This window comes from Pteropus medius, unplaced genomic scaffold (assembly GCF_902729225.1).
Source record: "Pteropus medius unplaced genomic scaffold, Ma_sr-lr_union100, whole genome shotgun sequence".
NCBI lineage: Eukaryota > Metazoa > Chordata > Mammalia > Chiroptera > Pteropodidae > Pteropus > Pteropus medius.
In genome coordinates, this window is record NW_024354360.1 from 1,641,623 (window position 1) to 1,785,801 (window position 144,179).

The window sequence follows — 144,179 nt, forward strand, 5'->3', positions numbered from 1 at the left end:
TCAACAACAGGGCTTCTTTAAAAAATTTTAAAAATCTACTGATAATGTGTTTATTCAACACATAGACCCAAATGATGATTTTAAACTGTGGACATTATTATAACTAAATGCAATAAAAACTGAGTTATATTATGCACAGTTTTATGAAGGTTTTGATTGTTTTGATTACATTCTATGTTTTGTTTCTTTTTATTTATTTATTTTTTTGTGAATTTTTGCAGTTTTTAACAGCTTAGGTGGGCGAAGGGGTAGTGTACGGAAGCATCAGAGGTGCCACCGAGCAGTGGGATTTTAGTATGACCACCAGGAAGGTCAACAAAGCAGACTTTTATGGTGGGCATGTGCAATCAAAATAAATCCAAAGTAATCTGGAAACAAAAATATCTTGGAGGAATTAAAAATCCACTTTCCTATTGAAGCTTCTCATTGCACCCCTAACCAAGGCATGGGAATAGCCCTAAGAACACACAAGGCTACAAGATGGTTTTGAAACAGCTCATGACCTGAAAATGCACTATGGTCTAGAATGTACTGTGGGTCCTTCTTGGATCTCATCCCAGGACGTTATTTCCAGAAAGGTGTAAACAGTCTTGTTACTCTTCTGCTCAGGACCCTGACCGGGAGGAGAGGCTCCAGTGTGTCTCATGCTCCCAGTTCTCCATCCTGCTGGAGGCTAGCGCTCATTTAAACCTGCCTCCAGGGGGCAGGTTTGGAGGGAAGTTGAGCAAGCTGCTTTTTTCCTCATGTTTAGGGAATGCACAGTGGCTAGCATACGGCAGAGCCACATGGTAAAGTTTCCAGTGTGCTAAGGCCAGGCAGAGCTAGTACTCACAAGACAAAACAAAAGAACAAAATGCAATTAAAGGACATTATGTCTCTCTCTGGGTATTCACTCTCAGAAAAATATAATCTTGATGGAAATGAACAAGAAGCAATGGTGAAATATTTTCAAGCAGACAGGCATGAGGACCTGAAGATATATTTATAGAAAGAGCCAGCACACATCTTGTTCAGTCCGCTTTGCTAGGGAAATTTCCAGTTACAGTGAATAAGTGAGGGACATGAGGCCTGGATGCCTGGGTACTGAGTGTCCCAAGGGCTCAATGCTAGAATATGAGACAGACAATCCCCTTAGTACCCCCTCACTCAAGGGCACCGGCAAGTAGAGAAGAGTCATATCCACGATCCATACTCTGTAACCTCGATCTCCAAAAGAGGTCATGAGTTCATTTAAATATTTTTCTCACATATTTTTCATTATTACCTTTCACAAGTTTAAAAAATGGTTGGAATCAAAATTCAGTTGCTAGTCTTCCCAGCATTGTATTGCATCTTAAGAATTTACCAAATAGGACGGATTTTCTTCAATAATAAAAAAAGATGACATCTATATGGTGACATAAAGATGCCCATCATCAGATAATTTCAGAACAGTGCTCTTGGACTGTTTCTATATGTATAGATTGAATATTTGTGTCCCCCTGTCGATATGGAGGAGCCCAACCCCCAATGTGACTGTATCTGGAGATAGGCCTTTAAGGAAGTAATTAAGGTTAAATGAGGTGATAAGGGTGGGACCCTAACCCAATGGAACTAGTGCTCTCATAAGAAGAGACACAACAGAGACCAGAGAGTTCCCTCCTTCCTTCCCAACCTCCCTTCCTCCCTTTCTCTCTCTCTCTCTCTCATGTGAGCACACAGTAAAATGGCAGCTGTTTACAGGCCAAGCAAAGAGCTTCAGAATGAAATCTACCTTGCCAGCACCTTGATCTTGGACTTCTAGCATCCAGAACTGTGAGAAATAAATTTCCATTCTTTAAGTTCTCCAGCCTGTGGTATTTTGTTATGACATCCTGAGCTCACTAATACATTACACGAACAAGCACACCTCTCCATTTGGTGCCTGGAGTACTAATGATAATTATAACAATTTTAATAATAGATTTAATATTTAGTGATCACTTGCTAAATGCCTAGCATTGTTGATCACCTTTAAATTTTATTCATTTTTCCTTTTGTGTTGGTTCCTTTACTTTCATGTTCTTGGTGAGTCCTGAGCCATAATTGGTAGAGAATCTTGTGTGTCATCATAAGGACAGCATGCTGTGTTCAGACTGGTTGACATGGTGTCACTTTAATTGAGGCCCATAACAGAAACCTGGGCTGCAGCCTCGGTTTTATGTATTTTATTTTTTGTTAGATTCATATAAATTTGACAGATTATATTTCTATTTTATTTCAGTATTGGAGACTTGTGAAATCTTTTGAGTAAATGCTGATCACGTAAGTCTCCTGGGTTCATGCGTCTAACTACACTGTGTTTGGAACAAGGCTATCCCAGTGGAAATTTGTGTAATATGTCCAGTCCACTTACCCTGTGGGAGTCGAGGGAACAGAAAGAAGAAAGTGCCATCTGGAGATCTTTCCCCTAGTGATACCACTTCTCTCCTTAAGCACTTCACTAATTTGACCCTAGAAGATTCTAGATTTTGCCTTAGGTAGGTGATGATTTGCCTCCCTCACTACCTGCTTTTTTCTCAATGGGGAGATGAATGGTAACTGGAAACAGGTTGTTGCCACATGGGCTATGGGAGCAGTGCCCAGACACAAACAGGGGTGCCAGGAGCTGAGTCAGAACTGAGAGGAGAGGTGGACGTGCCAGGGCCTTGCCCCATCAGCTCTTAAAACAGGATTCAGATTGGATAATACCCTTTGTTCACTTTTCAAATGGCCCTCACGCAGTGCTACACCCCTCCTTGCTTCAAATTCACACTTCCTCCTTCCTTGTTGCCCTTGAGTTTCAGTTCATTCCAGCTTAGGTCATTCGTGTGGCTATTCACATGAGAGTGGGTGAGGGAGACAGAACATCCATTTTGGTCTCAGAAGGGTTTTATCAATAAAGGTTGCCAAGCCAAACTTGCTGATTGCTAAGATGAAGTATCAAGTTAGAAAATTTGATGCACGTGTTCTCACTCTGGCACCCTAAATTCTAAGCTTTGGTTTCAGCTGAAACAAGAAAGCCGAGTCCAGTGAGGGCCTTGCTGTGGGAACCATATTTACCCTTCCATGGTCACAGGTGACATATTTCCCATAGTGTGTAATAGACTGTTAGGACTTCATTACAACACAGCATTGCTGCCGCAGTCACATCTCTTTAAACAAAATGTAAACCCACAGCCCATTAGGAGGTTGTTCTCCTGGGTAGATGCCAGCACAGCCAAAACTTTTTCCCAGATGTTGCCTGATCATTAAAGTAGAGTCAATTTGTAGGAATGAGCCCTTAATCTTTGAGCACAAGCCACTAATTTTCTTTCTTTTCTAAACATAGTCTCAGTGAGCTTGTGATTATCTGGAAGACACTGGCACAGATCAGCATCATGTCATTTAAAAAAGCAAGCTCAATGGTCATACCTACCAACCTTAAGTGGTTCTAAAATAAGACTAAGGAGATCTGTGTTCTTTTTTAGAATATGTGACTAATTTGTTTGTTAAATTGAGTCAGCAACTGAACTGGTAGTTTTTTTCCCCTTGATTGGCATCTAGGTAAGAATTGGAGAACTAGACAAGCCTCAAACTTTGGGTCTAGAATATGCACAAGAAGAATGGCTTCAAAATCCAATATTAGGGACAATGGAAATTTGCCAGCTATAGCTTTAGGTACCAAACGAACACCTTTTTTTTCATCTCTGTGCCATCTGTCATTTTTTCTTTTATCCCTCTAACACTCTAACCCTCCCTCTGCAACTCCCTCCCTTCCTTCTTTTCTTCCTTCCTCACATCCTTCCTTCCTTTATTTAACCAATATGTCTTATATGCCAATATTATGCTAGGCTTCATGAAAACTCATATTTTCTGTCCTCACTGAGTTCCTTGTCTCCTCAGGGAATTTCTATTTGATACATGAATTATGATAAAGGCTGTGATGGAAGTCTGCATGGAGAATTGCAGGAGCATAGATGAAGGCTGACCAGTGCAGAGCTTTTGAGAGTCCCAAAGGCTTCCTCTGGAGTTTAATTCTCAAAGACTTAAGAAGAGTCAGGCAGACAAAGAATGAGGAGGTGGTCAGGTGTTCCAAGACTATGGACATGCCACATGAAGAGGTGGGCCAGAGCCTGAAGTGTTTTGGCAACACAGTGGTTCCTCATGATGGAGCTCAGGGTCCAGCTGGATGTGAAGGAAAAAGGCCTGCAGACGCAGGCAGAAGCCAGTCTTGGAGGGCCTGATTTCCTCCGCTCAGAGGTCTGGGCTTTGTTGCAATGGGAGCCACAAAGGGACTGTAAGAGGAGATGACTGTGTCCAGTGTTGTGTTTAAAGACATGTTCAGAGAAGCTCCCTAAGAACTGTTAGGAGGCTATTCTGGCAGCCCTGACAGAAGGTGAAAGTGTCAATATCCAAGCAATTCTGGTAGAAGATATTTCAGATGTAGAATCATGACCTTTTTGACCAAATAGGCCAAGAGTGGGAGAGGATTCTACAATTCTTTGAGCATCTACAGAGATTTCTTTCTAAGGTGCCAATAGCTCACATACAATGGTGTTAAAGGCCTTGACACAGCCTTCCTTTCACCAAATATCTTACTCATTAGATTGCAAGATGTCTGGACATCCAACATAAGCATTTCATATCTGTGTGTACTTAAACAAAAACATCCTTGAGCATGATCAAAGTCTGTCAGCTCACATTGATAGGGGAGCAGAGCCTTCTGGGAGGGGTTATGGGGCTGTCACACTTGGATGGGCACTAACTTCAGGGGCCACCTTGTATGTGGCCTGAGTCTCACACCCTCCACCCAGCATTCCACAGAATGGGTATCTGTGCCCAGATGAGAAGCACAGAAGGGAGAAAGTGAGAGAATCCATCTGGTTTAGAGATGCAAGTGAATCCAAACCCAGAAGATATAGTCCAAGTCTGAAAACGAGAAAGTGGGGGCCAAGCAACATCAATCAGGAAACAGAATCTAAGGGGTGGTGAATGGCACCCAGTAAACCTTCAGAAATGCTTCCCTTGCCCTGTTGGTGAACCGAAAGATAAGCAGAGTCGCCGGGAACAGAGGGTCCTGCCGGCTCCCCAGGACAGTCACTGCAGCACGCGGACTTTGAGCTGTGAGTGAGCGGGAGTCAGGGTAGAAGCGTGACATGGAGTCCTACCACCACCACTAGCAGGGCCGCATGCTGAAATGCGACCGCTCATCACTCGGTTAAGGGCAGAAAATTCATTCACAGTGCTTGCATGGTATCATTTTGATGAAAACAAAACAAAGCAAATGAACAAAAAAGTACAAGTGCTATAATTGTTTGTTAAGGGCATTGTCAGTTGTCTCCTAGCTTTCTTGGTACAGACATAGCATCCTCTCCTTTAAGATTTGGGGGCTCACTAACCTCAGAAGATGATGATATGAAAATGTCAAGCATACAGGCAGGTCCAAGGTAGATATTAAATTAAATGACTCAGTAAAAATTAGCTGAATCTGAAAAATGATTTGAGTGCATCTTAGGCACTTTACTTGTATTATTTCCAAATCTCAACTTTATTTACTGAGAGACAAATGTATCATCTTGATTTAGTGGATGAGGAAGCAGAATCCAGAAAGTGTTAATACCTTGTCCAAACTGCCCAGCTGCTCAGCAGGAGGCTGGGGTTCAAACCCAGAGTTGACTCCAAAAGGTATGCTTTTAAAGAGGAAGTGTGAGTGGAAAAAGATGGCCTGCAGCCTGTTAACATTTCTTTTAGTGAGAACCTGTGTCTTTCCCTAAAGGTATTATCTAGATCCACCTAGAGTGTTCTATTTTTCTCCTGGAGTCGAGGGAACTAGAGGTGGGGAAGGAGTGGCCAATCTTAATCTTTTAAAGTGTCCGGGGGTAGATCCCACAGCCTTCCTTGGCCATCCCGCAGATTCTACATATCCACTCTCCCCTCGCATTGTCCACAAAATGCTCCCATGAACTTCATCATCTATTAACTTCATTATAGCACCTAGTCATAATTTTCTCCTTACTAAATAAAACTTATTGATTCGGTGTCTGCTTAGAGGACAGCTTGGTTCAAGACTTGAAAAGGAAGCAACCCAACCAATCCTGCAAGAGGGCCACTCACTGACACACATCCTGATCTCAGGTTCTCCTGGCCCCGTGTTTGTGAACAAAAGTCAGAAGGAGGCAGTTTGGGAATCCAGAATGTATTGAGTGATTTGTAAATGCAACAAGGGAGTTTGAGATCCAGGATCTTTCATATCCCCAAATCACAGCCGTATTTTTTTTATCTGCATGCATGCTAAGGGCACCTATAGTGAATTAGGGGGGCCCGAAGGTGCCGGGTCTTTTTCACATACAGCATGCTCAGATGCTACTCTGTCACACGCGGAAGAAGGAATTGCAGCCTAGTGAGTTTTTAAATTCTTCCTACTAAAATTCAACTAGTACAGGGGAATAAAGAAATATAAATATATATATTCGAAGATATAGATATAGCTTTAAAATTTTTTTTTCCAAAGAAGTTAGTCAGAAGCCTAGCATGTGCTTCTCTCAAGGCAGACAGGCTCTGACTGCTGCCAGTGTTGGACAGACCTATTAGTACCCCCTCAGGCCTGTGCTCGGCCACCAGGGTTGACCCCACTGGTGGCCTCTCTCCTGGGGGCCATGAGCTCACAGAATGGTGGTGGCTGGAGGGCTGTGCATGAGGGGCAGGGAGAACAGGGTGTGTGAACTTTCAAAGGATAGACACAAAAAATTCATCCTCAGCTTTTCCATTGGGGCGTCTGTGTCATTGAAGCCAGTTTAAATGAAACTAGGCCTATATTAGGTATAGTTAACCCACAACTCTCTCACCACTAAAGGCCTCCCAAGGTTTTGCACACGCGGAGATACTGAACTATATGCAAAGACCACGGGAACTTGCAGTGGGTCAGCGGACCCTTTGCTGTGTGGGGACATGCCTCCCTGATGGGAAGCCCAGGCTTTCAACTCTGCTACCCGGAGACAGTGGGACCCTGGGGGGATTATCCTCTCAGCTCGATGTCTTCTCAGTTTATTAGATAAATAGCAACACTTTCTGCTAATAGTTTTAATTCTACATTATTTTTTCTGTTTAATTTTAAAAACTCATTTACTTTTTAAAAATTGTGGTAAAATATACATAACATAAAATTTGCCATTTCAAGCATTTTTAAGTATACAGTTCATTGACATTAAGTAAATTCACGTTGTTGTGAAACAGTCACCACCACCCATCCAGAACTTTTAGTCTTGCAAAACTGAAACTCTGTTCCCATTTAACACTAATTCTCCATTCCTTTCCCCCTAGCCCTTGGCAATCACATTCTACTTTCTGTTTCTATAAATCTGACTACTCTGAGGACCTCTTCTAAGTAGAATAATTCATTATGTCTTTTTGCAACTGGTTTATTTCATTTAGTATAATGTGCTCAGATTCATCTATGTTGTAACATATGTCAGAATTTCCTTCCTAAGGCCTAATCATATTTCATTGTATAGACAGCTATCCAGCTGTTGATGGGCACTTGAGGTACTTCCACTTTTTGATTATTTTAAATAACTTTGCTATGAAATGGGTGTAAAATATCTAATGTTCCACATAATTCTACATTATTTTATGCTCTGCTTTGAGACAAGAAAAGTCTGAATTTAGCTAAGCCTTTTCACCTTCTCTGTATAATAAACGACAAAAGCGGTTGCTTCTGATCCTGGGTAATAATATTTTACTAATGCTTCCGATAACTAAGTATGCACTTTCTTTTTTTCAATACCTTAATAACAAGACAATTTAGCTAGGAGTATTAAAATGCCACAGGCAGATTTTGGCGAGGTACCAAGGATCGCTGAAACCATCAAGGAATCCATTTCACCCACCAAGTTCTCGGATCTAACCACATCAGAGGAAGTTTTAAACATGAGCCCCATAAATTGTAACTGGACCACACACTTCAGTGTGTAGTTCTGACCCTCTGAGACCTGTAGGGAGTGGCCCATATGCTAGTCTGTGTGTAACTAACTCTAGGGCAAGTTATCCCATACAAGGGTGCAATCTCTAGACTAAGAGGGCAGGTTGACCTGGGGAGGACTCACCCAACATGCTGGGCAGCACAGTAAAGAGAAAATAAGGAAAAGCAGGTACTACTGGGGTCATAAACCAAGCACATTACTTAACATCCAGGCTTCCCACTGACTCATGAGGGCTGACCGAAATGGATCCTAGCATAGTCCATGTACCTATTTTCTCAGGAAGCCTGAGACTCACCAGATCAGTGGCCCCATGAAGACCAGGACTGGTATCATTGAGAGGTCTCAGCCAGCAAGTCATGGTGGCAGGAAGGAAACCGTGGTGGGTGAGGCCTATGGGTACAAGAGACCAATGTTGCCTTGGGTTTTGTGCCACTCCATGCAGTGTGCTGAGCCCCCAAAAGAGCACTAGAAGGTGCTAACAGAAGATCCAGGGGCCTGAGAGAGTTCATAGCTCTTCATCAGCCTTGCTAGCTTCTTATACCTCAACCTCCAGTATCTCTCAGTGTAGTGGTGACTATAGGTCAGTGAAAAGGTTCTTTGTTCCCCTAAAATGCCCATATGCTGTGTGATTCTTGAAAGAGTCTCACTTTTCAGTTTGAGATGTAGCTTAAAATAAACATCTTCTTGAGAGATAAACCCTGGTTTCAAATGAGACCGAGTAAATGATTAATGAAATTGGAAAATGGGGAGAAAGCTCAAAAGTTCTGGGTGCCAAAAGGTTAAAATATAAGTAAGTGTCAGTAAAGAAAAGAGAGCTCAGAAATGGCAGATATGAGTTTTATAGAAGACCAACTTTATGTTTTTCTACTTATATCAAGTGTGAAGCTTATAGTCAGAAGTGCTGGGGGAAGGAGTGAGGTTGATAACCATGCATGACAGGTCATGCATGGACTAGGTCGTCCATTAGTGCAGCAGCCACAGTGTGCGCACTAAAATACTTGAACACGGGTACCCTTATTATAACTACATCTCATGCAATGTCTGGCCAACCATGCCCTTTAGGAATATCTAGTGATCCCAGATCTATGTATCACACTGTAGAGGTGAGCCCCAAGGTCAATTGGAGGATCAGTTTATTGTGTACATAACACTTACAGGAATGACAATTGGCTAAGTTAGATTTGTGTGTTTACTAGTCATAACAATGGTAATGACACTAAAATCAAAGAAAGGAGAATGCGATAACAAAATTCATAAAAAATTACCTGGAATAAAAGATTTGCTAAAATTTCCCTAAGAAAACAATGAAGATTAACTCCTCAAGGATGTTATGTGAGTGTCATTACCCCCTGATATGCTGAGATGAAAAGAATACCTCACCTCACCTTTGTGGTATTCCTCCTTGAAACCCATAAACATAGTCTAGTCACGAGGAAAACACCAGACAAACCCCAATTAAGCAATATTCTACAAAATATATTACCAGCACCTTTCAAAGTTGCCAGGGTCACGAGAACAAAGACTGACTAGGAAACCACTACAGATGTCAGGAGACAAAGGAGACATGATGACTAAATGTGATACAGCACTCTGGTTCCTTAAAGGTATTATCTAAATCCGCCTAGATTTAGATCTTAGAACAGAAAAGGGCACTAATGGGAAAACTGAACAGAGGCTGAACACAGCCTAGGGGTTAGTTAATAGTAACATGAATGCTGGTCTCTCAGTTCTGACAAATGAAATACAGTGACAAAAGACGACAATATTAGAGCAAACAGAAACTGACTGAGGGGTATGTGAGAATTCTCTGCATTCTCTTTGAAACTTTTTTGTGAACCTCAAATTATTCACCCAAATGTTTACTTCAAAAGCAGAGAGATGAAAATTCTAAGAAAGAATAAAAAAGATAATGCTAGAGATCGAAAACACCATAACAGATCTAAAGAATGCCTGTGATGGACTTTTTAGTAGACTAAGAAAAGAATCTCTGAGCGTGACGATATGTCAATAGAAACTACCAAAACTGAAAAACAAAGAGAAAAAGGACTGTAAAAAATGAAACAAAATATTCAAGAGCTGAGGGACAACTACAAAAGATATAACACATGTAATGGGAATATCTGAAGGGGAGGAAAGAGAGGAAGGAATGAAAGAATTATTTGAAGCAATAATTACTTAGAATTTCCTCAAAATTAATGTCACCAAACCACAGATCAAGAAACCTCAGAGAACACCAATCAGGCTAAAATGCTAAAAACAAACAAACAAACAAACAAACAAACAACAACAAAAACCTGTATGTAAGGCATGTTATTTTTAAATTATAGAAAATTCAAAGATAAAGAAAGAATTCTGAAAGAAGCCAGAATGAAACAATACTTTACCTATAGATTAACAAAAATAAGAACCACATCCCACTTTTTCTCAAAAATCATGCTGTTGCAGAAATGTTGCAAAAATCAGACCAGAGAGAAACCAAGCACAACTTGAAGAGTTGAAGAACTCAGGTTTATTATGCTGGTGGTTCCAGAAGAGCTAGCGCTCTGAAGATCTGAGCCCTTAGCTCAGGGGCAACTTTTCTTTTATAAAGCTTAGTTGGTATGGGCCGATTGGTTAATTCGTCCTCAGGTGGTTACAGAGCGTGGGAATTGCTATGGGTTACAGGCAGTTACATTTGTTATTTAGACAGAACAAGCAAAAGGGAGGATGAATCTTTGGTTAATTTTGAGGTCACTCTGCCCGACGGCCTATGAGGCAAGCATATCTACAGAAGCAAAACAAAGAGCTTATTATAAGGTTAGCCTTTTGAGTGAAAATTCCTCTTCATTCCCCCCTTTAAATATCCTTTAAATTATTATAGGGCATCAATCTCTTGATTTTCTTGGCCTAGGGGCTGATATAAGGGTAGTCTCAACCATTTGTAACTTTGTGGATTCGGGATGTCACAACCATTTGTAACTTTATGGATTCTAGGTGTGAGGAGACAAATTTGATAAGACAATTCAGGATACAGGGTCCAAATAAGAGAGCTATGAAGAGCATGAGGAGAGGACCTGCAAGTGGGAGAAGCCAGGATCCCCAACTCCATATTCTGGACCAGGACCACCATGACTCATTCAATTGTTGGCTGATTTTTGAGGCTCTATCTGTAAGCCTCTTGGCTGCATATCTAACTATACCAAATTGATTAACATAAAAACAGCATTCTTCTTCTAAAAATAAGCATAACTCTCCTTTTTCAGCCCTTAGAATATCAAGTCCCCTCTGGTTTTGTAAAACTACTCCTGCTAAGGAAACTAATTGGCTTTGTAAAGTGACAATGCTTTTGGATATGCCTTCTAAGCTGTCAAATAGGTCCCTAGATTAGCTTTGGTAATAAGACAGGAAGGAGGCTAGGCCAGCTGTGCCAGTGCCTACCCCTGTGGCTATGTCAAGGCCTATATGAAGGGGAATGAATTGTATTCCTCGTTTGGTTCTTGTTTATGTTAGAGGGATGGTCATAGACTGGTTGTTGGGAGCGATGATTATTTCAGGGGCCAAGTAAACCTGGGTACAGGTCCCTGTCCAGTTAGCCAGGAGATAGAGATATGAATTGGTTCCACAAAGAAAGAATATACCTGGGGTTCCAAGGCAAAAACTCATCTCAATAGTAAAAAGGTGACCATTCAGCCTTTTGCTGTTTTCAGATTCCCAGGTCATAAGTATCCCTGCTAGAACTGCCCCCTTGAGGGGTTGGAGGAGTCCATAGGAATTATCCTGAGATGCTTTAGAAGTTTCATTTTCCCAACATAAAAAATTTCTCTTAGTATCTATAAAGACCCATTCAGTGAGGTTTTCGTATGCTGGGAAGAGCAGGCATTCTTCTTGGGAGGGTGCAGAGCAGTCATTTGGCTTCCCTTGACAGGAACCTGAATTTTTGTTTAGTAACCCTGTAGCCTTTACATTGGGTTTCCATGAGAATTGTACAGGTTTCTTAAACAAAGCAGCCTGTGCTACTTGGAAACTAGACTCGTCTTTTGAGGGTTCTATTTCTATAGTATAATTGAAACAAGAATCTTTGAGGGAGCCTAAATTTTGGCTCTGGCTTGGGTTTTGACTTCTCTTGATACAAAGGGGTGCCTGAAACTTAAGATTTGTATGATTTGATATTGGTCCCAAAACTGGAGGCTCAGGAGAGGCTTCCCGAGTTAAGTTGGTTCTGTAGGACATTAAGAAGTTAACTGCCCACCCCGTCAGTGTACTTTTAGGTATGTCAGTGATTTGAAAATTAAATAAATTTTCTATAATCATCAGTTCAAATGGTCGACCTACCTGATACTTGGGGTGAAGGCTCATATTACTTGTTGCCCAATACCAGATGGGGATGGGGACAGCTGAGGAGCGGGCAGAAGATGGAGATAGGCAGACCAACAATCTTTAGCCAAGTCACTGTTTGAAGAGTTAAGAGACGATAAGCTAAATTAAGAGTCCTATATAAGCACTTGGTAACCATAATTCCCTTGTAGGATGAGTTAAGAGACACCATTGCCTGAATATAAAATCCTACTAGAATTAGCAAAGGAAAGATCTTCCTCATGATTATAACCAGTGGCTGTTAGACAAAGCCTCTAGAAATGTATCAAAGAGGGGTTTAGCCTGAATATGCAAGAATTGAGAGGATCCTGACACAGGCTAAATAGGTCAGGGCTAAAGTGACTCTTTGACTCAGGGTCCAATTGCCGGGTGCTACTGAGGCCAACCCTGAAGCAAGCAGCAGGACAAGTATACTAAAGAGGGTTAGGGCTAAAGAATATAACAATACATCTGGACAGTCTGGATGGTTGATCCTCAAGCTTCTGCCATATGTAGACTAGCCAGCTTCCAGGAGTGGCCAGAGCAGGGTCAGAGATCTCTGCTGCCTCTGGAACATTACTTGGAATGGCTGATCAGGAAGAGGCTCTGCAATCCATGTCTCCTGTTCTTCTGGAGATGTTGCTGTCTTTACCCAGGTGTGGTGGATCCACGGGGGTGATACCTACAACCTTAATAGCAGTGGGAGTTGCTAATATAACAGTGTGAGGGCCTATCCAGATCAGCTGGAGTGACTCCTTCCAATCCTTAACTTATACTTCATCTCCTGACTGATAGGGGTGGACCCAATTCCCCAAGGGGATAGGGGCTCTTTTTAGGATTTCCTGGGTGATGTGGTGGAGGATCCACCTTAGGGCCTGAAGGTGTTGGGACATTTCTAGGTCAGCTATCAGTTGAGGGTCTCCTTTTAGCTTCCCTATCTATCACTGGGGGAGGTCTCCCATAAAGGATTTCAAAGGAGGAGTAGCCTGAAGGTCTTGGAGTGCACTATGCTTGGAGTAGAGCCAAAGGCAGCAAGTCAGTCGAAGGTAACTGCGTTTCCTGATAAAGCTTGTCTAGAGTGGTCGTGAGGGTCCAGTTCATGCACTCAACTTTCCCTGAACTTTGTGGCCTGTAGGCCATGTGGAGCTTCCATTTGATTCCCAGAGCTTTGGACAGAGTCTCGACTATCTCAGACACAAAGGCAGGTCCATTGTCAGATCCTATAGAGAGGGGCAGCCCGTATCTTGAAACAATTTCCCTCGTTAGGTTCTAGCTACTTCTTATGCCCGTTCAGTGCATGTAGGGAAAGTTTCAGGCCATCTGGAGTAGGTGCAAACTAATACAAGCAAGTATCAGTGGTCCCAGTAGGGTTTGACTCAGTAAAGTCCATTTCTAGGTCTTTGAAGGGCATAGTCCCAATTGTTTGCACCTCTGAATTGGATTTTGGCCTTTGGCTGGCATTGTTTTGTGCACAAATTACACATCTAGCACTGATCTGGGTGCACAGGATTGGGAGCTTGGGTATGAAACAGTAGCGGCCTAACAGATTTTCTAAAGTAGTCTTCCCTAGGTGAGTCAACTCATATCATGTTACTAGCTGAGCTGCCACCGCAGCAGGAATAAAGATTCTCTGCTCTGGAAACTCCTACCAGCCCTCCTTTCTCTTGGTTCCCCCTACATTTAAGGCCTATTGTTCTTCTTTCTTGGTGTACATCAGGGACCGAGGCAATTCTGGAGCTAGGAGAACCTTAGAGACTGGCTCAGGAACCATTATGGCACTTGGTTGGTTGGCAGCCTCCCTAGCTGCTTGATCTGCCAGTCAGTTTCCCCTTTTGATAAGGTTGGTTCCTCTCTGGTGGCCCTTGCAGTGAGTGACTGCCACCTGAAAAGGCTTTCAGAATGCCTCTAGCAGTTGAAGGATTTCTTCTTTGTTCTTGATTTCTTTTCCTCCCACCATCAGTAGTCCCCTCTCTTTATAAATGGCTCCATGTACATGCAAAGTAGCAAAGGAATACCTTGAGTCAGTATAGATATTGGCCCATTTCCCATCAGCCTGCTGCAGCACCTGGATGAGTACTCATAGTTTGGCCCGCTGTGCCAACTAGCCCTGTGGCTGAACCTCAGCTCTGATCACCTCATCTGTGGTCATTATTGCATAGGCGGCTTTGTGCTGTTTTTCATGGATGAAGCTGCTCCCATCGGTGAACAATACCAGTTCTGGGTTCTGAAGAAGAATGTCTGTCAGGTAAAGCCTGCTTGAGTAGACTTCATCCATGACCTCTTCACAATCATGGTTGGAGGCCCCTCCTCAGTGGGTGGAAAAGTAGCAGGGTTCAACATCCGCAGAGTCTCAAGGCAGACACATGGATTTTCGCAGTACCTGATAATGAGTTATTCTGGCATTGGTCAGCCATTTGAGTCCCTGGTTATTCATTAATGCAATAACAACATGGGAGACCTTTACATTATATTCTGTCCCAGGGAGAGCTTGTCCACTTCTCTAACTAGGACTATCATGGCAGCTAAGGCCTGGAGGCATAGCGGCCATCTCGCAGCCACCGGATCTAGCTATTTGGACAGATATGCAATCAAGTGCTGCCATGGCCTGACTATTTGTGTGAGGACCCCCAGTGCAGTATGATGCTTCTCATGTACGAAGAGGTTAAAGTCCCGTGTCACGTCTGGTCGTCCTAATGCTGGGGCACTGGTCAAAAGTCTCTTTATTTCTCTGAAGGCTTTTTCTTGTTTGGAGCCCCACTCCAGGAGGTCTTTACCAGACCCAGCTGTGACCTTGTACAGTGGCTTGGCAATTTCAGAGAAACCTGATATCCAGATCCAGCAGAATCTGGCAACCCCTAGGAATTCACAGACCCCTTTCTTAGTGTATTGAATAGACGGCCAGTGTCCAAGTACCTGATGTCCTTCTGAGATGATGAACTCAAGGAATCTGACCTCCTGTTTACAGATTTGAGCCTTCCTCCATGACATCTTGTATCCCACGGTAGAGAGTAGGACCAACAAGGCTCTAGTACCTTTTCAGCAGTCTTCTTGGGTGGGGCTAGCCAGCAACAGGTCATCTATGTACTGGAGTAGAGTGCAGTTCAAAGTCTCTCTGGGGAAGGCAGCAAGATCTGCTGCCAGCGCTTCACCAAACAGAGTGGGTGAGTTCTTGAAGTCCCGTGGCAGTCAAGTCCAGGTTAGTTGTGTCTTTCTCCCGGTGTATGGGTCTTCCCACTCAAAGGCAAACAAAGGCTGTCTGGCTGGTGATAACTGGAGGCAGAAGGCATCTTTGAGATTGAGGCAGGTGAACCAGCTTGCTTGGGCAGGTAAGAGACTCAGGGAGGTGTACTGCAATGTTGATAGCATGGAGGTCCTGGATGGGGTGGTAGTCATTCCCTCCAGGCTTCTTGACCGGTAAGAGCTAGTGTTCCAAGGTGACTGACATTAAGCTAGAATTCCAGTATCACGCAAACGCTGGATGTGGTCCTGAATTCCCAAGTGTGCTTCCCATGACATTGGATATTGCTTTCGTGTTACAGGAGTGGCTCCTGGCCTTAGGTCCACCAGGATGGGTGTGTGATTCTTGGCTAGACATAAGGGTCCCTTTTCTGCCCAGACAGCAGGGAATTCTTCTAGCAGGCTGGTTGGCTCTGTTGTCTTCTTTCTGGAGAATAAGGGCATCATTCATCTTCCCTGGGCACAGTCACAGTCATCATTAGAGCAGGTAGGCTCCCCAGGGTGAGACTGGTGGGCTTTCCGGGGGAATATGTGATCTGTGCTCCAAGCTTTGTTAATAAGTATCTACTCAAAAGAGGGATGGGGCACTCTGGTAGGTACAGGAACTCATGAGTCACTAGGTGGCCCCCTAACTGACATGAGTGGGCTTTGCAGAACAAGCGAGCAGCTCGGTCCCCCGTGGCTCCGACGATAGTTGTTGTTCGATCTGTGAGGGGAGACACGGGAGTGGTCACCACAGAGTGTTCAGCCCCAGTGTCTACCATAAAGGTCATTGATTGGCTCCCCTACTTCTATTGCAATCATAGGCTCCCGGGGGCCTGGGAACAGGGAGCCCAGGTGTCCCTAGTCTGACTCTGTCCGGGCCAGGCCAATAAGGTCTTGGACAACTGGCTCAGGCTGGTATTTTCCTTTATGGGCTTGATTGAACTTCTTTGACCTTTCATATGTCCTCCCACAGTGTGGGCCCTTGTTTCTCCAATGGCTGGTCTCTTTGCAGTAGGTGCATTGGTTGTGGTGTAGTGGTGGTCTCCTTTTGGTCTCTCCCTTTCATGGGGGAGCAGATTGTTGTACTGGGCCTGGGTTCTCTAACATGGCTGCCAACAGGGGCACCTTTTTTTTTTTCATCCACTTATCAGCTATCTTTTGGGCCTCCCGGGTGTAGTTCACAAACACCTTGTTTGCGATCTCCAGCAGCTGAGTGGCGTTCATCCCAGCAAAGCTCTCTAATTTCTGAAGCTTGCAGTGGATATCAGTGTAAGATTGAGCCACAAATGTCGCATTGACCATGCATTGGTTTTCTCATGCTTCGGAGTCAAAAGGGGTATACACCCGGAATACCTCGCATAGTCTCTCATAGAACTCTGTGGGTGACTCATCTGGTTTTTGGAGTACTTCTGCCATTTTAGACATGTGTCAGCTTTCTAGACCCAACTTTCACCCCCTGCAGTATGGTCTGCTGGTACCTGTTGAGAGACTTTCTTCCATTCAGGACATTTAAGCCCCAACCAGGCCTGGCATCAAGCACAGCCCCCAAGGTCCATGCTGTGAGGTCTAGTGCACCATCTGATGCTTGTCTTTGGAGCCATCCCCATACTACTGACAGAATCCAGCATCGTTCTTCGGTGTTGAAGAAAATTAGGAGTTGGCAACAGTCATCCCAGGTAGGCTGATGAATTTGAGAGATGAACTCAAGCAAATCAATCATTGCCTGGGGTTTCTCTGAATAGGATAGGGTGTGCTGTTTCCAGTTGAGGAGGTCAGTTGTGCTGAAAGGCTGATAGTAGAGGACAGGACGGCCCGGCTGGATGTGCTGTCTTTGCTAACCTCAAAAGGGCCTCACGTCTCTCAGAGAGGCCTCTGGAGGGCCGCAGGCTGTTGAGCTGGCTGTGTAGCTGAGCAAAGATGCCGTGGACTTGGGCTTGGCGACCGCTTAGGCTGCTGGGGTGGTGAAGGCACCAACGGCGGAGGGCAGTCCGGTAATTGGGGGTAGAGTGGCTGTGCAGGGACTGGCGGAACTGTTGGGATGTACAGCAGTGGGAAGAAAGGTTCTTCCTCAGGGTCCTCTTGGTGGATGACTCTTGCTGGCTCCTTCTTGTTCTTTCCTCAGGTCTGTCGGACCACAGGTACCTACTCTGTCCATGCTTATTTGCACAGAACTGGGCTCAAGGGGGACTACGATAGTGATTTGCAACCATGAGTCTATGTGTGGAAACTGGTATGGATGTCCAAGTGTCCCTGTCACTACCTGGAACACAGCTTTAACAGTGGGGAAGTCCAGGGTCCCTTTCAAAGGCCATCTTGCCCTGAAAGTGAGTCATTCAGGTTCACAAAGAGGACGAAGTTTCCTAGGGTTAACTTGACCCTATAATTCCCTGGGAAACTCTTCTTAAAATTTTTCAATGTACAATTTAAGACAGTTGGCTTAGAGGAACCTCCATCCATAATGCCTTAGAAAGCTTCCTAATGGAGGGGGAAAATAGACCTTAAAATTCCAAGAAAAAAATTTAATAGAGGGTCCTTATGTCAAAAGGGCTGCTTGGAGATAGACAATTCTTAAGCTGAATCAGTAATTAATTGCTCCCCCTCCCTGTATATCTCACCCTCTGTCGGTGATGCAAAGACAAACACGGGTGGGTGCCTCCTCCAAAGAGGAGAACACTCAGGTACTTGTCTGGCCGCGTCCCAAAGGAGCTTAGGTGACGCTTGGCTGTAGCAGACTCAGCTTTGTGACTTACAATGGGGCACTAGTCCAATGCTGCCCTGGATCGTATGCCATGTAGCATGGAATCGCAGATGAGTCCACTCAGACTTCTTAGCTTTCAGGAGACCTTATGGGTGCCCAGCTGTGGAGCCACAATTTCTCACCTGACCTAGCCAGACCATTCATTCACTTACATATTTACACACCAGAGGTTAAAACATTGCTTCCCCCATTTTGGGAAGGGCCTGACCTTTGTCTCCCTCCTCCCCTGGAAGACCCTGATGTCTTCCCCTGCTGGGAAGACCCTGACCTGTGTCTTCTAACTGAAGACTTTAAGAGGTGATCAAGCTACTCTTCCATCTGAAGACGGGACCTGACTGGGGTGCTGAGGCCCGGGGCCTTACCTTATTCTGTGGCCATTTCTGGTGAGTTGGTCCATCCCTCCTTTGAGTCCAGTCAGGGCTTGGCCGTCTGGAGAGTCAGAACGCCAGTCCAAAAGAAAACCCAGAATACCATCAGGTGGCACGCCTCCTCATTTGTCTCGGAGCCCCTCCAGCTTAGCCCGGCCGAGCCACTGGTCCAGTGGCTCAGTCTTGCTGGGACCTCCAGAAATGTTGCAGAAATGTTGCAAAAATCAGACCAGCAGGAAACCAAGCACCACTTGGAGAGTTGGAAAACTCGGGTTTATTATGCTGGCGGTTCCAGAAGAGCTAGTGCTCTAAAGATCTGGGCCCAAGCTCAGGGGCAACCTTGCTTTTATGGAGCTTCTCTGTGCAGTTACAGTTGGCATTGCCTGATTGGTTAATTTGTCCTCAGGTAGTTATAGAGCACCTGAGTTGCTATGGGTTACAGGCAGTTACAAAGAATTACAAAGCACAGAAGTTGCTATGGGTTACAGGCAGTTACATTTGTTATTTAGACAGAACAAGCAAAAGGGAAGATGTGTCTTTAGTTAAGTTTGAGGTCACCCTGCTCCACAACAAGCATATCTACAGAAACAACAAAGAGCTTATTATAAGATTAGCCTTTTGAGTGAAAATTCCTCTTCAATGCAAGCAAGAAGAGAGTGAAATAAAATATTTAAAGTGTTGAGAGAGAGAGAGAGAAAAAAAAACTCTAGAATTCTGTACCCTATGAAATTACCCTTCAAAAGTGAAGGAGAAATAAAGACTTTTCAGACAGACAAAAATTGATGAAATTAGTTGCCAGTAGGTGTGCCCTTTAAGTGATCTTAAAAGAAATTCTTTAGAGAAGAAAATAATATAGGCCAGAAACTCAGATCTGCATAAAGTAAGACATGGGCATTGAAGGAGGAATAAGTAAAGATAAAATAACACTTTATTTTTTTAAATTCTTAATTGATCTAACAGATCAGTTTATTCAAAATAATAACAGCAACAATATATTTGATTATGCATGCTTATATATATAAGTGAAACAAATGATACAAAGTACAGAAAGAAAGAATTAAGATTATTTTGTTATTGCAAGTTACAGTAACCATGAAGCAGTATAGTAGAACTGGATTTGAATTAGTAGTAAATATATATTTCAAGCTCTAGGGCAAATACTAAAATATGTAACAAAAAAGTATTACTGATATGCTAAGAAAGGGGAAAAATGGAATCTGATAAAATGCTCAATTAAAACTACAAAAGGCAGAAAATGAGCAGAAGACAAAAATAAAAATGAAGAGCAAAGGCAATAAATAGAAAGTAGTAATAAATATGGTAGATATTAATTCAACTATTTCAATAATATCTTGAATTTCAGTGGTCTAATTGCATGAGTTAAAAGACTGAGTTTGTCAGAGCAGATTGAAATCATAACCTAACTATATGTTGTCTAGAAGAAATCCACTTTAAATATAAAGACGCACATAAATTAAAAGTAAAAAGATAGAGAAAGACATATCATGTTAACTTAAATAATAATTGTCAGTAACTATAATAATTTCAGACAAAGTAGACATTAGAGCACGAAAAGTTATCAGAGATAAAGAGGGGCATTACATAACGAGATCACTACTCCACGAAGACATAACAACTTTAAAATATGTATCCACTTAGTAACAGAATGTCAAAATATGTGAGGCAAAAACAGAACTACAAGGAGAAATAGATGAATCTACTATTATAGTTAGAGACTAAGTGACAGACCTGGTAGGCAGAAAATCAGTAACGACACAGCTAAATTCAACATCTGCATTAACCATTTGGATATAATTCACATTTATCAACAACTTCATCTAATAGCTGCAGAATATACATTCTTCTCAAGATCTTATGGACAATTCACTAAGATAGACCACAATATGGAGCATAAAACATACCTTAAGAAATTTAAATAAGTAGAAAATATACAATGTATGCTCTCAGACCACAATGTCATTCATTAAACTAGCAATTAGAATGTAGCCAGAAAATCTGAAAATATGTGAACATTAGACAGTATACTTCTAAATAACACATGAGTCAAGAAGAAGTCTCAAGAGAAATTTAAAAAATATTTTGGCTAAATGAAAATGAAAACACAACTTATCAAAAACTGTGGAATTCAGCGAAAGCATTGCCTAGAGGGAAATTTTAGCAGTGAATACATATAATAGAAAAAAGATCTAAAATCAGTAACGTAAGCTTCCATCTTAGGAACCTAGAAAAAAAAAAGAGAAAATAAAATCCAAAGTAAGTAGAAGAAAAGAAATAATAAAAATGAGAGCAGAAATCAATGAAATTGAAGACAGTATATCAATAGAGGAAATCAACAAAATCAAAATATTTATTAAAAAGATCAATAAAATTGATTAACCTCTAGCTAAGCTAACTAAGAAAAAAATAGAGAGAACATGAATTACTAACATCAGATATCACTAAGATACCATGGTCATTCGAAGGTAATAAACAGTATGAACCACTTTATGCCCTCAAATTTGATAACTTTGATGAAATAGACCAATTCCTTGAAAGATGCAATTTGACAAAACTTACACAAGAGGAAATAGACAATCTAAAGAGTCTTATATCTGTTAGAGAAATTGAATCAACAATTAATAAACAGAAATGACCAGGCCAAGATGAATTTATTTGTGATTTCTACTAACCATTAAAAGAATAATATAACTAATCTCTGAAATCTCTTGCAGACATTACAAAAAAAAAAAAAGCAAAAACTACAGACCAATATCTCTCATGAACATAGATACAAAGATCTTCAAAAATTGTTAGCAAATCCAATCCAATGATATATTAAAAGAATTACATACCATGATCAAGTGGGATTTATCCTAAGTATGCAAGTTTGGTTTAACAGTTGAAAATTGATTAACTTAATCCATTAAGTCAATACCCTAAAGAAAAAAAAGTCACATAATCACATCAATAGATGAAGAAAAAGCTTTTGACAAAATCCAACACCTATTCCTGATAAAAGCTCCTAGCAAAATAGAAATGGGAGAAACTGCCGTAACTTGATGAATATCTACTAAAACAAACAAATGAACAAACAAACAAACAAAAATCCCACAACTAACTATACATAATAGTAAAAAACTTTAATTTTTTCTGTTAAGATCAGGAATAAGGGGAGGATGTCCCATCACACCATTCATTTTTAATACTATACTAGAAGTTTTAGCTAATGCAAGACAAGGAAAGAAAATAAAAGTTATATGGACTGGGAAGAAAGAAATAAAACTGTCTTTGTTCACTGATGACATAAGCGTTTATGTAGAAAATGTGAATTGACAAATAAATAAATAAATAAATAACCCTCCTGGAACTAATAAGTAATTACAACAACTTTTAAGATACAAGGTTAATATACAAACATCAACTCTTTACTATTTGCCAGAAGTGAACAACTATAATTTAAAATTAAAAGCCCATTACCATTTATATTTGTAACCCCCAAAATGAAACACTTAGGAATAAATCTAACACAAATATGTATAAGGCTATATGAAGAAAACTATAAAACTCTGATAAAAGAAATAAAAGACCTAAATAATTGAGAGATATGATATTCCATATTCATGGATAGTAAGGCTCAATATTGTCAAGATGTCTGTTCATCCCAACTTGATCTACAGAGTCAACCCAATCCCAGTCAAACCCCAAGAAGTTATTTTGTGGATATCAACATACCAATTCTAAAGTTTACATGGAAAGGGAAAGACACAAAGACAATTCAATATTGAAAGACAAGGCCAAAATTGTAGAACTGACTCTACCTAACTTCAAGACTTACTATAGTTTTTACAATAATTAAGACAATGTGTATTGGTGACATAATAGACAAATAGAGCGATCAAACAGAATGGAGAGCGCAGAACTAGACTCATCTAAATATAATTAACCGATTATTCACAAAAGAGCAAAGGCAATAGAATGGAGGAAAAAAATGGCTTTCTCACAAATGGTGCTGGAATAACTGGACATCTACATGCATAAAAATAAATTAGAACATAAACCTTATTCTCTTTACAAAAAATAACATAATGTTAATCATAGGCCTAAATGTAAAATACAAAACTATAAAATTCCTAGGAGATAACATGGGAGAAAATCTAGATGTCTTTAGTATGGTGATGGCTTTTTAGATATAACACCAAAGGCACAATCCATGAAAAAAAAATAAGCTAGACTTCATCAAATTAACATTTTTGTCCTGCAAATGACATTGTCAAAAAAAAAATGAGATGACAAGTCACAACCCAGGGGAAAATGTTTGCAAAAGACACATCTGATAAAGGACTGTTATTCAAAATATGTAAAGAAGTCTTAAAACTCCACAATAAGAAAACAAAAAACCCAATTCAAAAATAAGCAAGAGAATTGAAAAGATACCTCAGAAGATATACAGATGCAAATAAGCATATAAAAATATGTTCAACATCTTATGTCATTAGGAAATTATAAATTAAAATAACAATGAGATATCATTACACCTATTTAAAATGTCCAAAATCCAAAATGCTGACGACACCAAAGACTGGCAAGGATGTGGAGCAACAGAAATGCTCATTTACTGCTGGTGGGATTACAAAATGGTACAACCACTTTGGAAGACAGTTTGGCAATTTCTTACAAAACTTAATGTACTCTTATCATATCAATCCAGCAATCACGTGCTGAGTATTTAGCTAAATGAGTTGAAGATTCATGTCCACACACAAAAAAAAACTGCATGTGGATGCTCATAGAAGCTTTATCCATAACTGAAAATACTTGGAAACACCCAACATGTCATTCAGTAGGTGTTATAGACTGAATTGTCTTCCCCAAAGTTCATGTGTTGAAGCCCTAACATCCACTTTGACTATATTTGAAGCTAGGGTTTTTAAGTAGGTAATTATGGTTAAATCAGGTCAGAAGGGTGGGGCCCTAATCCAATAGGGCTGCTGTCCTTATAGAAGAGTAAGAGATACTAGATCTCTCTCTCTGGGTACACACAGAATAAAGGCCAGATGAGGACACAGAGAGAAAGCAGGTCATCTGCAAGCCAAGAAGAGAGGTCTCTTCAGAAACCACTCCTTCTAGTACTTTTATCTTAGACCTCAAGGCTCTATAACTGTGAGAAAATAAATCTCTGTTATTTAAGACTGTGATGTTCTGTTATGGCAGCCCTAGAAAACTAAAACAGTAGGTGAATGGATAGATAAAATGTGGTTCGATGGAATATTATTCAGCCCTAAAAGGAAATGGGCTATCAACCACAAACTGTGAGAAAATTTTTTTTTAAATTTCATGAAAAACAATAAAATATTGAGGAGTAAATTTAACCCAGAAAGTGAAAGATTTATACACTGAAAGCTATAAAATATTGATAAAAAAATTGAAGACACAAATAAATGAAAGCTATTTTATGCTCATAAGATAAGAAGAATTAATATTGATAAAATATCAATACTACTCAATACAATTGACAGAGTCAATGCAATCCCTATCACAATTCCAATGGCATTTTTCACAGAAGTGGAATAAATAATCCTAAAACTTGTATGGAACCACAAAAGATCCCGAATAGTCAAAGCAAAGAAGATCAAAGCTAAAACATTACACTTCCCGATTTTGAGCTATATTGAAAGGCTATAGTAATCAGAATAGTATGGTATTAGCATAAAAATAGACACATAGGCCAATGGAATAGAAGAGAGAATCCAGAAATAAAGCAAAATATATACAGTCAATTAATTTATGACAAAGGAGCCAAGAATATACAATGGAGAAAAGACAATTTCTTTAATAAATGGTGTTAGGAAACTGGACAGACATATGCAAAATAATGAAACCAGACCTCTATCGAAAGCCATATTAAAAAAGCAACTCAAAATGAATTAATGACTTGAATGTATCATCTAAAATTAGAAAACTCTTAGAAGAAAACATAGGCAATAAGCTCTTTGACATCTATTTTGGCAATTATTTTTTGAGATTTGACACCAAAAGCAAAGGCAACAAAAGCAAAAAATCAGTGAGTCAGATTCCACCAAACTAAAAAGCTTCTTGAGTTCAGCAAAGGAAACTATCAACAAAATGAAAAGGCAACCTATGGAGTAGGAGAAAATATTTGCAAACCACGTATCTTATAAGAAGTTAATATCATATACATATGGATACACACACACACACACACACACACACACACACATATATATATATATATTATACAACTCAATAGTAAAATGTAAATAATTAAATAACCCAATTAAAAACGGGCAGTGGATCTGAATGTACATTTTTCCAAAGTCATAAAAATGGCCAACAGGTACATGAAAATGTTACTAATTGTCAAGGAAATGCAAATCAAAACCACAATAAGATATCACTCCACATCTGTTAGAATGGCTATTATCAAAAAGTCAAAAGATAACAAAGGCTGGTGAGCATGTGAAGAAAAGGGAACCCTTGTATAATGGTGGGAATGTAAATTGGTGCAACCACTATGGAAAACAGCATGGAGGTTCTCAAGAAATTATACTATATGATGTAGCAATTCCACTTCTGAGTATATATATCTAAAGGAAACAAAGCTACTATGTCAAAAAGATATCTTTACCCCTTGTTCACTGCAGCATTGTTCACAATAGCTGAGGTGTGGAAATAACATAAGTGTCTGTCAACATAAAATGATTTAAAAATGTGATATATACACACATATATTCCCTTGATGATATTCCCTTGGAGATATATATGTATATCTATATGTATATATGAATATCATTTAGCCTTGAAAAAAGAAGGAAATCCTTTCATTTGTAACAACATGGATAAACCTTGAGGGCATTATGCTAAATAAAATAAGCCAAACAAAGAAAGACAAATATTACATGATATCACTTATATGTGAAATCTAAAAAAAAAGAGTGGAACTCATAGAAACAGAAGAAAAGTGGTTGATAGAGGCTGGGCATGAGGGAAGTAGAGCGAGGTTAGTAAAAGTGTATAATCTTTGTTATAAGATGAATAACGTCTGAGGGTCTAATATATATAACATGATGACTAAAGTCAATAACACCATATCACATAATTGAAATTTGCTAAGAGAGTACAACTGAAATGCTCTCTCTCTCTCTCTCTCTCTCTCCTTTCTCTCCCTCTCTCTCTCTCTCTCTCTCTCTCACACACACACACACACACACACACACAAGTGTAAATATGTGAGGTGAGGTGATGAAGAATGTCTTAATTCAGGGGTCCAGTATGGGTATGTAGACCAGTACAGGTATGTGGCCTGTTAGGAACTGGGCTACACAACAGGAGGTGAGTGGCCAGTGAGCAAGGGAAGCTTCATCTGTATCTGTAGCCACTCTCCAGAGCTAGCATCACTGCCTCAGCTCCACCTCAGGGATTAGATTCTTATAGGAACACCCTGGTGCCGAAAAGTTTGGGGACCGCTGTAATTAACTCAGTGGGGAGTCCCTTTCACAATGCATCCATATATCAAGTCATCAGCTTGTAAACTTTAAAAATCTTACACTTTTATCTGTCATTATATCTCAATAAAACTGAAAAAGTAAAAAAAAAGAAAGACATGAACTACATATCCATGAAAACACATGGAGAACTTTAACTGCATTTTACCAAGTAAAAGAAGCCAATCTAAAAAGCTGCATATGTATGATTCCAACTATATGACATTCTGGAAAAAGTAAAACTATGGAAACAGTAAAAGATCAGTGGTCAGCAGGCATTGGAAGAGGGAAGGATGAATAAAAGCAGCACAGGAGATTTTTGGAGCAGTGAGTCTACTGTGTATAATACTGCAAGGATTGATACATGTCATTTTACATTCGTCAAAACCCACGGGATGTGCAACATGAAGAGTGAACTCTCATGTAAACTGCAGACTTTGGATGATGATGTGTCAATGTAAGATGGTATCTCCGAAGCTCTTTTGCAAGTTATTGCTAACCAGACCTCAGTCTAACCTGCAGATGAAAAAAATGTATGTTTCGGTTTTCTTTCGCTGCATTACAAATTACTATAAACACAGTAGTTTCACACTACATATATTCATATCCTCAGTTTCCATGGGTCAGGAGTGCAGGCTGAATCTTCTGTTCAGGATCTCCTGTGGCTGCCCTCAATGTATCAGTTGGCCTGTGATCCTTTGCGGAGCTCAGGATCCCTTTTTGTGCTAGTGATTGTTGGTAGAATTCAGCTTCTCTCAGTTTTAGGACTAAGGTTCCTATTCTCTTGTTGACTGTCAACTGAGGGTCTTCCTACAAGATCTCTTCAGGTCCTTGTCACATGACCCCTTTCATAGGTTCTCTCCCACTTAGACTTTCTCTTCCTTTGGGATGGGTCCAGTCTTTTGTCAGGTTCATCCGCTTAGGTCAGGTACACCTGGATAATCTCCCTTTTGATAAACTCACAGTCAACTGATTAATTATCTAATCATGAGCAATGCTTCATCACACTCACAGGTTCTGCCCTCACTTATTGGAAAAGGATTATTCAGAGAGTGCACATGAGGAGAGCAGAAGTCTTGGAGGTCATTTCAGAATTCTTCCTACCACAGTATGTATTTCTCACAACCATACAAGATAAGAAATTCAGCAGAGCCAAATGAAGGAGGCCATCTAGTCTAGTAGTTTAAATCTCCATCCCTGGAACCAGTCAGTTTTGGCAGGTATTACCAAGCTACCGAAGTGGGTTACCAACCTCCCTGATTGCCCTTTCTGTATGAGGTGGATGTCGTGGGGTAGTAGAGAAAACTTAACTGTGCTTATCTATGCAAAAAATTTGGTTCTGTGGTTAGCACGAGTTGACTCAAAGTGAGTGAGCATCTCACAAATGTTATTCCTACAGTTACTGCAAGGCCATGGCAGCATGCACGAGAAGATTATCTTACACATACAAATATCACCATGCTGTTGTCAATACTGAGTATCGGAGTTGAGCCAAGGGCCTTAGGGAGTCTGAGATAGAAATTTCACAAGCTAGAAACAAGCCTGAATGAGAGCTTGAGGGGTGAGCTGTAGAGAGTATTCAGGGACCCAATAGACGCTTGGCTATGACCAGATCCTTAAGTGCACTCACATTTCCTGGGCTGGTTGGAGCAATTCATTATGGAATGAGGCCAATACGGCAGAGCCAACCCATCCATGTGAGGCTGCTAATGTCTCCACTGCTTGCTTTGTGCTTTTTAAAAGGACAGCTAGTATCCCTCTGTAGGTTGTAGGCACTGAAAACTTTGCTACAGATTTCCTGTGCTCTAGTCTTGATTCTAATATCAATCCCCCCTGTGGCCTGATATGAGTCACTTATTTTACCTTCATTCTGGGAAACAAGTTACATAAACCCAACTCCTTGTAAGGCCCCATGTGAGTTACTTTGCTCCAAGTCAATCAAAACAGAGCCTGCTTGGGAGGGCGTTCATTAGCGAATGCTGGCACAGCACCTTCTGAAGTTAATTATTGTTATTGGGAGGCCTTCATTAAGAATGTTGAGAATCATTTTGCAAGAGACGGTGTTAATTAAAATGCAAATTGTCCTATGCCTCCCTCGTCCCTTTAAGTTTTGGAAATCAAAAAGGTTTATGTATGCTTTAAGAAAACTTTTCCCACCAACCTAGTCCTAATGCTCCCAGTTGAAGTCTCAAAGTACTATATACTTTTTGACAGTGAAAAACTTTCATTTTGATCTACTTTTGGAATAGAAATATCAGCAAGTACGGCATTTAGAGAAATTATGGCCAAAATAAGGAATATATATCTCTGATGAATATTGGAGAGTCTAGACCTGTGCTGGCCCACACAACAGCCACCATCCACATGTGGCTATTGAAGCACTGAAATGTGACTGGTCTGAAGTGAGATGTGCTATATATGTATAATACACACCGAGTTTTGAATGTTTAGTATGAAAAATAACTAATTAATGCTTGTTCTTTACTGATTACATATTGTAATGATAATATTTTGGCTATACTGGGTAAAATTGCTTATAGTAAAAAATAATTCTACATTTTTTTTTTTACTTTTTAAATGTGGCTTCTAGAAAATTTACAATTATAGATGTGTTTCATGTACTCTTCCTGTCTATCAGAGCTGTTGAATATGAAACAAGGGCTTGATTCAAAACTTTGCCTTCTTGTTGAAATAGCTACCTTTCTGGGCACACTCTGCCTCCCCAGTAGCTGCCTGTAATCCTCTGGCCCTGGACCAGAGGGCTCTGGCTTATACTAGTGTCATCTGCTCAAGCCCTTGTATAACTAACTGTTCATTGTCAGGCCCAAATCTACTTACCTGATGCACCCTCTCACCTCCCAGTGACCTTTATGCCCTGACTTCTGAAACATGCCCTGCCTGTGATTCTGAAACATGCCCTGTGTGCTTCCAGTATTACTGCTCCTGCAACCCCCATCCTTTCTTAAGATCAAGTTCCCCTCTTACCTCCCCTATGCAACCTTCCCTGACACCCCTGCCCATGGATAGACTCAGGATTCTCCCTGAGTTCTTCCTGCACCTTGTGTGTGTGTTCATCATGACCCACTGACACTGTGTTGAAACGGTCAGTTCAGTGTCCATCTCATCATTAATTGTGTTCTCCTTAGGGGAAGGACATCACATGTTTTTGTCTGTGTCTCCATGGCACATAGTAAATATTTGTTAAATGTGCATAGAATGAAAGAGCCAGAAGGTAAATGGCACTGGGTTGCTAACATTGCCTGTCTGTATACCTCTGCAGCAACAGCTGAGGCAATGCAGGCTTTGTTTTTTATTTTTATGTTTAATCATTATTATTATTTTTAATAACAATGAAAACCAATGTAGGGAGTAAACCCAGTGGCACTCCTTTGGGGTAAGAGGGAGTCAAAGGTGCACTCTCTTCCCTCTCCAGGTGTCCAACCTCCTCTTGGGTCACCAACAACCCCAGCCAGGGGTGGAACACTTGGAGTTATGGTGAGTTGAACACTGAGAATTGCCACTAAGTGCCAATTAGCCACCCACTGGGACCGTGAACTTGCTAAAACCCAGAGAATGATTGGCTGTTTGCCTATATTCACAGGAGATAAAAATCTCCTTTGTGTCATGCAGATCAGTGTTTGTGTAGTTTAGTTGCAAGTCTGTCTGGGGTGTTGAGGCCATGTTGCTTCATGCTTTGTCCTCCCTTGGCTTCCCTGTGTCGGAGACTCCTGGAAGCAGCTTTGGCCAGTTTGTCTTCTGTCTGCTGGACCACTGGGCAAGGAAGGCTCCTTGAGCAGGTCATTGCCCATTCAAAGACGGTATCATGTTCAAGGATGTCCTGCTTCAAGCGAGCTCAACATGCAGAAAGCTAACTGAGTAACATGGTCGATCAGGACCCATTCCCTCCCTAAGAAAGTTGCTTCCTCGGAATTTACTTGGATCCTGATAAGGAGTCAGCCAACATTACTCAATTAAAAATAATCTTTGCTTTATAGTGTGATTTAGCTTTTCAGGACTACACCTTTTGACAGATGAAGACCCTGCTTTTCTTGGTCAGAAGAGAAAAATGTTTTGCCTGTCTAAAACAAAAACAAAAACCCCTCACAAATAAATCTACTATCTCATTTACCCACAAGGCTGCAGAGTAAGAAAGAGAAGAAGAACATATCAGGCGGTTTGAAGTCGTGGATAAGCTGAGGGCTGCAGGCTGCGTTTTGGCTCTGGCCAGCCCTGATCCTCTCCTATGACATTGGCCTGCTGGGCCTCACTAAGGCATCACTGCTGGGTTGCCCAACACCATAATGCAATTCTCTATTACGAAGGCACTCCCCCAGGACCTTCAAGAATTTGCTTTTTGCTCAATTAGAGCAGATCTGAAACTTCAAGACATGTGTTATTTTTCCCTGAGGGATTCAAGTTGTGGTGAGACTACACATTAGGCCATTTGGCAGTGTGTTCCAAGTTGCCAGTCCATCTACCCCTCCATAGCCCTAAATTCAGCTACCAACATATTTCCTGCAGCTCCATGGCAGACGGCATGAGAACCCTAGCTGGCTCAGCAGCCAGGAACCAAGTCATCCACTGCCCACTTCTCCAGATGAGGTGCTGATGGCTGGGAGGACTCAGTTGTCTGAGTCTGCAATGGTTCTTGGCGCTCTGGCCTGCCCCAGGAAGGCTTGCCATTAGCACAAAGCTTACACTGTAGTCTCTGCACCTCCTACCACACCTGCCACTTCAGTTTTGAGTCTATATGACTCAAGTCTTCCATTTGAAGGTTTCTTGTCTTCAATTTCTTTTTTCTTTTTTTAAAATTCAAATACTGACATTGTATTGATTGAATATTCACCAAGTACAGTCAAAAAACTCAGAACACAGAAGGGCTGTGCTAAGAGTTGGTGAATGGATCCTGAATCCTTCTTGGCCTTCAGATTAAGAAGTCACATTACCCTCTTGGGCCTCAGTTTAATAATCTGTAAAATGAGCACATGGCCCTACATGATCTGTAAGGTCCAGCCTCGCAAACAGTTTATAAAGCCCCAAAACAAATGAAATTGCCAAGATGAATCAACTGTCAACATATAGAAAGACTATCTACACTGTTAGGTGGGTGAAATTGAATAGAGAAAATGTTCTCTCCTTTCCATCTGATTAGTCAATAGCTACCATCTCATATCTTGCATTGGATCTTCTCAATTTGAAATATTATATCCTTGGAAAACCACAATTATGTCTATAATGTTTTGATTGTTTTTGAAATTGCATTTTAAACAGAAAGACATTTTTCAAATTTGTGCCTTTGTGGTATCAAAGTACCCCATTGAAACATATATAGTTCAGACATGTGACCTGTCTGATTTTTTTCCACCCATCAGTTGACTAAGCCGATTATTGTCAGCATGTTGTTGAGTATTCCAAGTTCAGGCAGTAACCTCAGAAGAAGATGTAGGCTTTGTTTTGCTTTCACTTCAGGACTAGCAAGGTAGATTCCTTAGCATGTCTGTGTTTACAATTGTAGTTGCAAGTTTTGGTGGGAGTTAAGTACATCATATTTAAAATGTAATTATTAATATTACCATGACTAATAATATCAAAACCAATAATATTTACAACACGTAATATTTGTACATGCCTTACCTCATTGGATTACCCAGAAAACTTGTTGGGGTAGGAGGAGGTGTTTTTATTTATGAAGATTCTAATTCTCAGAACATGAAGTGATTTGCTCAAGGTCAGATGTGCTCAAGATTATAAGGCTTTCAGGCTCATAACTCAAGTGTTCAGATTTTTAAGTCATATCGTATGCCTTTAAACACACAACTGTAAGAGTTTTAAGTGGCAAATCAAACAAGTAGGTCAAAATAAAGAATTGAGTTGTATAAATATTTGAAACTAACAAGTTTATAATATAGTTAATAAAACATTTTAACTGTAAACTATTATTTGAATAATGGTTAGTATTGTTACACACTTGCTATCAGTCCTAGTCTTTAGTTCTGTGGATTACTGAAGATCACTTAAGGCTATTTAATCATTAAAAATAACTTTTGCATTTCAAACAATTTTTTTTTTCTGAGAGCTGTGGTACTTATTTGACACACCCTTAATTAATCATAAAGACCAAGGTTTCCTGGACTCACCTTCGATAACTGTACATTACAAACAATAGCCTTCACGTCTTCTCCCCGCCTCTGCCGCCCCAAATCCCTATCAGTTGCTTTAATATTCAACTACCACCAAATCCTGCCTGATTTTAATAGGGGTTTACTTTCATATAAAAGGTTTAATGTTCATGCAACACAAAATGACATCTGTCAGAAACGACTCAGTGAATCCCACAGATCTGGTTGAAATATAGAGCAACACTTGATTCAAAAACACAATTGCAATTCTCTCATTACAGTTCTGTAAGGTTATGCTGAGAATATTGTTTCCATGCCTCTGAATCTGACTGTCACAGGTGACCTCTCACCCATGTTCTCCAGGTCAGGGTTTTCAGTTGGGCTTTAATGAAGGATTGAAGGTCAGAGTGAGAAGCTCTCTCCCGCCTAGGTCCCTTTTTTCAATAGCTGGAACACCAGAATGAAGTGAAATGGGAAAGAAATGAGGTTACAGCAGGCCCAGTAGGCTGGCAGCGTTTGTGTACAGCCAATCACTTGTGAAGCTTCCAGCAATCCTGCCCGAAGATGCTTACCTGCCTAGGAGACTCATCTATCTGTACTACACGAAGGGAGCTTTCTGTTGATTCCAGACATTTTACAGAACTAAGCCAGTATCATTAGTAATAAAGAGTACTTCTACACAGGGCACAACAAATTGCATTAAAAGAGGTCTACTAGATTTTATAATTTTATTCGAGTTTTTTCTCTCTCTCTGTCTCTCTCTCATTAGAAGAGCTAAATATTTGTGTATTTTATTTATCCTTTTGAAAAACTAGCTCTCTTAGTTCCACTGATCCTTTCTGTTGTCTTTTTGATCTCTGCCTGTTTTTTCTGCTCTATCTTTGTTATTTTCCTCTTTGTATTACTATGGACTTAGTTTGTTCTTCTTACAGTTCCCTGAAATATAAAGAGAACCCCAGTGCACTGTTGGTGGGGATGTAAATTAGTGCAGCCATTGTGGAAAACAGTATAGAGGTTCCTCAAGAAATAAAAGTAGAACTACTGTATGATCTATCAATCCCACTTCTGGGCATTTGTCCAAAGGAAATGAAGATTCTGAATATTGAAGAGATATCTGTACTTCTCTGTTCATTGCAGTATTATTCACAATAGTCAAGATGTGGGAACAACCTAAGTGTTCAAGGATAGATAAAAAAGATGTGGTATGTATATACAATGGAATATTATCCTATCATTAGAAAGAAGGAAATCCTACAATTTTTAACAACATGGATGGAGCTTGATGGCATTATACTAAGTGAGATGAGCCAGACAGAGAAAGACAAATACTGTGTGAGTGATATCACTTACATGTGGAATCTAAAAAAAAAAAAAGAAAACAAAAAAAGAAAACATCAAACTCATAGTAATAGAGAGAAGAAAAGTGGTTGCCAGGAGCTGAAGAAATAGGAAGATGTTGGTTAAAGGGTTCAAACTTTCAGCTCAAAGATGAATAAGGTCTAAGGATCTAATGTAAAACATGGTGACTATAGTTGGTAACACTTTTGTATAATTGAAATTTGCTTAGAAAGTAGAACTTAAATGTTCTTACCAAAAGAAAAATATATATGTATATAAAATTATGTAATTATGTGAGGTGATGGGTGTCTTAACCAGGCAGGAGGAATCCTTTCATAACATATATCGTCATTATGATGTATACTTTAAATGTCTTATTTAATTTGTCAATTATGCCTCAATAAAGTTGAACAAATAAACTAAAATAAAATGTTCATAAACATTTTGAGTATAAGAAATAAATTTTTAAAAACGAACAGGAAGAAAGCTGAAGATATTGACTCAAAAAGAGAAAACTGAAGTGAATTCTCATTTTCAGTGATCAGTTCTCGGGAGATGACTTAGACAGCAGTGCTCGACTTGGACCAGTAAGGAAACTGGTCCAGAAATGATCATTACTAGAGAACACACACACACATACACACACACACACACACACACTCTTGCACAGAGATATACATATTCACACAGAGAAACACATGTATGCCCTGATGTACAGGCACATGTGTACATTACATACATGTTCATGCACATACAGACACACAATATCTCTTATTTAAATCTTGGAAAAAACAAAAGGAGAGTGAATTTTATGGTTTTGTTTTTAAACTTTTTAAATAGTTTATTTAAAATGTTTGAGTAGAGCTGGTATTTTGGCCTTCTGAATTGTGTGGGATTTTCAGATGTGGATAAATTGATCTACAAGTACCTGACTGAAGACTGATATAGCATTGTATAATTTTATTGCCTTTCTTCTGAAGAACTCCAACACTTCGGTCATTACATCTCATTTTGCTTTACCCAAGAGAAAGAAATGACATTATCATTCCCACTTTATTAGAAGAAACTGGGACACACTGTGTAAATCAGTCACCCTGAGTTGCAATGCTGGGGCCAGGGAATGGGTCCTGTTCTAACTCACAGCATACTGCACATTGTCAACTTTATTACCGTGGGCAAAGATTGCAGCCTTATGGGGGATATACCTCCTGTGTGGAAGCATATATATTTCTGAGTATGGAAATAGTATAAAAACAGGTCTTTAGTATAATAGCATTGTAAATAGTAACTGTGAATGTGCTCTGGTTCCAACCCCTGTGACTTCCATCACTTGCCTATGGAAGCTAGGAGAACATAGCCCTGAGCTAACTTGCGTAAGACCTGAACTGCTGGTATATTTTAATGAATATGGGAACAGTGGAGTCCTCAGGCCCTTTTAAAGAAGCAGGCTATGTGTGCACCACTGATCCTCAGGGCATTATAACTTCAGAGCCACTTTGCCTGCACTGAAGCACCTGTCCCTTTTTGTAATCTTCGCAAGAGGGGAGTTCTGTATTTGTCTGCTTGCCACTATAATTCAGAAATCCTCTGCTCCCAGAGGAAGATTACTGCTTCTGAGGCACCGACTAGACTGGAGTCTCATCTCCTTTGATCCTTATCTGCTCCCAACATTGACTGACAAAGATTGCTCACATGGTCCTCAGGCCACTAAACAAATGCTGCATCTTCCTCTGGAGAAGCCTGGCTCTGGTAGGGTCTCATATCCCCTAGCCCTTTCCTTCACCCAAGTTTTTAATACGAAGGAGGGGCCCCATGAGGCTCTTGGTCCTAGCTCATTATTCTGGTCTCTACTCATATCACCAGAATGCCCACCAGCATCAAGGTAGATGGAATTTTCACGACCAATTTGCTATTTTGTTGGAGCCATTTGTACACATATGAGAGAAATGCTGGAGATGACACCTGAGATGTAAGAAGGAAGTATCATTGATGAGCAACAACAAAAAGAAAAAATATTAGCGAACTCAAGATGATTTTGCCAATGCCAGAGCATTTGTCCCACACCAAAGTGATAGTGGAGATGGGGTTTAAGTCCAGGGGGTGAGGATGACTGAAAGAAGGTCTAGGCAGAGCCAGCAGCATGCCTGGGGGACGTGAGAACATGTCAGAGAGAGCACAGTGAGGTGGGTGGTTCTGGGCCTGCCTGACAGAGTGACCCATGGACTTTAGTTATGGGCGGTACAGATGGGAACACCAGTGAGCTAGGTCTTTCTCCATGTTCTTCTCTTTCCCTCCCTGGCTTTCAAGAGGCAGTGGAACACAAGGCAACAGGCAGAGAGAAGTCAGGCCAGCTGTAAGGCCATGTCCAGTCACTGTGATACCCTGATAGGTCACGAGTCACTGTGTTCCAGGTTTGTAAAGGGGTGGATGGAGCCTATGATACCTCTCTCAACTAAAGAGAGAGTGAAGTAACTATCCTTTAACCAGTCACAAATTTTGTCTCTCTCAGGTTTTTTCTTTTAGTGATGCCTGATATATGTAAATGACGCCTGAGGGTATTCCCCTCAGTGAAATACTTCTATATATTTAAAACGACCGTGTGAGGTATAATAATATCCTTTGTATAGGAATATATGAAATGTGATGACATTTCATGAAATCAATTTTGTGGAGCCAGTAAAATTGAGGAGTTGATCTCATGGTGGGGACTGGTGAACCAGGCACTTTTATGTAAGCTTTTGTGATGAAGAGAAATGGAATTTGCTTCCTATCAGTAGCAGTATAAAACTCTGTGATATATAGACAGATAGATATGCATACAAACACACAAGCACACATACATACACACAAACGTACAGACATTATTATTTTACTTTTAAATGAAGCTAAAGATAGATGCAGCTGGGATTTTTGGAATGATTTTTTACAAGCTTACAAGGGCTGTTGGACTATTGAGTGCCACTAAGCTCGCTTCTCCTTGAGTGTGGCTTATAGTAGAGCGAGTCTGTGAGTATCACCATCTCTGACAGGCAGTTGGTACACTCAGGGGCCAGTGTGTAGCTCACGTGTTCCTCCTCAATAACACTTTCCATCTCTTAGTAAAAATATCTGCTTTAGCTCACCCTTCTGATGGCCTAGTGCTTGAGGGAACCTCGTACAGTTGGTTTGGGAAACCCAATGACACGCACAAAGCCCAGAGCACTGGGAAATGGGGGCAGGGGCGGGGTGGGGACAAGCTTAGCTCTGGACATCGTCCATGTGACTCTGCCTGAGATGAAGGCCCTCCGCAGCAGGACTCGATTCTGCCCTATTTATATGTCTCCTCGGAGGCAAGCAGAGACTTCCTCTTCCACATCCTCATAACTAGCATTTTCCCAATTTGCTAGGTTGATTATCGAATTTGAGAATTATTCTGAAGGAACTATAACTTAAAAGTTGAATAATAATCTTCTGGAATATGTTCGTGCAGTGCCCAGGAGCCCTACTGTTTTTTGTCTGGATTATTACAACAGTTTCCTGTCTGCTATTTTGCCTGCCCTCCCTGTAATGCCTGGTCACCTTGACACCTGCCCTCAGCCCAACCCTACATGAGAAGAGACATCTGAGACATGTGTTAAAGAAAAAAAAAATTACTCCTGGCACTGGTTAAGGGATGGAAAGGCTGACTTTGTTCAAGGGGGGATACTACAATGAGGTAGTATCTGCAGTGGGGGAGAGAGATTGAGCTCTACTCTGAATATAGCAAGGAAAAGTGAGGATTTAAAGAGAAGGGGCCAGGTGGAGTCATTGGGTAGAAAATCAGTAAGAGGAAACATAAGCAATAAGGAGGGTTCTGGCTAAACTGACATACCAGGATCTTTGCTGAAGACAAGCTGAGGTGATTGGACATCATTGGCGGTGGTGGGGAGAGGTGACAGAGGAGGATGGTGGAAGATGATGAACCTGATCAGATATTCCAGGTGATCAGATATCAGAGATGGAGGATTCTGGCTAAACTGACACGGCAGGACTCTTGCTAAAGTTGGACAATGCAAAATCCCCAAGTGGAGGGTGGGCTGCAAAAGAGCTCAGAGGAGCCTGTAGAGTTTGGTCCAAGAGAGAATCTGTCACCTCCCTGATGTGCGCCTGGCCCCATACTCTGCCTTGACTTTGGCAATCTCATTTTATATCCATAAGGGAAGGTATAGCCCTGGGTAAAAGACTGTTATAGGGATTCCAACAACTTCAGGCTGTGGCTGAGAACAAAGGGCCCAAACCTTTTAAGGGAGGGTAGGCTTTCCAGGGGACACTTGCCAAGAGTTTGGCTTAACATGTTTGGGCCTGAAAGGAAGGATGGTTCCTGAGGAGAGTGTGGAGTTCTCTTTGAAGAAGTTGCTGGATGCTTTGCCTTTCCCGGAGGTGTTGTCTCCAGTGTGTGCCAAATGGGGGGAGGATTTGAGAGTATCTCTGGAAAGTGGGGCGTGTGTGCAGCTTGGTTGGTGCCTGATCCTGGCTTGGTGAAATCTCAGAGTCAAGAACTGGCTAGAGATTTCCTGAGGGCAGAGTAGGAGAGACTGAGTTGCATGGGTCCTGAGCGTAGAGGGAAATCATGGGCGTGAGCCCACATGAAGTATCTCAAGTGATGGTGACCAACAACTGGGGACAGCCCCATGTAGTACTTAACTCTGGTGGGGACATAGGGACATAGGGCCATCTGCTGAGAACCCAATAAGAAAGAGAATAGAAACAAATCCATAGAGACAGAAAAGAGGATGGTGGGTGCCAGGGGCTGGCGGGGAGGAATGGGCATTCTTTGTTAAATGGAGACAGAGTTTCAGTTTAGGAAGATGACAAAGTTATGTAGATGGAGGGTGGTGATGATTACACAACAATGTGAATGTACTAATGCTATTGATCCCTGCACTTAAAAACAGTTAACATGGTAAAGTTTATGTTATGTGTGTATGTGTATAATATATTTACCACAATTAGAAAAAGAAGTCAGAATGTGGGCATCTGCCATCCACTGGTACCAATGTCTGACTAAAACATCACCAGTGAGATCAAGATAAAGTAAGACATCACCCTCCCCACTCGCCCTCTCATCCTGCCTATCTCCGGGAGCCTTAAGCCGCACAAGGAATGTGCAAGAATAGAAAGATCAAGCACCTCACATCACTTGGACAGGTTCTGAGGGTCAGTCCTGGAACCGTGGCAATAGGGAACCCTGCCTTGAGTAAGAGATTGGGCTAGGTTTGGACGGAATGGGACATATCAGTCCCTGATCATCAGGCAGATGACTGACACTGGAGATGACCTTAATTGTCCTCATAGTTGCCTGAGATACCTTCTGGAATCTGAGAAGAATGGAAAGTTTGATACGTGCAGTGTAAGGAAAAAAATCTATTTCACAACTTTGCTCTCAAAATTACACAGATTTGAGTGCCAGATTTCTTTTGATTTCCTTTTTTTTTTTTTTTAAGTTTACAACAAAAACTACCCCAAAGTCAGAAGCAAAGATTAACTGGGGAAAGCATTACTCTAGCTAAAACAAAGGATTACTATCAGAAACATGTGAAGAACTTTTACAAACTAATAATAAAGTCAAATAACTTACAGAAAAATGGGCAAAGTATATTAATAGGTAATTCATAGAGGAGTAAGTGCAAATGGATTGATAAACATATTTTAAAAATATACTGGCCTTCATGTGGAGGCATAGAAAAGCAAATGGAAGTAAGGAAATTTATCAACTTTTGTCCATATTTTGGAAAAAAATTCTATGAATAATATCCACAGTTGGTAAGGACATAAAAATGAGAATATTTTATACAGTGTTCTTTATTGTGTATTTACACATCCTCTCTCTTTGACATAGCTGTCTCATTTCTGCTCATCTCTTTTACTGAAGTAAAATCATTTGCACATAAGCATCTGTATGATGCTATGTATATCAGCACAAAACCACAAGTCCCCCTAAAGAGAAATATTTGAATAAATTGGCTGTATACTTTGTATGAAATATTATTCAAATATTAAACATATTAAGTTAGATTCACATCTATTGAATTATGGGGATGTCCATGCTGTTAGGTAATGAAAGAAGTTACACAGAGGTGTATATATCATGGTTTCTGTTTTGCAAAACTCAAGGACAGACATTAACTATTGATGTATATGTGTTCAGATGTGAGGACTGGACATGCTGAAAGGTGAGTGAGCTATGCACCAGGTCGTCGACACAGCTCTATAACAGCATTAGAAAGATAGAGGGCGGAGGGGGAGACAAGACATTAAAAAATACAAGCAAAATCAAGAAACATAAGTATTTATAATTTAAGTAAAATTGTCAATTACAATAAATCTGTTTAGTATTTTTCTTTCCATCATAGAGAAATGAATATCCACAGTAATTAGAATGAAATACAGGAAAAAGAAAAAAAAATATTGATTTGGTTGAAGGATAGTATTGTTGACTTCTGTGGCTTCAATTTTTTAAAAATAAATTTTACATATACAGTGGAATATTATTTAGCTATTAAAAAATGAAATCCTGTCATTTGCAACGACATGGATGGACCTAGAGGTTATTATGCGCAGTGAAATGAGTCAGGCAGAGAAAGACAAATACCATATGATTTCACTTATATGCGAAATCTAAGGAACAAAAAGAACAAACTAATCAGAAACAGACTCACAAATATAGTGGACAATTTGGTGACGGACAGAGGGGAGGGAGATTAGGGAGCAGGGAGAATGTAGTGAAGGGTTAAAAAGTACAAATTAGTAGTTGATAGATGGTCATGGGGATGGGGAGCACGGCACAGGGAATGCAGTTAGCATTAATGTATTGGCTAAGTGGAGAGCCAGAAGAGAGAAAGAGCAATTAGGGAGATCATTTTATAAATTATATAAATGTCTAACCAATGTACTATATACTTGAAACTAATAAAATAAAATAAAAATTTTAGATTTAAAGAAAATTAGAGATATTGCAGAGTTCCCCTATACCCTTCATCAAGTTTCCCTCAACGTAATACCTTACATTATCATGACATACTAATTAAAACTAAGAAATAGACCTTGGTGCATTACTATGAACTAAACTGGATTTTATCAGTTTTTGCATTAATACCCTCTTTTGATTCCACGATCCAACCCAGGGCACTGCACTGCATTTAGCTGTCATGTTGATGGGTTTTTAACCTTAAATGGGCTGTGATGTCCTAACTGTTTCTCCATCTTCTGAAAGTCTTCAACTTCTGCTTCCACAAAAATTTGCAATGAAGTAAAAAGTATTTTCAGTGATTAGTCATGTTTACATTGGGTGTTTTTTTGCAGGAAGGTCCTTCTTCATGTGCCCTAATCTCCTTCATAACTGGGTCTGTCTTTCCACCAACAGGAAAAACATTACTCTAGCTACAACGAAGTATCTTTAGCCCCTTGGGGCAAATTACATTGTGCAAATGCCCCATTCTCCTCTTCTACCTTACTCATGCTGGTTCCAGGTGGAAAGCCTTCACTTCATTTCCTGTCAAGGTCCGAGCAGCCCCTTTACAGATCTGGTTATTTGTCAGTTTCTCGCTGCCTCAAGATAGTTGTATCTTTTCTGTAGAACCCAGCCCCAGGGCCCACTAGCCCACAGGGCATGTAGGGGGTTCTCCTCCCAGCCCAGGAACACATAGCACAGGGTGCTGTTGTGTTTATGTCTGTGCCCCTGGTGTGTTGCTCAGTGCCTTGAATCATCGGTGCATGATAGATAGAAAGAAGGAGGAAGAGAAGGAGGAAGAGAAAAGTCAATAATCTGTCTTGTGATTATTCCTCTGTTGGCTTGAGAGCTAGAGCAGGACCCTGTATCCTTGGAGTGCTGGGTGGAGCTGAAATATATTTTATTTCTGGTCAAGATGTCTGTAAAAATAACTCATATTCATAGTGGTATTATTCACAGTAGTCAAAAAGTGGAAGTAACCCAAATGTCCATTGATAGATGAAAACAAAATATGGTATATGCATACCATGTATATGGAATGGAATGGAATATTACTCAACCTTAAAAAGGAAGGAAATTCTGACATATGCTACAATGTGAATGAACTTGAGGACATTATGCTGAGTGGGATAAGCTAGTCTCAAAAGGACAAATACTGTACGATTCCACTTATATGATGTACCTAGAATAGTCAGATTCATAAGAAAAAATAAAATGATGATTGCCAGGGGCTGGGGGAGGAGGAATGGTAAGTTAGTATTTAATAAGGACAGAGTTGCAGTTTGGGAAGATAAAAGAGTTCTGGAGATGCATAGTGTTAATTGTTGCAGAAAATGTGAATGCAATTAATGCTATTGAGCTATGCACTTATATATGATTAAAACCGTTAATTTTATGTTATGTATAGTTTACCACAATTTTAAAAAAAGTGAAAAATAAAGTGTCTGTGAAAATAATCCTTGGACACTGGTTTGCCAGGTGACTAAGTGCTCTCCTGTCCTCTTTTGTAATTGAAAACAGAAAATTAATCATTTAAAGTCTGTTAGGTGAGGGCCTCCAGGTGGCAGGAGACACAAAAGGCCCCTGGTGACTAGTGCATTTCCATTTGTGTTGTGACAACAAGGAGGAAGTGACAGAAATGACAGCTAACAACGGGATAAAAAAAACTCATGGAAAGGTTAAATTGGAGCGCCTAAGCCTGGGGAAGACAATGAAAGAAAAACCATGACTGTTCCTGTGTGCTTGGCCTCTGGAGACAATAGCTACCCTCTGCCTTGCTGCTGGCGGACAGAGGACACTTTCAATCATTGGCCTTCTGGCACAATAGTGCCCCACGAGGCCTTAGAGAAAGGCAATGGAGTGATTCATCCAGAAACTAGACAGAGTCCTGGGGATATGCTTACATAAATGTATTGGCACCGGAACCACACATCTAATTCTAATTTATTGACAGCTGGCAATATTGTAAGAGGCACCACTCAATTTTTTTTTTTCCAAAAGTCTGGCCCCATTAACACAAATGAGAAGTAGAAAAGTAGATTAAAGACACAGTAGGATGCCCCATGGGCTATGAATGAAATGCGAACAGTAATGGTTTCATAACTGAGGCACAATGGCAGGCACTTACTCATGATCAGTGCTTAGGCATTAAAATTGTATGTCAATTTCTCATGAGCTGTTTATTTGTGTTAATGAGAGTACTTCAATGAGAATAAAGGATCAACTTGAGAAGGTTTTTTAGGGTGATTTTAGAGCAAACACATGGTATTAGTATTTTAGTGGCTTTAAACAATGTAACTTTGCTATCTCACAGTTCTATGGGTCAGGAATCCAGGTGCACTTTCTCTGGGCAGTTCTGGCTTAGGGTCTCAGAAGCTACACTCTGGGTGTTGGTGGGTCTGCAATTCTCTCAAGCCTGGAGGGAGGGGGAAGATCTTCCAAGTGAACTCCCGTGGCTATGGGCAGGATTCTCGCCTTTGCAGATGTTGAGTTGAAGGCTTCTCTTCTTCACTGGCCATCAGCTGGAGCTGTGAGTCCTTTGCAAAGGGACTTCTTCTGGGGCAGCTCACAGCAGGGTGACTGGTATCCTACAGTGTGAGCAAACAAAAAGCAAAAGAGAGTGAGAAAAGGTGAGAAAGAGTGAAAGTAGAGTCCTTTATAACCTCATAGTGGAATTGACATCTCTTTGTGGAAACAAGTCACTAGATCTGCTCTCACACAAGAAGAGGGGCTATGGATTCCAGTGTGTTCCAGGGCCCTTTTGAAAAGCGCCAACCATGATCAAGATGAAAAAGGATACTAGCTGACATCATCGAAAACGGAGGTTCCCATTGAGTTAGAGCAGGTGGAACTTGGGACTTGGCATCCTTCTTTTTAACAAGGAGCCACCCAATGAGTATGGTGGTCACATCTTCTAATGGATGGAGGGGAGGTAGTGGGCAGATCTAGGTTCCCGTCAGTGTGGTCATTCTGAGGGAGCCCTGGTTGGGGGAAGCAGGGTGGCAGCAAAATCCTCTGCTGGGAGCAGGGGAAAATGCAGGTCTTCATCTTCACCAGTAGCTAGTTTCCAAGGGTGGCTGGGGAGTGCTCCAGGGGAAAATACATGGGGGTAATGGTGGGCAGGCAGAGATGTCCAGAGCCCATAGTGCCTGGAGAGAGACACCCACTCTCTCATGTTCCGTAACTGGGGTAGCTTAGCCAGGGAAGCCTGGCAGCCTGCTCTGTATGCTTCATTAAGAGGCAGCAGCTGTTGAACGCTCCTGTAAGCCAGGCACGAGGCCAAGTGCTTTCTTTGTGTCACCTCACTTAACCTTCACATGAGTCTTATAGAAGGAGTGCCGTTTCACCTCCAGTTTTAAATCTGGGAAAATTGAGGTTATAGGTTTGAGCTTTCTGCCAGAGGGCCTGGCCCAGTGGGTGGCAGAACCCAGACTTCATGGCTGGTCTGGACCAACAATCTTCACTTCTTTGCTTAAAAAATTCCAAGGTGCATCCATGAGAGCTAACTAGAAGGGCCATTTCTGAAATAAGCATCACCTAATAATAGCCAGTCAGCCCTGCATACAAGTGGATATGCAGCCTCTCAGAATCTCTGAGGGTCGTGCCCGGCTTCAGCCTATAGCTGTAGTTGTCATAGCCACAATTGTCAGCTGAAGAATCCCACAAGATGTAGGGGGCATTTTGGGAGGAGGCGAGAAGTGTGAGGCCTGGGGTGGCCCTTCTGGAGTCCTAGAGGGCTCCACAGAGAGGCATCCTTCATGGGAAGCTGTCGGCACCCCATCTCATCCCTGCTTGGTGACAGTTGGTTCTCTGAGGGCTCTGAAACCCCTTCTTGTGCTCTGTTAGGTATGTCCCTCAACACAACACCTACACTGGACAAATGTAGTGACACACAGAGCAATTGTATCTGTGACCTGGATATAGTGTTACAAGAAAGAGTTGCTGAAGATTTAAGGGACAGTTGTGGCTTACACTTAAATAATAGATAGTGTTCTTTTGTAAGTATCGATTCCCAGTCTTAAAGCATGGCTGAACAAAGGGCAGGCTTTTCCTTATAGTAACTGGGACATCATGTGAGCACTGCTGGAAGGATATAATCAAAATAAATTTACTTTCATCCTCTGTAATCCCTATGTAATTTATTCCATGGGGTAGTCCTTCCCTGCTCCTGAATGAAAATCTGGTAGGACCTGCAACCTCTATGCTCTCTCCTACCTAAGGAACCATCCTAGAGTGAGCTGAGCCATGTGCACTGGTTTAGTTCCCATACTGGAGTGTCCAGTCCAGTTTTCTACCTCCATCTGTCCACCTGGTACTGTGGCCCTGCTGATTGCAGAAGGAGCCATACGTCTCCTGCCCTTCCTACTACTTTTCTCTTTTCTCCACCCTACTTTACAGTTTGGGATCATACAGGCTGTGTGGAGAGGGGGAAAAAAGGGAGAAGTCATGGTCTCAGGCGTGGGTGTATTCTCCATCTGCTGACGGGGCCGCTGGAGCAGGTATGGCTGGGATTTCCTCTGAAGGCACTTTCTGTGGTTCTCCCAGCAATGTTCCACTGCTGGGCCCTGCAGCTGTGGTCTTCAGGGTGGGGCTGTGCCTCTCCTCGGTTGGAAGCTGTCGTCCTCAAGCTCTGGTTTGCCAGGGATCCACTCCACTTACTGACTTTTACCTTTGGCTCCCTATGAAAGTAGTTATTCTAGGACGACTTACAGCATCTCCGGACTGCTCCTCTCTCCCCCAAGTGTTGTGTCACTTCCAGCAGAAGCACTCAGACCTTTGACTTGCTGTAGCAGAGGGGTAGGTACGTAGCAGAGGAATGTGGTTACCTGCTGTGATGGCCAGCCTTTAGGACAGCCCCACATGATCCTGTGTCCTGGAGCTTGCATCTCTGCGAAATGTCCTCCCTCTGAGTGTGGGCTGGATCTAGTGACTCACTTCTAATAAATAGAACATGATGAAAGTGATAGGATGCTACTTCTTAGGTTATGTTACAGAAAGATTTGACTTCAGTCTTTTTTCACTCATATTTCTCTGGATGTTCATCTAGGTTGTTGCTATATCTATAGTCCCTTCTTTTTATTGTTGTGTAGTATTTCATGGTGTGAAAGTACCACAGTGTATTTAATAATTCACCCGTGGACAAGAACATTCATATACAAGTATTTGTGTGAACATAAGTCTTTATTTCTCCAGGATAAATGCCCAGATGTGTAATTTCTGGGTAGCTGCATGCTTACTTTTTAAAGAAACTGCCAAAATGTTTTCTAGAGTGGTTGTATCATTTTCCATTCCCACAAGCAATGGATGAACCATTCAGTTTCTCTACATCCTCACCTATGTTTGGTGCTGTCACCAATTTTTTTTTTTAATTGTAGCCATCCTCACAGTTGTACAGTGATATCTCATTGTGATTTTAATGTACATTTCCCTAAAAGCTAATGATGTTGAACACCTTTTCATGTGCATATTTCTACCTCTATGTTCTTTTTTATGAAACGTCTTTTCATGTCTTTTGCCATTTTCTAATTGGATTTTTTTTAACTTTTGAGATTCGAGAGTTCTTTATATATTCTATACATTAGCCCTCTGCCATAAATGTAGTTTCAAACATTTCCTCCCATCTGCGGCTTGTGTTCTCATCCATTTATGAAGCAAGGGATTTAGGACACATTGGAACTTGTGGGAGACAGTGTGTTGGGGTGGGACAGAAGCCCATTCACTAGAATAGGACAGACCATCAGAGAATGACAAGGATCATCCAGGCTAGCCCAGGGCCACAACCAAGTGTCCCAAACTATTTGGGGCATCAGGCCCTTTCTTGCAGAGGTCACTGCAGGGAGACTGTTGCAGATAGCCTCGGAGAAGGGCACTGGGCAGCCAGGAACCACAAAGATGCGGTAGCTGCAGAAGGGTCTGTCGGACTATGTTCTACTTGGGAAAATCTGGTATTAGTGACCTTAGCCCTGAGGCTCTGCCTATTTCTCAACTTCACCCTGACCACTCACCTTCTCTCTCTTTTCAGCTATGGTGGTTGTCCTGCTCTTGGAAAACAGCATGGCTTTCTATCTCCAGAACTTTGCACCTGCTGTTCTTTATACCTGGGACTCCCTCAAGGCCCCTCCCCCAGGCCTTTGCCTGAGTAACTCCTGTTCAGTTTTAATGCTCAGCCTAAATGCCATGTCTTCAGAAAACCCTTCCATTCTGCCATCTAATATAGCTATCACTTTCCATCAAGTCATTCTGCATTTTGCCCCTAGAAACGCCTCCCCATCCCCACCCCTGCCAATAGGCACTGCTTCTCCCCCAGTGAAGGCAGAGACTGCATTCTCTTACAACTGTCTGTATATTGGTTAGGTAATGACTGATGAGTAGAAGAGCCAGGCAGGGGCTAGAACCCTGACTGACCTTCCACGTGGGCAAAACTGGAAGATGGGCAGATGATGCTGATGTGACTTCAGGAGAAAAATGATAAGTGAATAAAGTTTGTTGTAGGAAAGACCCCTACATCCTTTCCTCACCTTTACTTACTAATGTTGTGAGCTTTGACAAGTTACTAATCCCTCCACCTCTGCCACCACCACCAACAGGTAGGTGCCTGTGTCCCCATCTGAGTGACGACTCCATGAAACTCCACGCCTGCCTCAGTGAAGTGTCTGGGATCGGGCAGAGTTCCTTTTCTCTCCTCTCCCACACCTGCCCTGTTACACTTCCAGGTGACTGGAAAGTCCAGCAGAATTCCTCTCACTCCACCCTAGTGGTCTCCACAGACACCACGGGTTGGGGGTGGAGGATGGATGAACCCATCCTCACGGGCTGTCTCTACATGCCCAGTGGGGCCTTGCAGGTCGGGAATCAGATATAGTGAATAAAAGTACAGGATACCCAGTTAAATATGAATTCAGGTAAGTATTGAATAATATCTTATTTCAGATATGACTTATTCACTATTTGAGACATACTTATACTAATAAATTAGTCATTTATCTAGTTTAAACTTCAACAAGGCAGCTTGTATTTTATCAGTAGACCCTCCCAGGAGGCACAGCAACTTGATTTATCTGCTCTTGCTAGTAACAGTCATACCACGCAAGTGAACACCCCTTGAGCTCTCTGTTTTCAGTCTTCCAGCCAGGCCACTGACGGGACACCTTTCTTTCGGGCTCCTGGTGGTTCCTAAAGTCCTTTAATCCCTTATGCTCAGGACTTTAACTCTGCATCTTGGTCTCCTCCTTTGGAGAGAGACCAGGACTTGGGACCTCCAAGTCCCGCCCAAAGTGATTTATCCTATTAGTTTGCTTTGCAACAGGCCAGGTGATCTGGAGATAAGCCATTTCTTCTCCCAGGCAGTCTACAGGCAGTGCGGCCATCCAGTGGCTCACCTTCCTTGTCTGTCTTAGAGTTATAACTAAACACAGGTATGCACTTGCATACACATATACGTGCACAGGCACACACACGTACACAGATGCATATACACATACATGCATACATGTGTACACATGCATGCACAGAGACATGTATACATATATACACATGCACACACATATACACATATAAACAGACATATACAGCTGATTTGAAAACACACAGGAAGGAGATGGCCATGTAAGGACAGGCAAAGATTGGAGTGATAAAGTCACAAGGGACACCGGGGTCATTAGAAGCTGCAAGAGGCAGAAAAGATTCTCCCCTAGAGCTTTTAGAGGGAGCATGGCCCAACTCACAGACTTATTTCAGACTTCTGGCATCCATAACAGTGAGACAATAAATTTCTGTTCTTTGAAGCCATCCAGTTTGTGGCACTTTGTTATCGCGGCCCTTGGAAACTAATAATAGCCCCTCAAAAACAAAGCGGTAATGATCAATCAGTAACTGAGGCCCATTATCTAGCTGACCCAGATAATGCAGGGCTAAAATTGGTGAATCTGATAACAAGCATCTGGGAACTAATCTCTTACTCAGATACATTAAACTGGGCAGGAGCTGACCCACAAGCCGGGCAGGAGGCAGCAAGAACCATCTGGGTCACACAACAGAAAATTCTTCTGGGTTTTGGAAAACCTAGGGTCCTGTGGTAGTTTAAAAGGACTCTTCCATGGCTTCACTGGAACAAAGCATCAGGCATGTGCTATGGTTTTGTAGGAGCTGGCTCTGGGAAGATCCCCTGCAGGGAGCGCTGGGCACCTGCAAGGGATAGACAGGAAGTGGGGCAGGGCGAAGCTGAAGCAGCTTTGAGAATCAGGGCATTGCAATGTCAGGAAGCTAGCTGAAGTTGAAGACAACCATTCTGAAGAGCTATTTGCAGGCTGATATTTTAAGAATGTATAGCCAGAGTCATTTGTTTTATATTCTGAAGTACATACTCTGATTTAACATAGTTCATCTAAGAAAGAGTCTTCGATTCATATTTCCTTATAAAAGGACATACATTCCTCTTTTGTTTCCACTCAGTGTTTAGTGCTCTTCCTTTAAGTTGGCATCTATTAGTTGTCAGTGCCAATGCTCAGAGCATGTGGATCTCAGAACACCTTTAGATGAGTTATCTTGTGTGTTTTACCATTGGCTAATGTTTAAGCAGGGGCTCATCTGTAATCCACAACGAAGACAGGGTGCTTTCTGCCTGGGCAAAAGGTCCTTTGCTCCACCAAAGCGGGACAAAGAGGATCGACCACCTTGTCTTGACCAGCCAGGACTACCTGAAGAAAACTTGGTGGCATCTGCCAGAGTGGTCAGGGCCCCTCGCCCAGACAGACAAGTGCCATGAGCTACTTGCTGTGCTATTAACCAGCTTTCCCAGCCTGACTCCGTGTGCGCTGGTTCACATCTCCATCTGAGAGCTTAAGTCTAGAGGCAGTAAATAAATAGATGCTTAATTCCCACTCATAAACAACCCTATGCTTCCACCATCCTGCACGAACTCTCACTAATTCTCCCCTCTATTCTTTCCCAATCGTCTCTGAAATGTAGTCTGCTAAGTTAATGAAACTTTTGATCCAGATCCTGCTGTAATGATATAAAAAAAAAAGTTAATCCCCATGTTTATAGAGATTATCTGTTCTGTTCTATATTCTGTCATGGTAAAAATTATCAGTGCTATTAATAAATTCTGGAGTAAAATGAGTCGCTGGCTAATTCAGGAGGAGCCTTTAAGACCATTTAAACAGTAGGTAAAGATTTTGGGGCCATATTAAAAGGGACTTTCAGAAGTCCTTAAAATATCACATGTGCTTGTTATTATAGTAAGTGCGTGTTGTGGCTATTGAGTCGCTTTGCCATCAGCCTCATCACTTACAACTGTGTGACTATAAATAACTTTACCTTCAACTTTTTAAGACCCAATTACTTCATAATTAAAGTGTAAATAAAAATAACAATAATTGCAAATCACTACTCTGGGAAGCCAGAAAATTAGTGTTCAATTAATTAGTAATTTTCCCTAACCGAAGAATGTTTGTGTTCCAATGTCAAAAATATCGCCTTCCTTGGTAAAAGACTTGCATCACCTCTTATGGCATGCGATTTGCAACCTGTGGATTTGTGTGGAGACCTGGTTCTGAGCTAGATGGGCTTGCTCACTGGGCCCATTCTGCTGCTGATTCTCCTGTTAGGACCCAGCGCTGTCCTCAGCGTCAGTGGCCATTCTATAAAACATTCTCAGACTTCCCTGTTCTTTTTTATTTTTACTATCTGGATCCTAATCCATTCATGTTATTTTCTTTTTGATATTTTTTACTTTATCTATTTCCTCTCTTGTTCCTCCTATGCGTTACTGCCAAAATAATCTTTTAAAACTATTATGCTCATAGTTCTTCCCTCAATCCTTCAATTTAGTATATTATGCTCAGATTTTACCAGTCCAGGACTTTCTTATTACCCCACAACCCTCTGCTTTCATTACAATGACTTGGGGCTGTCAGCTCCAGATGTCAGAGAACCAACCGTACTAATTGTGCCTTAGGCAAGAAGACAACTTGCCGAGTCATGGAACCTGCATCTGGAACTGGATCATTCATTACAAGTTTGTTTTAGCGACTCAGCAACGGCGTGAAGGTCTCAGGCTTGACCTTCCAGTGTTGGCCTCTTTCCTTCACCACATGAGTGCAAGGGTTTGCAGCTCTCAGCAGGCCGCTGACAGCTCATGTCCTGGACCTTCCGCCCTATCCTCACTGCCATCTTTCCAAAAGATTGGCTTTTTGTGCTTTTACTTGACATAGAATATTCTCTTTATCTCTAAAACACATACCCCTCTAAAGTCAAATCATTGTCACCTCTAAGCCTTTCTGTATTTACCATATTTTATTTTTTGTATTCTTGATGCTCTGGCATCTGAAACCTTGCTGACCAGGAAAGGACAGCTCCTCCCTGGGTTAGCTAATTCCTGGAGATAGCAAAGGACTCTCTTAGGAGTATGTCTTTCATATGCAAACTAACCAGTCCAGCCCATATCTCCCCTAAGAGGCTCTCACATTCCAAGCCAATATTTCTCTGTCCTAATCAGCCCAGGGCCAGGTACCAGGCAGCTGGGGACAGCTCCTACACCCTAGAAACTTCTGAAATTATTTAAACTGGCCAATCCTAAACCCGCTTACCCTGCTTATTCTACCTCTCTTGTTCCTTCCCAAGGGGGGAAAAACACACACACACACACACACACACACACACACACACCACTTACATCATTTCTACTTCTCCTGACCAACCCAGTGCTTCCTTAAGTCCCACCACCCCCCCTTCCTCTCCTCACCACCTCCAGCCAACCCACCACCACCACCACTATGGTGTAGCATGCTCCTTTCTCTTGGATCTATGAATAACAAACTATCTTTTAGATGGCTGTCATCTCCTGATCTGTTGGCCTCACCATATCTGAATAATAATAAAGTCTACATTCTAAAAGATTTCTGAAGCTAACTTTAATATTAATGGGAATCAATGTGATTTTCCTTTCCCAGGCATTCACGTCTTATAAAACCTGGATTCGAAATAGTAATGGGAGCTGATATGCACTTTGGCTGGAGAAGGCAAAGAATCGGCGGGAAGACAAGATGGCCAACCAAGATGGCAGCATTATTATTTCTGAGAAGTCCTGAAGAGACAGAAAGATGATGGAGAGGCCCACAGTGTGTTGCTAGATAGAAATAAAAAATAAGGTGAGAATAACTAATTTAAATTGTACTAAAGGCAGAAAATAGAAGACTCCCTAGAAAGGCCATATATCAGATTTGAGAAAGGGGAGAGCAAATGAGCGAAAAACTTACTCTGATCTGATAGCCCCAAAATGTGGTTCTGGAAACAATAGTTCAACCTTAGTAATTGGATTTCCAAGATTCAGGCTCCTGGAGGAGCAAATTGTTGCCTTAAAGGAAGTGGGATGTTAAATCTATTATTCAGATACTACCTGAAGCAGACTGGTGGGTAAAGGTGTTACAGTCCTCCACTGAAAGATTTGGGTAAAAGCTAATACCCCTTCCCTCTTCCCTAACATGAGCATTATGTCTGCTGGTGGCACAGGCTTCCTGCTTCTCATCCATGTTTTTTAAACATACCATATGTTGTTCTTTTTTATTCCAAGAGACCAAGTATGCACAACACTCCTTTCATTCATTGCTGCACACAGATTTGATCCCACAATGGCAAAAGCAGTTACGATTAGGCTCAGCTGAGAGTAAGAATGTCCAAAATCATAGGAACTTAACCCAGTGCTTCTCAAATTTTAATGTGCATAGAAATCACCCAATGATTGTGTTAAATGCAGATTTTTATCAATACGCAGATCTGCAGACTTGAGGAAGAATGAGATTTTGATTTCTGATATGGTCTGCTGGTTTGAGGACACGCTTTGAGGAAGAAAGATATCAAAAACTTTTCCCACCCGCCCCCGCAACAGAAACTTTTCCCAGGAAAGGACTTATGTGGAAACTGCTCCATGGACTCCTTGGGAATCCAGGCAACTTCCATGTTGCCACTTCTTTGTGGAGCCTACATTCTGAAAGTCATCTCAGAGTTTAAAGTGGCAGCTGCAGATCCCACCAATGTGTCCACATCAAGGCAACGGAGAGAAGGAAAGAGTGAAGAGGCAAAGGCAAGGCTGCCATTCAGTTGCCTCTTAAGGAAGGCTATAAGCAGCTGTTCCAGCACACTTAAGATTTCGAAACATTGCTTGGAACTGCCAAGGAAAGCTAGGGAGTTCCATGCCTAGCTAGTGACTGTTTGTTTTATAACTGTGTAGACCGGGTGAGTGGATACTAGAGGAAAGCCAGGATTTTGTGTTTCTTTCTGAGGGTTTAGGATGATGTCAGGTATTTATATAAGAGATGCGTATTATATTATTACTTAAAAGTATAAACAACACCAATGATGGATCACAATTACATAATAGGTACTATTTGTCAGGTAATGTTCTAAATGCTTTACATGTTCGATTCATTTAATTCTCAAAATAACCACATGAAAAAAGTGAGGCAAGAGATGAAGTAATTGCTCAGGTCACACAGCTAGTTAGTGCCTGAATGAGAGCTTGGAGTGGCTCCTTCTTGGCCTGTGTCCTTGATCTGCTGGTGTGTTGGTAAAAGTTTAACAACCTGCTCTCTAGAGAAAAATGCCCTGGTGTGAAGCACTTGCCAAATCCTGTGGTGTAAATACTTCCAGCTACCAACATGACATCATTGAGCTCAGAGTTGGGAAGGGCTTGCTGTGGTTCTGTCACTACATGGTACTTTACTATGATATTAAGCAGTATTGCCATAGATGCAGGAAACCTCAAAAGCATAAGTATACAATGTGGCAAAATAATTCAGAAGTGATGACTTTTGAGTATTTGTTACCTTTTAAAAAATACGTTCTATTTTACTGTGAGTTCTTGCCCACAGTAAAATAATTGCTAAATCTAACGACTAGCTTGTAAAAATTCCTGCCAATATAATGATTAGCTATTGTGACTCAGTACATGTCAACTCTGGCCATCATGCCTGTACTAGTATGCTTTACAAATAACTTAAAACTAAATATTCTATATCTGTGTTCCTTAAACATATTGTATCTTTGCCACTTCAGTCATTTCTGACTTTTCCATCTCCAGACTCTTCGGAGTAAGTAAAATTTAAAATACATTTAAAACATCTCGTGTTCAAACGGAGAATCATAAAACAAGATTTGCTTTTCTATTTTTTGTCAACTCTTCTCCCTCTGACTAATTAGCTAGGCATGTGACTTATCAAGGAGATACAGCCCTTTAAAAGGGTACCGTGGTGTCAACTAGACAGGTTCTTTATATAGTATTCTAGAATGCTCCATCTCATGAGAGTCAGAAGTAAAAATGATTTCCTTTAGCTTATAGAGCTATGTCTGCATCATGTGAACTCATGGTGGAGACGGTCCCTTAGCATGTTATCATGCTATGGAGCATCTTTGTGTGGGGCTGCCTAAGTCAGGGGAAGAGACAATACCTTCTGAGTTGGCAGAACACTTGAATTGAATGGTGTCACTCAACTTTGCTTCATAGAGTCCCAGAGCTACACAGTATTCCAAGAAGATTTTCTTTTTAGGAATTGTTCTGCCTCCTTTAAATTTTTTTCTGTGAAAACTATGTATCTAGCAGATGAGATGAAATGTTTCACAAATGCTGCTCTGTATGCTTGAAAGATCTGGTCCCTTTGACTAGCAAAGCTCTGTTCTGCACATCTTAAAGTCCAGTACAGGGACACTCTTGGTAGCTGTAGACTGGGATCAGTGTCCTTCCCATGAGCTGTCACGTCTCTCTATGCTCTTGTCTCATAGCCTTTATCTCATGCATCATAATTACTATTTGTGTGTATTTTTCACTCGACTGTAAACTTGTGATGATATGGACTGTGATTATAGACTTTTTATATCTCTTAAAATACCTGGCACCAAATAGATGTTCAGTCACTCATTTAATTAATTTGATGAATAGATAGAGTGATGTGTACCATTTCATTAGCTTAGAGGGAAAATATTGCACACACACACACACACACGCACACACACACACACACACACACACACACACACACACAAAATTGTCCAGAAGTTGGTCTCTCTTAAATTATGGAATTATATTTATTCTGGATCTTCTATGGAGAGCAGGTTTAAATTAGTGCATCAAAAATTCAGGAAGGAAGATTATAGTTCAAGCTAAGTAAAAATTTCCTAAATTTAAAGATGTCACAAAATAGTCAGTGGTAGTATGGTTGCATTGAAATATATATTCTATTTTCCTATACGAATATAAGATTATGAGTAAAATATTTAAGTTAGCTTAGTTGATGAATCAAAGGAAGGAAATCTCCAGATTCTGGGGTCAAGTGTTAAATTCAAGAGATAAACTTCATTTGGGGTCCCCAAAAGCAGACCCAAGAACAGATTTTAATGCATGTAGCTTATTTGGGTTACGATCTTGAGGTTGGAATATAAAAACTAGAATAAATTCATAATAATGCTAAGAATAAGGTAAGGGTTATGGTAGGTTTTTACCAATCTTCTTCTACAGAATCTATATTTGTCAGCAAACTGAAGGGAGAAATACCTGCATAGGAGGGAATAGGGCTCCTAAAATAGCAAATGCCTGAGATAGGGTTTTTTGTTTATTTTGTTTTCTTTCTTTCTTTCTTTCTTTCTTTCTTTCTTTCTTTCTTTTCTTTCTTTTCTTTCTTCTTTTCTTCTTTTCTTTCTTTCTTTTCTTCTTTCTTCTTCTTTCTTTGTAAAGTACGTGTAGTGCGGTGTGTAAAGTGCAAAATGCAAAAGATGCCTTGTTGTCCCTGCCTTCCTTCTCTTCCTTCTTTTCTTGGCATCTGAGCCTTGGGAATGCCTCCCAATTTTTTATCAGCATTATTTGTATCCTTAAAGAAACCTGATGAGTGACATATCTCCACCTATACTCAGGCCTGCAAGAAGTCCTTAAATCTTGGCAAGAAGTAAAAAATGAATTATGATACAGGAAATCCTTGTAAACTATCTAAATTAATCAATCTTATATTTTATTTATAAGCATACACTTAAAAATATCAAAGGGGGAAAAGAAAAAAAAAGGTATGTGTGGGGAGGGAGGAGGTAGGATGAAAAAACAGAATTGACTCCAGAGGAAACAATGGAATCCAGAGAAAAGAAGAAATATTTAAAAATCTGTAGTCAGAGTTAGGGGGGAAAAAATAGCATCCATAAATTAAAAATAGATTACTGTTCAGAAAAAAAATCAGACAATAGAATCAATTTATGACATTAAAAACATGGTATCTGAGTAAAATAATTTAATGGAACAAACTAAAAAAAAAAAATTGATAAAGTTTTCCAGTATAAAGAGATGAGAAATAAAAGAAAAAAGCAACAAGAGTAATTTCAGAAAACTAAGAATAAAACAATGATATTAAATGCTTCTAAGAATAAGAGGTATTTTAACTACAATGAGAGAAAACCAAAATTGGCAGAAGAGTTTTCATCAGCAACACTAGTTTTTAGAAATAATGGAACAATGTTTGAAAGTCCTTGGAAAAGTGATTTAGAACTTAAAATTCTCAGCCAAGCTATTGATCAAATGTAAGTGCAAAATTAAAAAAAAAAAAGGATACTTTCATACATATAAGAAAAGATTGGAAAGTTTACTTCCCATCCATATACCTTTCTGAAAATAAGATTTGATGATAAATTGTACAAAAAAAAACAAACAAAAATTTAAGCAAAGGAGAACTTAATGGTCTAAACCAATCATTTACTATGCAGATTCTGTAGCTAGAAACTTAGACGCTGCACAGCAGAGATGTTCTATGATGCTCTGTGATATCTAGAACTGCATCTGGAAAGACCTGAAATATGAGATAGCTTGACTGGCTGGGAACCAGAACCATCAGGAATCTTCCTCACTTACATGTCTGGCACCTGGACTGGAATGACCGAAGACTGGACCCAGCATGGGCTCTTGGCCCTTGCTCCCACACATAGCCTCTCCATGTAGTTTGTGTTTCTCACAGTATGGAGTCTGTCTGTCTATCTATCTATCTATCTATCTATCTATCTATCTATCTATCAATCATTTTATCTATCATCTTTCTTTCTATCCACCTACCTATATAGAGAAAATTTTGGTGAGAGATTCTGCTGTTATAAAAGAATCCATTTAAAATTTTTAATTTTTCTGCATAAAGATGGGAATCTTATGATGAGTGTTTAGTCTGGTAATGGCTTGATTTCTAAAGAATACACACAACTATAGTGTCATTGCATAACAAATAATCCACACTTTATTGTGTCTGAAAGTGTGACATTTGGTGTCTACCTTTCTCCTCCTCTCTTGATTGACATGATGAAGTACACTGAAATCAAATAAATAAAATGTCACGGTATGGCAGTATCAGTGTCAGTGGTAAAGCCACTGAGTTGTAGGGCACCACATAGCAGTACAAAGCAAGGAGAGTGAACAGCTGGTCTTCATTACCACCAGTCCAGTCTGTAGTTGCAGTGTGAAAACAGCCACAGGTGGTACGTACAGGGATGAGCGTCGAGTTCCAATAAAACCAAAATTGGATTTTGACATAATTTTCACAAGCATGAAATAGTGTTCTCTTTTTTATTTTTTAAAAGCCATTTGAAAATGCAAAAGCCATTCTTGGCTGCTGGGAGTGTACAAATAAGCAGTGTGCTGCAGTCTGCCATGTCTGCTGTGGAGAGATAGCTTCTCCTTCTGGAGATTTGAATGATTATGCCAACATCAGTTACTAAGTATGTTATAACCATTCTACTAAATTGAAATTCACTATTCATTGGTCAAAACTCTATTAGCGTCTGTACATGTTAGGACCTATCGCAATGAGTAAGGTAGGCAAGATGGCTGCTTTCACGGAGTTTTAGTTTACTGTGCAGAGGCACTTATATGTGAAGTTCTCAGAAATAAATTACCTATCTTTGGACTTCCACTGAAATTAATGGGCAAGGCAGACAAATAAATTGTCGATTACAAAATGATGTGCTAAGAATTGGAATAGAGGTAAGCACCAGATCATACATGAGCACATGAGAAAATCCTAAATTAGAATGAGATAATACAAGAACCATGAAAATATTCCTAGAAGAGGTAAATATTGTGTTCCTTCTTGAAGTATAAGAAATATTTGTCAAAAAATGGAGATTTTCCAAGTCAAAACTACATTAAGATATCACCACTCACCTGTTAGAATGGCTATTATCAAAAAAGATAAGAAATAACAAGTGTTGGTAAGAATGTGGAGAAAAAGAAACAGGGTATTATGCTAAGTAAAATCATTCAGACAGAAAAAGACAAACGCCATTCGATCTAACTTGTATGTGGAATCTAAAACAAAACAACCACAAATGAAATTCATAGATTCGGAGACTAAATTGATTGGTGGTTGCCAGAAGTTGCAGGCTGGGGATGGGCGAATGGATGAAGGTGGTCAAAAGGTAAAAACTCCAGTTGTAAAGTAAGTCTTAGAAATGTAATGTACAGCATGGTAACTACAGTTAACAATACTGCATTGAATATTTGAAAGTTACTAAGAGAGCAGATATTAATATAATATAATATTATATGTCAATTATATTTCAATTTTTAAAATAAGGTAAATAAAAAGTGTAGAGTAAAGCATGGTGGGAGATGACATTTATAAAGTGAGATAAACAAGACAGTCAACATCAACCCAAACATTGGATTATAGCATACATTTTCATATGGTATTCTTTAGAATCAAATGCAATTTCAATCAGAACCCCAATCTCTTATGTTTTTTTTGGGGGGGGGTGGGGGAGATGGGGCAGCCCTGAGTAAAAAATAATTTTAGAATAAATGTGTGAGATTTACTAGGAAGAATAGAAAATAAAATGATGAGTGTGTGTATGCGTGTGTTGCTTAGAGGGAGGTTCTAATTATCCTAACCACCATCTTGCCTTCCTGCTAGTTTATAATCTCAACAAGCCATCTCATTGCTGACAGCTGCTAACAGAGGGCGATTCAAATTACAAAGCCTATGGTGAGGACATTGTTTACAGCAAGTACAATTGTAGTTGTATTTAACTTCACTTTTAGAATAGCTTTTGGATTACTATTTTGAGCTTCATTTTTCTTATCTAGGTTTGTTCTTGTTGCAGGAAAATGTTCATAAAATGATCAAATTATTTGCAAGCTTAAACTGCGATATAGTTTTAGCTAACAAGAAATGTCAAAGGGGGTGATAGGATTTGTTGAGAATAAATATCGATGTTCCTAATGACAGTGTGTTCAAATTTTTCCATTATGTAATTTGAGACATCCTTCCAAAATGAATCTCTGCATTTGCTATTAACTAGGGTTAAACTTATGAAAGCTGATGATTTCTTGATGTAATTACTCTGAGTAAATAATTGATAAAATAGCATATGTCGGGTGATATTTGGGAAAATGCCATCCAAATTCTATTTTCAGAATGACTAAAACATTGACGAAGGCAAGTAAGCCTCAATGAATTAATTTTATATTAAACATTAAGATATTAGAAACATAGGTCAATTCTTAAGAAGGCCACCGATATTTCCAAAAGATGTAAATTTGAAGGGTGAACTGTAAATCCAGAAATTCCCCTAACATTTTTTCTTGTGTCAGGCTACAGTTGACGGGAACCTTCTGGTGTCTGGTTAGAATGTTTGTAAGCCAATAAGGACGCAGTCAACATTAATAATTTGCAGGAAAATTATTTGGTGGGCTGCAAAAAGCTGTTCATGTGTATTCGAAGTGCTCTTATGTGCAGTGAACCGTGTTTCTGGAGGGACTTCTTGCTCCATGGCAGCCTGGGGCCTGGCTTCTCTTTGTACATTGCCTGGCATGGAACGCATACTGCCATTTCTATTGGCTGTCTGAGGCTAAGATAAGAGATTTAATAACAGGGCTGGGTGATATGACCCTACTATTTTTGTTCCCAATATCTCAAACAGTTTTTGCGTGGGCTGTGTTTACTAACTCCAAGTTTATTTTGCCCATTTATTTTTCCCTTAATCTTTTTAATCCATCTGTGTTTTATGAGTAATTAAATCCATGAATGCTTTTGGTTTGTTCCTCCTTAAATTTGTCGAAATGTGGTTTTACTGTCTGAGTAGTGTTTGATGTCAGAGAATGCTCTGAGCCCTTCGATAACTATAAGAAGTCATGTTGTGAGGAGGTAAATCAGGTCACTAAGAAAGTGTCTATTGAGTTTGCACCAGTTTTAGCCCAGCTGCCTTGCTGCTTTGCATAGGGCACCTTTCAAATCAACAGCCAAGCTGGGCCCACCGCACACTTCAAGCTGCGCTCCTATGCTTCACATCTATTCAACTCAAGTTGTTCCAGCCCATACGGTATTGGGTGGCAGCATGACCTAGGAGGATGTGGCTGTGAGGGCTCATCCCACTGAAGTCCTTGTTGTCAGAATTGGGAGTGGGTACCAGAGAGCAAAGCCTTTCACTACTTGTCTTAGGAGGAGAGAGATAATTAATTTTCAACTGAGCTAATTAAGCAGATTTTCATATTGTGGTTTGCTATAATTAAAGGACTGTCTCTTGTCTTTGAAAAGAAGGAAGGCCACAACTGATCATTTAGATTTGGACCCACATTACTCACAGTGAAGTCAGTCTCAGGATATTGTCAGACTGCAGTAAACTGACTCATTGGATCAACACACACACACACACACACACACACACACAAAGTCATGTATACATTAAAAATCTCTTTGGAGGGAAGAAGAAAGGTGAAATCCTGCTAAATACCAGAATCATCAGTGGGTCTCTTTGAAGATCATAAAATCCGTCTTTCCCTTACCCCCAACCTTATTTGCCCTGTCTCCTCCACAGTTTTCTACAAGATCATAACTACATGAAATTTATATATATAAAACTGATGGTCAGTCTTTAAAATGATCACACCGACACATTGGAGTAACATAAGAGAAGTCTTCTGCGTAGTTTTGTTTTCCATCTTGATGATGAAGTCACCTCTGTACCAGCTGACAGCATGCATCTTAGTGTGTCTTGGCTATGTGAAAGATCAGTCTGACTGGTATGTAGAAACTGAGTCAGGGGGAATGAAAATGAAGACACCATGACCAAATTGAAGAACCGCGATAACATTTTCAAGAACCCAGAACCAACGAGTTTGATCTGAAATCAGCTTAAATTAGCAGGTATCACCATATGAGCTGATTCTTCTTCAGACAAAGAAATAATCAGTACATTGCGTTTGGCCCGTTGGAATTCACCAGTGGCAGAAGCCGTGATTCAGCCATGATCTGGCTTTGAGGAATGAAAGAAACCTGCTCTTCAATCTCCATTTCTCTCACTCCAACCAAAGAAATAGTGGTCAGCCTTTGTCACTAAGGGTCACCAAAATGCAGTCAGGCTGGCTTGTGACTCACTGAAGACCATTCAGAATTGAGCCTTTGTACCATTTTATTTGGAAGGTCTGGACAAAATTGAGGCAATTACTTGCTAATGTTAAACTTTGACATCTGGGGTTCTAGAAGGCCAGTGGTCCCTTCTTTATAACTTAACTTTTTATTTTGAAATAATTTTAAGTTTACAGAAGAGTTTCAAAGAGTACCAAGAATTCCTGGTCTTTCACTCGACTTCCTCTAAAGTCATCTTCTCACAAAACCATAGTGCATTTATCATGGGTACAATTATAGATACACAATACAACACTATTAACTAAACTATAGACTACTCAAATTTCACCAGATTTCCCGCTAATGGCTTTTTTTTTTTTCTACCAGGATCCTATGCAGGATACCATTTTGCATTAGGTGTTATGTTTCTTCAATCTCCTCTAATCTGTGACAGTTCCTCAGTGTTTTTCATGACCCTGACACTTGAATAATACTAGTCAAGTATTTGCAGAGTTTCTCTCAAATCAGGTTTGTCCAGTATTTTCTCATGGTTACACTAAAGTTATGAATCTGTGGAAGAAAAATCATAGAGGTTATGTGTCAGTGTCATCTCATCATATCAAGGGGGTACATGATGTCACCGTCACTTGTCACTTGTGATGTTCCTCTTGATCACCTGGTTAAGGTAGCGTCTGCCAGGTCTCTCTATTGTAAAGTCACTTACCTTTACCCTGCCTTAAAGGAGGGCAATTCAGCTTTACTTCTGGAAGGAGAGATGTTGATGAATTTATGAACATGTGTTAAAACTAACACTCTGATTAGTAAATATTTTAGGGTAGATATTTTAAGACTGTGTCAATATCTTGCTTCTCCAAGTTTTGATTTTGCCTGTAACAATTATTACTGTGATGTTATCATGGTGATTTCTATTTCCCTCAGTCCTTCTGCATTTATTGACTGGAATTATTCTGTAAGAAAAATGTGCTCCTCCTCTCATATTTTATTCACTTGTTCAATCATTTATTTAAATCAGTATGAAGTCATTGCTATTTATTTTATTCTTTGGAGGCATAATCAAATACTATCATTATTTATTTTTGTTGCTAAAATTGTTCTTTCTTTGACTATTAATAGCTCATTCAGATTGGTTCCTTTTGACATGTGCTCCCATCCCCACCCCATCCTCAAATTAAAAAAAAAAATTTTTTTCTTTTACTTTCTAGCACCACAAGATGCTCCAAGCTCATCTTGTACTTTCCCTGTCCCAACCTTAGAATCAGCCATTTTTCCAAGAAGTGATGATGATGGTTCTTTTTTATTGGAAAAGGTGTTACAATTCAAGTTCTGGTGCTGGGTGTGCTTATTGCTATTGTGTGTGTGTGTGGGGGGAGTGGTGGTGATACCTTCTAGGCCTTCTAGGCAGGTAGAAATAGAAAAAAAATGTATATGTATATTAATCCATGTATGCACATACATGCACGTGTGTACTTATTTTTTGCACACATGTTAAAACAAATAAAAGTTCATATTGATATCTCCAACTCTAATCCGGAAGGACAGGAGTCATTCATTCCAGTATCTTCCCTTCTTGCTTATTTGTAACTTCTTTCTCTGTGGTGAGAATTCTGTGTTTCATTATCTACAATGTATTTACTGATTTGTTTAACACTGTTATATAGGTAAAGTAGTTCCAGAATTGCTAACCACTACTTCTGTGAGAGATAAGTTACCACTAGAATATCGTGGTAACTTTATATCCTTTTTGTCTTTAGTTTCATGGTATCTGGTCAGAAAGGTCCTTTTAAAAATAGTAATCTCCCCTCATAACACCCCATTTCCATCCTCTTAATATCCCTTGACTTTGCTCAATTTTTCCATAGCAGTTGCCATATTCAGATATAAATTTTGCATATTTATTAAATCGTGTTTGTTTCCCTGAGTTGGACAGAATCTCCATGAGGTCAGAGGACTTTGTAGGTTTTATTCACTGTTGTGGCCCAGCATCTAGCAGAGCGCCTGGCACACAATAGATACCATATCACTACATATGTATTAAGAGAACTGAGCACCAGTAATTAGGTATCCATGTGAATTCAGATGTCTGTTTAATATAAGTGGACCCCAAAGAGAATCTTAATACTTCTGTAAGTAATGTGGAAAAATAATTTCCAGCATATCTATGTTCAGCACATCAGCTTCTTCAAGAAGATCATCAACCACTTTATTGAACCCTTATAGAAATCTGCTAATGTTCATAGCATTGGAATCATCTAAAGCAGTGGTCCCTAACCTTTTTGGCACCAGAGACCAGTGCTCCTATGAGAATGTAATGTCTGATGATCTGAGGTAGAGCTGAAGCAGTGATGCTAGCTCTGGGGAGTGGCTGCAAATACAGATGAAGCTTTGCTGGCTCGCCTACCTCTCACCTCCCGCTGTGTTCCTAACAGGCCACAGAACTATACTGGTCCACGGCCCGGGGGTTGGGGACCCCTGACCTAAAGTACTAGCTCAGTCTGGGCTGCACATTGGAGCCAGTGCCTAGGATCTGCTTCCAGGAACACTGATCATATTAGGCTGAGATAGGGTCTAAACCATGGGATTTTAAAAAATAGACATAAAATAGACATAAAATTTACCATCTTAACCATTTTTAAGTGTACAGTTTAGTTACATTTAATACATTCACATTGTTGTGCAACCCTCAACGCCATCCATCTTCAGAACTTTTTTATCTTGAAAAACTGAAACTCTGTACTTACTAAACAACTTCTCATTTCCTTCTTCTCCAGCCCCTGGAAACCACCATTCTATTTTCTGTCTCCATGACTTTGACTATTCTAGGTGCCTCTTGTAAGTGGAATTGTACAATACTTGTGTGTGTGTGTTTGTGTGTGTGTGTGTGTGTGTGTGTGTGTGCGCATGCACATGTGTGCGTGACTGGCTTATTTCACTTAGCAGAATGTCCTCAAGATTCATCTATGTTGCAGCATGTGTCAGGATTTCCTTCCTTTTTAAAGATGAATAGTATTCCATTGTGTGTATATATATCATATTTTGTTTTTACATTTATCTGTCAATGGACATGTGGGTTGTTTTTACCTTCTCATTATTGTGAATAGTGTTGCTATGAACATGAGTGTGTAAAAACGTGATAGAGTTCTTGCTTTCAATTATTTTGGGTAAATAAGCAGAAGTAAGATTGCCTAAATATTGAGATGATTACATGGTTTTCCAGATAGTTTGGATATGCAGCCAAGGTTGTAAACCCATGTGCTACAGGCTTCATTACGTTGCTAAGAGGAGAGGTTGGCTGGAATTTCAGTGGTCAAAGCCACTCCATTCATATTTGTTGAATGGATGAGTTCATAATGAAGAGATCTTGGATGCTATACAAAAATATTCATGTTTCATGTTTCTAGGAGAAAAATGGAGTTGGAAGTCAAAACTGAAGGTATTTTGACAAAGGGTTTCTGGAAGTAGACATAATATCACTGTACCACTTGAAGCCATAAAAGTAGAGCTTCCTTTCAGCTTTGTCTTCCACCCCAAAGCCTAAGTCAATATACTGCCAGTTTAGTCATCACATACTTTGATGGGAGTGAGGAAAGAGAAAATACAAGTTGAAAAAACTCATTCAGATCATTTTTTTAAAAAACTGCTTAATCTAAATCTATCATAGTTTGGTGTCTTTTTTCTCCCTGAAAATACTTCACAGAATGCCTTTGCAAAGAAAATTTATTGAGTAAGACCTTTGTCTCCAGATGAACAGCAGTATGTCTCTGCTGAACCCCAGCTGGCCAAAAACAGCAATAAAAGATAACAAGAAAAACAGAGAAAAAGAACAAGACATGCATTTTCCTCACTTGCTGAGACATCTTTCCTCTCCCTGGTTCTGATGGCAGCTATAAGGGAGTGATACAGAACCTCTGAAAGTGGTCCCCTGCCCCAGGAGAGAGTAGGAAGGAACTTCTTAGTAGATTCCCACCATTGCCTTCAAAAGGGTACCCGGCAGCAGTCCTAAAACATGGCTTGCCCTGAGGTCGGAGCATTTAACCCCCAATGGCACCTGCCCAGCTGCTCACACCCTGTCACTGTCTTGACCCTCAGTAGGGTTTCAGAAGGGGGGCTGGCAGACTCCAGGAGGCTTCCATCTCAGCATCTTGGGCCAGAACCTACCAGTTCTTGGGAAGGAGGCCTAGGGAATTGCAGCATGGGCCAGCAAAGAGTGAATTGTGAACATACTTCTTGCCTTTTTGCTCTTAGCTCTTCTGCTCAGAAACCCATGTTTCAACAGGAGAGCGGAGGAATGTTTTTTAACTGAAAGAAGGGGATAGGGTGGAGAGGGGAAGATCCAGGCACTGTGTCCCTGCTGAGCATCTGCCTACAAATGGAGAGAGAGGTGTACCGTGTGGTATCTATGTGGCTCCTGCTCCAGAGGGACTCAAGGTCATGGTTCAAGAGAATCATGGCCATTGTGCTGCGATATCTGGACCTGCGTCTTCGCATGTGCATTCCCCACAGCGACCAGCTGCACAAGTGGGTCACCTTAGCCCAGGCAGCAAGGGGTTAGGTCACTCACATTATCCTTTCTTCAAACACTAGGATAGGTGCACTCTGGCCGGGAATTTCCCTCCTGCCGCATGCACATGCACACACATCTCTGTGTCTCTGTCTCTCTATCTTTCTTTGTCTCTCTCTGTCTCTATGTCTCACTATCTCTTTGTTTTTGTTTCTCTTTCTGTCTCTTTGTCTTACTCTGCCTCTCTTTGTGTCTGCGTCTTTTTCTGTCTCTGTCTCTCTTTATCTCTGTCTCTTCCTCTGTCTCTCACACACACCTATCCCCTACCTTTTGAAGCTCTGAGTTTTTGACTCTTTTTCTAACTACCTGCATGGTAGAAAACCATGGCAAGATAAGTAAGTAAGGAGGAAATCTGTTCTCTTCTTAATCCACAAGCTGCCTACCAGGCCCGTTTGTTCCTCAAGGTTCCCCTATTGTCTCATTGTCCCTTCTGGGCCCAGCTGGATGCACACAGAGTCCTGCTCCCACTCTAATGGTGCTGGCACAGTTTCCCTTCCTGAGAGCAGAGTGGCTAAATCATGTGCTGAAGTAGCGATCTGTGCTCTGTCCCTTTGCTTCGATTTGGTGACCATAAATACTGATACTGTGATTTATAATAAGGAAATATATTTGATTTTTGTCTTATTTCTGGCACAGAGCTCCTAAAAACACTGGAATTTCTTAATGAGAATGAAAATGTCTTTTGTTATGTTAGTGAGGTGACTTTTGGACCTCACCTAAGGATGGGAACTGGTCACCAGAGGAATCTTCCATGTGATTAGATGGTTAGAACTTTCAGTCCCAAACCCTGACCTGTGGATAAGTGAGAGGTTAAATCAATTGCTAAGAGACAATGATTTAATCAATCATGCCTATGTCATAAAAGCTTTATGTAAAAAAAAGAACGGAGTTCATAGAGCTTCTGGATTGGTGGATATGGGGAGCATGGCATCTGGAAAGAGCATGGAAGCCTTGTGCCTCTTCCCTATACCTTGTACTAGGCATCTCTTTGTTCTGGATGTTCCCGAGTTATATTCCTTTATAATAAACTGGTAAGCTAGTAAGTAAAATGTATCTCTGAGTTCTGTGACCCCCCTCTGGCAAGTTAACTGAACTCAAAGGAGGAAGTTTTGGGAAACTTCAATCTACAATCTGATGGTCAGAAGCACAGATGACAACTTGGAATTGTGATTGGCATCTGAATTGTGTGTGGGGGTGTCAGTCTCATGGAATTGAGCCTTTAACATACGGGATCTGATGTTATCTCAGGGTAGATAGTGACAAAATTAAGTTGCTTGGTGGTGTGTGAAATTCACGCCCCGCCACACACACACATCCAAATGAATCAGAATTGGATGTAGAAACTTTTTTGATACCCAGAAGGATATCTGGTCATTGTGTTTTTCTGAGTGACAGCTGGAGGGATGATAGAAGAAGGGGGAAAGCACATAATATCTATTGATCACCTAAGACAATGTTTTTCAACTTTTTGTCTACAATTTTGAGTGAAAAATATATAGTAGTCCTCCTTTATCCACGATTTCAGTCACCCATGGTCAAGTACTTCATCCTCCTGGGACATGAGTCATCCCTTTGTCCAGCATATTCACACGGTTTATGGTCACTTAATAGCCATCTTAGTTATTAGATTGACTATCAAGGTATCACAGTGCTTGTGTTCAAATAAGTCTTTTTTACTTAATAATGGTCCCGAAGTACATGAGTAGTGATGTTGACAATTTGAATATGCCGAAGAGAAACTATAAAATGCCTCCTTTAAGTGAAAAGATATGTATGTGTAGGAAAAATCATAATATATAAAGGGTTCACTATTATCTTTGGTTTCAGGCATCCACTGGGAATCTTGGAACATATTCCCCATAGATAAGGGGGCAACTGTATTTCACATTGCAAACAATTTTATACATATGATAGATAAAACTGAAACAAAAGTTTCATGAAAAAGCTCTCACTATGTATAATGAAAGTTAACAAAGTTAATATCAAATATGACTTCGGGAAGATTTAAGTCAAATCTCCAGGAAATCATTTAGAATCAACAGCAACCCAAATCATTTAGAATCATGTGATACTGAACTGATTTTCCTTCCCTTTAATGAATGGCAGCACTCATTTCAAAACCACTGACAAACTCGTGTACGAGATACTAGGTGCTGGCACATCTCATTTAACACCCACAAAGCATATTGGAGGAAGACGTTAATAGCTTTATTTTGCTGATGAAGAGACTAAAGTTTCAGTCAGTTTAAGTGACTTGGAGAAATCTTTTGCCTAATAAAAGTCCATTCCTGTTCCACTCTCAGTTTCGGTGGCAGGAGTACCCATCTATCTTGCTGGGGGTGGTAAGAGCTCTCTGGAGCTGGGTCTGTGCAGGTTCTCTGTGGGCAGTAGTTGCTCTTCCAAAGTCTGAACCAAGAGTGTCTTGCAGTCTCTGAGCAGCTGCTTCTTTGTCCCTGTGGATGCTGGAGTGTTGCTGAAGGAAGTGCCACTGATCCGTGCTGGAGGAAATACCTTACAAGAGCTTCGTCAGTGGCTGCTTCAGTTTGATTTTTTAATTGGCAAGGTCTATCACACTGCAGGCTGAATCTCATTGTTTCAAATGGAATACAGACAGGGCTCAGACTTATGATAGTTTGACAGGAGTTTTTAACATTACGATGGTACAAAAGCAATAAGCATTCAGTAGAGTCTGGCTAGGCTAAACTATGGTGATCAATAGGTTAGTTGTATTAAATGCATTTTCAACCTATGGTATTTTCAACTTATAATAAGTTTATCGGGACATAATCGCATTGTAAGTCAAGGAGTATCTTTATTCCCAGATTCACGACTGGGCTGCCATTAGTCCTTCATTCCTTTATGGAATTTGCTCTTCCAGGGTCTGGTAGGAGCAAGCACCCATTCCATCCACCTCATCTTGTTCCTGAGGAGTGTATAAAACAGTCACTGAGGTATAGTTTGTGAAATCCAATCTTCTTTGGATTTCAGCTTTTCAATCTGAAACCAAATTTAAGGAGAGAAGCCAAAATTATATCAGAGACCCTTCCTTTCTTTCTCTATTTTCTTCAAAAATATCTATTTAGATTACACTTTGTGTCCAATAGTGTGCTGGGCCTATGAAAGAAGGGTGGAAATAACAGAATTCTGGTTCTTAAGTAGATGACAAGTTAGTTCAATGGTTCTCAGCTTTAGCTTATCTAGGAACTGCGGAGGCATGTTAAACACAGGCTGTGGGCCACACCCTGGAATTTCCAACCCAGTAGTTGTGGGGTGGGTTGAAGTTTGCATTGTTAACAAGTTTCCAGGTGCCACTGCTGCTGCTGGTCCGGGAGCCCCACTTTGAGAACCACAGATCTAGTTAAAAGGTGAAACATTTCCATACTGATCTGAAGCCTAACTGGGACTCTCTGGGCTCCTAGGGTGTGGAAAGATCATTGCGATCAGGGTCAGCCTGCACTGAGATGTGATCGAAGATTCTGTACAATGCCTTATTCCTTTTCCAAAGGCTTGCTGCCTCCCGGAAGCTGGATGCTGGTGATTGGCAGGTCCCCAGAGTGCACCCCCAAACCAGCTGATGTACATCCCATCTGTTATAGCATATGCTCTGAAACCCATAGGCCTCCCACCAGGAACTTGTTATTTACAAATCACTAAGTCAACAGCCGCCAATGCCTCCTCTTGGCCACAGGTCTGTCCCTGTGGGCAATGCAAGTCTGACAGGTGCTACCCAGCACCCGCTGGGGTCCTTCTCCTTCTCTGCTCCATTACCTGTGGACTCTCACTGAGATTTCTGCACAGAAGGCACTACTGGTCTTAGTATACTCTTGGGAAATTTGCAGTTATACCTCTCTTTGTTTTTGTGGCAATTGTTAATTACAGTGAGAACTACACCTTGGACAAAGTCAATTTTCTCTTTTAGTGTTGAACACTGAATAGAAATGTCTTCAAATCAAGCCAAATCTGCAAGTGTCTTCTGAGTAATTTGGATCTGCGCATATCTCCATGAAGTCTGTACACAACAGCCAGGGTTCTGAAGGCTTCCTAAGGCAGAGGCATCCTGGAGCATCCATAAGGGGACTGGTATGCACTCAGCAGCTTCCTTTATCACCTTTGCTTTGATGGGTTTGCTGTAGTTAAGTCTCATGAACACTATTATTATTAACACATTATCATTATTCCAATGGGCAGAGAAAAGATTGAACAGGAGGGTAGGACACAGTTTCTTTTTCTGTTCAATATTCCAATAAGACTGTCGTGATTTGTTTGAAAGAGAGCACACATTGTTTATAAGCTGGCCTATATGCATCCAGACACCCACAGACACACTCACCCCAGGCCAGACCTCTCAGGGCTATCGAAAGCTGGATACCTCTCTGTGTACTAACCATTACTCCGAAATCTTGCAAGTCTAGTGCCTTTCTGACAATTATTCTCCTCTGGCTGAGAAGAGAAATTAAAATGGTCTTTGTCAATAATTTTACCATTGACAGCATCACCTTGAAGGATATGTGAATCCCTGCAACTGAGCATCACCAGGTGTCTTTTCAAGAAGTAAATCCAGTGCTGTCCCTGAGCTTTGAGCTTTGCAGATCTGCTTTTCTTTAGGTTCTGAATGGGGTGGAGAAGTTGAGTGAGTACAGTTTCTGTGGATGGGAGTCTGTCTTAAAGAGAACCTCATGCTGACCTGAGTCCACCGCAGCTCACTTGGCAGCCAGAGGGGCGGCTATGGGGCACAAAAAATCAGGACCTGTCTTTCTGGGAGAACAAACTCCTCTTCATTTAAAAATAGTATCTGGTTTTGCAAGAATTCTCCAGTCTAATGTGTTCAGACTGGAGAACCTCACCTGCAGCCTGAGCCTTGGTAAAAAGGAAATTGGATACATACAGACTATGACGCAAATAGTTAAGGACCAAGGTCACATTCATCCAGAGCCGTGGCTTCCCCTCTTTCCAGCCCTGGCTCTGGGTCTAGCAGGGGAGTGGAGAAAGCCAAGTCCCCAGGGCTGAGAAGACTGCACCTTTCACAACTGAAGGAACACTGGCACCAGGAAGCCTGTTCAAGGTAAAGGGGCAATGTGGTACAGTGCCCCCTGCCTAGAATCTGGATGAGCAAGCACAGTGCTGCCTCCCGGGCTCTGATATAAACGAAGGCAGCAGGGAGGGACAGAACACAAGGCCATCACGGGACAAGTTCCTCCTTGTTACCAACAAAGCATGGTCTGGTCTGGTACTAACACTCAGCCTTGAGCTGCTTAATTTATGCTGTTCCCCTCCGGGGAGCCCACAGCTTCAGCAACTGGAGCCTGCAGAACAGAATGGGCTACACAGGGGCTGTAGGGCTGGAAACCTCACATGGGCTGTGATCTTCCTCTGTTTCATTTGGTCCTGGGTGGTGCAATGGGCAGAACAAGAGCCTCTGGAGTGCAAGCTGAGCTCCTAGCAGCTATCGGAGAGCAAAGAGGAGGAAAGTGTGATGTCGACCAGCATGAGGGTCCTGGGCCGTGTTCTCAGATATTTGTGAGATGTCCATATGGAAATATCCTATCCAGAAACTATCTGTGGCTTTAGTTTACAAAGACTTCCCTCACACAGTCTCATATTCTCCCAATACTGCAGGACGTGGTGAGGCAATACGGCCCCATTTTATGGATGAGGGAAGCAGTGGGTAAGGCCTCCTATGTGGAATTCCATGCCTTCTCACTCCATCATGGGATCTGTGTGTGTCTGCACTCTTCCTTTCTTTCTATGCTTTTTTTTTTTTTTGGTTTGTTTGCAAACCAGATAATATTTTAATCTGGAAGAACAATTATCAGCACCTCTTTCCATAATTTTTTTATCACATGCCCCAAGTAAAAAGATTAGGGCCAGAGTTTACCCTTGTCATTTCAAAAGAAGAGCAGCAAAGTAATAATGGCATTCCCCCAACTTCCCCACCCCTAACCCCTGCTCTTAGCAAAGCAGGTGTGGGGCAGCTGAGGACAGCTCACGCAGGAGGCATTGAAAGGATAGAAGCACTTTCATGGGTCCACACCGCATAAGGAGGAGGTCCTGTTGCACTATGCAATGACCTGCCCTTTCCCAGACAGCAGGAAGATATATGTAAAGATTTAGAAGGCAAGATGCACTGCCCCCTTGGCTGGTATGATGACAGCAGACAAAGGAACCTAGTAGAGGCAGGCAGATAGTTCTCCACCCCAGAGGAAAGCTTCCACAGAAAGAAAGCACACTCTAGCAAGGTGCTTGTCCTCTTAGCAGTGCCCCAAGTGGGAGCACTTGAACCAACTGCTGGAATGGAGTGAGAGGTGGTGTTTGTTGTCTCTAGGTGCACAGTCCTCTCTGCATTGCTGTTGGGATGCAGCCAACACTGGTCAACAGGCAGTTAGACTGTGTAATTATCCTTCTCACATGAACAGCACAGAATCTAACATGTTTTCCCCAGAACAGTCCTTAAAGTGGCAACTCTGGGGCGAATGGCCATCTAAAGTAGCTATGCTTCACACACACACACACACACACACACACACATACACACACACTCATATATACACATGCACACAGACAGACAATATATACACATACTACACACACCACATATATACACATACTACATACATACACATGCAAACATTACACAGACATACACTCAACACACACCACACTACACATACCACACACACCCAAACACACAACACAAACATACACACGTCATACACCTACACACACATACACACTCACTGAATGAAAAGCCTTTCAATTTTGAGTTTCTGCTGCCACCTAGAGGTTCAACTGTGGAAGTAGTAAATGAAAAAATGAAACCACCTTGAGAGATTAAAATATGACCCTTGCATTTAAGAGCAACTGCTTACTTTTCAAAAGGAAGGGCCAGAGAGATTCCAGTTAGGGAAAGGAGACATGTGTTATTTGATAAGGAAACTACAACCTTGATTTAGTAGAATCTACTTTCCATTCTTTTGAGCTCCAAAAATCACATCGCATGCATATGTTTCTCTGTGTCAATGTGCACATGCATTTGTGCAAAAGACTGTGGGTATTTTGTGTATGCACGTATGTGTACATGCACATGTGTGTATGTGAGAGACCCACATGTTTTGTGCATACACGTGAGCATGAGTGTGTATGGTTCCTGAAAAGACATTCTTGTAGTAAGAATCGGGCAGCAGAGATATCTAGAGTCGTGGAGGAGGCTTGAGAGAAGGGCAAGGGGAAGAGGATGGCCAGCTTGGAGTTATAAATTCAGAATGAGGTAGTGTTCACTGAATAGTCATGAAATCAGTTGGCTCAGGCTTCCCGATCAATTAGTTTGGAAACCCTGACTAGTCAGTGTAAATAAACTCTCTCTGAAAGAACTCAGCATTAGTTCTTTAAATATCCTCAGCATGGTCCTACTGCCCAGCCAAGGTTGGGAACCACAGTTTACATTAGGGTCAGCAAACTTTTTTTCTGTGAAGGGCCAGGCTATACCTATTTTCGGCTTTGTGGGTCACACGATCTCTGCTGTAACCACTTAGCTCTGCCCGTGTAGTTCAGAAGCAGCCACAGACACGGCCATGAATGAACCGAGTCCAACAAAAACTTTATTTAAAGAAACTGACATTTGAATTTCATATATTTTTTTGTCATGAAATATGATTTTCCTTTCAAAATATTTTTTAATTCATTTTATAAAACAAAATATCCTAAGCAAACAGGCCACACACTAACAGGTTGCAGTAGATTTGGCCTGAGGGCTGTAGCTTGTCAATCTCGATTTCTGTCACCATCTCTGGGATGAAGTTCAGTATCTATTACAAGGTTATACCAGGTTTTTTAACCATGATGGGATATCTGTGCCCTGTAATATTATCAACAAGGTTATTGGCATTTTATCATTGATATTTTTATGTACCCACATGACACATTTTTATTTTTGATATCTAATAGTGATTCTTTTTTTTTCCACCACAGGAAATAGTGTAGCTACAACTTAAGCTTTCTTGATGACCTCATTTATAATTTGAAGCCATAGAACATCCAGACAACAGCATCCTTTAATCTAAGGCTTAGAAAAGGGATTAGAGTGACAATTTGGAGATGGATTGCTTGTGGTTTTTTTTCTTTTTTCTTTTTCTTTTTTCTTTTGCAGTCAAGAATTGTTGCTTTGAAGACTTACAGATCAAGAATGTTGCAGAGACATATTTGTGCTGCCGTTTGCCTCCTAAATAAAGTCTGCTGCTAACATAGGATCAATGTTTGAAATGTTTCACATGGTTAGTGAGTAAGGCTGCCAAAGGTTGATAAATGAATGATTGCTCAAGTTTTGGGTTTAAAAACCATGTTATTTTAGTTTTTTTTCCCTCTAGGTACTATTAGAATATTCTATTTTGAGGGTTTCAGTCAACTTTTAATGATGATAGTTAATTGTGCCTTCCATGTAACCAACTCAAAAATGTGGAAATAAGCAGATAGTTTTAAAACAGCTTTCTTCTAAAATAAAGTTCTGGAGACTATAGTGTGTGGTTCCTGGGGCTGTCATAACTACTTATTTTTTTCTAAAATAAAACAAGAATTTATTTTAAGAAAAATAAATTTTCCTAAATGTATTTTAAATATATCTTTATAACATTCTTTATCTATAAGTCTTCAAAGCAACGATCCTCCACTGCAAAAGAAAAAAACACAAGCAACCCATCTTTAAATTGTCACTCTAATCTCTTTTCTAAAAATTTATTCTCCTTAAAATAAATTCTAATTTTTAAAATTGCATGAATATTTTTTGGCCATTTGTTTAGTAAATTTGCATGTCCTCATTAATCTTTACTATGGACAAAGGATAATGTTTCCATTTTCAGATGCAATAAAAGTTTGAGGAGCCGCAAAGTAGCTTTGTGAGTTTGCTTAGTTTTTTACCAGATGATCTCAGAGTTCCTTCCATTTCTAATATTTTTAAATTTCACAGTTTTGTGAATGTGATGCTGAATACTTTCAAAAAGAAAATGAATCTAACTTTGTGCCTTAAACTTGCATTATTGTAATAATGAGAGGCAGTTCCCTTCATGTAACTTCTTCTTTAATAACACTAATTACTGTGACACATGGTGATATCATTTCAAACTAGATTACAGAGGATCTTAGTGATTCTTCCACAATCTAGTCCTGAAGACACATCTTCATCTTTGAAGGTTCTGTGTCTTTTCCCAAGGGTCAAATGTTTGCTGGCCTTCTGTTATGGACTGAATTGTTTTCCCCTCAAATTCATATGTTGAAACCCTAACCCCCCAATGTGACTATATTTGGAGATAGAATCTTTAAGGAGGTAATTAAAGTTAAATGAGGCCATAAGGCTGGGGTTCTAATCCAGTGGGAATTGTAGCCTTATGAGAGAGACAAGACATCTCTCTTTCTCTCTGCCCACACAGAGAAGAAACTACGTGAGTGCACAGTGAGAAGGTGGTCATCTGCAAGCCAAGGAGAGAAGTTTCACCAGAAACAAATGCTGCCAGCAACTTGATCTTGGATTTTTCAACCTCCAGAACTGTGAGAGAATAAATGTCTGCTGTTTAAGCCACCCAGTATGTGGTATGGTGTTATGATGGCCGTAGTACACCTCCACACTGTTCTCTGCTAGATATTTCAGTTTGCTCTGAAAAAAATTATTCCCTTCAAGAGCTCAACCCTGAGCAAAGCCCTTACACATGTACTCTGTCTCCTTGGCAACATATGTCAGCTCTGCACAGGAGTAGCCTTGTCTGCTACTGCTGCTATCTGTCTCCAGGCATTATGCCGCCTTCCACAAGGGGGTCACATTTCCATGCACATTAAAATTACTTGAGAAGTTCTGCCATTAAAAAAAAAAAAAAGATGTCTATGGGAATCCATGTACAGTTCTGGCTAGCATCCTTGCCTCTAAATGTCAGCAAGTATCCCAAGGATTCTAGAAGCTTCTCTGGAGACTACCAAGTGTGGTGACTGGGGCTGTCACAACTGCTCCAATCAGGTGGTTTACAACCTAAGGAGAACATAAGAGTCACTTTGGGGAACTTTTAAAAAATGACAAGCCCAGGCCGCACCCTCAGATATCCTGATTCTAAAAATGTGGATTGGACACAATCAGGGCATCTGTGATTGTCTGAGGTCCCTGGTGACTTGGATGCACCATTATGTGTTAGCACCCTGCATCCTGCCTGGATACTTCTCAACTCTGGTTGTATCACTTGTTCTTACTGTGGCTGGGTGAATAGTGGCCCCTAAAGATGCCCATGTCCTAATCCCTGGAGCCTGCGACTATGTTACCTCGCATGGCAAAAGGGACTTTGCAGATATGATGAAGTTAAGGATCCTGAGATGAGGAGATGATCCTGGGTTACTTGGTGGACCTGATGTAATCACAATCATCCTCATAAGAGGAGAGTGGGAGGATTAGAGTCAAAAAAGGAGACATGACAACAGAAGCAGATATCACAGGGATAAAGTTTCATGAGCCAAGGAATGGGAGAAACCTATAGAAACTGGTAAAAGCGAAGAAATGCATTCCTCTTAGAACCTCCAGAAGGAATGCAACTTTGCTGACACCTTGATTTTAACCTACTGGAACTAACTTTGGACTTCTGACTTCTGAAACGATAAGATCATAGATCTGTGCTGTTTTACGTCACTAAGTTTATGATAATTTGTTATAGTGACAGTAGAAAACTAATATACCTGGGATAGTGCCACTGTCCCTTTAAACCAGAACATTTGTCCCACATCCTTGCTCCCTGCATCCCCTTTTGAGGTAGGTCTTTTTTTAGAACATCTAATTTGTGTTAATACCAACTTAATTTGAATAGTCTATAAAACTTTGCTACTACATCTTTGTTTCTCCTCCAACCTTTATTCTATTATTGTTACAGATTATATCTTTATATATTATGTTCCTATTAACCTAGATTTATAGTTATTGTCATGCAGTGTTCTTTTAAATCAGATAGAAAAAAGTTACAAACGAAAAGAACATTTATGCTGTCTTTTATTTTTACCTACATAGTTAACTTTATCGGGAAAACTATATACTTTTTCTTAGCATGCACTGGAGTTACTGTCCAGTTTTCTCTCATTTCAGCCTCATGTGCTCCCTTCAGTGTCTCTTTTAGAGAGGGTTTGCTAGAGAAAATTCTTACAGATTGTTTCTTCTCTCAGCATGCCTTAATTTCCCTTTCATTTTGAGGGATAGTTTTGCTGATAGAATCCTTTCTTGATCTTTTTTTTCCCTTTCAGGACTTTGAATATGTCTTTCCACTATCTTCTGACTGTCATGGTTTCAGATGGAGAATTAGCCTTTGCTCTTATTGAGGCTCCTTTGTACATGATGAGTAGATTCTTTTATGATTTTCTTTCTTTGATTATGTTAGTTTAATTATAATATGTCTAGCTACTTGGGTATATAAATTAATGTTGTTCATCAAATTTGGGGAGTTTTGACCATTATTTATTCAAATATTACTTCCGCCTCTTTCTCTTCACTTCTTATGAATCTCTTTATGTGTACATGGGTACACTTAAGGGCATCCCACAGATCTCTGAGGCCCTGTCCACTTTTTATTCTTTTTTTTCCTTACACAATAGATAAGCTCAAATAACCTATTTTCAAGTATGCTGATTCTTCTGCTTTCAAAAACATGCTGTTGAAAACTCCTATAGTGAGCTTTTAATTTTGGTATTACACTTTTCAACTCTAGAATGTCTATTTGGCTCTTTAATAATTTCTCTTTATTAATGTTCTCTACCAGGTAGGACATCAGTCTCACATGCTACGTCAGTTCTCTAGATTTAGTTTCCTTTAGTTCTATCTATACATTTAGAATAAATAATTTGAAGTTTTTGTCTAGTAGGTTCAATGTCTGGGTTTCCTCATGGACCATTTCTATCAACAACTTTTTTTGGCCCTGTGTATGAGCCATACTTTCTTGTTCTTTTATCGCTCATGCTGTTTTTTATTTTTTTAATTGAAAATTGAACATTTTAGATATTGTTATGTGGCAACTCTGGGAATCAGATTCATTTCTTTTCTCAGGATTTGTTGTAGTGCTGTTTGTTGCTTTGTTGTTTATTTAGTGACTTTTCTGCAATTATTATGTAAAATCCATATTTTTTTTGTCATGTTTGGCCACTGAGTCTTTCATTAAATCTTTACTCAATTGGTTTTGTAGTCAACTAATGTTTGGACAGAAATTTTATTAAGTGCTCCCAACATTCGCCAAGGGCTCTGTGTGTCAATTGGCAACTCTGCCTTAATCTTCACTTCCTACTGGCACAGAGCCCCAAAGTCATACAGAAGTAGAAACTTAAGTCTTTGTAAGGACTTTGCTGAGCCTGTGCACAACTCTATGTTTGTGCATGACCTTCTAGGCTTCCAGAGATATCTTAGAGCTTCCTAAATCATCCAATGGACATTTCATTTTCCAGTTTTTATATTTAAGCATTTTGGTTAATCTATTGCTTGCCCAACTATTTTTTACTGCATTAGGTAGGTGATATAGTCAATAATTACCTCTGATTATTTTAGACAAACACTCCTGGGAAAAAGGCTTCTGGTACTGGACAAGTTCTGTGTCAAGTAAAATGGAAAGAAGCCTTGTGAGTGAAGTCTTCAAGGGAATCCCAGATGGGCCTCCATTCTGCCTCCTCCAGTGATGGTTAGGGTGCTGGTTTTCGACATGATCAATCACAGGCTGATGGTTTCCAAGGGTACTGAGCCGCTGGAGAGGGAAGAGATAAAATGAAACAAGTTAAAATGTCATAAAGCTTGTTGTTCTTACCAGGTTTTTTTTTTTTGTTGTTGTTGTTGTTGTTGTTTTTAAATTGCCCCTTAAATTGTAGAAGACTTTGGATAATTTTTGGAGTTCCAAAAAAAGTGGACTCTGACATTTTTGCCAATGGTCTCATTGCCTTTATAAAGGAGAGGACTTTCAGAGGTCCTTACTTGTCATCCCCTTTGACATCAGTAGTTGAAGTTAATTTTAATACTACATTTTATTTAACCCAGTATATCTAAAATATGTTTTCAATGTATATTCAGAATAAAAGTTAATGATATATTTTACATTGTTATATGAAGTCTTCAAAATCCAGTGTGTATTTTACACTAACAAAGCATCTCATTTTGGACTAGGCACATTTCAACTGCTCAATAGCCATGTGTGACTTCTGGCATTATATTGAACAATGCAGATTTATTTCATAGTCCTGAATATGCTGTTTAATATGTTCTATTCTGTTTGATCAATGTTAAACAGATAATGTAGAGAATTATCAGTTAGGTCACAGGTGGTCACATTATATAAGTCATGGAAAAATACTTTGAAAGCGGCCTGTACGCAGGTTATAAAGTGTGTGTATTAAGTATACTTAGTTTGACCTGAAAATGGAAAAGGGAAGCAAAACATAAAATAAAAAATCACTTCAGTAAAATATTAGTACCAACTAGTGCGATAAATTAGATCATTTTCAGAAATATTCAGTCCCTTCTCTTCACCTCCAAGGACATGTACCTGGTCCATTGATGTCAGCTTGGTCATGCAACTTGGGATATTAGTGTTCATGACATAAGCAGAGGCTTGAAAAGTCTTTGCCCAGTTGGGTTTCCGTGCATAGGATAATCTGCTGGTCCAAGGACTGGATGTCAGACACATGGAGCAGAGCTACCGCAGCCAACTAACCCCAGTCAAGCCCTGCATACATTAATTTACTCCAGTCAATTCTCAAGTGCCTGAGATATCAATATCTATTAATGTATGATACCGAAACTTTATGATTGTCTGTTATGCAGCATTGTTGTGGCAATAGTTAGCCAATATAACTGTCTGGTGAAGATTCATAAAATAAAAAGTATACTCTGGAATGATATAAGTCAATGAGCAAATAGGTAAGTGTATTAGTCAGCCTTTGCTGAGTCAACAAGCAACTCCCTTTTTCAGTGACTTAAAACCGCCAGTATTTCTTTATTACTCACTCCTGGGTTTGTAGATAGCCTGTGGCAGTTCTACTGCAGGCTGCAGATAGGCAGAGATCTGATTTTCATGTATTTCTTGACTAAAGGAAGAGCCAGTATCTGGGACATGTGGTTCCCATGAAGAGAGTAGGAATACACAGAGTTAGTCAAGACAAGCAAGAGTATTTATGTGTTTGCTCAAACAGGCACATCCACCTCCACTCACATTCCAATAAGCCAGAACAAGTTACTCAGCCAAATGTTTGTGAGACAAAGATGTATATTTTCCTGGGGTTGGTTGGAAGTGTGACAAGAAAAATAAATATTTCCTGAGCAACAATACAATCTCTCATCAAAAGTCATATAGCTGTTTAGTTAGCAATTTTTCATGAATGGTTTGATGACTTTAAATGATACATTATTATACACATGATTTAATAATAACATATTTCACCTTTAATGCTGTTTTCTAGGAGCGTCACTGAGGTCCATTTATTCTCAGAAATACTCTCTAGGATGAAGTGTAGGAAAAGGAAAGAGTGAAAGCCATGGTTACACAGTGAGAAGAGCTGGGAGTAAGGATCATCTTTTTCTATGTACTTAGTTTGTAGATTAACAAGTTTGAATTCTGATTTATAACTGTAACATGTGGTCAGGGCAAACTGTGTTGTCATGTTAGCCCCTGAAAGCTGCTCTTACCTCATCATGTCTCTGATGGCTTCTCTTGCATATTCCTGGAAAGATGATATTAGCTGTGCTGTTTCTCAGGGTGACTTGCACTTGGCCGGCCCTGACTCAGCTTAAGAGTCTCCCTCGCTTCGTGGCAAGAGCAGTGGCTGCAAGAGGGGCTGTCAACCCAGCACTCTCACCCGTCATGTGCCTGCCCCAGGGAACCCACAGAAGAGCAGGGCAGAAGGATATGGGAAGAAGAGTTACTTAGGGAGAGGGGCAGGAGAAAACCAGAGAGCAATGACTAATATGCTCCTTTGAATATGAAACTGCATTGGTGTGTCCCAAAAGGTGATTCAATATTTATCCATCCTGGCTTTTTACTGTGTCCCCTTTAATTTGGGATTACTAGTTTCCTAGTGGTAGTTAAGAAAAATGTCCCATTTTTATTTAGCATTTAAATCAGAACGCAATGATGTTAAAAGCCATTTTCAACCACAGAATATAACTTTAAAACAGGGTACTAAAACAAAATGCACAGCTTATTTTTCTCTTATATGAGTATGATCTCATTAATGAAAAAAATAATTTGAGAAAAGACTCCAAATTCCTTCTTCTATTTCTTAGCCCTGACACAGTAGCACCTCTGTTTTAATTATCTAAACCTTGTATCTAAACATTACTTTGTGAATTATTTATAAATTTATAAGATTGTTGAACACTTGGACCTTAGCCTCAGAAACTATTGTTATCCCTAAAGATATTTTAAGATCTTCAAATGAAATATGTGAAGTTATATGTGTTTTCATCATTTCAATGACTAATTTAATTATGATTATATTTATTTAGAATGAAGTGTCCTTAATACAGTTACATTTATATGTTACTTTGTTATGAAAAATCTTCTGAGGTGCTTTTGGTAAAGTGGGTATTTTGACTTAGAAAACTGCCATGAACTGTGTATTAGTGCACATGTACTAATACCTCGTGAATAAAAAGAAGTAAGAAAGGTCTTGGAATCAATCAAATATTCATCTTTTAAAAAGTCTTATTATGATAAAAGCACTTAACATAAGATTCTAAGGGCACAGTGCGGCATTGTTAGCTATAGGCACGATGTTGTATAGCAGATCTCTGTTATTCATTTGCCCTGCATAACTGAAACTGTAAACCACAGAACAGCAGCTCCCCACTTCTCTCTCCCACAGCCCCAACAACTATTATCTATCTGTTCTCTACCTCCATGACTTTGACTATTTAGATTCCTCATATGAGTAGAAGCATGCAATATTTGTCCTTTTGTGGTTGGCTTATTTCACGTAGTGCAATGTCCTCAAGGTTCATTTATGTTGTCGCAAATGGTAGGATTTTTTTTTCTAAGGGTGAATAACAGTTCATTGTATGTATATCTCTCCCTCTCTCTCTTTTTGTTTCATCCATAGACAAGATGTGGTAACCTAAATGTCCACTGACAGATAAATAAATAAAAAATATGTTTATTAATTAATGCAGAAATTTTCCTTGGAACTCCAGATCGTGCTATTGCTTTCAAGATGAAAAACAACAACCAAACCTACCAGAATCCCCAAGCTCCAAATAACTGTTATCCCGGAAAGCCTGGCCCTCCTCTTAGCTTGCTTTTATTCCATTAGGTGCCTCTGCTGCCTAGTCATAGTCCTGGCTGCTAATGGCATGACTCACCCAAAGAGCACACCTGCTCCTTCTGGTTTGGAGTCAGGAAACACTGGGCACTCTCAGTGGGATCTATATTTATAGGAAAAGAAGGCTGTCAAAGCAGAACTGTTGACGACCAATGTAACATGGGTCTCCTAGAAAACAAATTTAAAGGCAGTGTTTTTCAGGCCTCTGTTTTGCTTTAAGTAAGAATAGCTCATTTCCAATCAACAGGGCAAACATTTCCACGATATAGAGTAGTGTTGATGGCATAAAATCAGTACTGTTATTTTTCTCTCGTTATCATGTATGTACCTACACTCAGCCACAGAGTCGAATCAGAGTTCCTCGCAAAGATTCAAAAACATTCCATGTTCTTATCATCTGCTGCCTGTATTGGACCCAGACTTTTGGAGTCCCTGTGCATTTTCAGCAGCTGGTTGATCCATGTGCTGAAGAAAAGGAGGGGTTGCTTTTAAGTTCATAAATAAAATTTCTATGGGGCCACTCAAGAGTGAAAATCACCCTGGATTCAGGAAAGAATTTTCTAATGATATTTTCATCCCATGTTTTTCTTAACAATTCTTGGATCCTCATTAAAAAAATGAAAATTAAAACTCCCTTTAAATTTAAAAAAATTTTAAACTTAAAAATACAATGCAATGCAGTGTCTGAATGAGACTGGAAAACACATGATAATGACCAGAAGGCCCATGCTAGGGACAATATGGTTTGGCGTGTGGGACAGGGCTCTGTAGGGTGCGGGCTGCCCACCTACTGAAGCAGAAACCACACTCCAGTCTGAAGATTCCTCTTTTGGGGGCAGGTGCCAAGGTCTTAGTTGTGTCTGAGAAGAGTCTGATGGAGAAGAAGAATTGTACTCTCAGAGCTACACGGGACCACCCTGTGTGCACAGAAGAATTTCCTGATAACTCTGAGGCCAATACAGATTCATTTCAGAATGAAGCTGTTTTGCTGTTAATACTTTAATCCATTCATTTCTAAAATCTGTGCACTTTGCCCGTATTTTCTGTTCTTGCTTCAAGGGGAACATCTTTTAAAACTCTTGTACCTTGGATAGTCTGAGAAGTTGATTCTGATGGGATTATGTTAGCTCCACAAACAGTGAGGGCCTGTTTCTTTCTTTTGGTTGTCTCTGAATGGCCAGCTCTTGGCACATTTATCACAGGCCTGAAAAATTCAGATTATTTTTCAAAGTATGTTTCAGGGAACATTATTCTTTTTCAGAAGCCTCATTTAAAAATTGAAGAAAAGAATGTCACAGTTAAATGAATCTATGAAATTTTGTGTGTACCATTGTCAGTCTGTTGGAGAGTTATAAAGTTACCAATAAAGTAACCTATTTTAACATCATGGAACCTGGCATTTCTCAAAACTCTGAGCATACATGCCTCCCTTTTCTTATGAAATATCTATTGACATCATTGACAAAGGGGTAACCTACTTTGAGAATTGCTCATCTAGACTCATTAGCCAGAAGGACCCTCCTTGTGTTTCTATCTCTTCCCTACTCCCTGGCAGGGAACAGAGTAAAACTGTCTTAGGTGGGTTCTTACCCTAGGTGAAGGTTCTTCATTTGTTCATTGTACCCTGGGACTGGGGATAGCCATGACATTTCCATCTTCAGTGGCTTTTGTTGTTTTGATCCAGAATGAGATTTAGCATGTCTTAAAAAACAAATACATTTGTAGGCAGAAAATTAAAACAAACAAACAAATCTCTTAAAGCATTGCCAATTTAATACGCATTTCTTGTTAGGGAATGCATAATTCTTAGTTACAGGTAGAAAAATCACTTTTAGGGTCTTCTCAAAATTTGGATTAATTTCTAAATGCAAGAGAGTTTACTTTCGAAAATCTGTATTTCTTTATAAGATGAGACAGCGTTTCAATGTATACTCAGTATCATTCTAGCCATTGCAGAACAGTAGCCTGGGGTCTTAGTAACCTTGGAAATAAGATAAATGTTGAGACCCTGGCATTGTGTGTGTGTGTGTGTGTGTGTGTGTGTGTGTGTGGCAGCCAGCTGGGATGCTTTGTGTTAAAAGAAAGTAATGAAGCTGGAAACAATAGAACACTGTATAAAAGGCATTCATTTCTAGTTTGAGTTTGGGCCTGCCAGATGAGACACTAAGAGACTAATATTCTCCATTTGATGAATAGGAGTTTCGTACTATTGAGATATCTTGTATATTAATAGATCCGACCTCCTGAGTATAGCAGAGAGAGGCAGGAATTCTCTTTTCTAAACTTGCTTTCTCAGGTGACAGTAACCCTGACTGTTATTTCATCTGACTGCATGAGTACAGAGTAAGTTTCTTGGAGTTGTAGCAGAATGATACAGCAAGGAACTAACCAAGACAAGAAACACAATTCCCAAACAGAGAAAATGTGCTGGACATCACCTCCTTTTCCATCTGAGTACTAGGGGGCTCTCTAGACCCTGGCTCCCTTTCAGGTGTGGCCAAGGGGAGGCTCCGTGAGGCACTCTGATGGTTGGAGCCCAGTTTGTCCCTGCTGTGTCACTACAGGCTGGCCGTGTTCCACTCCTGCAAGGCTGAATCCCGGTCAGGCAGCTTTTTCTGGGCAATCACCCTCACTGGGGTACCAGGTAGTATTAACTTCTCTCTCCTGTTGCCTCTTCATGCTGGGACTGCCAGCTCCAGGGCGCCTGTATGGATTTCCCTAAATCCTGCCCACACATGTTTTGAACATACTTTATTATATTTTCTTTAGTTACCATTTGAGAATATAATCTCTTTGCTGCAAAGACCCTAAAAGATACAAATAGTAAACACCTTTTTGCTGACACTCTCCCAATCGTTTCCTTTGTGACTTGATGCAAAGAGAGATTTGCATACTTCCTAGTTTAACCATCTATATCCAAGAATATGCCCACTTCTGTTAGTTTGAAGATATGCATGCAGGCATGTGTATATATTAGAGAGAGGCAGGAGAAGGAGACAGAGACAAAGAGAGAAAGACTTCATTGTACGCCACCCGCCCCTGCAACTGATGTCAAAATGTTGACAAATCAAAGAGAAATTTTAACAAATCATGAAATCTGCATCACACAAGATAATGGTTAGCATTTCCACCAAATCAGCGACACTTTCTTAAGTACAGTGAAAGTGTTAGATAAGAAAATGTAAAAGCTGTAAGATAGTGATGGGAGAGCTACGAATAAGAAGGCTGGCATATGTCTTTTTGAATAAAGAAGTCAATTGTAAGAAGGACAAATTCAGCAAAACTTAAGCACCTTAATTAATTTGATATGCCTTTATAGTCTCTTTAAGGAATGAGCAAAATGACAAGCTGAAAATCATTGAGCGTTACTTTTGCTTCACGTCTCACAGTTGATTCATCAGTACTCCAGTTGGGCCAGCAGATGTTCCTAGAGTGTTCCAGAGGTTTGAAAGAGCTCTCTGTGACACGAAGGGCTTAGGGAACATGGATTCTAAAGGACATTTTACATCATTTAACAAACACAGAGAATATAAGAAAGTACTTGAGAGGTCTCTGTTTTCTGATCTAACTGAGAGTGAGGAAAGAGGCCTTTAAAATAATGAACATTTACTCTTAGCCAAGCCGACTTTGGATTATTAGCATCTTGTTTTTATAGATTACTGCCATGACTCTGACACACTTTTTCTGCAGCTCTGAAGAGGAGATTGGACAACTGGTCCCCTACTTAACTATAAACAACTTGAAGGCATGATCCATCATGGTCACATTCTTCGACTTACCAGTTTCCTGGAACAGAAAAGACAGACATGGAGATATGTTGAACTGATAAATGCATACATGATTTCTTGTACTAGGGTAGTTAACATCAGTGGTTCAGGGTGTGGTCCGATGTATAATTGTAGTCCAGAATGTTCTACGAACAGGGACCTCATAGCTTGGATATCTGAAGCATGGCAGAATCTACCCTTTTATCTATGCCATGACTGGTCATTTGTTGGCCTAGAGATACTACACACCTGTTCACTCAGCCAGCGTTATCTTGGGACTCCCATTCATTCTGACCATTTATCGTTTCTCAGCAGTGATGGAAAGGAGACGATTGGCTATTGCTTGAGTGAGAGCCATTGGAGAAAAGCGGCTTCGGGGCTGGGCATGATTCATATCTGTGGTGATATACTTTAAAGGAGAGCCGAGGACAGAAGACCTCAGGGCTAGTCTTGTCTCCTAGTAGAAAAGAAGATTGTTGCATCACAAATGTGAAACATTTGACTTGTTCTGAGGAATATTCATCATAGAGAACATGCCAGAAGATATACCTTGTATCACAAGCTGATCATTTCTGCTCACAAGTCAGCTGGGCTGGTGTTTCTGTATACTTACGGGCCTCAATTGGGCCTTTTAGCTGAGGGCTAGTCTAGGGGCATTGCCACATACCCAGCCTTTGTCTCCCCACATGGGCTCCCCTGGTTCCCGCTTACACATTTCAGCCCATCCCCTGGCCACCATACTGCCCCCAATGCCTGGTTTCTAAAAATAAACCATCGTTAGAAATGCTGACCCATATACTCCTAACACATTAGTAGTGTTAATTCCATAAGGCTCTGCAGTCCTGTGCATCTCAGGCCTCATGCCAAGACATACCATAGGGTGGTCAGAGGCCTCACCAACTCCCCCAACTTTCCCAACAGTGCCCCACAGACATCATGGGCCACATCTTTTATTTTCATACTCTGACTGAAAACTATTTCTTTCTTAGGGACACTGTTTTCCTTTGGCATCTCAAGTAGTAGCCACTTCCCCAACTCCCATTCCTTTACTCCCCGACTTCGAAATGGGAAAGGCACCTTCCTATTCCTTACTATGACTTCATGACTGCCGTCCTTCCTCACTAACTACCTTCCACTAATTTTGAAGCCCATGCGCTAAGACCATAGCACCTTCTGCCTTTTTTTATTGTAATTATGTGCAAAGTACTCCCAGTATTTCTAAAGATCACCGACTTTCTGTCTTCTCTATATTGCTCTGTCACCATATTTGATGACTTTCGCATTCATGTAGACCAATGCATCCTACATGCAGGCTCCTGCACTCCTGCACCCTCTTTTTGGCAATACTCTTTACTACACTTCACCTCATAAACCCATTCTCATGGTTAAATTCTAGACTGGGTCATTATCAACTGTAGGACTTCCTCTAGTTTGACCACTAGAAAATGTATTACTCTATGGAGCCATCTAAGCCAGTAATCATCACACCTCCATATCCCCACTTTCCTCACCATAATCACCCCCTTGTAAATAACCTCAATGTTATTGCACCTTTCTCCTTTTGTGTACTTGTCCTTTAAACACTCAACTTTGGTTAAACAATCTGCTTAATCTGTGACAGATACCTGTGGAAATAAACAAAGAAAAAGCCTCATTCAAATAGAGTCAAGAAGCCCTCAGTGGGGCGCTCTCATGTAAGTACCAATTGTCACAGCTTTCTCTACAAACTGAGGCAAGAAGAAGCTTACTTTACATACCCCAACAGGAGTAAGGAATATTTTCTCCTTCCCCAGCAACAACCCAGCCAGTGAAAAGCCACATCAACTTAGCCAATGAGAAGCTACCACAACCTTGAACTCTTACTCTCCTCTAATGGACTTTTGCTCATAACCACTCTTCCCAACTTCCTCCTTTTTCTCTATAAAATAATGCTTCTCTTTTTTGTTCTTTGTACTTGCCTCTGGTTTGCCATCATTTCTATGTTCTGAATTGCAATTTCTCTGCTGGTAAAATAACTGGCTGCTTTAATTTTAAGGCTGACAGACCCAAGCAGCTGAACATGGCTGGAGCAAAACACATAGCCATGACATTCAGCCACGTTTTAATTTGTCTTCTCTAACATTAAGTGGACCGCCCTCCACCTGTCTCTACCAGGAATCCTTCATCAATCTTTTCTCCTTCTCTCTGAGACCACCCATTCTTCTTGTTCTCCAGATCCCCAAAGCTCTCCTCCCTGCCCTCTCTAAGTGTTCTTGTTTTATTTCTAAATCACTAAGTACAATCGTTTCTACCTTTGGGCACAAAAACATGCTGTGATGTATGCCATTAAATAAATTACTAAATATAGGCCCTTGGAGACCCCAATGTTCTTTCTACTCTTCCAGCTACTTACCTATTTATCAACATATGATTACGAAAAAAAAATAAAGTTGAAAAAGTTGTCCTTTCTTGAATTCACTCCAAGACCTTTAAAAGAGTCACCATTGCATAAGAATTGTTAAGTTCACAAACAATTCTACCCCCACATTGTGAAATCCTGAACAAAACAAGTAACTACATGCTTTTGCTATCCTCTAAATCTCTATAGTCATCTTCCTTATTGAATAGTGCTTTAATTTTACTCTTTCTTTAAAACAAACACAATTTTAGTTTTTACTGTATTGAGCTAATTTGATTTTGTAGGTAGGTCTACAAATTCTTTGCTTTTAAGTATTTCTTATGTTCTACCTATCTCTCTGGATCCTTCCTGTCCATTTTAAGGAAAATTTTTTGAATGGGAAACTACTTTGTCTGTGCTTCACCCACATTATTGAATGATAGTGTGGCAGAGTGTAGGGTAAACACTCTTTGCTGATTTCTGGGTGATCCCTGACCCTGGGAGAGAAATTAAAACAGCAGAAAAACTTGGGTTTTTCTGAATCTTATGCAGAGCCCCTAAAAGGGAAGCTGAATTTTCCTAGTCCTGAGCCCTAAGCTGTCTTTTTAGACATGAAACAGGTGAGCAAGTCTGCCTTCAAGCACTGAGAATCAAATTAACCCTTTTACTACATAAATTATATTATTTTCTTATTATTTCATTTTTGGTATAAAATCTTTCCAAATTTTACTCTAGACCTTTCTCAGAGTGAAGCTTAATTTCTAATTATTGTTTGATTCATTTACATGTAGATTTGCATATTATAATTTACACTAGGGCAAGGTGGATGTGTCTAATTTTACTAGGTCAACTTCCATGAGGAGTGAATATGTAATGAGGTTTGTCAGATACTGTTCTGTTGGTGGTGGTGTTGAGGCATCACTATTGTGCTTAAAAGAATGCAAACTACTCCCCAGGTCTGCCCATCTTTTCTCCTTGTTTTCTCTATCTTTTCCAAGATTAGTTTCTCTTGAATTTATGTATTTAATTATCAATTTCTCCTGTCTCATCCTAATGCATTTTTCTTTCTCCTGTTTGACAGGTTCTTCTCTAATTACTGCTTCCTACTCAACATATAGAATCCAAGATTGGAAGTTGTGATTTTAAAACTAAGTTATTTCATTGTCTTCTGGCATCTATTGCTATTAGTGAAAAATTTGCCTGGTAATTATCAGCCTTTTGTGGATTTGTCTTCTCTGGTAGCTTTTACAATTTTCTTTTTTTACCTTTGATGATTTTTATTTTTACTCCAGAATGACTAGGCTAATTTTTATTTAACTGGCTATTCAGTTCTTTCTTCAATCTCAAAATTGCTCAGTGAGTTTTTCAACCACAAATAATATTTTCAATTGTTTTAACTCTCTGTACTCTGTTCTAGGCAGGAATTACTCAGTTTTCTCTTCTAATTTACCCCATTTTCTTACTTTTAAAGAGAGAAAATGTTGCATAATATTTATATTATCCTTCAATGGCTAAATTTCAATGGCTATATTTGATAATTCTAAGATTTCAAACTAGTTATTTTTGGGGTACACATGGTCCTCGTACTTTCATTCATAATTACTTATTTTATGGTGCAGACTCATTCTTCTTCTATCTCTCCAAAAATATAAACATATTTATATTACAGCCATTTCAGTATGTTGTAGTACTTCATTAGCCAGGAGAGAGAACACTCTAATTGCTGGATTTTCTCGGTTAGTATTTGTCTGGGCTGTGTGATTAGAATTTTCATTTGTAAATAAATCTTGCATGACAAGTTTTTGTTTTTTCTCTATAATCACCGATTTAGCAGTTTCGCTGTTGCTTTCCTTGTCCTATCACCATGGCTTCATAGGGGTCATAGTTCCCATAGGCACAGCTTGAGGTTCCTTCCCTGTAGTGATTTCATGACATTGTAGGTTCATCTAAAATCAAGTTCTTGAGGCAACATGGCTTGGCCAGATCCTGGAAGATTGCATGTGACTGCAGAGCAGCTCAATCTCTCTAGTCCAGGCCCAGTTTATGCAGTAAGCCTGTCTCTCATCTCACGACACATACAGAGCACTTTTGGAGTCATGACCTCTCAACATGTGAGAGAACACCAAGTCTGTTTCCACTTCTGTGGAAAGAGGCCTGTGGCTGCAGCTTTCAGTCTTGCTGAAAACTTCAGACTATGTTTCTGACTCATTTCTGATCCATCAAGCTATGCATGTTTTTACCTTATTTTATTTTTGTGTTATCTATTATTTCTGGGGTGACAGGAAGGATTTAAAGATTGGTGGCACAGTCATTCTGAGATGGTATTAATCTCTCTGTTCTGCATGAATGAGAATCACTTACTACTAAAGAGAGGAAGGGGTATGCAGCATTCCCTGGGTTGTTGATATCAAGGACTTGGGTTTGATAAATAGCATAATCTGGCCTGTGCCTCAGGTACAGACCTGGGAAAGGCAAGAAGACGCATCAAGTTCAGTGGGACTTGTCCCTGTGAATTGAGAAACAGCTCCAATTGCCATCCTGCCACATGGGTGAAGAAAGATATGAAGGTCCTTGCTGCCAGCGACAGGGTATTTTGTCCCTGGTGTGGAACCACTGTCCTCACCACCCACGTACCTAGTCAGCTGAGAGCTATAAAAAAGAATCCATATAAAGTGACTGCATTGCTTGTTGAGTCTGAAGATTCCTGCTGATTAACGTGAATATGTTTGCCTCCTGCAGCTAGGTGTAGGGATTCAAAAATAGAACATATTCAGTTTTACATTGTTCAGAATACTCTAAAAAAATCCCTTGAAAAAATGTCTTCAGGTGTGCATTTTAGAGCAAACAATAAACAGCAAATAAAAAGGACAATATTTCCCAGGAAATCAAAGTTGACATACTTGTTATCAGTTGCTATTTATGTCAGGTTAAGAATCTGTTCGTTTTTATTTGTGATTATATAACTACCCACAATCTGGTTGTTCTCTCACTGTGACCTAATTCCAGAGGTCTGCCTCAGAGATGTTCCTACCTTCTGCCACAGCCTAGCCTTGATCCACGTGGCTTTCTATTGTAGCCAGGGGGCCACACAAGGCCATGGACACTTGTTTTTGTTCATTCCTTAGGATTACTTGTCCAGAAATGTCAAGGTCTTTCAAACCTGCACTTACACATTGGATAGGACCTGTGTCAACTTCCTTCTGAGGTAATAGCTGTCAATCATGGAGACACGAGCTGTATGCAAATTGGGGTAATCTATGCTCACACATGTGCTAATGCATGTACAAGTTGCTAACGCCAATAAAAGAACACAGACATCATTCATCTCCAGGTCAGATATTTAAACTGCAGAGAAAACTTTGATCTGTGCAAGTGTATACTGTCTTCAAGCTTCTATATCTATAGGAGAGGGATCAAGTCCAGGAAGCTAAAGATCAGAGGTATATTTAAAAGAGGCCAGTGTCACCTGTGTACACCCACTTTGGGTGCTCACAGGGACCCACAGGAGAAGGTATATGAGTTTTGGCACTTTGGCAAATGCAGATGATGAAGCCAGTGGCAAAGGCCTGGCTGGGTGCTCAGGGTAAAATTCATGGAGAGGCAATGATTTTCATAATTCCATTCCTGAGGGTTTTCAGGATGTGGTTCCAGAAGGAAAGATGATTGTAGACCATCTAGGAAGAAGGCTGGTGGAGGAAATGGGTCAGAGAAGGACAGAAGTATGGAGAAATATACCTCTCCTCAAAACTCTGGCCACCATGTTTCTCTATGCAACAACAGCCTGCAAAATAGTCACTTTAAAATGTAGCCAGAGCTTCCATCCTGTAGGAACTGCCTTGCATGTCTTACTCCTTTGGAATATTAAAACAAGGCAAAATAACCTTTGGACTGGATCTAAATCAACATCATGTCCCAAGGAACTGTTTGCAAAGATAATAAAAAAGCAGATATTGTGACTATGGGGCTGAAAATTAAAAACATCATTTAGATTGATATCACTATGTTATGTCATCTGCACCAATAGAAATGCCTTCCTTCTACTGATATAATTGTTCCTTTTTCCTTTCTCATAAATACCTCTTGTCTTTGTCTCCTAACAGGAACACTATTTGGACTTTTGCTTGAATCAGTGTTTCCTGAATAGTTATTTTTATTGATCTCAAATAAATGTTTGTTGCCTCTCACTTTGGCCTTTTATTTTTAGGTTAACAAGCCTCAGGTTGATGGCCACGAACAATGGTAGAGTGCCTCTTCTATTCCCACTTAAGCTCCTTACTTAAGTGTCACACATCCCACCATCAGATCACTACACCTCAGGTTAGACCTCCAATCCTTTCCCACACCTTTGATTATTAGTCTTGCAGCTCATTTATCCTAATAGCTGTACTAGCAGTTCCTAAAGCTCATTTAGATCTCTAATCCATGGACCATCCACTTTCTTTATTAAACGTAGGCCCCCACCAATTATCCATGCCTTCCTTACTCAGATAGTTATGGTGCTGTTTGTAAATCACTCCGCTCTCCTTCTATCATATTGGATGACAGTCCAGCTATTCTAACTATGCATCCAATTACCTGGACCTGTAAGAAAAATCAAATCACTTTAAATTTTGGACTGCGAACCTCAAGCAAGTTCTCAGATTACAGGCCATTCTGTGACAAACCCTAGTGTGCTTGCTGTGATGCACTCCAAAATTACTTTCCAAAGCTCTTGGTTCCTCAGTCTTCCCACATTACCATCTTCTCCCCCTCCCTATTCTAGGCTCATGACCTTGGCTTTTCACCTATAAGGAATGTGAAACAACAAGATAAAACTCCCTCAACTTGCACCACTAAATCCACCAGCCACCTGCCTTCTCACCCATTTCCTGGTGTGATGGTAAGTCCCTGCTCCCTTCAAAGGCTAACATGTACTCTGTGCCTTTCTGTTCTGGTTGCTTTTGTGTGCTTGTGTTTTCATTTCTCCAAAACCTCAATTTCTCATGGGAGCCTTTGCTCAAGCAATTATCTCCGTTTTTCTCTGCATCACCAACTTTCCCTCCTCAGCTGGTTAAATATCACCCTTCTTAACAACAGATTTTTCTTGACACTCCTTTCTCTGTCAACTACCTATGATGTCTTTACATGTATGCCTGGAGCATCCAGAAAAAACAGAACTCTGATTTTATTTATTCTCACATTTTCCTTCCCCAGCTTTCCCAACTCAGCCTTTTTATATACACCATCATACACCTCCTTGACCAAACCAGAGCCTGACATCATTCCTGATTCCTACATTTGTCTCAATCCCCTCTCTCAATCAACTCATCAGCAAGTATCCTCAACACTTTACATCTGTCGATGTAAGAAACATCCAAACCTGTAAAGAATTTCCGTAAGATTTTATTTGAGGCAAAACTGATGATAATTCCTGGGAAGCAAGATCTCAAATGCTTTGGAGAATAATAGTTTTGCAGTTTCTTTTATATATTTGAGATAAAGGAGGGAATGGAAAGAAGATTTCATGAAGGTGGGAGAAAATGAGGCAGGGCCTGGATTACAGGATAGTTAGTTAACAAGATTATGTGCTCTCTTGAGGGAGATTATACTTATTTCAAAGACATGTTAATCCTAGCTGCACAAAAACAAGGGACAGAGCTTGCTTAAGGCAAAGATAAACCTTTTACTAAAGAAGTTATATGTCTGGGGTGTGACTACTCACCATGACCTGCCCAGTTAGGAATTTATGATCAGATAATCCTGTGTGGTTACTTTCAGTTAGATTTATTACAGCACCTCCTTTTCATGCACAATTCCCCCCTTTTGGTCTTAAATCAGTTTGAAAGATGTGTTAATGACTGAATTTTTGGTGCGATAGTTTGGTTGCACAGTACTAGGAAGGCTCACTTCTAGAATGTCTCAGTATTGACATCATCTGTTAAAACAGTGAACCACTGGGCATAGGGCAGTACCGAAACCATTGGTTGTGAGTTGAGGCTAAATTTTCCCTCAAATGGAAGAGCAGGTAAATGGAAGGCAGTCAGGTCTTATGGCCTTTATTGCAAAAAAATAAAAAAAGATGCTGGATAATTTCTATCCTATCAACTATCATGATCTGAGTTTTGCCATCTCTCTTATTTTTCTGTATTTTTCATCTAGTATAACATTCACATAAGATATAAAAAGAGCATTAATTGTTATCTAATGAAACTTCAGTAATAAACAGTTGGACTATATAAAAAACACAAAGAACAAGTAGAACCATTATTATGACTAATATCATTAGCAGACAGGTAAAGACAATCAAACAAAATGGTTTCTGGGTTCAACATCAATCCATACATGTACAGCCCTTGTCGATGTTTTGGGATAGCTGTCTACTTCTGATGTCAGCAGCTCTCATTCTAGAGGAATTTTTTTTTACTAAATTCATTGGGGTGACATTGGTTAATAAAATTATATTCGTTTCAAGTGTACAATTCAATAATACATCATATGTGTATTGCATTGTGTATTCACCACCCAAAGTTAAATTTCCTTCCATCACTATATTTTTGACCCCCTCTATCCCTATCTACCTCTTCCCTTCCCCATTTCCCTCTGGTAATCACTAAACTGTTGTTCGTGTCTATGAGTCTTTGTTTGTTTGTCATGTTCGTTTGTTGTTTTCAGTTTTATATCCCACGAATGAATAAAATCATATGGTTCTCAACTTTTTCTGTTTGACTTTTTTTGCTTAGCATGATTATCTCGAGGTCCATTCATGTTGCTGCAAATGGCAGTATTTCATTTTCCTTATGGCTGAGTAATATTTCATTGCATATATGTACCATATCTTCTTTATCCAATCATCTACCAATGGACACTTCAGTTGTTGCCATGTCATGGCCACCATGAATAATGCTGCTATGAACATAAGAGAGCATATATCTTTACAGATAAATGTTTTCAAATTTCTTGGGTAAATACCCAGAAGAGGGATTGCTGGATCATATGGCAAATCTATTCTTAATTTTCTGAGGAAACTCCATACTGTTCCTCATAGTGCTCCATATACCATAGTGGTTATACCAATTTGTAGGCCCATCAGCAGTGTGTGAGAGTTCCTATTTCCCCATAACCTCTCCAAGACTTGTTTTTCCCTGTCCTATTGATGATAGCCATTCTAACAGATATGAGGTGGTATCTCATTGTGGTTTTGATTTGCATTCTCCTATTAGCTAGTGAAGTTGAGCATTTTTTCATATGTCTGTCAGCCATTTGTATGTCTTCTTTGGAGAAGTGTCTGTTCAGGTCCTCTGCCCATTTTTATTTAGATTGTTTTTTATTATTGAGTTGTATGAGTTCTTAGCATGTTTTGGATGCTAAGACCTTAAAAGAGATGTTGTTTGCAAATATCTTATCTTATTCAGTTAGTTGCCTCTTTGTCTTATTGATGGTTTCTTTTGCCGTGTAGATTTTCAGTTTGATATAGTTCCATTTATTTATTTTTGTTTTTACTTCCCTTATCTTTGAGGTCAAATTTATAAAATCCTCTCTAAATCCAAGGTCCATGAGTTTAGTACCCATGTTTTCTTTTATGTATTTAAATATTTCAGATCTTATACTTAAGTCTTTGATTCGTTTTGAGTTAAGTTTAGTGTATGGTGACAGAAAACAGTCTAGTTTCATTCTTTTGCATGTGGCTTTCCAATTTTCTGAGCACCATTTATTGAAGAGGTTTTCCTTTCTCCATTGTATGTTTTTGTCTCCTTTGTTGAAAATTATTTGCCCATATATATGGGGGGTTATTTCTGAACTCTCAGTTTTGTTCCATTGGTCTGTGTGCCTGTTTTTCTGCCAATAGCATGCTGTTTTGATTATTGTCACTTTGTACTATAATTTGAAGTCAAGTAGAATAATATTTCTGGTCTTGTTCTTTTTTTTTCTCAGAATTGCTTTGGGAAATCGGGGTCTTTTGTAACCCCATACAAATATGATGATTTTTTGTTCTATGTCTTTAAAAATGTTGGGATTTTGATGGGGATTGCCTTAAATCTGTATGTTGCTTTGGGTAATAAGGCCATTTTAACTATGCTGATTCTTCCAATCGAACACGGAATATCTTTCCATTTCTTTATGTCTTCTTCAATTTATTTTAATAATGTCTTATAGTTTTTCATGTATAGATCCTTCACATGCTTTGTTAGGTTTATTACTAGGAATTTTATTCTTTTTGCTGCAATTGCAAAATAAATTTTTTTTCATTTTTTTCTGAATATTCATTGTTAGTGTATAGCAACACTAAGGATTTTTGTATGTTGATTTTGTATCCTGCAACTTGCTGTTTATTGTTTCCAATAGTTTTTTTAGTGGAGTCTTTAGGGTTTTCCATATAAAGAATTATGTCATCTGCAAAAAAGTGATAATTTGACTTCTTTAATCCCAATTTGGATGTCATTTATTTCTTTCTCTTGCCTAATTGTTCTAGATAGAACCTCCAACATGATATTAAATAAGACTGGTGATAGTGAACAGCTTTGTCTTGTTCCTGATTTTAGAGGGAAGGTTTTTAGTTTTCACCATTAAGTATGATATTGGCTGAGGGTTTGTCATATATGGTCTTTATTATGTTGAGGTACTTTCCTTCTATGCCCATTTTGTAAAGTGTTTTAATCATAAATAGATGCCGTATATTGTCAAATGCTTTTTATGCATCAATTGATATGATTGTATGCTTTTTATTCTTTATTTTGTTTATGTGGTGTATCACATTAACCATTTGCATATATGTTAAACAATTCTTGTGCCCCTGGAATTAAACATACTTGATCATGATGTATAATCTTTTTAATGTACTGTTGTATTTGATTTGCTAGTATTTGTTTATGATTTTTGCATCTGTATTCACCAGAGATATTGGTCTTTAATTTTCTTTTTTTGTGTTATTAACAGGTTTTGGTATCAGGATAATGTCGACCTCATAAAGTGAGTTAGGAAGCATTGCCTCTTCTTCATTTTTTTGGAAAAGTTTGAGGAGAACAGGCATTAAATCATCTTTGAATGTTTGGTAGAATTCACTAATGAAGCTATCTGGTCCTGGACTTTTAGTTTTTGGAAGATTTTTGATGATTGTTTCAATTTCTTTACTGTCGATCGGTCTATTTAGATTTTCCAGTTCTTCATGATTCAGTCTAGGAAGGTTGGATATTTCCAATAACTTGTTAGATATTTTCAATAACTAAGTTGTTGAATTTGGTGATATATTTGGTGGAAAGTATTCTTGTGTAATACTTTGTATTTTGATAGTATCTGTCATAACTTCTCTTTCATTTCTGACTTTATTCTTTTTTCTTTGGTGAGTCTAGCTAGGGGTTTGTCACTTTTATTGATCTTTTCAAAGATCCAGTTCTTTCTTGCATTAATTCTTTTCTATTGTCTTTTTATTCTCAGTTTTGTTTAATTCTGCACTAATTTTTATTATTTCCTTCCTTCTGCTGACTTTGGCCTTCATTTTTCCTTTTTTTTTTTCTAGATTTTTAAAGATGTAATGTTGGGTTTTTTCTTTGAAGTTTTTTTGTTTGTTTGTTTCTTGAGATAGGCCTAATGATATGAACTTTCCTCTTATTACCACTTTTGCCGTATCCAAAAAGTTTTAATATATTGTATTTTCATTCTCATTTGTTTCTATGTATCTCTTGATCTCCCCTTTTATTTCTTCTTTGACCCAATCTTTCTTTAGTAGCATGTTGTTTAATTGTCACATATTTGTGGTTTTTCCAGGTTTCTTTTTGCAGTTGATCTCCATGTTCAAAGAATTATGGTTGGAGAATATGCTTGGTATAATTTCAATCTTTTTAAATTTGTTGAGGCTAGTTTTGTGTACTAAAATATGATCTAATTTTGAGAATGTTCCACGTGCATTTTAGAAGAATGTATAATTTGATATTTTGGGATGAAAGGCTCTGTAATTGTTATTTATGTCCAGTTGGTCTAATGTGTCATTTAAGGTTGATATTTCCTTACTGATTTTCTGTTTAGATGACTTATCTATAACTGACAGTGGGGTATTAAGTTCCCTTACTATAATTGTGTTTTTGTCAATCTCTCTCTTCTGTTAGAAGTTGTTTTATATATTTTGGTGCTCCCTGATTGGGAGCATTTATATTGATAAGTATTATGTCTTCTTAATGTAGTATCATCTTTATCATTATGAAGTGTCTTTCTTTGTCTCTTCTTACTTTTTTTTTATCTTGAAGTCTCTTTCATCAGATATAAGTATGGCTGCACCTGATTTTTTTCTGAATGCCATTTGCTTGGACTATTGTTTTCCACTCTTTCCCTTTGAGTCTATATTTGTCCTTGCAACTGAGATGTGTCTTGAAGGCAGCATATGGTTGAGTTTTATTTTTTGATCCATTCTGCTATTCTGTGCCTTTTTATTGGTGAGTTCAGTCTATGTACATTTAGAGTACTTATTGAAATATGAGGTTTTCCTAGAGTCATTTTATCTTTTATTTTCTGGTAGCTCATTTTCTCCATTGTTTCTTTGCCCTTGTTTTTCTGTCTGTTATTTTAGTTTGGTGGCGTTTTATAGTTTTTTCCCCCTCTGTTCCCTCTTGTTTTATGATATGTATTTTAATTCTGGATTTTTTTGTGTGTATGGCTACCAGTAAGTTTATGTAAAATAAGTTTCATATACACAATTGTCCTTTTTCTTCTGTTTGTGTCTTATCTCCATTCCCCTTTGCAGTATTGGACTTTTACTTCCTCTTTTTTTCTTTTTTTGTTGTCTCAAATATTCTTATTTGTGCTGCGAGTTCATTTCTAGGTTGTAGTAGTTGTTGTTTTCTTCTCTTTGATCTTTAACCATTATGTAATATTTAAATTTACAATAACCCGTTCTTACTAAGGGTTGCAATTTTCTGTTTCTGTCTGTCTATTAGTCATTCTTCTCATAGTTTTATATTTTCTTGTCCTTTTGTTTTAGGTAGAATGACCCCCTTCAGTATTTCCCGTAATGCAGGCCTTGTGGTAGGAAATTCCCTCAGCTTTTATATGTCTAAAAAGGTCTTTATTTCTCCTTCATATCTAAAAAAATACTTTGTTGGATATATTCTTTTTAGCTGGTAATTTCTCTCTTTCAATAGTTTGAATATTTGATTCTATTTCCTCCTAGCTTGTAAAGTTTCTGCTTAAAAATTCGATTATAATCTAAGGAGTTTCTCTTTATATGTTACCGTCTTCTTTTGCCTGGTCACCTTGAGAATTCTTTCTTTGACATTATTTTTTGACAATTTTAATATAATGTGTTTTGGAGAAGGCCTTTTTGGATTGAGGTAATTAGTGTTCTGTTTGCTTCTTGGATTCAAGGATCCTGTTCTTTCTGTAGGTTTGGAAATTCTCACCTACTATTTGAATAGGCTCTCTGTTCCCTCCTCTCTCTCTTCTCCTACCCATTATACTTACATTGCTTTTTCTGATAGTGCCAGATTTTGTAGTTATTTATTTATTTTTTACTCTCAAGTCTCTCTCTTGTTCCATATGTATCATTTCCAGATTTCTGTCTTCAATATTACTAATTCTTTTCTCCATCTGGTCAGCTCTCTATTTTCTAAGCTTGCTATTTTATTCTTTATCTCCTTTATTGGGTTCTTCAGCTCCAGAACTTCAATTTGGTTCATTTGAAAGTTTCAATCTCTCTGGCAAAATATTTCTGTTGTTTATTAATTTTGTTTCTAAGTTCATTGAAGTCGATCAGAATTTTTTTGCATCTCTTTGAATTTTTTCAGAACTGCAATCTTAATTCTTCATTATTTAAATCGTATATTTCTATATCTTTAACTTTATTTCTAGAGATTTTTAATTTTCTTATTGAGCTGCCTTGTCACCTTAGTTGTTCATGGTATTTGATGAAATTATTTCTCTCTCTAGGCATTTATGGGAATGTACTCTGCTTTAAATTTTTTTTTCTTATTATTTAGGGTAATCTCTTTTTAACAGGTTGATAGGAAGAGGTTTTTCTTCTGTTTCCTGTGGGTGATGCACAAGCCTTCTGCACTGCCCAGGTCTCCTGGATCTCCACTTTGTGGCAAAACAAACAAATAAATAAATAAATAAATAGTCCTTTATTCCCTAGGGAGATGTGTGTCTCCTCTGGACCAGGTCACCTTGGTCCCAGGACAACACCCCCACAGGAGAATGTGATGGGCAATGGAGATTCGAGCCTCTGAAGAGCCCCTGAATTCCTGGTACTGTCCTAGCACCCAGATGCAGTTCTGTGCTGCATTCTCCTGAATCAGCCTGGAAGGATGGGATGGGGTGGGTTGAGGGAGGCTGCCTGTGTATCTGTGGCTGTTTTCCTTCCAGTAATGCTGGCTACCAACTTTGGCTGCCTTGCTTTTATGTCTACCCCTGTCATTGGGACAAGCTGCAGTATGTGTCTCGGTTCCCCTCTGTAGACCGACCCTTGCTGTTGCAGTTTCCTCTGGGAGACTGCTGCTAGCTCTGGGAAGATATGGGGAGATTTCCTCTGGGAAGATAGGGAGAAGTGGCCAGGCTCCACAACTCATCTCTCTGCCTGGCAATGGCAGTTGCTAAAGCACAGCTGTCGCCTCTCTGTATTCCATCTCTGCCCTGGTTTCTGCCCTGATCTCTGGGCTCTGCCATATGGAATATGCTGATCTCTCAGGCAGGATTGCTCAGAGCTTCAGAATGCAAGCCACCACCTACTTCCTCCCCTCTCCCCGTGCCCTGCAAGGAGCTCTGGGCTGTGGCTGCAACATCAGTGTCCGCTCCTTTTCCTCTTCTCATCCTGTGTTCTCTCAATTTGTCGACCTTCAAGTTTTCTAGGAATTAGTCAACTTTATCTACCTTTTCAAATTCATTGGTATAAAGTTTTGGATAATGTCTTTTTATTATCTTATAAGCATATGTAAGATGTGTAGTACTATCTCATTTTTTAATTTCTGATGTTGGTAGCTTTTGCATTCTTTCCTTTCTCTTGATCAGCTTTGCTCTCTGTATTTTTGGCTTTGTTGATTCTATTGTGTGTGTATATGTGTGTAGTTATTTTCTATTTTATTTGTTTTATTTGTATTTTAATTCCTCCCTTCTAGTATCTGTTAGTTTAATCTGACCTCTTTATAACTACTTTAGTTGCCACCAGCTGCCCAACATGATGTTCTTCTCAGCCCCTGGCATTGTCACAGATCACTCGCTGCTGGCCCCTCTCCCATGAAATTCATCCATCTTCCCCTAGTTCTCATGGCTACTCCAGGTCTCGTTTCTCCTCCTTCCTCTCTGAACACCTTTTCTCAATTTTCTTCCTCAACAGGTACACTTTACTCACACTTCTATCATTGGCTTTCATTTCTTATCCACCCACATAAACTTCGGTGTGAATTAAAAAACAAACAAATGAACAAACAAAAACAAAACAAAACAAAAACCCACTTCTTTGCCAGAGATTTTAGGAACATATCTAGTACTAACTGGAAGATACCTTTCCAAAAATATCTAATGACTTACACTCTCAGCAGTAGTATAGCTTCCAACTCTGAACTTGATTCATTCACTTAATTTCTCTTGCCTTCCATTGTATTATTTCTAAAATGAGAGATATATTCATATTTAGATATACATCTTGATCTGCATACAGATATGCATATAAAATGTGTCTAAGTACTAATTGGAAAGATCATTTCTTAGGGTTCCTTCATTATAAAAACCTACATTTCTCTAGATGGTTAGTTTACACAGAGGAAAAGGCATCTGCGAATAAGATTTGTCCAGATCGATAAAGTGGGAAAGGTATTCCAGGTAAAAAGAATAGATCTTGGAAAGCCCCAGAAACCTGAAAGGGTGGTGAGATGAAGACTAGGGACTAAAGAGAGATGGACATTTAACAGGAGGCAAAGCTCAGTCATGAGGTGAACCCTATGCCACTGTAAAGGAGTTGGAATTTGAATAGATGGAGAAACAAGATCCAACAGTATACTATCTACAAGAAGCTCACTTTAGTTTTTATGTTAAAGATAAAAAATTCAACCAAGTATATTTTAAAGATCTAATTGGCTTTATTGAATGATTCATAAATTGGACAGCATCCCAAACAGTAAATAGAAAGGTGCTCCAAGAAACTGTAAAAAATTAAAGATTTTTACAGGCAGAAAGAAGGCAGGACAAGGAAATTAAGAGTGGATTATATCAGGCAAGGTCACCTTCTCCTAGCGGATGCAGGGGTCTTATCAGGCAGGTCACTTCACTAGTGTTGACTAGGAAATTCCAGACCATTGATTTAAATTTCCACTCCTGGGAGAGGCTAAGACTGTAGTTAAGATAGATATTATGTCTTGGAGGGGCTTATTACAAGTGACTCTATTTTGAGTCTATTGTTTCTTTTTAAAAATTTAAAGACACACACCTGTCAGAAAATGCTGAAAAGAAAACATGCAGGCAGCAGGGAGGAAACTGTGTTTGAAAGAGCTGAGGAGATCAGACATCTCAATAAAAGGACCACAACGATTGCTCAGGACAGAACCTAGAGAACATCACAGTTTAGATATTAATTATTCAGGTCAGGGTTGACCGGAGACAGCCAGTGGGGAGTGGGCTGCTGTAGAAGCTGCATAGTGGAAAGCTGCTGGTCATGAATGAAAAAGTAGTGAGAATCTAGTGTCAAATTAAAGAAGCAATATAAGGCTTAGTTATTTGTACAGAGATTGTGTAATCCACATAAATACTAGGGATGACATTTTTCTTAAAATAACAACGTATTTTTATGATTTGTATTTAGTCGCTGTCTAATGGCTTTTAGTTTTCTTCTGCTCTCCTTTCCTCTTCTCTATTCTCCTTACTCTCCCTTCTTGGTTTCTTTTTTAAATATTTCATTTTTTAAAGAAAATTAGATCCTAAGTGCAATTTCTTCTACATCCACGGGGTGGAAGCAAAGCATACAATTTTACTTTTCCATTCATTGTGGTGTTTTCAGTTAAAAATAAGTACTTACATTAAATAGGTAATGTCTATTATAAAAGTGAAAGACAGTTATATGTATTTTATAAATATATAAAAATCAAAACAAAAAACTAAAATTAAACTGTAATCCCTATACTACATTTATAATTTATTTTAAATAATTTCTTTTAAATTGATATATAAATAAGTTTTGTACTTATTCAGATTATATTGAAAAATTTTGTTTTTGGATTTATTTCATTCTTTAAGTTTATATTTGAAAATTATAAGGGTTGCATATTATATATATGTCTATATCTCTATCTACAAGTAGAGGAAAGCCATAAATAAGCCAATGTAAGTAGCTATGCCCATGAATGTTTATCTGCCTCTCTGGTCCTTCTAAGGAGGTATTCATAGAATTTAAATTCTGTGGTTAAAAGAAATGAACATTTTTTTTAAAGCTCTTGATCTTGAGTACATAGTTACTTATTTACATGATTGCTGGTCACATCTGTATCTGAGCTGGTCCTTCTTATTGTCCCCTTGCCATATTGAGATAGATGCTTTTTTTCATGTTAAAGAAGTATTATTCTCATAATTTTACTTCCAAAGGTATGATGGTGAATCAGTTTGGCCAAAATCTCAGATGGAATCTGATGTACATAATCAAACTGATGTTTCCTGTTTATGAGTTTACTCAGTGCAAGTAACTTGAGTGATAAAAAGATAATACAAAAAAGTAACAGACAGCAGATGTCACCCTAGAATTAAAAAAAAAAAAGAAAAGAAAAATGGTGATAGTTTTCTTTCTTGCCATCATTTCTCTCTGAGAAAATGGCTGATTCTGATTTAAATATTCTGTAAGGAAGAGTTGAGAGTTGTTAAGTGTGAAAAAAACAAATGCTCGAAGTTAAGAAAACACATCTAGAGCTTAGCAGAAATCCATATGAGCCTAGAAAGTTGATAACATTCAAAATCTAACACTTGGTGCTATGCTATATTCACAAGCTTATTGAGGAATTTCAATACTTTCTTCGTGAAGACTCCGAGAACAGTGAGTCAAGGTCTCATTTCTTCAGGTTTTCTCTCTTTTGTGAAGCACCACCTTCTTCTATCATAAGTTTGTGGCTAACACTTATTCTAGGTAGAAAATCTAAGATGTGTGCTTAAGAAACATCTCTTAGCACAGGCTTTAAAATTGCCATCCCTCTTCCTAATGATATGGCGGCACCTAGTAAAATGGGTTAAGGCATCAGGAATCCATGTGAATATAGTAAAAAGTGGTGCCGATTGTTTTGTTTTGGAATCTTTTGGAAACTTTGCCATTGTTTCAAAGGAACAGAAATGTCATGGAGGGAAGTCGCATTACAAGGGTTTGAATAACTGAAAGGCATTTTCCTGCTGTCAGTAAATCTCATATTGACAGGAGTGTGTGGTGACGGGAGTTCTTGGGAGCAGTTGACACATGTTCCCTGGAGCTCAAAGGCATATACACAAACATAAAGACTGATACCAACATGTTGCCTTGAGATTGCTGAAGGCTGGGCTGCTGTATTAGAGGTCCTGAAGGATGGTGGATATGCGTCAGGGAGAATAAGGGGTAGCAGCTCCTTCTCCCATTTAGTTCTATAAAACCACTAGAGAGTGCAAGGAGACTCTCAGAAGTTTAACTCTGCCCAACTGAACACACCAATGGTATTTCAAACTAGGAGAAGGGGTTAGGATGTGTGTGACTCTGATCAGGCCAAAGAGAGCCATGGCTGCATCTCCAAGGGCATTCTAGAAGTAGAGGAGCCAGCACTGTGTATGTCAGACAGCCAACCAACAGGGACTTGAGCACTACATGGAGCCCATAGGAACAAGAGTGCAGCCAGGACCGCCTCCATATTGCTAGCAGATGAATAGTCATGTGAAACAGTGCTGCCTAATTTCAGGACCTCTTCCAGCACCAACCTGGAAGAGCTAGCATTTGGAGGGGGAGAGAAAGCTGACCGGAGAGTATATCAGGGCTCCTGAGACTAGTACCAGGACTACCGATAGGGCTGGGAGGAGAAGATGTGCAACAGAATAGGAGAGTAGTGTTATGCCTTAGAAATGGATAGGACTGAGTTTTAAATCATGCAATAAGACAGCTGTAAAACTCAAAAATGATAGAAAATCTGTAGATTCCAAGAAGTACAGTTTGACAAAGTATGTTTAAAAGTGGTTATTAAAACAAACAAACACGCAAATTCCCTGCTTATAGCCTAAAGAAGTGACACACATCAAGAATTCAGTTAAATTTGTAAATGGGGAATTTGGTTTATGAATTTTAGTATTTGAGAGTTTTGATTTACATTTTATATGCTCAGAAGAAGTTTGCCTTTTAGGTCTCTAAATAGTACAGGTATAGTCATTGTAGTTTTGTATATACATAGTATAGTACAGTATATAGTATAGTATATATAAGTGGAGGACATAATAGTAAATACAGTACATTGCATAGTATAATATATAGTAACATAATACAAGGTATTTAGTAATTGAGAGAATCAGATATATTAAATTTATCCATGTGGTATTCTTTTAAATAAACTTTCTAATTGAAAGATGACATGCATACAGGAGAGTACACTAATTAAAATATGCAGACTTATGAATCATCACAAAATGAATGTAACTATGCAAGCCCCACTCAAGTCAAAATAAAAAATTAGCAGTGCTCCAAATGCCCCTGCAGTGCCCTTTTTCTGTCATACCTGCCATATTTCTTCTAAAACATAACAACCATTTTGACTAACTATACATTATTTTTGCCTGTTTTTAAATATTATATAAATTGAATTATTTCATAAGTAGTTTTTCTTTTTTAAATTTATTTTTAATTAAAGTATCTTTGGTCCAATCTGCTTTTGGTTATATTACTTTATAACCAATAAATTAATAATGATTTGACATTTTTATACCTTACAATGTGATCACTCCACCAATTCTAGTAATCATCTGTCACCGTAGACTTATCACAATATTATTGACTATCTTTCCCTTCCTCTTTTCCCATCCTCCCATCCCTCCCTTCTAATAACCATCCCTTTGTTCTATTGTTTCTCTAAATCTGCTTTTGCTTTGTTTAGATTCCACATATAAGTGAAACCATGTGGTATTTGTCTTTCTCTGCCTGATTTATTTCATTTAGTATAATACCCATTAGCTCCATCTATGTTGTTGAAAATGGCAAGATTTTATTTTTTTATTGCTGCATAATATTCCATTATGTATGTGTGTGTATGCATGTGCGTGCATCTTTTTTATTTATTCATCTATTAATGGATACCTAGGTTACTTCCATGTTTTGGCTATTGTAAAGAATTCTGCAATAAACGTAAGAGTGCATATATCTTTTTGAATTAGTGTTTTCATTTTCTTTTGATAAATACTCAGAAGTGGAATTGCTGGGTCATATGGTATATTCACTTTTAGTTTTTTGTGGAATCTACATACTATTTTCCATAGTGGCTGTATCGATATGCAGTCCCACCAATAGTGCACAAAGATTCTCTTTTCTCCACATGTTTGCCAGCACTTGTTATTTGTTCACTTTTGGATAATAACCATTATGACTAGTGTGAGGTAGTAGTATCTCATTGTGGTTTTGATTTGCATTTCCTTGATGACTAGAGACGTTAAGCATCTTTTCATAAGTCTGCTGGCAACTGTACGTTTTCTTTGGAGAAGTGTCTTTTAATGTCCTCTGCCCATTTTTGATCAGATTTTTATTTTTTTTGTTATTGAGTTGTTTTTCATTGTTTTGATTTTGCACTGTATTATGTTTGAAGGATCGATCAATGTTTTTTTCATTGTCACTGCTTTGTGAATTCTATATTATGAGGATATAAAATTTTACTTATCTATTCCACTATTGATGGATGTTTAGGTTGTTTGTGGTTTATAAATTTTTAAAATAATGCTGCCATGAACTTATACATGATTTTGGTACACGTGCACGCATTGTTATAAGATATGTACCTAGAAGAATTTCTGGGCCATAGGATTTAAGTATTGCTAAACAACTTTCCTGAGGGGTTGTAGCAATGTATATTCCTACTACGGAACAAGTTCCAGTAGCTTCAAATCCTTGCTAATATGTGACTTTGATGCTGAAAAGAGGTATTTTAAAAATCCTTTTGTTCAGTTTTCTAATTATATTTAGTGAGAAGTATAGTGCAAAATAAACTGGTATATCATTGCTTGGTCAAACTACTCCATATAGTTTTAACATTTTAGGGAAATTTAAAGATTTTTGTAATCAAGTTTAATTGCTTAGAAAAAGTTAATTTCTTAAATACCTATATTTAGTTTATCAGAAAATCAATATTGCTGTTTTTAAAACAGCTATTAGTTTCATGAGTAGTAAACAAACATTTTTAAGTTTAACTTAAAAACTTGTGAAAAAATGAATAAATTCAAAAATTAAAAAAATGATAAATTCAGCATGACGAACTCTGAGAGGACTTTCAGCACAGAAATTCTTTCTATCCCTCCCAGACTTTGAGACAACTCACTCACTTGATGAGCATGTTACCTACCTGTCTCTCTGTATATCTATTTCTCTTTGTCCATCGATCTTTCTGTCTTTTGGTTTGTATCTGGTTCCATCCTCAGAGATTCTGATTCTGAGTTCTGCAGGCTGTAACAAGAGCAAAACATACATGCATGATTCTTTCAAAAACCTGTAATCACTTTATTGCTCAGTAAAATAAAAAAAAAAAATAGCAACAAAAATGTGAATTGTAGGAATCCTGCATTTTTATACTCTGAGAGTAGCTGCATGATCCAATTGAATTGATTTCCAAAGCACTGCAATAATGGATTCATAGACCTTCCAAGGAATTTTTTAGCAGGTGGTGGGCAAAGAGAAGTCAATAAGGCTGCTTTTAAAACATGAGAGTCTGTAAAGAGTGAGTGATGAGGATAGCACATTGTAGTGACAAACTCTAAACCCGCTTCTCATTTGTGTGGGGAAACAAACAGTTGCACATCTGCAGATATTTAGGTATTTTTTTTCTTGTTCTCTGTATCTATGGGTCTGTTTCTATTTTGTTTTGTTTATTCATCTTGTTTTGTTTTTAGATTCCACATATAAGAGAAATCATATGGTATTTGTTTTTCTCTGTCTGACTTATTTTATTTAGGATAATATCCTCTAGATACCACATCTTCTTTTTCTATTCATCCATCAATAGACATCTAGGTCGCCTTCTTATCTTACCTACTGCAAAAAATGCTGCAACAATATTGGGGTGTATATATCAAATAAGTGTTTTTATTTCCTTTGGATAAATACCCAGAATTGGAACTGTTGAATTGGATAGTAATTCTATTTTTATTATTTTTTTTTGAGCAACATCTATACTGTTTTCCATAGTGGCTATACCAATTTATATTCTCACCAATAATGCATGAGGGTCCCATTTTCTTCACAACTTCATCAAAACTTACCTTAAAAAGAAAAAGTCATTCTAACAGAGATGTGGTGATATTTCATTGTGGTTCTGATTTGCATTTCCCTGATGATGAGTGATGTTGAGTACCTGTTGGCCATTTGTATGTCTTCTTTGGAAGACTGTTTATGCCCATTTTTAAATCAATTTTTTTTTTTTTGCTATTGAGTTGTATGAGTTCCCTGTATATTTGGATATTAACCCTTTATCAAATGGTTTACAAATATTTTTCCCCATTCTGTAGGTTGCTTCTTTATTTTGCTGATTGTTTCACTGTGCAGAAGCTTTTTGTTTAATGTAGTGGTCCTTTGTTGATTTTTTTCTTTTGTTGCTTATGCTTTTGGTGTCATATCCAAAAATTTTTTGCCAAAGCCAACATCAAGGAGATTTCCTCTTATGGTTTCTTCTAGTATATTAACAGTTTTATGTCTTACATTGAAGTCTTTAATCCATTTTGACTTAATTTTTATGAGTGGTATAAGGTAGAGGTCCAATTTTGCTTTTCTGCATTATAATTCTTTTCTAGGAGGGAGGTACTTCACAAGACTATATCTTTCCTGACATTCACATCATTCTGTCAAAAGTTTCTGTTGAAAACATGCCCATTTTTGTTCAGGATACCATTTTTTCCCACTGAGGTCATGTGGGTCCCAGGCCTGGCTGGTCTCAGGTCTGTCTGTGATCTAGGCTCACGGCTAGGAAAAGAACTCCAGATTTAGAATGTTACACTAATGTAGTAGGATGCCTGCACCTTAAATGTACACATAATTCAGCTTATTATATCCTGCATGTGTGGCTAAATGCCACTATTGTACTCTGATATATGTGAAGCCATGCCATCCCCTGGAGAGTAGAAGGGAAGCACAAGAAAAGCAGCAGCAGAATCATGCTCTGCGCAATAAAGTTGGTACCTGACATTTCATTCTCATGTCAGCCCCTTGTGCATTCTTCCAACTGGGCATCTCACCACTGAAGCCTTCCCTTCTCGATCAGCTTGGTGCTGACATTTGACATTGTCAGAGAGATGAGATGTGTATGGCCCACAGTGCTCTGGCTGGTTCATGGGTGGAGGAGAATCTGGTGGAGGATGTGTGGGCTCCCGCCTCCCAGTGGTATCTTGTGGCCATGTGGCTACGTGGACGTCCCCAGAAGATTGAGATGCAGTGAAGCCGAGTCCGGAAGACGTCTGGAAAGCCCTGGAGATGTTGGAGCTGAATGTTCCGACTGCTCACCGGGAGGCAGCAGATTGAGTGGCCTGGATGTTCCTGGTGGTGCCACGGCAGGCCAGCCTGGAGGTTCAGGATCAAGCTCAGTGGATGCAGCAGTTATAATGCCAGGAAGAAGCACTGGAAAGGTGACTGGCAGCAGTGGAATGCATGCTGCAGCGCCTCATTCCGGTTTGGGAGCCTGCCAACGATACTGTGGCAGGTGTGGCCAGTTATACGTCAGCAGGTTGAGATGGAACAGCCTTTGGTCTCAAGGGGGCAAGCTGGCAGTGCCCCTCATGCTAAGAAGCAAACTACCTTGATCCAGGATACCCCCACGGAAATCTGGGACCTGATGAAATAGGTATGGCAGAGAGCCAGGGAGACGGTTCTGGGGTGGCTGCTGTGATGTGGGATGACGGGGCTGAAGGGAATGAATTATCTCTGGAAGAGATGGCTCAGCTGGCCTCCATAATGGTGATACCGCCCCTCAGGCATCGCCACCAGAATGCAGTGCGTTCAGCACAGGGCACAGGCAATCACTCCCTGATTAACTGGCTCAAGTCCGCTGCATGGACAGTGTGGGCTCACCCGAGGGAGCTGCCAGAGACAGTGAGCAGATGGACCACGTACTTAGATCTAGTCCAGATAATTCGGGAAATGGGCATGAGACATGATGTTTCGTGCTCAGTATACAAGCCCCAATGAAGAATTATTTACAACCCGTATAAAGGACTTGATTTTGACTTCTGGCCTGGCTGGTACTTTTGGTGCCATGGCAGCACTGCTGGCCCCTGCTGGATCCACAAGGTGATGTCCGCTATGGCTAAGTTGGGGGACGTGGAAGTGAAACACAAGGAGCATTCCACCCAAGTGTGCATCATACCACCCGCTGCACTCCCAGACCAGCCAGTGCACAGACGGAGGTGTGGCCGAAATAGGGGAGTGAAGCAGCACCCAGCCCAACTGGCTATGAAAGTGAGCCGCAGGCAAATGCGGTTTGATCTCCTTGCGGCAGGGGTCGCTGCAGAAATGATTGAGCAGCAACCCAAAGAAGTGCTGCTGACGCTGAGGAATCAGTTGTGCCCTGACCAGCAATTCGCTCTTATTCCCAGGAAAGTCATAACCTGGGAGGTGTGGCTGGCCGATTATCTCCCTGATTAGGGATTTGGTCGGGGCATCCAGTTGGTGGGGGAGCTGGTTGACCTGAAGCCTTGGGAGCTAAATAAGGTTACGCCACCCCTGCATGTTGCCATGCTGAACGTCACGTACATCATGGACTGGTTGTCACATGAACTTGGATGATACCATTATGCGGTGGACTTAGCAAATACCTTTTTCTCTAACCCTACCCTGTGTCATGGTCTTGTGGCTCAAAATTTAGCCACATGGAAACGACTGCCCGCAGTGCACTTGTATCATTACATTGATGATATAATGCTAATCTCTGATTCTTTTACAGAAATAGAAGCAATGGCAACCAGCGTGCGAGAAGCTCTCATCGACTAGGGTTAAGGCAGTCAGCAAGGACAAGGTCCAGGGACCTGGATTCTCTGTTAAATTCTTGGGAGTTGTCTGGTTGAGTAAGACAAAAGTAATGCCAGAGGCAGTGACTGATAAGATACAGCCATATCCCTGATCTGAGACTGTGAAGCAACTCCAAACCTATTTGGGACTGCTGGGATTTTGGAGAGTGTTCATTCCCCATTTGGCCTCCTTGATGCAAACCTTGCACTGTCTAGTAAAATGGGGTGCTCAGTGGGATTGGACCTCCGAGAAAGAAGAGGCCTTTAAGGCTACAAAGCAAGCTGTAGATCCAGCCCTCCTATTCTTGCTTACAGTGCAGGTGGATGATACAGGATTTGGATGGGGCTCGTGGCAGAAACACAGTTCTTGAAAGGCACCAATAGGCTTCCGGTCTCAATTGTGGAAAAGCATGGAATCGCAGTATTCTCTGATAGAGAAGCAACTGTCTGCCATATTTGCAGCCCTTTGGCCAGGGAGGCCATCACTGGCCCTAATCCCATAACCTTGCAGTCACAAACCCCATGGAGGGGTGGCTGCTGTCTTAGGGAAGACTCCCTGTACAGGAATTGCACAGATCTTATACTGTCTAAGTGGAAGGATGTACCTGGAGCAGCGGGCACAGTTCTCTGAGAGCCCTCTGTCAGGTCAACTGCATTCCCTATTAGGACCAGTGCAGTTTCAAGCAGAGCTTTTGGCAGAGCCTGCTGAGATGGGAGATGTACCGAGTCCCTATGTAGAAGATTGGACTCCCATTCCTGAGGATGCCTGGTACACAGATGGCCCATACCCTGGAAAAGGTAGTGAAATGATGGGGGCTATCATTGACGTGGGCATGAGCAAAAGGTGCTGTATCACAATGCCCCTGGTGTGCTGAGCAGCACCCAGAGAGACAGAGGGTAATGAGTACTCCAGAGGTGGTGACCTGCAGGGCTAAGCCACTCCAGGAATGGCAAGTGGATTGTGGGCACAAGGTAGCGCCCTCTGGGACGATCCTGTGCCGCGACCCTGAAGGAGTGGAGTATGGGTCTCAGGCCTGGCCAGTCCCAGGTTTGGCTGTGATCCAGGCTCAAGGTTAGGAATAAAACCTCAGATTTAGAATGTTACATTAGTCTAGTAGGGTGCCTGCACCTAAAATATGTAAACATAATTCAGCTTATTGTATCATGCATGTGTGGCTGAATGCCACTATTGTACTCTGGTATATATGGAGCCATGCAGTCCCCTGGGGAAGAGAAGGGGAGCACAAGAAGGGGAGCAGAAGAAAAGCAGCAGCAGAAGGCATGCTCCCCGCAATAAAGTTGATGCCTGCCATTTTATTCTCATGTCACATGCCCCTTGTGCATTCTTTCAACTGGGTGTCTCACTACTGAAACTTTCCCTTCTCGATCAGCTTGGCACTGACAGGTCAAAATATAAGTTCAGTCTTTGCCTCCTAACTCTCTCTTATCCATAGAATATAATGTGATTTTTAAGTCCTATTGATAATAACCAGCAATTTCTTCAACAGCTGAACATTTTTGCCCACTCCCTTTTGCCTCATTGTCTGCTGATCCTGGCAATGTGGTCATTGCCAGTTTCTCGCATACTTGCTGTTCTTTGTAAAACACAATTATAATTATGGAATAGTAAATGTGTCCATAGTTCTGCATAACTTATTGAACTAAGCCTATATTAATTACCCCTTAATCTTACTTCAACCTTTTGTCCCCAGGTGGGGTGTTGGGGTTTAGTGTGTCTGGTGGGGAGAAACAGTCCAGAGCTTGGTCTCAGATTTCTAGGTTAGAGTCAGTCCAGGAAAGACACATTGTCCTGAGTGGGGAAAATACTCTCCCAGGATCAATCTGGCTTTTTGGCTGAAGCTCTTCTATAGTGTGACACCTCATTGATAGGAGACATGGCCTGGATCGTATCTTTTTAAACATTTTTTTTCTATAGACTGTCTAACTCTTTTTTCTCCCTTCCATTTTCAGGATCTTAAGAGCAAACCAAAAACCTGTTACACAGAAATGTGTATAATATTTCTTCCCTAATGAGTTGTATTTTTTAAAAAAAATATGTGTTCTTTAAAAAATTGATAGAGTCATTGGTATGCTGACTCAGAGATATTCTATAGAAATAAATAGGACCTTAAACCATGTATATGACTTGACTTATTTTTGGGAAAAAACTCAAGTTCCAAGTCCCAGAACGTGTAGCTTGGGGCAGTGATCTACTGCTATAGGTTTCCTAGCGTTGGTTTAGGAGCTTTCTGGTTGTCTGGTGGGGGGTGAAGGTGAGCACCCATCACAGGTGAGGTGGTGAGAGAAGCTGTCCTAACTGGGGATTGTTGTGGTTCCAAGAGCAGCCATGAGTTTTGGTTTGCTTTGCCACTACTACCTGCTCATTTCCCAACACAGATGTGTGTCATGAGCACTGAGCCTACGTTCGCTTGTTGATAAGATTGGGTGCAGTGGGAGCTGGTGCAAAAAAGTACCCAGGAATGCGACTGCTCCTGTGTCTGACTAAGTGCAGCATGGCTAGCTGTGTGGAGAACCCAAATCACAGGTAACTTCTTGGAACAACTATATACACAAAAGGATCTGCAATCTTTTCTGTGTTTGTATCTTATTTTTCTTATTGTATTTTGGTTTAGTAAACTAAGCTATGATTTAATATAAAATAGTTATGAGTTATAAAAGTATATGGCATGTTCATCAACCTTCAAAAAATACTATTAAGAAAAATAAACATTTCATTTGTTTATGTGTGAAAAAGTAATCTGGCTCCAGCCTCATTTTCTAGTCCTTTCCTCTGTCACGCCTGTTCTCATCTTACAGCTACCCTCCCCTTTACCCAGCAGTAACATGGACCTCATGAATTATTGGAACACACAGCTGCATCTTTCCACCCACAATACACCATTTGTGGAATGCCCTTTAATACTTTTCACATTTAAACACCGTGAGTAGCCCAGCCCATTTTTTTTTTCTCCTCATGGAGTCTCCCTGACTACCTTTGTCAAAAGAAAGCTTTTCTTGTCTTGTCTTGTCCAAAACCTATTTTCCATCAATGAAGATGCTCTGCCTGGCAATATCTAATGTGCATTCTCTGTTTTCTTAAGCAGAGATTCCTGGAGAAATGCATTTTGCTTAACATATTTATGCAGCACAGTGCCTAACACAAGGCCTTGTGTATAATTGTCAATAATTTCTTGTGGTCATGGTGGTTGAGAAAATGAACTCAACACTCTTAGGAAGCCATGCTTCAATATGTCAACTTTACATGTAAGAACACAGATGTTGATGACAGTTAGTGGCCAGAGGAGAGCTCACCTTGGTCCAGTGGAAGCTAATAATCATCTCTGGGTGGGAGTTTCAAGTTTAAAAAGGAATTTCCTCTTAATTTAACCAATTGCCAGGATATAAATGATCATCCTTGTTTGATTACTGAGGCACGTATAGGACAAAATCAAATAGCAAATTGGATATAAAGCCAAGAGCAGCATCTACGTTTAACACCTCAGTGATTTGCAAACTTAAGTGAAACTGAAAATCACTCTTCTCACAAAACGCAGGGAGTATGATTTAGCAGGTCTAGATTGGAATCCTAGGAATAGCTGAAATACTGTGTGGTAGTAGCTTTTTTTTTTTTAGTTGGGAGAGCACTTGGAAGGGCTGCTGTTCTGTTTGGAGGCCTCCAAGAACCAGACCAATTTTTTGTGGTGATCGATGAACAGTAGACTCCAACAAGCATTCCTCTGCCCTCTGGCTCCCCTGACCAAAATGATATATCCAAGCAATTGAGCATGCAGGTCATCCAGGAGAGAGAGGGCTTAATCTCTGCTGTGCACATCTGGAACTCACCAATAGGATTTTCCTGTGTATGTTTCTTTTCCACTAGTCTTTAATCTCCTAAAATGCAGCCCTTCCTTTCCTAGTCCTATAAGAACTCTTAAATGCTTCTTGACTCCTGGCTCAGTTTAGTTTTGGACCTGCTCCTTTTATCTCTCTGGGTCTATGATATCTGTCAGTCCTAATTCAACTCACTGATGCCCAGAATTAGGATTCATAGACCTGCTTTTATTCTAGCCTGTCCTTGGCCCTCAGAACCAACTCCTGCTCATCTTGCACAGGCAGTCTTCTGAACCACATACACATCTTAGAAGCCTCATTCAGCAAACTCGTCACCACCACACAAACATGCTTCAGACTCAGGTTATCATGATTATGTCTCTGGAACTTCATGGTAGCAAAATAGATATGCAAATAAACTTGAGTTGAATGGCATCTGCTGAATATCTGGGGAAATGCTCATTACACAAATGATGAAGACATTGGTTCAAAAACAGAAAATGCTGCTTGTCATAAGCTCTTGGGATGCATCTTAGCAGAAATGGAGCCATCAAGAGGACATAAAACAAAATACATGCTTTAGGGAAAGTAATGTAACCATAGATACACGGAGAAGTGGTGAGAAATGTCTGTTACTCAGTGGTTGACTTCTCATGATAACAACGAAGAGTAAGGGAATTCCAAGGGGAGGATAAACAGAGGCAAGGAGTTTTGTTGATATTTATATATTTTTCCCTATAGAATAAGGTTTGGTTTCCTTTCAGTACTTTTACACTTTTTCTCAAAGCTGCTGGCAAACAATACAACTATGCTGCAGATGAAATTATACAATCTGAATAACCTTTATGTTGACTTGGTTGGTTGCTAATGGGTAATGTTTCAACTATTGGCCGTCTCCAATGGGCAGGTCCACTGGGGTATGTTATATAGCCACTGGGGTGGTGAGATACCAGCATACTCACAGTCACTCGAAGAGTCTCCTAAAGAACCATTCCATAAGTTTCTTCTTTTTCTTATACCTACATAAATGCCATATCACCTGTCTGTTAAAGCAGGGAAGGAAATAGAGTGTCAAGAAGCATAAGTGGCAAATAACTTGGTATCTGATGATGAACTACATCCACTTTTCACTCATCATGAAATATAAGCAACATCTAATATACTGAAGTTATAAAAATCAATAAAATACTGCATTTGGACAATCTGTGATGGGCAATGCAAAATGACCCCATGAGCCAATTTCCCCTTTATCCTCACAACAGGTTAAAGTATTTAAATGGCCCATAGGGAACAGGAAATGCTATGGTTTCCTGTTTGGTTCAGAGTTATACCTCCTTATAAAAATGCTAGTGCCAAGTTTTCACATTTCCTCATATTACAGTGCACCTGCCTCAATCCTTTTATTAAAACGGTTTTATGTCTAACTAAACATTGTCTTTTGTTGACTGTTCCTTTTCCTTTATTGTAACTGGCATGCACACAGATCTAGCATTTATCACCATCTGTGTTGTAATTTAAATATACAATTTGTAAATTGGTGCTTAATAAATTGAAAAGGCTAATTGGCAATGAGAACTGTGGGAAATCATAAAAAAAGAGTTATTGATTGTGCTATAATATTACTGAAATTGGAAGTAGGGGTTTTAAATTTTTATAAAGAAACTATCATTTGTATGATACTTTAGAACTCTCGGAAGTTCTACAGAGATGTAGATACTGAAGTATGAGCATAATTGCAGTGGAGCCCTCATTATTTTTTATCAAAGCTCATATGAATTATACAAATTGTCTTATAATTTTGGTTTATCTTCTGCTATTTTCACAAATGGCCCAATATAGAAAAAATATGCAAATGTTCCAAGAAAACTTATTTAATTGCTATCTATTTTATTTTAATTTTCTAACGATTCTACCAAAAGTTGTGTGTTTATGCTATTCAAGAATCCAGCAGAATGAGTATGGATAGAAAGATTTTTATGGTAAATTATGCAGAATAATTTGTAAACAAAGTATTTTAATTAAGGAATATTTATATACATAAGAAACAAGACATGGTTGTGGAGTATTAACAGTTCTTTTCTCTTTCCTCCCTTTTTCCCAATACCCTTCTCTATTCAGAAGGGGTTATCATCCGTACAGTTTAGCTGTCTCAGCAGAATCAGACAAAAATTTGAAATCTGTAACTTTTCAGTTAAAATAGAAGCTATTGTCCAGGTATAACACAGAAGGATTTAAGATGCACATGTTTTCCCAAAATCCCAAGAGCATCAGCTTTAAATCTTGACTATGTCCTTAATATGGGCACTAAGGCCCCACCACTGAGAAGAGGGTGAGTGTCATCCTGCAGCCCTCGATCGGCCCCAGCTGCGAGGTGCTTCCTACTGAGCAAGGTGCGTATGCAGACCCGACCCTCAGCCCTCTCTGAGAGAGGGGAGCGGAACAAGACCAAAGGGTCCACAAAATGTTTGGGAGGACTTTTTTTCCACCCTAGTGACGCAAAGAGAAGAACTGTTTTTCAAGGACGAATAAAGTGGTAAAAAAATTCTGATAGTCTAAATCTGTGTATAAACTGTGCACATTACAAGAAAAAAAAGAGCACACTGTAGAAGATAAAAGTATGAAAAACAGAACATACATCACGTCTACCACTAGCTGTCAGTGTCTCCTATTCAGAAAATCTATGTCAAAGGTTATAAGTATCCACAGTGCACATCTCATGGGTCAGTCTGTGCCTTTGCAAAGGGATGCAGATGTCAGAAAACAGGTAATGTTTGTTTTACCTCTGGCGTCTCCATCTCCTCTTCTATCTGCTGTGAGAGTGGACAGACATTAACAGTGGTATTAATCATCACTTTGGGGATTTTCATCTGTATAGTTCAAGTGGAGTGGGTTTCATTCCATCATACTTAACTTTTTAAAAATCATTTGCTTTTTCTGCAATACCCTTTCCAGTATTGTGTAGAGGTCCTTCAGGCAATACCCATCTGTGTTTGCACTCATTTGATGAATGGGAATTCGCTACTACACTCCTGATTCTATATACTTGAGTACCAGTCCTGCAACACATGGAGACTTTCACAACAGAATGAATCCACCAACCCTGAGATAGCATAGTAGAGCATCCTTACCAATTGCAATAAAAATCAAGGCTGAGGGATGCAATCATATCAGGAAAAAGTGGGAAAGGGTTTAAGCATTAAAGTCTTCAGAGATTTAGAGCCATTTACCAGAATATTATCTGTGGATATTGGTATTTTGTAATACACATGACGGTCTTTTAAAGATTAGATAAATATTGTATCTTGACCTGAGTTCTCTTTAATCGTGTATACTGACACTGTTCTCTCTTGGCATGGTAGGGTTCACCATTTCATCCCCTGATAAGTTTTGCAATTGTGTTACCATTTTACTAGCTAACCAAATTCTCTTCTGATTTTTTCCCCTGGAGATAAAGAAGCTAATGTGGGCTAGAGCTACATAGTAAAAGTCCTCCTATGATCCTTTTAATAACTTTAACCTGTGGTCAAGGTGACATCCACATGTTTTTAGCTGGTGGGGGGCCTGATCAGAGACACTGCAGGCTGTCTTGGATCAGGTGCTACAATGTTTACCTGAACTCTCTTAGCTATGCACCTGCCCCAGGGAGAGAGTGTGACAGCACCTTTTAGGACTCAACAACAAAGATATCTCTTCAACTCCTCACTCTACTCCTGCTTCCTTGTCCAGGAAAATCTCATTGCCATCCGCACTGCCATCCAAGTTTTAAACCCGAGGATTACCCTGACACCGCATAGGTCCTCAGTCTTAACATTTAATAACACCTGACTCTGTGTGAGTGGTTTCCTTAGAGAAAGGCTGCATTATGATTTCCACGGCCCCAACGCATTTTGCCTTTGTCATCTTCTTCCTCTATGAAAAACAAAGAAAAACGTTTAAAATTCATGACTGTGTTGGTGTAAAGACAGATCTATTATAGGTTAAATTCATTGTTACATACTTATTAGCTTTATTTTTTTATATTTTAAAAGAAATTAACATGAAAACATATTTGTGGGTCTCTAAAAGTATTATGGGCCACAGGTCTTGTTCTTCTTAGATTTGAGGCCAGATGTTCACTCTGCATCCTCCCTGAAGTTTGCATCCTCTCTGCTCACCATTTTTCTTTAGCATCTACTCTTTTATGTTTTAATTCATTAATGAATTTATGGTGACATTGGTTAATGAAATCTGGTCAGTTTCAGCTGTACATTTTAACAGGCACATATATATTTACATTGTGTGTTCACCTCCCATAGTTAGATTTCTTTCTGTCACCACATATTTGACCCCTTTTGCCCTATCTAGCTTCCCCTTCTCCCCTTCCCCCTATGCTATGGTAATCACAGTCTATTGTCCATGTCCATGAGTCTCTGTTTGTCCTGTTCATTTGTTGCCTTGTTCCTGATCTTAGAGGGAAGATTTTTAGTTTTTCTTCATTAAATGTAATGTTGGCTAAAGGTTTGTCATACATGGTCTTTATTATGTTAAGGTACTTTCCTTCTATGCCAGTTTTGTTAAGTGTTTTGATCATAAATGGATGCTGCATCTTTTTCTTGACACTTCATTATTAGAATATAGGAACACTACAGATTTTTGAACGTTGATTTTGTATCCAAAAACTTTACTGTATTTGCTTATTGTTTCTAGTAGTGTTCTTGTGGAATCTTTAGAGTTTTCTATATAGAGAATCATGTCATCTGTAAATAGTGACAGTTTGACTTCTTTGTTTCCTATTTAGATGCCTTTTATATCTTTCTCTTATCTGATTGCACTTGCTAAGACCTCCAATGTTATATCGAATAACAGTGGTGATAGTGGACAGCCTTGCCTTGTTCCTGATCTTAAAGGGAAGGTTTTTAGTTTTTCACCATTAAATATAAAGTTGGCTGAGGGTTTGTCATAGATGGTCTTTATTATGTTAAGGTATTTTCCTTCTATACCGATTTTGTTAAATGTTTTGATCATAAATGAATGCTGTATCTTGTTGAAGGCTTTTTCTGCATCTATTGATCATATGATTCTTAATTTTTATGATCATATGATTCTTAATTTTTAACTTGTTTATGTGGTGTATCACATTAATCAATTTGCAAACATTGAACCATCCCTGTGCCTTGGGATGAAGCCCACTTGATCGTGGTGTATAATCTTTTTAATATGTTACTGTATTCGGTTCGCTAGTATCTTATTTAGGATTTTTTATCTGTGATCATGAGAGATATCGGTCTGTAGTTTTCTTTTTTTGTGTTATCTTTACCAGGTTTTGCTATCAGAGTAATATTGGCCTCATAAAATGAGTTGGGAAGTATTGCCTTCTCTTTGATTTTTTAGAAGAGTTTGAGGAAAATAGGTATTAAATCTTCTTTAGATGTTTGGTAGAATTCACGGTGAAGCCACCTGGTCCTGGACTTTTACTTTTTGGTAGGTATTTGATAATTGTTTCAATTTCCATACTGCTTGTTGGTCTATTTAGATTTTCCTGTTCTTCATTCAGCCTAGGAAGGTTTTATCTTTCTAAGTACTGGCCCATTTCTTCTAGGTTATTAAATTTGGTGTTATATAATTTTTCATAGTATCCTTTATATTTCTGCAGTGTCTGTTGTAATTTCCCCTTTCACCTCTGATTTTGTTTGTGTCCTTTCTCTTTTTTCTGTAGTGAGTCTAGCCAGGGGTTTGTCAATTTTATTAAACTTCTTAAAGAACCAGCCCTTTGTTGCATTTATTTTTTCTATTTTTTTTGTTTGTTTTTAATTTCATTTATTTCTGCTCTCATTTTGATGATTTCTCTCCTTCTGTTGACTTTAGGTTTCATTTGTTCTTCCTTTTCTAGATTTTTGAGATGAAGCATTAGATTGTTTATTTGGGCTCGTTCTTGTTTTTGGAGATAGGCCTTTAATGATATGAACTTTCCTCATATGTCTTCTTTTGCTTTGTCTCAAAAGTTTTGATATGTTGTACTATCATTATCATTTGTTTCTATGTATCTCTTGATCTCTCTTTTTATTTCTTCTCTGACCCAGTCATTCTTCAGTAACATGTTGTTTAATCTCCATGTATTTGTGGTTCTTCCCACTTTCTTTTTACAGTTCATCTCTAGCTTCAAAGCATTATGATCAGAGAATATGGTTGGTTTGATTTCAACCCTCTTATATTTGTTGAGGCTATTTCTGTGTCCTAGTATGTGGTCAATTCTTGAGAATGTTCCAGGTGCACTAGAGAAGAATATATAAGCAGCTGTTTGGGGATTAAAGGCTCTGTAAATGTCAATCATGCCCAGTTGGTCTAATGTGTCATTTAAGGATGTTATTTCCTTATTGATTTTCTGTTTGGATGATCTATCCATTTCTGACATTGGAGTATTTAGGTTCCCTACTACGACAATGTTTTGGTCTCTTTCTCCCTTTACTTCTGTTAGTAATTGCTTTACATATTTCAGGTCTCCCTGATTGGGAGCATAGACATTAAGAATTGTTATGTCTTCTTCATGCATGATTCCCTTTATCATTATGAAGTGTCCCTCAGTATCTTTCTTTACCATTTTTTATTTTGAAGTCCGTTTCTTCTGTTATTAGTACTGCTACTCCCGCTTTTCTCTGAATACCATTTGCTTGAAATATCATTTTCCACCCTTTCACTTTGAGTCTATATTTGTCTTTGGAACTGAGATGTGTCTCCTGAAGGCAACATATGGTTGGGTTTTGTTTTTTTGATCCATTCTGCAACTCTGTGCTTTTAATTGGTGATTTCAGTTCATTTACATTTAGGGTGATTATTGAAATATGAGGTCTTTTTATAGCCATTTTATGTTTTGCTTTCTGGTGTTTCCATTGCTTCCTCATCTTTGTGTTTCTGTTTTTTTAAATTTTGGTTGATTTTTGTGAGTTTTCCTCTGGTCTTTCTTGTTTTATGTTATATACTTCAGTTCTGAATCGTTGGCATGTGGTTACCATTACAAATATGTAGAGGATAGATTATATATATAGTAATCCATTTTCTTCTGCATGTGCCTTATCTCCATTCCCCATTGCAAATTCGGATCTTTGAATTCTCCGCCTTTCAGTCATTGTTGTCTCAATTTGTCCCTATGGATGCTGAACATTCATTACTGTCTTGCTATAGCCAATCTCTTCTTATTGTTTAAGCTTATAATGCCCTGTTCTTAGTAAGAGTTGCACTCCTGTGCTTCTATCTGCCTGCTACTTGCCTAAATCCTCCTTATGTATTCTTTTTGTCATTTTGATTTAGCTGAGCTCACCCCTTTCAGTATTTCCCGTAATACAGGCCTCGTAGTGGAGAATTCCCTCAATTTTTGTATGTCTAGACAGGTCTTTATTTCTCTTTCATATCTAAAAAAGAGCTTTGCTAGATACATTATTCATGGCTGGTAGTTCCTTTCATTTAATAGTTTGGATATTTGATTCCATTCCTTCTGGCATATAAGGTTTGTGCTGAGAAGTCTGATGATAATCTAGTGGGTTTTCCTTCATAGGTTACCCTCTTCTTTTCCCTAAGGCAGTCATTTTGGAAAACAGTTTGACATTTATTCAAAAAGTTAAACTTAGAGTTAAACATTTAACACATCAATTCCATTTTTAGATTTATACTCAAGACATTTGAAAACACATGCCTTCACAAATAATTGTATGTGTATATTCACTGCAGCTTTAATAATAGTAAAAAAGTAGAATCAACCTAAGTATTCAAAAATAGATCAATTGATGAAATATTGCATATTCATACATTGAAATATCATTTAGGATTAATAAAGTTTGAAGTACTGGTACATGCTACAACATGAATGACTCTTGAAAACATTATGCTACATGAAAGAATTCAGTCCAGAAAAATACAGCCACATACTGTATAACTCCATTTGTATGAAATGTCTAGAATAAGCAAACCAATAACAATAAAAAGTAGATTAATGTTTGTTTAAGTCTAAAGGACTTGGGGAAATAAGAAGTGATTACTAATAGATTACCATATTTGTTTTGGGTTTGATGAAAATGTTCTAAAAAAACAGTTGTGGTAATGGTGTACAACTCTGAATATACTAAAAACCATTGAATTGAACAATTTAAATGATAAAATAATTTTTATGTAAACTATCAATATAACTTGTGTAAAAATTTCTCCCTTCAATTCTGTTAATTTTCTTTATATATTGGGGAACTGTGACGTTAGATGCATATATATTTATAATTGTTGTATCTTCTCGGTGAATTGACTCTTTTATCATTATATAATGATGTTCTTTGTCTCTTGTAACAGTTTTTGACTTAGTCTTTTTGGTCTGATATAAATAAGGCTACTGCTGTTCTCTTTTATTATTGTTTGCAAATAATATCTTTTTCAATTCTTTCGCTTTCAGCCTATGTATCCTTAGATCTAAAGTGAGTCTCTTGTACACAGCATATACTTGGATTTTATAAAATCTATTTATTAATTTATATATTTTGATAGGGAGTTCAATATATTTACACTTAAAATAATTACTGATAGGCAAGTACATATTTGCATCCTCCTCATTTTATATTATTAGTGTCACAACTTACATCTTTTAATCATATGTATCTATTAACATAGATTTACAGTTATTTTATGTCCTTTTTCTTTTTAAATTTTATACCAGAGCTAAGAATTATTTTTATATCAACATTGCAATACTAGAGAATTTTATATTTTTTTCTGTATTTTTACCTTACCAGAAGTCTTTATATTTTTGTATGGTTTTATGCTGCTGTCTGGTGTTCTTTCATTTTAACTCGAAGAACTCCTTTAGTATTTCTTGTAGTGCAGGTCTAGTTATGAAATACTTCACCTCTGTTTTTCTGGAATATCTTAATTTTTATTTTATCTTTGAGGAGTAGTATTGTCAGATGTATTTTGTCGGTAGCTTTTTGTCTTTCAATACCTCCAATATATCATTCCACTCCTTTCTGGCTTGCAAGTTTTCTGCTGTGAAATCCACTAATAACTTTATAGAAGCTCCCTTCCATGTGATGAGTTAGTTTTCTCTTGCTTTAAAAGATTTTTTACTGTGTCTGGGACTTATGACAGTTTGATTATAGTGTGTCTCTGTGGATGTCTTTGAGTTTATCTCAGTTGGGTTTCACTGTGATTCTGGAATTTGCATGTCCATTTTTTTTCTTTTCTTCAAGTTCAAGAAGTTTTCAACCATTATTTCTTAAAATAAGCTTCTGACTCTTTCAGTGTCTTTTCTCCTTCTGCAATTCTCATAACGTGTATGTTGGTCTACTTACTGGTGTCATATAAGTCCTTTAAGCTTTCTTTTTTTCTATATTTTTTTACTTCCTCTAACTCAATAATTTCTAATGACCCATCTATAAGATTTCTGATTGTTTCATATGCTTCTGCTTGATCAAATCTGTTATTAAATCTCTGTAGTGCATCTTTCAATTAAGTCGTTAAATTCTTCAGCTCCAGATTATCTGCTTGTTTATTTAAATAGTTTGTTGTTGTTATTGTTGTTGATATTCTCGTTTTGTTAATGTATCATTTTCCTGATTTGCTTTAGTTGTCTGTGTCCCCTTTCAGCTTATTGGGCATATTTAAGATTGCTATTTTGAATTCCTTCTTAGATAATCCATAGGTTTTTGTTTTTTAGACTTGGTTACTAGAAATTCTTTTCTTTTCTTTTTTTTATTGGGATATGTTTCTCTGTTTTATTGTATGCCTTCCTATCTTTGATGAAATTTGAGCATTTGATAAAACAGTCACGTTCTCAGTCCTTACAGCCTGTTTTCACACGTGGGAAAATCTTCACCAATCAGCCTGATTAGAGATTCTGTGAAACTCTTAAACATTTTTGGGAGAAGTATTTTCTCTGGGTTCATGTGTGTAATTTCTCAGTTAAAGAGATTTGCCTAATTTTTTTCTCTGTATCTTCTATTCTGCCCTTGTGTCTATCTGCAGTACTGCAGCCACTCTTGTGTTACAACCAATTGTAGAATTTACATTTGTTCTCAGTAGCTCTCAACCTGACATCCAGACCATGCTGGTTCCCAACAATACTCCAAGAAAGGTGAGACAGGGCAGCTCCCTTCTCCATATTTAGACTATTGAAGCATTTTCTACTTTTCTATGTTCTTCTGCGACAGAAACTGGGAGCTGGCTTTTCTCTTGATGTAGATGCACTGTGCTGGGGAATGGGAGAGGTTAGAGTGGACAAAATGCAATAAATTTTCCTACCTGTTTCTATGAGGCTCTCGTTGGCTTTCTATGAGGCTCATCTGTTGTGCTGCAATTTCTTAAGGTATCACAAATTTTGGAGGTATCACAAAGGCAATCTTGTCCATGTATTGTTAAGTCTGTGGCTCAGGGAAACACGACCCTGAATCTTCCGATTCTACCATGTGGTGACATCCTTCTTTAATATTGAGTTTTGAGAGTCCTTTATATTTTCTAAACACTAATACTTTGTTAAATATATCATTTACAAATAATTTCTGCCAGTCAGCAGCTTGTCTTTTTATTGTCTTAACAGGGTTTTTTACATAGAAAAAATTATAAATTTTGGTGAAGTCTGACATCAATTTTTTTTCATGGTTTGTTTTATTGGAGACAAATCTAAGAAACTCTCAGGGTCTTGAAGATTTTCTATTTTTTTCTAAAAGCTTTATAGGCTTATATTTTACATTTCAATTCATGACCCATTTTTAGTTTTTTTAATAAAATGTGAGAATTAGGTTTTTCTCCTTCTCCTCCTCCTCCTCCTCTCCCTCCTCCTCCTCCTCCTTCTTGTCTAGATGTTTAATTGCTACAGCAGCATGTGTTGAAAGGTTATCTTTTCTTCTTCAAATTGGTTTTGCAACTTTTTCAAAAATCAGAATGGGCATATTTCTATTTATAGTCTATTTATAGGTTCTTTATTACATTTTATTGAACTATGTGTTTATCACTGTCTATTTATTATTACTACACAATCGTGATTACTGTAGCTATTTAATAAATCTTGGAATTTTGTAGACAAATTTATCTAAGTTTATTCTTCTTTTTAAAAATCTTTTACTATTCTAGTTCTTTTTTCTTTCCATATAAATCTCAGAAATGTTGTCTTTATATGTAAAAAAATATTGTTGAGATTTTAACAGAAATTGCATAAAACCTGTATATTAATTTGGGGGAGAATTAGCATGTTGACTATATTGAATCATCTAAAATATAAAAATGTCTCTATTTATTTAGATCTTTTTTATTTCTTTTATCCACATTATGTTGTTTTTATTACTTAGGTCCTGTACATGTTTTGTTAGATTTGTACTTAAGTGTGTTTTTTTTCTTAATCATGGTAATGGTATTGTATTTTTAATTTTAGTGTCTATGTGGTCATTGCTGGTATATATAAATCAGTTGATTTTTGTGTTTATATTGTATCCTGAGACCTTGATGAACATGCTTATTAGTTCATGGAGTTTATCTTGTTGATTCCTTAGGATTTTCATATAGACAATTGTGTCATTGCAAATGGGGACAGCTTTATTCTTTCCTTTTAGATGTGTATATGTTTTTTCTTTGTTTGTTTGTTTGTTTTCCGATGTCTTTGACTGGAGTAGAGTGGATATTCTCAAAGCTTTCTCTCTTTTCAGAGGGCCTTTCATGTTACTTTGACTAGAGGGAACAGGCTTTTGTTAGGGCTTTTCTTTTTGGTACCTGTTTATGTTTCCTGGTTGTTAGGGTTATATTACCTAGCGTAAGATATATGAGACCAAAAATAAAACCAAAAATCAAATCACCACTGTGTTTTCTTGGATCCCTATGTCCTTAGCAGGTCTGCCTTATAATATCTCACATTCAGAATATGATTCAGAGTATAATTTCAAGATTTTCAAATTTGTACTTAATGGGAGGAATAGGAGAAAGTACATGTACTCCATATTCTCAGTGTTTTAAAACATTAATCTTTGGTATGTATTTTAAAGGAGCATTAAATTAGCATAAATGCTTTTTTAAAACGTTAAAACAACCACAATGGAAACAAATTATGATTGTTTAGGAAATGACATTTTAAGAATCGTCTACCATAGATTAGAACTCAATAAGTGAAATAGTGAGGTTCGCCTGCCTAAAATCTATTTGCCTGAAAGACAGATACTTTCTCAGAAGAGAAAACCATGTTGCCAGAAGAGCTGCAAGCTCAGCTGTATTACAAAACTTAAGTAGCTAGAGGAGATGAGACACTGGTTACAATTTGTCTTCCCATCAAGCTCTCAGGTTCCCTGCCTGGGAAATTCAGAGGCTAATAGGGAAAACTGGAAGGAATTCTGCAAGTTACAGCTTCATAAAACCTGTGGCAAAAGGCTTCATGCTTTGGCTTTTCTTTCACAAGGGTTAGCTCACAGGTGAAAAGAGGCTTTCTTCTCAACATAGTTGTGGAACATCAAATCCGTTTGAGGGAAAAAGGATTTTGTGCTTTGTCATTACCCTTCTTCCTTCATGCGTGGGCTTGAAAGGACAGCCTGAAGTTGTTGTAGACATTTTGTGACCATCGGGCAGAAACACATGACAATGGAGAATGGTGATAGAAAGGGCTTGCTTGGTTAGCACTCTGTATTTTAGGAACGCTTATATTTATTTTCCTAAATCTTTGACATAATTTCCTACAGTGTCAATTCAACCTCTGATTGCCTCAGTGTAGATTTTTAATTTGACCGTTGCATTTTTTATTGTCCAACATTGTTGGTTATCTCACTCATCTCCCTCTTTATATTAGCCTGTTCCAACTTATGGTTTTTGGCTCTAATATTTTTAGATATTGCTTTATTGAATATATTAACTGTGCTTTTTAAAACTGCCTTCCAATTTCTATACATAATTCTTATTCATGTTTTAACTGTACCATTTCTACATGTCCTCTTCTGCTTTCCTTTTAAGAGATATTGTCATTTCAGGCATGATTTTTGTCACCTGACAATGTTGGCCCCTGTTTTTATTCCCTTCATCTCATATATTGGGCCAGGTGTATATCCCAGCCTCCTTCCTGGTGTCTGGCTGGTGTCATTTTCAGACGCTCTTCTGCAAAAAAAGCAAAACAAAACAAAACAAAAAAAACAGGAATTTTGCTACTCTTTGGGCTGCTCCCTGGTGCTCTGAAGAGACAGATTGCATAAAACTTTGCACTTAGTTGTTTTTTATACATCTATCAAGGTTCTTCCACTCCTAGCCCTATTCTGAGGGGGCTTTGCTGTAGTGACTGCAGTTTCTAGGGCACAGTCCATCAGTATGATTTTTTTCACTTCCTCTCTGCCTGTTTTCTGTTTGGTGTAGTTTCTGTATGACTATACAGAGCACTTAATTAGAATGATGGGGAGAGCAGGTGAATGATGCTATGGAAAAACAGCAGTCTGAATTCCTGAAGGGCAGCAGGTAGAGAGGTATATAATTCATATTTCTACATGACACTATGAACTTTCCTGGAAGGGAGGTGGAGTCATTGTGCCTTGCTTTGGGCTGGGGATGTGCTATATTTTAATTTCCACTTCAACGATAGCTTGCAGTTTATATTTCTCAATCCATCGCCATTCACCTTGGGCTGTCCTTACATGGCTGTAAATCAGAACTACCTCCAGGTGATCACTGCATAAAACCGCCTTGTGCGTCTCTGATTTATTGCCAAGCTGAGAAATATTGACATCTTAGTTAGTGGAAATGCCTGCCAGATTCTGGCAAAATATTGTCTGCCTGGCTTATTTTTTCAGTGTTGTAAATTTTAATTTCTTCTGTGCCTTCTTAAATATTTTAGAGGAAATTTGGGCAGCCTATATCAGAAAGTGCTAGCCAGTGCCTATTTAGAGCAGAAGTAGTCTTTTTCTTAGGTAGTTACCTACCATCTCCTGCTTGTCTCTTTCAGCATTGAATCCCACACATTTGCAATGTAATTTTGTTGCATAAAACAAAGAGAAGTGAAAGCTCCACTGGAGGCTGATATGCGGACAGAATGGGGAAGCAGTTAAAGTTGTCCTGAGTCATTTTTCTCTGTACTCATCTCTTTGGCATGCTTTCCTAATTTTTGATATTGCACAAGGCCAAGTGTAAACTGATTCTCCATCTTTTTAACAATTAAATGTCACGGGAGGGCTCAGTATTATCACCCATCATGTTGGTGTCGCATTAGTAGAAAATTATTTTAGAAGATCAACACAGGCGTTAGCTACGAGCACAAAGATCCACTGTTTTGTGAGGTCAGAGACAAGGCTTTGGGAATTGTGAAGCAGGCAAGTCCTCCTCCTTCCAACTAGAGTGTTCTCCACCTGCTCACAGTCACAAGATTCCTTTTTGCCTAGAAGTTATTTTCCTGTGCTAAGGGAGAATATGGCCCAGAGTGTGGCTTGGATTTTTTTGACTTTAAACCATACTTATTATGCAAATGAGTGATCCTTGCTTTATGTTCGGGGTCTCTAAGCATATACTGAAGAAACAATCTTTGCCAGGGTCTGGTATATTCCCTATTTCCATTAATAAGGATTATTCTAGTGATGTAGGAAAGGACAAACACCTTTGAGTGAGAGGAGAGCAAGCCCTGTACTGAGAGAAGATGAGGGTCCTTTGGCAGAGAATGTAGAAAGAATTCAACACTAATGCTAAAATTAGAGTCAAAGGAAAGTTTACTGGAGAAGGAGTAATACTCCATAGGCAGAGAGTGGTCTGGTCTCCTCTGAGAGGCAGAGAGTGCAAGAGCCTAAGAGAGACTCAGAGAGACAGAGACAATAGAGGTGAGGACAGTGAAAGAGACAGAGTAAAGGCACTGAGAGGGACAGGAAGACACTGAGTGGGACCCCCAGTGTTGGGGCATGGAGTTCAGTTTTTGTGTTATTCTTTAGTGAGTTACAGTTTAATGACTTTGTTTTCACATTTCCTTTGATATGGACATACAGTGAAGAAGGGGAAGGGGAAGAGTATGTAGCATGAAAAGGTAAGAATGTGTAGCATGAAAGGCCTGCTGACTGTTCCCAGCCTTTGATCCATAAGTTCCTTACGGTTTTAGCCATAGGGAATGAACGATTTTATTTGTGTAGGGCAGAAACTTAAAGACTCTGTTTTTCCTTTTTCCCCTTCACAGGTGTGGGAAATGGGCAATCCCAGCAGAAATCTTCCTTTGTTCTGCAGGTGTCCTCCCGGCTGGCTGCAGGGCTGGTCAGCACATTGCAGTCTCTGAAGGTAGCTTGATTTAACACTTTAGTTCTCCTGCCTCCTTCCTACCTTACTAGGGACAAAATATATGTGAAGTTGACCAAATCTGGTTTTTCTACTTCCATCCTGATTTAAAATGTATGAGTACTATGTGCCCTCCTATTAGGAACCTGTCCTTTGGCACATCACACAAAAATAATTCTAGATATCTCTCTGTGTTCAGGATATTTGCCAACAGTGTCTTCCCTATTATCAGTTGTGTATTTTCACAGTGGACATTTATCGTGGAGGATTTTGGTCATTGGAGAAAATACTTGAGAGTAGATGCGACTTTGTGGTGAGTCTAAGATTACATCTCAATTGGAAATTTTTTGTATCTGAAGAAAACTTTTGTCTAAAGAAAGTTGTTATTGTTACTAGTATTTTAAATTAATAGTCAATTCATTAAATTTGTGATACATTTAAAAATATTTTAAATTACATTTACATCCAATTAACAGTTTATTTTATAATCCAGTAAAAAAAAAAAATTATTAAAAACATTCACTTTACTGTGACATAACAAACCTAACATCACAAAATTAATATACCTAATTCTCTGAAGACGTCCAAGCACCCACCTAGACTTATAAATTTAACCAACAAAACTTTTCTTGATCACTTAATCAGCTCTTATAATGCTAAGAAATTACACTTAAAATATAGTGAACTACTTCAAACATCTTAGAAGCAAAGCTTGCACAAAAAGAGCACCATTGAAAAGGAATTTTCCACTCAAAGGGCTAACCTGTAATCAGCTCTTTGTTCTGCTTCTGTAAACATGCTTGCTGCATTGGCTGAAGGGCAGAGTGATCTCGAAATCAACTGAAGACTCACCCTCCCCTTTGATTGTTCTATCTAGATAACAGATGTATTGCCTAAATTCCTGTTTGAAAATCTCATGCTCTGTAACTGCCCATAGGCCATAGCAACACCTTGGGTCTGTAACCGGCTGAGGACAAATCAACCAATCAGCCGATGACAACTGTAACAGTTATAACAGTGCAGATATAAAAGCAAAATTTCCCCTAAACTCAGGGCCCAGATTTTCAGAGTACTAGCTCCTCTGAGGCCACCGTCATAATAAACCTGAGTTCTCCAACTCTCCAAGTGCTGCTTGGTTTCTTGCAGATCTTCTTTCACAACATTTCTGTAACACCATCATTAACAAGCTGTGCTACACTTGAGAATGCATCACATACAATAAGATTGGGACTACAAGTTTGCTTCATTTTTTCATTCAGGTTTAAAAATTCACTCACCAAGCTAGAGAAAGAGAATTGCCATTTTAGGCTTCCAGAGCTAGTGAAAGAAGGTGTTTAAATAATCAATTGGAAATTTAGGATCGGAGCCTGAGACTTGTGGGGAAAAAAAAACAAAAAACAAAAAACAAAACAAAAACAAAAACAAACAAAAAAGTTTGCTTCATTTTTTCATTCAGGTTTAAAAATTCACTCACCAAGCTAGAGAAAGAGAATTGCCATTTTAGGCTTCCAGAGCTAGTGAAAGAAGGTGTTTAAATAATCAATTGGAAATTTAGGATCGGAGCCTGAGACTTGTGGGGAAAAAAAAACAAAAAACAAAAAACAAAACAAAAACAAAAACAAACAAAAAAACCATTTGGGACTATTTAGCCTAAATTGGTTTTTATTGGCTTTAGCCATTACTTAAAATAGAACATTTCAAGCTAACACGTTTTCTTGCAGCATGATATATCACACACTGTCCCCTTCCATTTTTTTTCCTGAAACAACTTAAAAACTTTTATCATAACCTCTTTCAAAACTTTGTTTCTTGATTAAAATAATATTACTCTGTACCGTAGCAGATACTAGAGACTGGCTAGCTGGCCTCCAAAATCCATTTTCTGTGTTTTCTCAGTATACAGACATTTTACATCCCTTAATTTCTACACTTGGATGTGGCCATGTGACTAAGTTCCAGCCAATGAAATATGAGCAGAATTGATGTATCTACTTTCAGCTTTTTTTCCTTTTGGCTGGATGGAAATCTAATGCATGATGGAAGCAAAGCAGCAATGGCCATGTGGAGAAGAGCTGCCTTGTTGACCTGAGATGTACTTGGGACTTACATGTGAGACAGAAATACACTTTCTATAGTTTATTCTAATCCACTGAAACTTTGGGGACTATTTCTTGCCATGGCATAGCCTACTCTAACTAATATACATACTCTTAACAGAGTTTTACAATTAGTGATTGATTTGCATTGATGGGTTAAATCATTTACCAAAAACTTAATTGCAACATGGTTTATGTTGATTAATATGCAGTATTTCTGTAAATCCTTATGTAGCTGCTCTTTAAGGTACCTGAGAGTACCTGATCTTTTAAAATCTCACTATAAGCCCATGGATTTTCATGGCATTATTATTTTCTTTGTATTGCTTAAATGGTTTGACCTTGATGAAGGAGTCCCTTTTAAGTAGATCCTTTGTTAGTTCCAGCATTATACTGGATATCTTTCAAATCATTCTTAATTCTAATAATATAAAATTTCTAGTCTCAACTTAATTTTTCTCCCTATTAAAATGCCTAGAGCTGTTTCCAAAGAGTTATTGTTTTACTTAGGTGGAAACAAATATCAAATATTACTTTTCTTGAGCACAGATAGTGGCTGAAATCCTTTCTCAGTCATTTTAGAGTGAAAGCTAGAAATGATATATTTTTCAAAGAACATAAGTTCTCTTTTATGTTTATATTTGAACACTCCATTTTCTAAGCGTTATTTGTCTTGTATTCATACAAGAGATTTTCAATGTATTTATTTTCTGAGTGTCTACTGCAGGTGACACCTTCTTAGTAAATTTATGATAACATATTTTGTGTTGCCATAAGAAGCCATGCATTTAAATTACGATACTGTTTAAAGTTTTTATAACATAATCAGAACCCCCATTTTCTTGGTTCTTGGATGTCTCATCAAGGGTTTGATTTATTAATTTTTCTTTCACAGCCTTATCATTTCTTCAATTCTTATTCTAAAGTCTTTTTTTTAATTAGTTTCAAGTACACAGTACATTGGTTAGACATTTATATAGTTTATAAAATGATCCCCCTAATTGCTTCTTCTCTCCTCTGGTTTTCTACCTAGCCAATATATTAATGTTAACTGCATTCTCTAGGCCATGCTCTCATCTCCGTGACCATCTGTCTACTATTAATTTGTACTTCTATAACCCTTCACCCATTCTCCCAGCCCCTCTGTCTGTCACCAAATTGTTCTCTATATTTGTGTCAGTTTTTGATTAGTTTGTTCTTTTTGTTCCTTAGATTCTGCATATAAGTGAAATCATATGGTATTTATCTTTGTCTGACTTATTTCACTCAGCATGGACATCCTGTAGGTCCATCCTTGTCATTTAAAATGGCAAGATTTCATTTTTTTTTTAATGGCTGAGTAAAATTCCATTGTATATATGAAACATAACTTCTTTATCCAATCACCTCTTGATGGGCATTTGGGTTGCTTCCATATCTTGACTATTGTGAATTATGCTGCCATGAATATTGGGGTACACAGATCTTTATAAATTATTGTTTTGGCTATTTTTGGATAAATACCCAGAAGTGCAACTGCTGGGTCAAAAGGTATATTCGTTTTTAATTTTTTGAGAAATCTCCAAACTGTTTTTCATAGAGGCTATACCAATTTGCAATCCCATCAACAATGTATGAGGTTTCCCTTTTCTCTGCATCCTCAGCAACACTTGTTTTTTGATTTTTTCACAACACTTGTTGTTTATTGATGATAGCCATTATGACAGGTGTGAGGTGAATCTCATTGTGGTTTTAATGTGCATTTCTCTGATGATTAGTGACCTCGAGCATATTTTCATATGTCAATTGACCATCTGTATTTCCTCTTTGGAGGAGTATCTGTTCAGGTCTTCTGCTCAGTTTTTAATTGGAGTGTTTGTTTTTGTGTTGTTGAGTTGTATGAATTCTTTATATATTTTGGATATCAACGTCTTTTCAGATATATCATTAGCAACTATCTTCTCCCAATTAGTCAGTTGTCTTTTTGTTTTGTTGATAGAAACCTTTGCTGTACAAAAACTTTTTAGTTTGATGTAGTCCCATTTGCTTATTTTTTCCTTTGTTTCCCTTGCTTGGAGAGATATATCCAAAAAGAAATTCTTGTTAGTGATATCAGAGAGTTTAATGCCTATGTTTTCTTCTAGAAGTGTTATGGTTTCAGGTCTTACATTTCAGTCTTTAATCCATTCTGAGTCTATTCTTGTATCTGTCCAGTTTTCCCAACACCATTTATTTAAGAGACTGTCTTTACCCCATTGTATATTTTTGTCTCCTTTGTTATATATTAAGTGAGTGGATTTATTTCTGGACTCTCTATTACGTTCCATTGATCGATGTATCTGTTTTGATGCCAGTATCATATTGTTTTTATTACTGTAGCATTGTAGTATAGTTTTATATTAGGTAGTGTGATACCTCCAACTTTGTTCTTCTTTCTTAAGATGGCTGTGGCTATTCGGGATCTTTTATGGTTCCATATAAATTTTAGAATTATTTGTTCTAGCTCTCTGAAAAATGCCATTGATATTTTGATAGGGATTGCATTGAATCTATAGATTGCTTTGGGTAGTATGGCCATTTTAATGATGTTGATTCTTCTTACCCACGAGCATGGTGTATGTTTCCATTTATTTGTATTCTTCAATTTCTTTTTTCAATGACATAATTTTCTGAGAACAGGTCTTTTACTTCCTTAGTTAATTTGATTCCCAGGTATTTTATAGTTTTCGATGCAATTGTAAATGGGATTGTTTTTTAATTTTCTTTCAGAAAGTTCATCATTAATGTATAAAAATGCCACTGACTTCTGAATATTTATTTTATAACCTATTGCTTTACTGAATTCATTGATCAGTTCTAACAGTTTTTTGGTGGAATCTTTAGGGTTCTCTCTATGTTATTGGTAAATAACAAGAGTTTTACTTCTTCCTTTCCAATTTGGATACCTTTTATTTCTCTTTCTTGTCTTATTGCTGTGGCTAAGACTTCCAATACAATGTTGAAGAGGAGTGGTGAAAGTGGGCATCCTTGTCTTGTTCCTGATCTTAAGGAAAACACTTTTAGCCTTTCCCCATTGTGCATGATGTTAGCTGTAGATTTGTCATATATGGCCTTTATTTTGTTGAGATATGTTCCCTCTATTCCCACTTTGCTGAGAGTTTTTATCATAAATGGATGCTGGATTTTGTCGAATGCTTTTTCTGCATCTATTGATATAAGTACATGGTTTTTATCTTTCGATTTGTTAATGTGATGTATCACATTAATTGATTTGCAGATATTGTATCAACCTTGCATCCCAGGAATAGATCCAACTTGATCATGGTGTATTATATTTTTAATGTATTTCTGAATTTGGTTTGCTAATATTTTATTGAGAACTTTTGCATCAATGTTTATAAGAGATATCGGCCTATAGTTTTCTTTTTTTGTAATGTCTTTGTCTAGTTTTTGAATCAAGGTAATGGTGGCCACATAAAAGGAATTTTCATATGTCGATTGACCATCTGGAAATACAAATGGTCAATCGACATATGAAATTCAAGTCTCTCTTCTTGAATTTTTTGGGATATTTGAGAAAAATAGGTATTAATTGTTTTTGGAATGGTTTGTAAAATTTGCCTATGAAGCCATCTGGTCCTGGACTTTTCTTTTTTGGGGAAGTTTTTGATTACTGATTCTATTTCATTGGTGGCAGTCAGTCAGTTCAGATTTTCTGTTTCTTCTTGACTCAATCTTGGGAGATGGTATGTTTCTAGGAATGTGTCCATTTCTTTCAGATTGCCCTATTTGTTGGCATAAAATTGCTCATAGTATTTTCTTATGATCCATTGTATTTCTGTGGAGTCCATGGTTATTTCTCCTCTTTCATTTCTGATTTTATTTATTTGAGTCCACTCTCTTTTTTCTTTGATGAGGCTGGCTAAAGGTCTGTCAATTTTGTTTATCCTTTCAAAGAACCAGTTCTTAGTTTCATTAATCTTTTGCATTGTTTTTCTAGACTCTATGCCATTTACATCTGCTCTGATCTTTATTATTTCCTTCCTTCAATTCATTTTGAGCTTTGTTTGCTGTCCTTTTTCTAGTTCTTTTAAGTGTAAGGTTAGATTGTTTATTTGAGCTTTTTCTTGTTTCTTGAGGTAGGCCTGTATTGCTATAAATTTCCCTCTTAGGACTGCTTTCACTATGTCCCATAGATTTTTGTCCCAGAGATTTTGCTGTGTCCAATAGATTTTCATTTTCATTTGTCTCTAGATATCTTTTGATTTCTTCATCGATCTCATTGATAATCCATTTATTGTTTAGTAGCATGTTATTTAGCCTCCATGTGTTTGTGTATTTTTCAGGTTTTTTCTTGAAGTTGATTTCTAGTTTCATATTATTGTGACCAGAGAAAATGATTGATATGATTTCAATCTTCTTAAATTTATTGAGAATCGATTTGTGTCCTAACATGTGATCGATCCTGGAAATGTTCCATATGCAACTGAAAAGAATGTATACTAAAGTATTTTTCTGGATAACTACAACTATATGCTTTATTACATTCCCCTGAAAATTATCACCAAAAGTCTTCAAATTCTCAATGATAAATAGGGGCAGAATCGTCAACACACATTTATGAGAATTTTTATATGAATAAGCACAAGAATAAAAATATGAAGTGTATTTCTAGATATTTTAAAATCTCATTGAATAGTTGCCATTTTTTTATCTCTTTTAAAATTAGAAGACTTGTTTATGGATTTTTGAAAGGAGACAGAGAAAGTGATTTCCCATTTACCAGGACTGTATAAAATAAACTTTTGTCTTCTGATTTAACACTTGACCACACTAGAATAATTGACCCTTGGTGAGAGTATAGTGTATCACAAAAATTGTTTAGAATATGTCATCATGAGATTGATGCTCTCATTAGGGGACTTTACAGGAATATTTGGGAAAAGTTAATAAAAAGAAACTATTGCTCAAAGCTATCAACTCATTTTTGATTTTCTTATTTAGCTTGACAGTAACCATAAATAGAAAATCACAAGAATGTGGAACAAATATATTAATTTTGTCTTTGGTCTCTATGTACTAATGCAGAGTGTGTTGTAATAACATGAAATCAACAAGGTAACTCAAAAAAGTAAATCTGAGGAAGTCTCTGATACTTGATAAAACTGGACCATGTTGAATATTACAACGAAAGTTTAGACAACAGAAAAATGCAGTTCTAATAGAAGGGAATAGAAATAGCACTACATATTTGGAATATAGTCTCTTCTATTTAAACCTGCTTTTTGAGGGTAGAAAGAAAGAGGAGTTATTAGAGTAGGAAACAAGAAACTGGTTTCTTGATCAGAGGGGGTATGGATAATGCTTTCTTTACAGATTATAAATCTGGCCCAGAAATAGGATGTAATAATGTGGGAAGGAATCCTCGAAGAAGAATAATGGCAGAATATTTATTTGGCAGAAAATCTGTCAAACTATTTACTCTCTGTGGTGACAATATATTTTTTTTCCATACAGAAGTTGAAAAGGGGAAATTTCTATCTGCATGTAAATCTCATATTTAAGAAGAGTTATATAGTATAAATGAATATCTTTATGTCAAAATTATTTTGCATTTCGAATCTTTTATCAGAAAAAATTAGGGACATTTTGGACATTATTTTCATGTACTGTAAATCTTAAGGAAGTAGATTTCAGATATTTCACAGAAATGATTGACATGATCCCATGAGTGGAGTCTTAGAAGTATTACCCAGGGCAAATCAAAACCGCTTGACATTTGGAGATTCTCTGAGTCTGTTTGGCATGACATAATGAATCCTAAACATCACTGCTATTCCTATAGGGAGATATAGTAAATAGGACTGATGCTCATATAAAGATGGTTATTGAATTATACCCATTATTACACCACTGGAGTAGATGAATTTATTTAGAATAGTACAGGTCCAGTACAGAAAAGCAAATTTATAACATCAAAGTATTAAAGAAATACTGGGAGTTCAGTCATTTGCCACCAGAATTTGTGTTTCTCATTTCTTCTTCCTGTGTGAGAATTTCAGTTAGTAGCAGAATAAAACTAAAATTTGTATCTACAGTTTTTGTTATCACTACAAGTCCCAAATGCAAATACATTTAAAGACAGCTGTGACTATTATGGAAATGAACCTTAAGCAGCATGAGAATGGCATCTGTTAATGGATGAAGTCATGGCACTGGTTAGAATGTGCAAATAAATCTATGACCAGGCAATCCTTCTCATGCATGTTGTTTCTGTCCTGCTTCCACCTTTAACTGTACCTAGCATATCTTCCTTTGTAAAGAGGGTCCTATTATGTAATGGACCTCTCTTTAGTCTCACCTCCACTGGAAATTTCCCCCACCTCACTGTTCTGCCGAAGTTCTCGTGTAACCACACATTGCCTCTGCCGTCATAGCTTCCAAGGGTTTGTATATGGTGCCTTCCTGTCATTTCTCACTATTTTGATTCAGACAAATTGGTCATCCGAAGGTCATTTTTCTTTTGGAGCAATCAGGGTAAATTATGCAAGTGTATCAAACATGTATATGCTCAATATTCAAAACATGGAATTTCCGGTATTGTCTCTCATATCTGGCTGCTGAAACATGACAAACTTCTTATATGTATGAGTGCAAACAGATATGCACACCCACGTACTATCTCTTTAATGGGTTTCTGAGGAACCTACACTTTTTTCTTGATTTTTTAAAATTTATCTTTCTTTACTGGCTGTGGGCTCTGTATTCTCCATTTCTTTCATCTTTTGAAGTGATGTTCGGGCTTTTGATTAAATTCCCCTTCTGCCCCCAACAGCCTTACTTTGATTTATGTTCATGTTTTTTCTTTTTCTGTAGCCTGTAACTTCCATTAAGAAGACGTTTCTAGCATAAAAAAGTGATTCCTACTGGCAGCAAACTTGAAAGGATTTTAGAATCCCCCACTGAGTTTGATGAAGAATGAATATAAATTAAAGGTTCATTTTCTTCCACTTACTCTTCTGTAAATATAAAGTAATTATCAGCAATCAGGTAGCTTGGCAGAGAATTTTCATATTTATTAAATGTTTCAGAGATGTTAGAGCCATTCCAGAAAAATATGTGAGAGGAGCTCAATTAAGGAGATTTGTTTGGTTTAATTTTATACTTTTCAATAACTTCTCTTCATATTTAATTTTAACTTTTGCAAAAGCTTCACCAACTCTCTGTTTCTGTAGGAAACTTTATGTGTTTTACTTTATTTTAGAAAGGAAGTTTATGCCATTTTCCAAAAATAAGTCATGCAATGCAAAGCAATGTAGTCTGAAGCAGGGCTATGAATAATAATAGATCAGGACTTCACCAGTACCTTTGCTCTCTAAAGTAAATGAGCCCAAAAGAAATAAAGATGGTTTGAATAGGAGCTACTAATACATACAACGTACAAATATCTCTTTAGACCACAGTACCTAATTTCTAGACTTTGTGATAGTTGATTGCTCTCCTCTCTGTTGGTGATCTGCCTATGGCTTCACTTTGGATCTGATTCTATATAAAGATATTCATCAGAGTAATAGCTAGATGGCTTCTGGTGGTAGATTCAATCTCCAAATGTTAGGAGAGCAGAATGACTGCATTTACTTTGACAGTTGGGTAAGTGGTACTGAGTTATAAAAGCTTAGTTTTCTCTTTCATTCATATACATTTATTTTGACCGTAGCTAGCTGTGAATTTACTCTTCTCATTTCATTTGATATTTTCTATTTGCAATGCTTTCTTGTTCTTTATGTTTTTCCTTTACTGGATTTTGCTGAATTTATATAAATTATCAGAGTTATATTTTATTTTTTAAAAGTCTTGGACATTTTATACATCATTTTTAATTTTATATTCATGCCCATCAAATTTTAATATATATTTAGCTTATGTTTTTCTTTAAAATCTGCAGCTTTTCAATAGTTGTAATCTTTCTCTCATGAGATAGGAACCCAAGGATACATTTTCTTCCATCAGGCATCACTTCTCATAAAGATATCTTAAGGATTTTAGTTTCTGGCTATTAATTTGCACACTTATTCATCAGTATTTAAGTTAACGTTTACTTAAAATGTAAGTAAACTATAGGTTTTTTGCTTCTTTTTTCTTCAGCGTTATTACTTGTATTTCACATCTACCTTTGAGATTCATTTTTAGTTTTGCTAGCATACAGCTTATAATTTGTTCATAAAATTCTGAATTCTTGTATATACAAAAAAATTTTTCTTTCTTTTTTGTCCTGAAAAGTGATTTGACTGATCAGAAAATCTAATTTCAAAAATATTTGCTCTCAGAACTTTGAAGAGTTTTCATTAACATTATTTTATAAAATAGTTTTTGTAATATAAAGACTTCATGAAAATATCATTATATAAAATTTAGCCTTAGAGATATAACTCATGTCATGTCATGATCACTCCACAATTCCAGCTTTAACCAGTATTATGTTTAATTCCCCTTGTCAGATGTAACTACTCTTACCTAATCATCCTTTCATGTTCTTTTTCTGAGCATTTATAAATTCGGTTATTTATTCATTTATTCTCTCAATATGTATATTGGGAATACAGGCTTATCCTCATATAGCATGCATTCATAGGATAGGAACAGATATTAAATCCTTATACATACAATATTAAATCTTTATACACATGCAATCTTGCAGTGATAGGAGCTATAATGAATATTAAAACAAAATGAGGAGAGAGTGACAGGAGGTCTTCTTTTAGATAGGGTCATTCCGGAAGGCATTTTAGAAGGGAAAATCAAGGGTAGAGACATACATTTGTGAATGATGTGATTCTATTGGTTTTTGAATCCAAATGACTTGATGGGCTCATACAGAAAGTAAGAGTAGATAGACAAGAGATTCAAAGACTGAGATCCTGGACATAACATGTTTTTAGAGGGTAGGAAGAATTAGATAGTACAGCAAAGGAGACTGAGGAAAGCCTTTTGATGCAGAAGAAATTTAAGAGCCTGTCTTGTTTCAGAAGCCAGCAGGGGAGAGTGTTTCAAAAATAATTATTTAATAATTTGTGGAGTAATTTAGTAATTTGTTTCAAAGTCTCCTGAGAAGTCAAATAAGATAAGGTTATAGGCTATTCATTGAACTTTAGCAATGTAGAAATTATGATATATCTTGAAAAGAGCGACTGCTTCAGAGCCCTGGGACAGAAAACCAATTGTTTCGAGTTTGAGAGAATGTGAGCAGAGAAAGTAGAGGCAGCAGATGTAGATGACTCATGAGAAAGGTGTTATGGGGGTTCCAACGAAGCCATCAATAGTTAGTAGATGATATGGAGACAATGAGCTGTTTTACAGAATATATGATCTATTATAGTTCATTTATATGTTCATGAGAATAATCCTGTAAGGAGAGAAAAAAAATAATCATACAAGAGAGAGGGTAGGTGGTAATTGTTGGAGCAAATATTATGAGAATTATGAGAAACTGAGAGAAGATGGGTTCCAGATGGATCTTACCCTTAGGACAAAGTGAGAAAGTTTATCTATTATTGTTCCAGTAGGGGAGGTAGATACATGTGAAATAAAGCTGGGGAATCTGGTTGATAATTTCTCTCTGAATTAGCAGTAAAAAAGAAGTTATTAGAGAGGAGAAGAAGCAAAATGACATTGAAGACAATGAGGAATAAAATATGAAAAGAGCATAGCTGCATTGTGGGGTAGCACTTAGGATGCACTTGAGGTTTAGAGTCATAAATTTAAATAGAGACAAATTTACATATATCTTTCCTGCAACTGCATTCAGCTGCTTGAGTGTGAGTGAGTGGAATAGCATAATGGTTTTTCTAGACAAATATGATAAAAGTCCATTAAGTTGAGGTAATCAAAACACTCATTATAATTATAATAAAGGATCTCAGAATCTAGAGACAGTATGAAGAGAATGATGAGAAAGTTCAGTGATGGTGGAGGGTGGATGGTTTGCAGTGAGTTCAAATGATTGGTGGAATCTGGTAAATAGAGTGAGCTGGAAAGCACGGAGAAGATGATCAGAAAATTGCAGGTCTAAAGTTGAGATGTATGGAGATTATTAACTGATTTAGTAGTCTGGAGTTCAAGGTGCGATGAGATAAATTTATTGGAATGGAGGAGATTGAGGTATTGACCTGCAGGTCTATTGGCTCTACATGCATGTTAAAATGACCATAAATAATGAGAGTAGAGCATGTAAAATGAAAAATAATATTATAACCACCTTCGGGAAATACTGTCTGCCACAGGCACTATGAAATTCATAATTTAAATATACATGCACCCTTGGTGAATGAGTTCCAGTTGTTTGCATGCAAGTTCTGTCTTCCATGCTAACACTTGGAGTTGTCAATCCTTCAAATTGTTGCCATTCTAGAAGTGTGAAGTGGTAACTTACTGTGATTTTAATCGTCATTTTACTGATGACTAATGATGATTATCTTCTGAAAGGTTTTTTCAAGCCTTTTATGTGCCCCTTCCTCCTTTTTTTGTAGGTTGTTTTTCTTTTAATCATTGCTTTGTAAGATTATTCTGAATATGATACCTGATGCATTTATGTTTGGCAATGTTTTCTCTAAGCCTTTGGCTTGTATTTTCATTTTCTTAATGGTGGTTTTTGATGAGCAGTAAACTGTTAATTTTATTGAAGTCTAATTTATTACTTTTTAATTTTATGATTAATGTTTCATGATTAATGTTCTGTCTGAGAAATCTTTGACTTTTACAAGGTTGCAAAGATATATCTTTTATTTTAAATAATTTTTATATTTTTAGACTTAACATTTAGTCCTACGAATGATCTAAAGTTAACTTTTGTTTTTATTTCAAGATTCATTTTTTTCCTTGTGGATATCTAGTTTTTCTAGCATAAGTTTTTGAAAATCCTTTCCCCATTGAATTATCTCAGAATATTTGTTGGAAAACTAATAATTGCATATGTGTAAATTTATAGAGCGTCCATAAAGATTGGACACCTATATAATATTATCACTTGCAATTATATGATGATGATAATAATAATAATAATAATAATAATAAATCATTAATTATACATTTGCCAGTGTTTCCAAGACCTGTTGGCTATCTTGTATATATATCATTTTTTTGTTCTATTTACCTATTTGTCTATCCTTTCCCACCACCATGACAATGATTGCTACATCATTATAGCAAGTCTCAAATCAGATAGTATATAGTCTAACTTTGCTCTTATTTTTCCAGATTGTCTTGGCTCTTGTAGGTCATTCATAATACAAATTCTTAAATCACTTTGTCAATTTCTGCAACAAAAAGAACAGTCTACTTTGATGAATCTATAAATTAATTTGGGAGACTGAATTCTTCACAATGTTGTGTCACCCAAACTGGAAGCGTGATATATCTTTCCATTTATTTAAGTATTTAATTTCTCTCAGCAATATTTTGTAGTTTTTATTTTATAGGCATTGCACATATTTTAAAAATTCATTCCTAAGTATCTTCTTGATAGTGTAAATGGTATTTCTAAAATTTCAATTTCGGTTGTTTGTTGCTGGTGGGTTGAAATATAATTATTATTTGTATATAGAACTTTTATCCTGCAAACTTGATAAATTTTCTCATTAATTCTAGTAGCTCTCTTGAAGATTCCTTAGAATTTTCTATTTAATCAAGAATATCATATGCAAATAATATATATTTTTCTTTTTTCCTTTTCAATCTTTTTGTCTTTTTTCCCCTGCTTTATTGCAGTAGGTAGAACTTGCGGTACAATGTTGAATAAAAGCAGTGATAGTAAACATCCTTGCCTCATTCTCAACCTTAGGGGAAGGCTTTCAGTCTCTTCCCATAAAGCAGTGGTCCCTAACCATTTTGGTACCAGGTACCATGAGAATCTAATGCCTAATGATTTGAGGTGAAACCAAGGCAGGTGATGTTAGCGCTGGGGAGTGGCTGCAAATACAGATAAAGCTTCCCTA